Source organism: Chroicocephalus ridibundus, chromosome 3 (genome assembly GCF_963924245.1).
Source record: "Chroicocephalus ridibundus chromosome 3, bChrRid1.1, whole genome shotgun sequence".
NCBI classification, from domain to species: Eukaryota; Metazoa; Chordata; class Aves; order Charadriiformes; family Laridae; genus Chroicocephalus; species Chroicocephalus ridibundus.
This window is the reverse complement of record NC_086286.1, coordinates 108,367,916-108,512,094: the sequence shown is the minus strand read 5'-3', so window position 1 is coordinate 108,512,094 and position 144,179 is coordinate 108,367,916. Positions and strand designations below refer to the sequence as shown.

General features: G+C 40.3%; 1 protein-coding gene across 1 annotated transcript; it reads right to left on the bottom strand.

The window, feature by feature from the left end:
• Positions 1-80,442: 80,442 nt before the first annotated feature.
• TPO (thyroid peroxidase) lies at positions 80,443-135,882 on the bottom strand. The gene is given in 15 exon segments (XM_063331137.1): positions 80,443-80,487; positions 80,490-80,575; positions 81,266-81,397; positions 84,635-84,805; positions 85,328-85,536; positions 93,822-94,059; positions 95,606-95,776; positions 96,268-96,526; positions 107,555-108,070; positions 114,448-114,654; positions 117,305-117,434; positions 123,732-123,864; positions 125,788-125,957; positions 132,411-132,492; positions 135,789-135,882. Coding segments are annotated over 15 exon segments (2,643 nt in total).
• Positions 135,883-144,179: the final 8,297 nt, after the last annotated feature.

The following is a 144,179-nucleotide window of genomic DNA, read 5'->3' as shown; positions in this document are numbered from 1 at the left end:
ATGAGAAATGTGGGCCTATAGCATAAATCCAAAAAGTATTGTTTCGTGTCCCAGGTAAAGAATCTTCCCTACCATTAAATTAATTTAATTCTTCCTTTCTCTTACACATATACTTGTTTATTTCACCCAATTCATGCAACTCACTCAGAATAGCAATCTCTGTCACTGTTTGTTCTGGATCTTGACGCAGCTTCTGTAGGAGTAAAGGGCAAACTCCCGCTGGCTGCTGAGACAGAAGATCAGTCATCAAAAGCAAAAAAAAAAACCCTGGAGTACTAGTTCTTGACAGGGACATGCAGGAGAAGATGATCACACAGCAACAGTAGTCATTATGTAGAAGAGATTTTTTTCTGGGGATGAAGCAGTCAGGATGTTTATCAGAGCTTTTGTCACGTTATGCTCTGGAGTTAGCATGCTTTTCCATTGCAAAAGTCTTTTTATTAGCTGGCTTCTTGCCAGGTAGGATTTTTGTTTCCATACTACCTTTGTTACTCCGAACTGTGCCTGAATATGTATCTGGTTTTCCAGTACATGTTAAACAACTATTTGTATTTACTAACATGTAAAAAGCCCAACTGACAGAAATAAAACAGAAAACAGTAAGGAATTTGGGTCTGATCTTTCAAAGATCAAATTTTTTTCCCACCAACTTTGATGGTATTCCTCAGGAGAACAAAGTGTACTTAATTAAGTATATTTCGGCATTGCCTGCCTCGGCTGAAACAAAGTTTGGGTACTGATAGAGGGACTTTTTAGGTAAGCCCTAGAATTTAGATCTCAAAAGCTGGATGCCACACAACTCATGTCTTAATGTGTAAAACTATTCTGTCATTATCAGAAGAACTTGCCTATTGGATGGAGACTTGGTCAAGAAATGAAGGGAATTCCCAGAAGAGTGGTTCAAACACCTTTTCAAAGGCTGAATACAGGGAGAGGGAAAGTTTAAGGGGGAAGGAAGGCATCTATTTAACTAGATGTACTCAGTTCATTATTCACCTTTTCCAGCCTCTCATCCATGATCTCATTTTTGTGCTTCTTCACCTACTTCTTCTTTTACTTCTTCTCTGAGACTGCTGTGGATAGCCTCATAGTTCTTGACAGTGTGCTGGCACAGGATATTTGTATTATCAGTGTTGCTAAAGGATTTGGAAAGATTTGTTCTATAATACCAGTACCGGGTACTCGGTCATCCAGACAGAGTAAGCTGATGGTCAGCCCCGCCAGTGTAAAGGCTTAGCACTTAATGCATCCTAATTAGTGAGTGGCTGTTGGCTGCCTTTGCTATAGTCGGAAGCTGTGGCATATAAGACGCTATGCTTTTATTCAAGGGTACACAAGGCACTAAAATATGTCTAAGACACTATGAAAAAGAAAAATACTGGACTTCCTACGGTTAAGAATACACACAAGATGGTATTTTTTGCATGTTTATTTTCCTAACTGACAACATTTTAATTTCTTTTTTCTCTTCCTTGTTTATATGAGTTCTTCAGCTTTGTGGAATAAGTGTTTGTTCTCCACATATTCTTACAGCCATGCATTTCTAGTCAGTGGTGGGACCTCATAGGTTTGTCACATAATGATTATTCCCTATTCTTTGTGGAGAGATGCTTGTTTCTAGAAAAGAATTTTGCCTCCTTCTCTAGCAATTTTTTTCTCTTCTTTTGCTCTGGGTATCAAATAAAGCTAATCATTGCATTTTGTGCTGTGGAACTAGTCCTGATTAGAGAGCTCTTCTCTAAAATAATGTTTTTTCCTCATTCTCTTGCAACATTCCTCTCAGTAAGTGATGTGCCTCCATTTACTTCAATAGCTTCAGCTGGCTAAAAGCTGTTGTAGCAAGATTTTTCATGAAGCTATATCTAGTCTTTCCACAGCCACTCAGAAACTGGTAAGAGATATACCACAAATTCACATTTGGACTTTGCTGTTTTAGGATTGCACAATTCTTTAAGATTTCTTATGGTTTCGTTTCAGCTTAATCTCAGAAACTACTATTATTTTTCAATTTATCTCCCTTTTGTTTTTGCCCTCCATAAAGACACACATGTATTTACAGACGTGAACATATGTACAAATCCCTGTTTCTTTAGCATAGTCCATTGTACCAAATGCGGAATTTTGCTATCTCCTTTTTTCTCAAAGGAGGATAAATTTTAATAAATTCATAGAATTTGTAGTGGAAAAGAGCCTGGTAGACAATGTTTACAGGAAGTGATTTTGAACTGATTTGGAAGAATGAGCTTAAGGTGATTTTGTAGCACTCACTGCTCAGCACATAACATGCACCTCCTCTAATTCTATCTATAAATGAACTGACTCTTAAATAATGATTTTTGATTGTCATATTAACATTTCTGCATATGGTGGGAGATGCTGTAATGTTTTCATTCATCGATAAGAATGCTATTATTTAGTCCTGCTTTTGGCTGTTTTCATTTGCACATTAATCCTTACAGTAATTTTTTTTTTGAGTCAAAATAATTTCATTTTTTTCAAAATTTATCCCGGGAATATGATATAACATAGTACCCTGTACGAAAAAGTTGATATCTGTCTGAAACATAAAGGACTTACTTATAATCACTTTGCAATCATTCTGGACCATAAGCTTAAAAAGGTAACCAATCCGTTATTTCTGTTAGGACTAATGCAGACAAAATAGGATGCGAAGCTATTTAGGTGTCTTTTTGTTTCAGAAGCCAGTAGTTGTCATGAACGTGGGAGACATTCTGTGGCTTGATTTGCGTACATTTTGTCAGAAAGAGTCTCATGGTTTGAGGGATAATCTCATTTCACACGCTGCAGGGGGAAGGGCAATTTTTAAGTGCAGTCGGTAAAATGACATGAACTACAGTGAATATGCATACAAGCGTATTCAATGAAGCAAACAAACACAAAGTCCTGTGTGAACTGATCCTCAGCTTCCTGTGGGAATTACATCTTCAATGGATTATATTTGAGCCCACTGAGAATCAGTCGGGATGACAGCTGAGCTGGAAGCTAGGCAAGAATACTGGCTGCCGTCCGGTTTCATATATGTTAGTGATACCTACACTTAGCCTGCTGTCTGGGGTAGAGACAGTAAAATTGGTATGAGGGATGGCCATAAAAGGAGCCTGATGTGTGATTCTTCCAGGCAGTTGTAACTATTGTCAAGATGCTTCCTGAAATGTGTTTTTTATTTATAACCTGTTTTATGGCTCGAGGACTTGAGATATGAGAGGGGAAGGGGAGATAACTGGGCCTGTCAACATTAAACCTGAGGAAAGCGTGCCACGGTTTGAAGGAGACCACATTAGTGAGAACTCCCACTCTGACATTTCATCAGAGAAAGGTGATAGACGTTTAGAAATTACTGCTAGAGAACAATGGGAAAACCCTTTCCTAGAAGGGGAAAAGGGTACTAGGCTAAGAGTTAACAAAGCTCATGGACAGAGCTCTAAGCCGAAAGTTAAGGGGGAAGGGGATAAAACCAGGCCCGCTGGTAATGAACCTGAGTGTCAAGGGCCAAAGATGAGAGTGAAATCAGTAGCCCAGGTCAAGTGCATCTACGCTAATGCACGTAGCATGGGCAACAAACAGGATGAGCTAGAAGCCATTGTGCGGCAGGACAACTACGACATAGTTGCCATCACGGAAACGTGGTGGGATGATGGTCATGACTGGAATGCTGCAATGAGTGGCTATAAGCTCTTCAGATGGAACAGGCAAGGAAGGAGATGGGGGTGTGTGGCTCTGTACATTAGGGAGCTGTTTGACTCTATAGAGATAGACTCCAGTGATGAAGAAGTTGAGTGTTTATGGGTAAGGGTGAAAGGGAAGGCTAACAGAGGTGATTTTGTGCTGGGAGTCTGCTATAGACCACCCAACCAAGATGAGCAGGTTGATGAGGTATTCTATAAGCGGCTGGCTGCAGTCTCGCAAACGCCAGCCCTTGTTCTAGTTGGGGACTTCAACTTACCAGACATCTACTGGAAATATAACACAGCAGACAGCAGGCAGGCTAGGAGGTTCCTTGAGTGTATGGAGGATAACTTCCTGACACAAATGGTAGGTGAGCCTACCAGGGCAGGTGCCTTGCTAGACCTACTGCTCACAAACAAAGAAGGGCTAGTGGAGGTCAGAGGACGTCTTGGGCTTAGTGACCATGAAATGGTTAAGTTTTCCATCCATAGTGAGGTAAGGAAGAGGGTTAACAAAACCTCCATCTTGGACTTCCGGTGTGCAGACTTTAGCCTGTTCAGAACCCTGGTTGGGAGAGTCCCGTGGGAGGTAGTCCTGAGAGACAAAGGAGCCCAGGAAGGCTGGACGCTCTTCAAGAGGGAAATCCTAAAGGCCCAGGAGCAGGCTGTCCCCATGAGGCGCACAATTAAAGGGCGGGGAAAATGGCCGGCCTGGATGAACAAAGAGCTCTTGATGGGACTTAAGGAAAAAAGGAAGGTTTACCACCTTTGGAAGAGGGGACAGGCAACTCAGGAGGAGTACAGAGATCTCGTTAGGTCATACAGAGAAAAAATCAGGAAGGCAAAAGCCCAGCTGGAACTCAACCTGGCAATTAATATAAGGGACAACAAAAAAAGTTTCTATAAATACATCAACAAAAAGAGAGTGACAGAGAATGTCCATCCCTTACTGGATGCGGGGGGGAACCTTGTAACCAAGGATGAGGAGAAGGCTGAGATACTTAATGCCTTCTTTGCCTCTGTCTTTAATAGTCAGACCAGCTACCCCCAGGGTGTTCAGCTTCTTGGGCTGGAAGATAAGAATGGAGAACAGGACAACTCCCCTGTAATCCAGGAGGAAGTAGTTAATGATTTACTTATGCACCTGGACACGCATAAGTCTATGGGGCCGGATGGGATTCACCCAAAGGTTCTCAGGGAGCTGGCGGGAGAGCTCACCAAGCCTCTCTCCATTATCTATCAACAGTCCTGGTCAACAGGAGAGGTGCTGGATGACTGGAGGGTGGCCAATGTGACGCCCCTCTACAAGAAGGGCCGGAAGGAGGATCCCGGAAACTACAGGCCTGTCAGCCTGACCTTGGTACCGGGAAAGATCATGGAGAGGATCATCCTGAGTGAGCTCTCAAGGCAAGGGAAGGGCAGCCAAGGGATCAGGGCCAGCCAGCATGGGTTTATGAAAGGGAGGTCCTGCCTGACCAACTTGATCTCTTTCTATGACCATGTGACCCGCTTTCTCGATGAGGGGAAGGCTGTGGATGTTGTCTACCTGGACTTTGGTAAGGCCTTCGACACCGTCCCCCACGGCATTCTCCTGGAGAAACTGGAGAATCATGGCATAGACAACTGTACCCTCCACTGGATAAAAAACTGGCTGGATGGCCATGCCCAGCGAGTTGTGATTAATGGAGCAAAATCTGGTTGGCGACCGGTCATCAGTGGTGTCCCTCAGGGCTCAGTTTTGGGGCCAGTCTTGTTCAATATCTTTATTGATGATCTAGACAAGGGGATTGAATGCACCCTCAGTAAGTTTGCGGATGACACCAAACTAGGTGGGAGTGTTGATCTGCTTGAGGGTCGGAAGGCTTTACAGAGGGATCTAGACAGGCTGGATCAATGGGCCAAGGCCAATGGGATGAGGTTTAATAAGGCCAAGTGCCGGGTCCTGCATTTTGGTCACAACAACCCCGGGCGACACTACGGGCTTGGGGCTGAGTGGCTGGAAAGCTGCGCGGCAGAAAAGGACCTGGGAGTGTTAGTGGACAGCCAGCTTAACATGAGCCAGCAGTGTGCCCAGGTGGCCAAGAAGGCCAACAGCATTCTGGCTTGTATCAGGAATAGCGTGGCCAGCAGGAGCAGGGAAGTCATCGTGCCTCTGTACTCGGCACTGGTGAGGCCTCACCTCGAGTCCTGTGTTCAGTTCTGGGCCCCTCTGTACAAGAGGGACATTGAAGTGCTGGAGCGTGTCCAGAGGAGAGCTACCAGGCTGGTGAGGGGTCTGGAGACCAGGTCATATGAGGAGAGGCTGAGGGAGCTGGGCATGTTTAGTTTGGAGAAGGGGAGGCTGAGGGGAGACCTCATTGCCCTCTACAACTACCTGAAAGGAAACTGTAGAGAGGCAGGGGTTGGCCTCTTCTCCCAAGGGAATAACGACAGGACCAGAGCAAATGGTCTGAAGCTGCGGCAGGGGAGGTTTAGATTAGATATTAGGAAGAATTACTTTACTGAAAGAGTGGTCAGGCACTGGAACAACCTGCCCAGGGAGGTGGTGGAGTCAGCATCCCTGGAGGTATTTAAGAAATGTGTAGACATGGCTCTTCAGGGCATGCTCTAGTGCCCAAGATTATTGGTTTGTGGTGGGGTGTTGTGTGTGGGGTTGTGGGTGTGGAGTTTAGTTGGTGGGTGCTTTTTTTTTTGTGTGTGGTTTTTTTTTTTTTTTTTTAATGTGGTTGGACTCGATGATCTCAAAGGTCCCTTCCAACCACTAATATTCTGTGATTCTGTGATTCTGTGACTTTTTATTCAGTTGTTAGTACTGGTTATTTTCATGCCTTCTGCTTGGTGCATTTCTTGATAGCAAGGTAACTTCTTAAAAGTAAAAACTTTTAAAGTGTAGGAATTATATCAGTGGAGCGGAATTACTGACTTATGTACATGGGCAATGTAATATGAAGCCCAGAAAAGAGATATGGCTCTAACTTGCTGGCCTTTCTATCTGTGAATATATATTTAGAATTACATTACATTGCTTCATCAGAAATGTCTTTATAATTAGGGTTAGTATGTGAAGAGATTAAAATACTCATGGCATTTGACCAAAAGCATGAGAGTGATGTGTAAATAACATTCTCTTAGTTCCTTCAAAACTGCTGCCAGTAAATAGTGCTATTAGGATCATTTAGAAATGCTTTATTGATGTGAAAATCTTAGCAGTGATATAACTTACATTTCAAGAAGCAAGAAAGAGTTTCAAGCAGGAATAAGAAGGCTTTTGTATACATTGGTAAGTCCCACTGAGCCTCCTCTTCTCTAGACTGAACAATCCCAGCTCCCTCAGCCTTTCCTCATATGTCAGATGCTTATCATCTTCATGGCCCTTTGCTGGATTCACTCCAGTATGTCTATGTCTCTCTTGTCCTGAGGGGCTCAGAGCTGTACCCAGCACTCCAGATGGGTCTCACCAGTGCTGAGCAGAGGGGAAGGATCCCCTTCCTCATCCTGCTGACAACACTCTGCCTAACGCAGCCCAGGAGGCTGTTGACCTTTGCTGTGACAGCCCTTTGCCGGCTCATGGTCAACTCCATATCACCAGGACCCCCAGGGCCTTCTCTGCTTTCCAGCTGGTTGCCCCCACCTTGCGCTGTTCCAGCTAGAGAGCACATGAAGTAGGTGTCTCTATGGCCCTCAAAGGAGCTGGTTTCACACACAGCTTAAGGCATAATGGCTTTTCAACTTAGTCAGCCAAGCCGGGTGTATAAAACTGACTGTTGTGAATATCCTTCCCTTTTAACTATCTTGTCATACCCTTATAAAATAAGGAAGAAGTTACGAGTAGCAGCCTCTATCTGAACAGCTAGAAATTAATCTGGATAGGAATCTAAAGAGCAGAAACGTGACAGAAGTGCTAAAGTGGAGAGGCTTTATAGGACCTCTACTGTGCATCCTCACTCCCTTACTTTCACTGAAATTTCATGGTTTTGGAATTATTATTACTGCTTTTAAGTTGCCAAAGTGACATTTACTATGTAATTAAAAATAAATAACTTAATAAATGCGCATTTTCAAAGCTAATTCCTAGGAATTATCTTCTTTCAACTTAATTCTAGATAAGGCTTAATGGTGGGACAAACCTTTGCAGACTAAAGGTATGTCTGTCCTTGTTTGCACGTGGATATCCTCTTTCCAGACTGCTAGTCTGCCAATGCTAAACAACTCCTTCAGTCCTGATCTGGAAGGAGTATTTTCCTTGTCCTTGTGCAACTGCCACAGCATCTTATTTCACATTATCTGAAGTAATTCCAGGGTTTCTCTGCAATCCTAAAGTTGTTTGACCATGGCATATGATTTGTAGATGTAGTGAAGAACATGTTCAGTGTCTCCTGCCTTTATAAGGAACCATCAGAAGTCACTGCTAATGGATAGCTTGCTAATCGGAGAATGATTTCACATAATTCAATCCCAAAAGAAGCTCATTAGAGTGGACTGAACAGTATGAATGCTAACGGCTGTAAATTTTAAAATAATAATTTATGCTAAAATCTCCAGGATGTAAAAGAAAACTGAGTAGCTTGGCAGTGTAAAATGTTGTGTGCGAAGCAGGAGGATTTCCTCCTAACATTATTTTTGGCTTTTTATGCTTTGTACATTGAATCAGCGGCACTTCATTCAATGTGTATTTTCCTTGAATAACCTGAGAAAGTGAGGGCCAAATGGAAAACTTTTTAAAGGTCTTGTTGACTTAGTTTAGGAATAAGTTCTGTGATATAATTCACATGCTACTCAAAATCAAGTTGTTTGTCATAATTTAGCAGTATTTTACAATGTGCTTTTCATTCAATGCCCTTCTCATCTTGACTGAGCCTGCGTTCTATATGTAGTACATATACAGTATACAAACTCTGTACATATTATACAATCTCAAGGTACCTCAAATGTAACAAAAATATTATCTAAGCCCTTCTTTTTATAAAATACATGCTATTGGTCTTTCTGGATGCCTGAAGAGATGAGACCAGACCTGTATCTACCTTTAAAATACGAAAAAATATAAGAACTCTGCTATAAAGAGAGCTCTGCTCAGTGCAGCAACATAATCTGTCTTTAGCTGGAACAATAACTTGGATTAGACTCAAAAGCAGCCCCTTTTCTTACCCTGAAAGGAAGAAGCTTCGAGACAAGCAGCACTGTAAAACTTCTATGTGACACATTTGAAAAAAATGATTAAGGATGTTATATAAACACGGTGCCTTAGTGCTCTGCAGAGGAAGGAGCTCTCTGCTCCCACCTTTTGGTGACCAGCAGGAAATCTGCTGATTTTATCTACACTGTATGTTCATCCAGGGCTGCAGACGAACAGAGGCTCCAGGGCTCCCGAGTGGATAAATCATGCATATAAAGTGAACCATGAGTGCTTCTATTTACTGATAGATGAAGACCTGGATGCTGCCTCCAAAATCTTTGCAGTCTGTATTTTTATAAGTAAAACTGGTAAGTGGCACTGCAAGAATGTAAAGGGAAATAGGGGTTCCTTTTTCAGTTACAGATCCTTCTCAAGGGAAAGAAATGCTACAGCCTCCACTGTAGAAACAAGCCTGAGTTAGCACAGGTAGTCTTTTGCCAGGACAGCCTGCAGGGCTACATGATCACAGTGGTACATGCTCCCATGGGAATCACGGTGTAGGAACATCAAGTACTCCCTTAGACACTGACAACCTGGCCTGTGCACTTGGAGGTGGGGTTTTGTACTCACACCAAAATGTTAGCAAGGCTTGCCTGGTGAAGAAAAGTGAACTAATGCAAAAAAGTGGCACTTACCTCTTGGGTTGTCATACCAAACAGAGAATTGATTTGGAAAATATCTATTAAGATAACAAAGTATATCATGGTTGTGTTTTCTCAAGTAGTTACTGCGTGTGCTTCTTTCCTTGGTAAAGGTGTTCCTTGATTTGTGTGCGTATTCAGTGTTTGTGAGAGAGGGAAAACTGTCTATTAAGGGTGCCTTGGGAAAGTAGATAATGGTTTTCAGTGCAGCCTTGAAATGATGGTTGTCCATTTTAAGGGGATTGAATGGTGTTTGAGTCCAGACCTTGCTGTCAATGATCTCTGGCAGGAAGGTCACTGGCAGGAAAGTGCTTTCAGATCTCAGCTAGTTAGTGGTTTAGTAGGAGTAAAAGCAACATACGGCAGCCTGAGAATACGATGCATGGAACCTTTGTGAGGCATAAAATGACTCTTCCAGACAGCTCAAGACTTCAGGATGTTACAGATGTAGTTTCTCTCATAGCTTCCTACTTTACCTTCCAAATGCTACCCAACGGCTTCCCCACAAAAGCAATCACTACCTGTGCAAGGACAGAGGACTGTGAAGCAGAGGGTGCTGATCCTCCACAGCTCTTGCTGAGTTCCTGTCACCTTTGGCACAGAAGGAACAGAGAGAAACAGAAATCCAGTTCAGCATTGTCTGGGTTCTGCATTTCTTTATGGATTACAGGCTATTATAAAAAACCTGGCAACCTTAGCCTCTTTTTGCAGTCAACTGAACAATGAGATTTTAGAGGATTTTTGAACATTTTCTCTGCAAGATACCATAAATTCTGAATCTACTTCAAGGAACGAGCTGAAATTTTCTCATATTTGTTCTCACTTTGATAAAGTATTTGAAGTTATTGAAGATGTCTATTGTTCTCTTATACTCCCTTTTAATATGAAACAGCTACAATGGTTCTGGACTACTTACCAGTCCCTTCACCCAAATAAGGCAGAAACTGGCAGGTAGGGTCATAAAGAGAAAATAGAAACTTATATCACAAGAGTTCTTGCAACACATACAGTAGTAGTTAATAGTTATACTGACACAAGTTTATCTCATCTTCTTCGCAGCAGGCAAGTCAGGTATGGGCCAGATGTGGGCCGCATTTGATATACATGAAGTGCATTAGTTTTGTTTATATTGCATGTGTGCAGGATGTGATTCATTATTTATTAGAAATGCTACAGCTATAGACCTAAGTGTTGAATGCCATAGAACTAAGTGTATTCCAAATGCTAATCCATTCTCTTTCTTAGAGATTATTTAGGACATTATTCACCCAAAGGAGAAAGGAAATTTCTTACAAATGCTCCAGGGTGCCATAGACACAATGTTAATATTTGGGTGGAAACTGTTGTAATTTACTTTACTCTTTCCTGTGACACCCACCAATGTAATATCTTAGGAGTATATCTGGAGGAAAATTGTCCCAAATCAGTAAACTCTGTTTTCTACATGATGGCTCATCCTCAGTCACAAAAAAAATCCTCAGTTTTTTTAATTGGAAAAAATTTTCTGTATGCAGATGCTTTGGTCTTCAGACAAGGAACTGGGCAAAATATTTCTCCATAGAGTAGCCACTTGGCATGTGTGAATAAATAATCTTACATTCTACTTTTTGCCTCAGCGCATCATTCCCAAACTCTACGTCACTCTCTCAAATTCTGTCTTCCTGTCCCTGGATGTAACATTACTTCTACCTGGAGTGAAGAAACAAAACAAGCTCTAACCCCAACGGACTGCAGTGAAACTGAGGCAAGGGAAAGCGGAATCAGGCCCAGAGTATTTAAAGTGCAGCTGTGACGGAAATGAGGAAGGAAAGAGAAATGTGGGAGGATGAGTAACAAAACCAGAGAAGTGTATGGAAACTCCTGAATTTTCTCAGGGGCATTCTCCACCCTACAATGCAGCGTGTTGGCTTATTTTTTAAATCTCCAACATAATTATAGAAAATCTTTTTCTGCTTCTCCTGTTGTACCCAGTATGGGTTTCACCTATGTGCCACTGACCTCTTCGCAAGAATCTCAGTGCATCATTTGAACTAGGGAATACATATATCTGCAATTTACGGTAAAACAGATTTAACCCACACCAAAGATGTCTGGCAGAAGATTTGATTCTTCTAGTTAGTTAAGCCTGGGGCAAACTACTGTATTTTCCTGGGCTAAACTTTCTTTCAGGAAAAGAGACTTTGCAATTGGCCTAATCTTCTGAGCTCTCAAGCAGGGAACTTGCTTTTGTTTTGTTCTCACAGGATGTTTCTCAGCAAGCAAGTGTATTTATAGTAAATATGGGAAGACACAAAATTAGATTTAAGTTGCCTTGTTGATAAGTGGGACAAAATATACAAGCATTAAAATGAATGTCTTCAAAAGCCACCCAACTGTAACAAGCTTCATTTTTTAAAGCAGCTTCCACCTTAGCTTCCACCTTCTGCAAAGAGGACTCTTTAAATTTTTCAAGTCAAGTCCCAGATACTAAGGAAAAAAAAAAGATAATCAGTATTTAGATCTGAAATATGGGTGTAAGAATTTAAAAGGAGCTAGCTATAGCATCCAACAAAGTCAGAAACAAAACTCCTCAATTTTATCCATAATCAACTTGCTTACATATTTGTAGTCACATCTCAAAGGAACTTTAATGGAAATTCTGGTTTAAGACATGTCGTGACTGGTAAATAAAAAAAGACAGTGCAAGTGAAATAAACAAACCCAGAAGTTTCCCTGGACACCAGTCAGTTTTCTAAAGAAATGAATTTCAGTTTATATTTAGTCACAAAACACTTTTTCACAGGCTAGCAGCCTGAGAGCAAGTGTGGGCTGTGGGTCTAGAAAATTTGTTTGGACGATATTGTGTCCAGATGTGCTTTCTGCAAATAAATGGAGTCCAGAAACTTAGATTTTGAATTATGAACCCATTTAAGATTAGATATAAAGGCTCAAGGCCTTGTGCCTGAACCTCAGTTCCTCGGGAGGCACAATGCTAAATGAAGATTTGCTGAAGGCTGATATTCATAGAATCATAGAATCATAGAATGGTTTGGGTTGGAAGGGACCTTAAAGATTGTGTAGTTCCAACCCCCTGCCACGGGCAGGGACACCTCCCACCAGACCAGGCTGATCAAATCTTCATGCTTCACATCTTCCCAGTGCCGCTGTGGGAAATAAAGCGTAGAAGTAGCATGCGAATGTGAATGAGCAGCACAGAGAGAGTAGTGCAGTATAGAAACATTAACAGGAGTGATACTGTGTAGGAACCAAACTCCTGCCTGCAAGGATGAGGACAAAGAGAAGAGCCTGCAGCATCATGCAGTAGATACCACCAGGGTGCAGTGGGACTCTGGAGCCTACATAAGAGGTCACCTTAGTCACATGCCACTGGTAAGACCTTTTCAATATTGGCTTAACTGGGCATGAAACCTCACAGTCCACCGGTAATCCACAACTACACAGACGTTTTTGTAAATGGATGTGAACACAGCAATTAGCACAGCCAGTTCTTAAATTTTCCCCTCAGCTATTTGAAAGTAAACACTCATGAACCTCTCCTCTTTTACCCCATCAAACAGGAATTAAAAAATAAAGCATGTTTATGTTCTTAAAAATAAGCATAGTGCTTAGACTTTCAAAATGAGAAAATGAGCATGTCAGGCAGAAATATATTCTCCAGGGAGACTCAACACCAGCAATTTTTATATTATGATTTTTCATTGAAAATTATATCCCTTTCAAAGGAAGGGCTGGCTTGCTTAGTTACCTGTGCTGGCTTTCCTTTAAGATCCCCAGTTGAAGCCAGGAGAGCCTTAGAAAGACTGCAATAATCTTAGCGTGAGTAGAGTGATAATGTAGGCAAAGGGAAGCTTTCAATTATTTATCAAATACAGGAACCAATAGCTGCTCTCTCACTTTGTCTCCTTACACTGCTGCTGGAGAAACAGGGATAACTAATCACCCTGCATGGAAGTTACTGCATTGCAGTCCTTTAGCCACGTGAAATCTTTGAGGAGCGAGTTCTGGATTACTGGAAGGTGCTCGTGTTCTGACAATCGTCAGCTTCTCTGTCTCAGCATGACTCGAGTTTTTCAGCATAAAAAAATCACTAAGAAATGTGGAATAACTTAACTGGTGAATTTATTACCTGGTGAATGGTGCATTTCTCTTGAACTGTATATTTTTAAATCTGGCTGGTTATAACAGATGTAGCATCTTTGCAAACCTAGCACTGACATAACCTTTAATAAGGTAAATATGCAAAGGATAAATGTGAATTTGCTCAGACATTCTAGCTTGTTTTGTGACAGAAATCTGTGGTTTAGACTGTGTGATTGTGCCAGCACAGGAACACATGTCATACTTTAATCAATTTGAACGTATAACTGCAATTCACTTAATGTGATATACATGGAAAATATGAAGTACTCTTGATATTGTTACATATAAGTGCTATTTTGGAAAGCTGCCATACCCAAAAACAATTCATACGCAGGGAAAAAAAGAGGGTTCAAAATTTCAGTCATAACAGAAAGAAAGGTCCGCAGAGCGAAGGCCTGGCACTGTGCACAGTTACATGATAAAATAGGATAGATTACCCCGCGCTGGATGCTAGTTCCTCAGTGCTCAGAAAGACTCCAGGAAAATTTTGCCTTTATTAATAGCATAGACTCTAAGGAACAGAATAATAACTAGCAGTTAGCAAACTAGATGATGCCAGGGCACTACTGAGACACTTCTTGGGCCAGTTTGTCGTGGGAACAGGGTTCATTCCTCGGAGCAGTGCATACACACTGCTGCCTATGGGAAGAAGAGGGACCTTATAAACTCCTCTGAGGAAATGTTCTTGAGCAGAATCCTTATGAGAAATACACTGATACATTTCCCTGGACAGTGCAAAGTGTCAGAAAGAAATGAAAAAGTCCCGAATATCTGTAAAAGGAAGGGAAAGAATACTATGAATACGAAAATTGAAGAAAACTGGTTTTTAAGGAAAAAAAAAAAAAGAATTAAAAAGAATCATGACTTTCACATACGTTTTGAAGTGTGAAATCTTTATTGTTCCTGACTGGAAATAAACATTGAAATTTCACTGCTGAGCATTTCTAGTACATATGCTAACTATTGTTGAAAAGGAAATGCTGAATTTCTTTATTTAACGCTAATTTTCTGTATATCTGATTTGACAAATCAATGAGACAGAGAAATAAATCTAAAAAGAACTAGCCTGTAAGACAGATACATCTGCCCCAGACAGGAAACCACAGGAGAATATAAGCCCCTAAAGAATATCTGAGCAAAAATAGGGACATAAATTGCATTACCTTTTGCGAGGCGGAGCATTGCACCTGTCCCTGCAGAGCACTCACTCCAGCGATCGGGAGGCAGAAAGGAGAGAGTATTCTGCTCTGCTACAGTAACAGAGGCGATGGTGGATGTGGGACAGAGCAGTGTGGCAAAAGCACCAGGACGTTATTTGTGCAGGTGTTATTCGAGTGTCAGCCAGAGGTGTAGTATGTAACCTACTCTGTAATTTACATAATCTGTAACTACTCCTTCTTTCATCGCGCCTTTTCCTTCCTGTTGCCCATTAAAGATATTCCATCTTTTTTGTATATTTCCTGGGAGTCTGCCAGCTTTCTGAAAAGCTATGCTATGGTCTGAACTTGAACACTGAAATAATTGCAAAACAAAAGGGCAGGTGGTAGACATTTCAGATTCTCAAAGAACAGCCACGACCTGCCTGGATTCCTCCTACTTCACTTTAGACATCTATAATGTGAGCAACTGTGCTCAGACTAGGCAGGCTTATTTCACCACCATCAATGAAGAAAAATCAAAACTTCTACAATTTGATAGGATTAACCTTGTGAATTTCTATGCTGAGGTGAATCCTGCCCTAGATATGACTTATTCTTTTCATTGCTTGCAGAAGGAACCGAGGGTGATGAGCTTGGACCTAAACGTATGCCTTGCAGATATCCGAAGTTAAATGAAATGACTCTTACTGAGGTTGTCCTTTGTGAGCAGACAACTAATACGAATTTTGTGCCTTGTTGTTTTGCAGTGTCCCAGTGAAGGGTTAGCAGTTAAGAGGTGTTTAAAAATGTCTGCTTTTAAATACTTCCCATAGCAGCAAAGAAAGAGGATGCGTGAGAGCAGCCATAGGATCTACAGTGAGTGCCAACTCTTCCTTTCCCATGAATGGTTAGTTAAGTCAGCACAACATTTCTTAAAACTAACAAGAACCGTATGAATGCCCCTGCAAATGAAACAAGCTCACTTTTTAGCAGGAATGACACTGTTAATTCAGTGCAGATGGTTTAGGTTGCTGGTCAGCTAAAGAATCAGATAAGTAAGAGTGACCTGATGCAGAGGAAATTACAACATCAGAATACAGAAAATTGTTGTTGTTCCTATGTAAATTAAAGTAATTGACTGCAATTCACTCTGCTAGGTATGTGTGTTTAGTCACAGCTGGGTAAAGGATATAGTTATTCAAGACCGTTCAGCTCAGGTACTGTTTCTAACTGCTGTTTGTCTGGGAATGCTAGACCTGGAAAACACAGTTTCTGTTCTGCAGAAGTTTCTTTCTTTCACTATATGGAATGTCATCTGCAAGCTACTTTATCTACCATTTCTCTAATTTATTGAATACACCTCTAATATATAGTTTGAATATTCCTATTTTATATAATTTATAATAAATACTAAACATTCAGCAGATATTAGTATGGTACCTCAGTTGCAAGACTAGGAAACTCAGAGAAAAAATTTAGTAGTACGCTGGCAGTAGTACACTGGCAGTAGGTCCCACAAGAATAATTAAAATATTTCACTCATGCCCAGGTCCCTAAGCCCAACAGCTAAACTGAATTATTTTATTATAGATAAAATATAAAAGGCTCAAAAGAGTGAAACCCAGATGTGATTTGAATGATTCCACCATTCTTTTCCCTGATGTTGCTCGTCTAAGCAAACTGAGGTGTCCTGCAATCATCCTACTGATTACAAGACAAAAGCCAAGCTTAGGGGCAGGCTGGCCAACTATCCTGGATTCCTCCAAGCTCACAAGCGAGGTTCCTCAGGCGGCCACAAACCTGATCGTCTCTTAATAGTGGGAGGGACTTTTCTCCCCAGTGCCTGCCTTGCAGTCCATCTACTCGAGAGATGTAGGGAGAGGGGCTTCCAGTGAAGACTGAGGCAAAAAAAAATGCAGTTAAAAACTTTCATGGTACAATAGGCCTCCACTGGGCACATACAGGAGCTTTGGATTGGGACAAAAGTTTCTCTGGGTTTTCTAGTTTTTCTAGTTAACTCTGAGCTTTTGGACTGGGAACTACCAACCTGTCAGCCTCACCTCTGTGCCTGGGAAGATCATGGAACAGATCCTCCTAGAAGCTATGCTAAGGCACATGGAGGACAGGGAGGTGATTGGAGACAGCCAGCATGGCTTCACCAAGGGCAAGTCCTGCCTGACCAACCTGGTGGCCTTCTATGATGGAGTGACTCCATCAGTAGATAAGGGAAGAGCTACAGATGTTGTCTATCTGGACTTCTGTAAGGCCTTTGACATGGTCCCCCACAACATTGTTCTCTCTAAATTGGCGAGATATGGATTTGATGGGCAGACTGTTACGTGGATGGAGGAATTGGTTGGATGGTCACATCCAGAGGGTAGTGGTCAACGACTCAATATCCAGATGGAGACTGGTGACAAGCGGTGTCCTTCAGGGGTCCGTAATGGGACCAGTACTGTTCAACATCTTCATCAGTGACATAGACAGTGGATTGAGTGCACTCACAGCAAGTTTGCAGATGACACCAAGCTGAGTGGTGCAGTTGACATGCCTGAGGGACGGGATGTCATCCAGAGGGACCTGGACAGGCTCGAGAAGTCGACTTGTGTGAATCTTATGAGGGTCCTGAGTCTGGGTTGGGGTAATGGGGTAACCCCTGGCATCAATACAGGCTGGGGGATGAAAGGATTGTCAGCAACCCTGACGAGAAGGAGTCGGAGGTACTGGTGGATGAAAAGCTGCGCATGAAGTGACAATGTCTGCTGGCAGCCCAGAAAGCCAACCGTATCCTGGGCTGCATCAAAAATAGCGTGGCCAGCAAGCCGAGGGAGGAGATTCTGCCCCTCTACTTTGCTCTCGTGAGACTCCACCCAGAGTACTGCATCCAGCCCTGGAGCCCCCAACATAAGAAGGACATGGACCTGTTGGAGTGGGTCCAGAGGAGGGCCACAGAAATGATCAGAGGGATGGCGCACTTTTATGAAGACAGGCTGAGAGAGTTGGGGCTGTTCAGCCTGGAGAAGAGAAGGCTCCAGGGAGACCTTATAGCGGCCTTCAAGTACCTAAAGGGGGCCTACAGGAAAGATTGGGACAAATTTTTAACAGGGTCTGTTGCAACAGGACAAGGGGTAATGGCTTTAAACTAAAAGAGGGGAGATTTAGACTAGATAAAAGGAAGAAATTTTTTAAAATGAGTGTGGTGAAGCACTGGCACAGGTTGCCCAGGGAGGTGGTAGATGCCCCATCCCTGGAAACATTCAAGGTCAGGTTGCATGGGGCTCTAAGCAACCTGATCTAGTTGAAGATGTCCCTGCTTATTGCAGGGGAGGTTGGACTAGATGACCTTTAAACATCCTTTCCAATCCAAAGTATTCTATGATTCTATGGTCTCTACTTCTAGATGATAGAACTTTGGTGGTTGCCAAAAATACCTCAACTGCTTTAAAATATCTTCTCCCGTAGCAAGGGGCAGCATATTCTAAAAAGATTACTTGTCAGGAATGACTGATATAAAGTAAAAAAAAAAAGAAAAAAAAAGAAAAAACAAGTGTTAGGCACTGCCTAATAATGTGAATACATGGGCTGTTATCTATTTTCCTGCTTCATAGACAGCAATATTTCCATGTCTTCCTAGTACATGAATGGTATGTTCCAAGATTTTTATCTAATTTTGTCTTGAAGGCAGTTGAAATTGCCTCTCCAGATGTTATTAAATAACCAAAGCATGCTGTAATCAAGCAGCCCGATTCTCTGGAAAGGAAATAATTTCCTGTACCTTATTTACATATCTCTAATTTCTTATAAATCTTGCAGAAGAGACTTATGACAATGGTAGTTGATGCTGTTTTCCCACTTAACAACAAATAGCTCAAATTCTCTGCTGATATTAACCCCATTCACTCCCATCAACTAGCCTTCAGGGAATCCTAAAAGAACAAATTTGAGTACAAGTGAGTTTGTCACTTTGTAGTATAAGTATTCAGCTATCCCGCAGGAAGAGCATACAAACCTGTGTGGAAAATTGACGTAACCCCTGCTTCTGTGAGCCTGAGGGCACAGGGAGAAATAAATGCATCTCTTCTAAGAGAAACAGTTGTGTGTTTGCTCTCTTAAATGCTAGCAGAGTGCACATGCCTTTAATTGGATAATATAATCCTTTCACATTCCGCATTACCATTTTAAGGGCAGCTTCCATTATATATTCTGAAGCTGTAACTTGTAGCAATAAAAAGCAATTTAACACTTGAAACTAGTGGTCTTAAAACATTCGCAGACCTAGAGACTTCCAAATCGTGTAGCTCAAAATTAAATTCAGTTTCAAAGAGCTAAAATTTAAAGAAGATATTTGGTTTCTCTAGTCCTCCTCCACCCCACATACAGTTTTTGTCCCCATCACAGAACAGTACAAAGCTAAGTAGAATGTAAACCAGACCATAAAATAAAAGCACATGTGAATACTATCTAAGCTGACATAGCAGCTTAACCTGAAACCTATCGTTTGTAGCTGGATACTAACAGGCAAAATGTAGTTTACAGCACAGCAGGGGCAGTGACATTAGAAAATTTTTATCCTTACAGCTGTGAATGTACACCTCCAGCATAAAGATTCCTTTCAGTGTTCTGTGTGTGAACATGTAATCTCAAATCTTGACCTCTATAATAACAGAGAAGAAAGGAGAGGAAAACAAAGAAAAAAAGAAGTACTGCAAAAAATCCTTCTTTATTTCTCAAGGGGACACAGGGCAGTTTCTGTAGCCTAACACTGACTGGAATATGAAATGTGAGAAGTTCCTCTCCTCTTTTTCCCTATGCATCATTAAAGGCCAAATCTAGTTAGCCTGTTCTCAAAATTTGTTCCCTTGAGCCCCTTGCAAGTTAGTTCTGTGATATCCTATTTCAAGAATTTCCCATTTGTTCAAATGAGGCCTCATTAATGCTAGATGAAGTCCTGCAATAACTTCATAACTCAGTAGACATGTCCTGGGACTTAGTTTACCCTCTTTCGTTGCTGCAAAATAACATGCAGATGGTTTATTATGCGCAATCACTCCCAGTTCACTTCCCTGACCTATGTCCTATGACATTAACATTAGACATTATAAACCTCAAGTGCATTAACATTTGAGAGTTTTCATCATAGGAGTCATATAGTCTCAGTGAAAGACATTCATTAAAACCAGCTCACACTCACAACGAGTAAACTTTCTCATTAATGCTCCTTAAAGGTCAGGGAGATGATGAAGGAAAAATTCTGTAGTAATAATAAATAATAATTTATAACATTTGTAATGCACTTTTATTCTCAGTATTCCAAAGTACATTAAAAACATGGTGAATAAAATTGTACTTGGTGTATCTTGTTGCAGAAAATCATAAATATCACTGAAAATGAATTGTGAATGATTTGCCAGACTACGCAGTGTATCACCATTTTAACTAATATTTTTTAAAATTTCCACTGAAATATTATTATGACTGGTTCTCCAAAACATGACAAAAAAGCCCAGACGCCAATTCAGGCCTAACTTAACATGACACTACTCAAAATGGGGAATCAGAAATGTTGTAAAAATAGTAATTTTTTGACATGGGCACGGTGCAAGTCATTATGAAGCCATTTTCTTTTTCTTTTCCTTCCAAGTGTTTCCAGGATTCTGTCACTGGAAATGTTCTCTTTTGCCCTGAAGAATAAATGAGTCTTCTCATTCTCCTCTTAACCTTGACAGCTAATAAGCAGGGTTTCTCAATGAAAAGCTGCCTTACACAATTTGCCGTGTTCTTGTGAGGAAACTGGATCTTCATAAAGACAATCTTCCACAAGAGTCAGAGCATACACTTTTCGCTCTTCTGCAAAGGCCAGTAGCATCAATGCCGCACCAGTGAAAGCAACAATCTTTGACAAGTAACATCCAGCATCATGGTAGGCAAGAGCCAGATAGCATGAAACCAGCTTAAGAACTAAACTCTACACAAACTAATCACCGCGGGTCTACCCAGAAAAGCAATTATCCTGGGAATCCATTTCTTGCTGAACAGATCCACTCTTTAGTCCTACCCCACAATTGGAAAATTGCCATTGACTTCAGCAGACTCTGTAAAGGGTGTAATTCATACTTAAGCCTATATGCTTATGCAAGTGACAACACTGACTTTTTGGTGTATGTTGTTCCTTTTAGCGCTGCAGAGCCAACAAAGGGGTCTGCGAGAGGGGGTTAGATACGAGGCAGGCTTGTGCTTCATCAGCAGATCTGTCTCCTCCGTTCCGACTGCAGATTCTTTATGGCTGCTGATGATTATGAGCCAGGAAAAAATGACAGCTGTTGTTCCAAAAAGCCCTTTTAAAACAGGGTAAACCCAATCCTGTATCACTGGCAAGTCATTTAACATTAAATGATCCGATGTGATTTTGCAGGCTTATTTTTTAGCGGCTATCAAACATAAAGTTTGAGAATAAGGATCTACATTACAGGCATCCCATTTACATCCTCTGCTTCAGAAGCAAAAAGAAAAGACTCCAGCTGTCCTTATACTTGCCTTACTTTGTTCAGGAACACACATTTCTAGAAATGTTGGTAAGGATCTGCATACTCCCTGACTGAGTGCATAGAAATCGATGGATTGGTTTTGATATACGCAGTCTCTATTCACAAAAAGATGCCAAATCTGCAAATTTCTTTTTTTCATTATTTGACCTCACAGAAAATTATTTATATTAAATATAATACATTGTTACCCAATATGAAATTAGATTTCAGGGACATAGAAATGGCAGAAGGAGATTTGTATGACTGAGCATAAAAGTGGGACTGCCTTGAAAGACAACAACAAAGAAGATACAGAGGCAAAGGCTATTGCAATGCTGCCACTTGCTGCCTGAACAGGAAAGAGTTGCTCTGAGCAATTATCATACACCTTCCGCCTTTCCAGTGCATGATAATTGCTCAGAGCAGAAGCATCACGTTGTACTACGGCTGGGAGATCTGTAATGTCAGGAAAACAGTATTTTTTTTGTCTCTCATACCTATTGAGAGCCTAAGGCCTTCCGAGCAGGGATTGACTCACTCACTGCTGTGAGGTTTTGTATAACATGACTGAGACTTCTGAATGCCATCCTAATCCTAATAATAAAGTGGTTAAGGACTACGAAAAAGCAGAGAGTCACCCTTGGCTACGCAGCCTTAAGTCATTTGTGGTAATTGGTGTTTTAGTAATTGAGGTAAAACTAGACAGTAAAAAAGAGGAGTTGTAAGTAGAGGAATTAAATAATATTTCCGAGGGAGGGTGTCGTCCTGTAGAACGACAGTGAGCTCCAAATGTCAGTGTTTTCTGCTTCTTTAAGGTCTTGAGATAGTCATGGAGCTGTTCTGCAAATCCAACGATGACAACTTGGAATAACTGCAGAACATAAACTATTTACGCCTATGTCTGCCTGCGCTCTGCAGACTCCTGGTTTTGTTTGCCCTTTCTGATGTGAAAATTTATTGTTGAAAATGACATTTGAACAGCTGGTAGTGTTTGGAAATTTCCATTTTACAGATCAGAAACTGAAAAACAAGGAGATCGAGTCCTACATCGACAAAGCACCTATCTTTCATTGAAATGTATTTAGCTCATTTCAGTGTCAAAGTACTTTCAAAAATATGTAGTGTAAAGACATCTGACCAAATCTCAAAGGAACTGTATTACAGGAGAATGATCTGAACATTAACCTATGGAGTTCAATGCTGTCATCAAAATTGCCTGATGATTGAATCAAGAATATTTTTTAAAATATTGATAGTCACTTTCTGTTACCTGTGAACTGAATTCAGATATTTATTCTTGAACATGGCCCATTAAATCATAACGTTTAGGGTGTTTTTAAACAATTTATTTTAATTAAATAAATAGATCCATCACATAAACTACAAAGACCAGATTTTATTAACAGTTAAAGACTTAACGAAGTAGATAGACCGAATGATGTAATAGACTTCAGGGTCTATGTTGCCATCAGCATGTGCGTGGAAGCTTACTTGGCATTTATGGTAGCTGTACAGGTACAGAAATGCAGGAAAAATCTCTTTCATTTTAATTGTATCAGTAACAAAATCTTTAAAGCTCTTTCACAATGTCAGCATCACAAAAAACTTCTCATACAAGCAATTTGTTAAATAGGCTATAATAACAATACATATCTGACTTCTGGAAGGTATATGAAAAATCTATATTTGAACTTAACTTGTTCCGGAGCTAGAGACCTAAACGCATGTGTTTTCAGTTGCCATTTATTTTATGACTAGTTCTTTCTATTTATTGCTTTCAAATCATAATCAGGTGAGGAACAACTTGTCTGACAGAGCAGTTTCCTGCATTATGTATTTAGTGTAAACAATGCATTTTTTCTGAACATGTGGGTTTAATGATGTTTTTAAAAGATTGCTCCAGCTTCCCTCCAGCTTCTCCATGCCGTGGCTCCAAAGAAATGGGGAGAAGTGAGAAAATGAGAAAGATGGAGCACCTTCAGATAGCTCTGCTTGATACCTGTTACAACTTGTCTCACTCGCTGCTCAGACTTTTGCTTGTTTTGACTGGATCCAGTCGCTGGGTTTCATGCCCTTTTAAGCTCCATTAGTCTCTGGATGATGATTGACTGCTATTCTGAGCTTCAGGAATGCCCAACTATTAATCCCATGTCTGACGGCCTTTGCAGTAGTGGGACTCCCACAGTCAGTGTGACAACCTTCCCAGGCCTCTGATATGTCAATTGGGCATGTCTCCAATCAGGTACAACCTGGGTCTGGAGCTTGGGTTGCTAACTGCGCTCCGAGGACTGAATGGCATGGCATTTGCTGTGTTTTGAGAGAAAATAGTGATCCAGTCATCTGGGCTCAAAATGCCTGACTTCAGCATAAGAAGTGGCTAGAAGCTGTGGCTACGTCTATGTTAGCAATGTGACATATTATGCGACATATTACAAACAGCTTTGAAGGGAAGGAACTGGTGCTAGGCTCTTAGTGTCCACACTTCACATATTTTGGGCAGATTTTAGACTACCCCCCCATCTGGTCCCATATGCTGAATGTCTCCTAGTGGTTTGAGCATGCTTTCTTGTTTGATTTCATTCAAATCCAGTCCAGTTTGGGTGGTCTAAGACCAAAGCATGATAAATGGGGATGCCTTGGGAGACCCTTTTCAAAAACACGGTTCTGACTTGAAGTGAAACGCTAATGCGATTCTTGTCTATAATACTTACCTGTGAATCTGACGTGCATCAAGGAGCTTAAATGTAATACCAAGACAGGTTCCATGTAACTGCCTTTCTGCAAAACCACTCCCATGAGATCTTGCCCCAGTAGCCCAGGTCCAGTGCTGGCTGCTGGCGATTTCACATGTAGGTCTCCCACGCTCCCTGTATTCATGGTATGAGGATGGGAGTACCTGAGCCTGCACTGTGAACTCAATGCTTCCAACCAGCAACCAAACTCCAGGTGCTGCAGCCCTGGGCAGCACAGCGTATAAACCCTTTCTTGGCTCAGGAACAAACCCCAAAATTTAAACAAACATGTTTCTGTCTAAGCATGCTGTCATTAACTTTTAATCAGGAAATCTCTTGAGATCCTAAATTTACAATGCTCCTTTAGTTAGCATGTTTTCAGCATCTTCTTCAGTACTACTTCTTACCTTTTGTGCTCTTTTACTGAGTTCACGCATTCCTAGTGTCTAATATTCATGCTGAGATACCAATTCATAAAAATCCAGACGTGAAATAATTAAATGCACTTCAGGCCATGCCACTGAGTATTGTTAGTGAGGCCGTTTTCCTCAGACTGCTCATTTTACTATATCTCCTGGAGTCAAGAACAACAAAAGTCTTGTCTAAAAGGTGGTTTAATCCCAGTAGGCAGCTCAGCCCCACACAGCCCCTTGTTCACTCCCCACCAGCAGGATGGGAGAAAGAATCAGAAGGCTAAAAGTGAAAAAACTTGTGTGTTGAGATAAGGACAGTTTAATCAGTAAAGCAAAAACTGTGCGTAAGCAAAGCAAAATAAGTAATTAATTCAGTACTTTCCATTGCAGGCAGGTGTTCAGCCATCTCCAGGAAAGCAGGGATTCATCATGCATAATGGTTACTTGGGAAGACAAATGACATAATTCTGAACATCCCGCCTTCCTCCTTCTTCTCCCACAGATTTTATTGCTGAGCATGATGCCACATTGTATGGGATATCCCTTGGATCAGTTGGGGTCAGCCGTCCCAGCTGTGTCCCCTCCCAGCTTCTTGTGAAACCCCAGCCCACTCGCTGGTGGGGCAGTGTGAGGAGCAGATAAGGCCTTGACACTGTGCAAGCACTGCTCAGCAACGGCTAAAACATCCCTCAACACTGTTTTCAGCAGAAATGCAAAACATAGCTACTAAGAAGAAAATCAACTCTATCCCAACCAAAACCAGTACAAAAGGTTTTCATCCATGTTTTTTCTCATTTTAACATTTCCCAAAACCTTCTTTCACGTGTGTTTTCAGACTATCAATTCATCCTGCTTCTATGCATGCAATTGAGGCCTCCAGAATCACTATTTGAATATAACCTGAATATATTTAACTGCACCCCAGGAAGAACAACATTTTGAAATCTTGGAAGGCTCCATTGAAATTCTTCTTGTTTAGCTACTGCACAAGTCTGACATGGCAACAAAGCCCCAGAGCCTTCTCTTCCAACAGCCCAACTCCTTTTACTTCAAAGCTCCACCTTCCATGTGGGATTTGAGTTTTGTTTCTTGCAGCTGTACCTCATGATTTCCCTCTCACTCACTCCCTACCACATGATTTTCCCTCCCTGCTGGCAGTGTGCTGGCTGCCAGGGCAAGCAGAAGGAGGGAGCAGCACTGGAAGCTCTCCCAGGGTGAGGATGGTGAGATGAAGAGCAGTGAAGCTTTAGTTAATGCACTGACAATACCTGGCCCCTTAAGATCTTATCCATTCCTACGTGCAGTCTTCTACCTTCCATTTTCCACTTGACTGCTTCCAGTAACCTCATTACCCTCACTGTTTAACTTGCATCTCCACATCTGGTTACCCACCACTCTTGTTATTGCTTTTAAAGGCTCTAAGTGATAGATTTGTGACTCCCTGTATGTTGTTTTCTCTGCCCAGAGTAAAATAATAGGCAATTGTTTCCTTAATGGTGAAAAATGTCATATGGAGAACTATGTTTTATGACGAACAAGAGAAGGCATGGTGGAAGCCATGAGCAACTGGAAGAAATTGCTGTAGTTTGGATTAAGGTATTACCCCAAAGGCAGAGATATACAGAGCCATGAGCAGTAGTAGCCTAGAGGGTGAGTGCCTCGTGTGTGGCTTGCACTTTGCAATTTGGTGTCCCCCCCAAAAAAGCGAACCCATGGAAAAAGATGAAGGGCCGAGACCTTTAGGTGAAAGAGTATGCGTGTATGAATATATATTTAAACATGGAAAGAGATTGTTTGCAGAGGCACCTAAGGTGAGGGAATGAATGAAGATGGATAGGCAGAAACCTCACTCAGTAGATTCATTAGGAGTGAGCTTTGAAATTTTGGAGGAAGTGGTGCTGGACTGGGATCTATAGTTTTGAAGTATGAAGGAAACTATTTCTAAAACATGTGTGTCTCTGTGGGCAATATTCAATTGCATTTGTGCATAGGCGTCCAATTACACATATCATGCAGGTATCATGGAAGATGATATATGATGAAGGGGACGGGGGGAGTGAATAGAGAAATACTCACTGAAACACATGGAAAATGTCACTGAGCAAACGTATAATGCTTTTTTGTGGCTCTTTTGTAGGGAAAATGCTATGTGAGCTCCAGAGTACAACTACAGGGGGTATATTATAGACCTGAGTTTGCATTGAAATCTCAGCCTGTTTTGAAGATCATCTGGTTTCCAACTATAGACACCAGATTGCATTAGTATGCTTCTGTAATTTTGTTCCATTCAAAACAGCAAAGAAACATCTCTCAGACCTCATGCAAGTGGAGAGCAAAAATACAGTCTAGAAATTATCAACAGTTCCAGTAGTAAATGCACCGTGGATTAATTGAATAATTTTCAGAAGATATTGGTATGATTGGGATGAACTACTGGCAGCACCTTCTCTTTCTAATAAAATAGGAAATGAGTTTATTGAAATAAAAGTATTGGAATGGATTTACCTACATACAACCAAAAAGAACAAACCTGTAAAATAGTGCTAATAGAAATGGCGCAGTAAGTCACAATGAGCACCTGAATTGAGTGGAATTTTATGGCCTATTCTGAAGGAAATTGAAAACAGTATAACTAGGGACACCCCAAGATCCAGAGTTTGAGTGTTGGATCTCATGCCGTTTTAAAAATTCAGTGACTAAAGAAAATTCCTGTTTTTGCAGTCACGGAGATAGAAATTATATGTCTCCTGAACTCTGGACATGTTAAGATGCTTTTTAAACATGTTTTTAGTCTCTCTGTTTGGTATTTAAAAAAAACAAATATTTTTTTTATTGGAAAGGAAACTGATTCATGCTTACGTCTGCTAAAACTTTTTCTGAGATTTTACTACAACAGTTCATTTCAATTTTTGACTGAAACAGGTTTGCAGGAAATAAATATTCTTCAAGGCAAGTGAAAGATAATCAAGGAAAAATTCACTTCTTTTGGGTACACGCTGTGGCATACATTCTCATACATTTTCTCTTTTTCACATTATTTGCAATCATGTAACCTTAAATGATCAGTAATTGCATTTGTTCAATGACTAGTTGTACTTAATAACCAAAATAGTACTTCTGATTGATGTTTGTGATTGGGATTAGATAGACTAGGAGATTGTATATAGTAAAAAGTTGGTAAAAATTAAAGGTGTAACTTGAAAACACAATCAGTAAAGCAAATGCAATTTTTACAAGATAGATGTCAAAGATATGTTTTACACTACAGATCAACTTTTTAATAAGTTATGCTCTTTAGAGCTGTTAATTACAATTTCCTCCCACTTGTCTAGGTTTGACAAGCTTCAAAATACCCACTTATCATACAACAAAGCTCCTGCTCTGCTATTAACAGCATGGGAAATGTGTTTATAGGCACTTTGTTAGGCCCTGTAGTTAGAAGAGTCAGCAAAACCTACTCATTCATGTTTCTCATGAGCTTTTCCCCTCTCTTTCCCCCTCCTCTCCAACTGTCTCAAACAAAAAGCTGGCTCTGTGTTTGTAGTGTACTGTGAACTGTTTCACTGCTGGTGATTAAAAACAAAGCAAGTCAAACCTTTGTGGGAATTTATAGAGTGGCAATAAATCCAGTACATGCCATCCACGTGCTTTTCAAACCTCTTCATATAACCTCTGGTTTTTGTTCTGGGTTAAAGAGCGTGGACTCTGATAAATGCAACTACTTAAAAGAAGGAAAATCCCGATGTCGTGTACTGTGGCCCCTCTCCTCCCCCCTGCCCCCGGATGCTACTTTATAACAGGGGATTAGGGGGTGGGAGGGTAGCTCACCAAAGCTACTTAAACTCCATAAAAGCTGGAGACTATAGATGACACAAAGCTATCTTTGCTATTGCCAGACATAACAATAAGCGAAGGAAAGGTCCGACTAAAAGGAACCAAGGCAGAGTGTAGTTACATGGTATGGTACAGAGAATTAGGAATTTAATCCGTTACAAATACAGAGTCATAGTACTTACACTATTGTATCACTGAGGAAAATACAATTGCATGAAGTCTACATCATTGCAACTGACAGCAACGTCTGGCCCAAAGTCTGGCCTAATCAGAGCAGAGGGCAAAGGAACGAGGTTTGTAGTCAGCGTCGTGCTAGTGAATATCTGGGAGAAAATGTAAAACTCCATTCGTGCTTCAGGACTCTCCTTTGGCATTGTAGAGAGAACTAAAATTGACTCTGCCTCACCAGCTGAGGGCTTCCCCGTTTAAAGAGAGTTATAACATGCACACTTGGAGGATGACTTGTGCTTGGCAGGGAGGAGAGGGAGGGAGCGGGGCCGGTCTGTGTTAGGCTCTCTCAGCCATCTGCTGGCACTTCCCTGGGGACCTCCTGCCAGCCCACACAGGCTAGGCCGAGGGGACTGAGGGAGCATATGTGCTCTGGAGACTGAAAAAGGAAAAAGAAACTCTGGCCTACTAGCTGTTGATTATGTATAACACTTGGTAAAGCATCTAGTAAACTATCTTCTGAGTATTTAGCATATGTATTGCACGCACAATTCTGTAACAGAACTAGTGTCGTAACCATAAGGAGCAGAGAGAGCACTAGCTAAAGGCATCAGCCCTTCCCATCTGAGAATTTTGATAGAAGGCTCAAGTACTGATGCTGAACACTTTTCACCAGAAAACAAAACTAAAGTGAGAAGGCAAGCAGCAAATAGTCTTTGTTTCAGTCCTCCAGACCAGGCACCAGGGAATGGGAAATACGGACTTTGTGCCCTGGCTGACAGGCTTGATTGCTCAGCACGGCAAAGGGACCTGCTGAGATCCCGTAGGATAGAACTGCATTTTTCCAGGAATCGTCCTTTCCCTTCCTCCCTGTCTCATTCATTGTGTGTCTTCTCTGTTCTGAAAGGCCTAAGGCAGAAGTCCTACTGATAAAAAAACTATGAAATTTTCTTCATGAATTTTTTTTAAGTCTTGAAGTGGTTTTGGTTTGTTTCCTTTGTTTGGGGTTGTTTTTGGGTTTGGGGTTTTTTTTTATACCTTGGAATAAAGGAAAAAAGGGAAAAAATCTTTCCAAACAGCGCTTCTGGCCTGCGCACATTCATTCATCTATTCTACAATGTGGCTTTCACTCTGTTCTCATTTCCTTTTCAAGCCCCACTTGAACTCAGTGATTAATTGATAGCAGTAATAAATTGCTATCATCTCCGCAATAGCCATGAGGGGGAATTGAGACTGCTTGCCAATAGGCTTCAGCAATGCTATTTTGGAATGAGTGAAGTCAAGTGCCAGAATGGTAATACTGAACAGCACAGATAGCCAATGGGCAGAACCATTCCAACTCACGTTATTTTTGATCATTCCAGCATAAAATGAACTCTGTCTTTCACAGTCATGTGCTGCCACTGGAAATGCTGATGATCAGAAATGAGGATCTGTGTTTCCGTTTTAAGTGAGACTGCGCTTTACTGGATACTGGCATGTCAGGCCATCTCTTTTCCCCAGGGGAAGCCTCTTTGCTAATGTCCCCATCACCACGCTTATGTTAAACCTCTCTGCTCTCCCAGATCCTTGGTTAGGTGTTCCCCTCACACATCCTGCTTCCAGATTTTTGTTCAGTCAATCCATGATTTTCTGTCTGAGCCTTTTATCCAATCAACTTCCAGCCCTGGTGTCTATTGCTGACTCTCACCACACTCTTCTGGCCCAGTCAACCTTCCTTGACTATTTGTCCTGAAAGAGCTCTTCAATCTTCTACCACACTGCCCCACTCAGTTTCCTTTCCAGACACACAACTGCCTTGCAAATATCTCCTCACTCACAAACCTTATTGCATACGCTTCCTTTTGGCTTCTCCCATCCTGTTCTTCCCCTCAGTCTTTTCCAAAAGTCTTTATGCTTCCTGAACTGCCTCTTCTCCCGTCCTTTGAAACCAGCTCAGATGACCTCTAACTTTCCCATATGCTTTTTTTCCCTTGTTTCTCCAGCACCAGCTTCCCCTCCTACCTCATTTCCTCTACTTGGCTCCTCATCTTTAGCCCCTACAACACTGCTGCTCCAGGAACTAGAGTTACTCATGACTAAGCCCTGTTTCTGCAGCTCACACAAAGTACTGTTTAGAAAACTTCCTTGTGTGCATTCCCATTTTTGTTGCCAGTGCGAGCAGTGTCTGGAAGCCGCAGCTGGAGTAGAAACAGAGGGGTGGTGCTGGGGAGTTTAGGAGATTTGGACTGGCTTCAAACTTCCTTCAATGAAGCATAGGGAGGCAATTAATGGGGAAGCTTGGCACAGTGCCCATCTGCAGAGTCTGCCTGTGCTATACAGCTGGCCGTACTCATTTGAACATTTTCTTTGGTTCAATTCACCACATGGCTTTACTTCACTAGGATTAGCTCTTCAGTTGTTGTAAACTTATGCAGCCTTATTGAAAGTAATGTGGAGATGGTGGTTTACAGCACATAAGGATACAGTCCCTTTTTTCCGGGGGGAGGGGGGGCGCGGGGAGGCTTTGAATGGAACTAAAAATTGAAACAGAATTTCACTTGGTGTCATGTCAAAATACCAAGTTAGATATAATTTCAGCATAAAACCTCAAAGTGGTCTGAGTGAATATGAAAAAGCTCATGAAGTTTAGGGAATCTTTAAATGGGCTTGATTTCAGCTCTGTACATGCAATTATCTCATGTGGTTCCCAGTGTCAGGTTTTACTACACCAATTTTGCTTTAATTTAATTAATCTCCAGCTGGAAGAAAAGGCATAAAAATGTGTACAGTGTATTCAGACTTAAGTATTTGTTCAACCTTATTTCAACCTCATTTGCATTTTTAGCAAGCAATCTGAAATTCTCAGTTTCATAGACTTCCTAGACGTTAAAAAATAGATCTTCGATGGGAAGTTAGGCTAGAGCCCAAAGAGGATTTAGGGATCTTGAAGTTAGGCAGTGTAGCAACTATATTTTAAGCACTTTTCCCTGGAGTGCAATCCAGAATCAAGAGTTACAGTCCTTAGGGCATGGGAAGGGTTGCATAATTCAAAATGCTAGTCCCAAAGCCCTGTGCACTGAGAGGAGAAGGCTAGCCAACAGAAATTGCCAAAGATGGATTAGAGCAGAAATTTTTCCGCTCCCTTGAGTTTAAGCACAGAGTCAAGATTCCAGGCAGGCATATTGACTAATTAAAATATGGTTTAGAGTTACCTTAATTATCTAAGAATAATTAAGACTTCTTTCTAGGTCATGTTACGAACTGGATTCCCATGATGCTTAAGCACTGATGTCAAAAATTGTAGCTGGTTCTGTGCAAGCTCCAGGCATTAGTATGTTTAGAAATTTGTGCCAGACCTCAGTGATTACATGTTCTGTGCCTATGCTCAATTGGCAACAAAAGTATGATGCTTTTAAAGGAAGATTATGGAAATGGATTACATACGTAGAGTAAAATGCCCATCTTTTGTATAACTATCTTGTTCATTAAAACACTTACCCAGGGAAGGGGGTCACTTAGGGTCACTCAGGTTTATTTACTACCTCAATTAAAGGACGAATATAAGCCTCAAATTGTTTCCTTTCAAAGAACAGCTCAGATGTGAGACTGTGGATAGGAAGTATTGCCACTGCTTCAGTCGAGGTTTACCTGATGAAGGAAACAACGCAAGAAGTAGCCAAATCAGGGCAGCTTGGTTCACTAGCTTAGTCATTAGAAATCCTAGTGGAAGGGGAAAAGTCCTGAGTTCCTGCAGGTGAACTCCTGCCCCATGAAATTCAACATTGCATGTATAAAATAAAAGATAAGTAATACCAAGTAGTTCTTGGTGTGCAACTCTTCACACTACTTACAGCCAAAAAGGTGTCAAAGAAAATCCTCAGGCAGCTAACAGAAACTGTGAAGCTGAGGTTTGCATGTTGCCATCATCTTAACATGAAAGTGCACTTGGTATGAGTACATGGCAGGTAATGTGAGTAACCCTCTTTCACATATTACAAAAAAAAAGAAAGACAAATCATAAGATTCACAGATTCAGAGGCCAAAGTAAGTGGTACAGCCCAGCAATCTATGATCGTCTCAACAGAGAAGAAAAGGCCATAAAAAAAAGCTGGTTTAACTATTATTTAAACAAATTACTTTCCTCTTTTGCTTCTGCCCCCATAAAGATGGTCACATGTTGATTGTAGTAGAATGGAGCAATGTTCAATGGCTTATATTTAATTCAGTTTCTTCTTTTTTTCAGTAAGACATGTCTTGTTCCTTCACTAAAGCACTTTTTCCTCTCAATTTCCAAAATAAAATGTCTTAACCAGACTGTTTATTCAGAAAATGAAAAAAAAATCTGCAGAGAAAATGCTTTAAAAAGTAATTATATAGTGATTGCAAAGAGCTTCAGATGAACGTACTATGAGCATGTTAATTATTTTCTCATCTAACTTCTCCATAATGTGATTCAAGGGAAAAGGAAAAACAAATTGGTTGCTAAGGATTTAAACATAAAGCATCCTATTTGCAAAGAATTTATCCATTTACCTCTTCTTAGGTTAAGGCAGAATTCTCAGTTTTGACGGGGGTCTCCTCTTAGCTGCCTGCAGTCAAATTATTGCCGCATTTTTTGTTGTTTTCCAAGTTTGTAAGTTGTTATCCGAAGCAATGCTATTCAGAACAGGTCATTCCTCACACCAGATAATTTTATCCTAGAAATGACTGATATGAACAGTCCATTTCATAGCTTAGAGTAAAAATACTTCCTCTGAGTTGAGTTTAAATGTCTTTCTCTCAGATGATTGCAGACACATCAGTAATGTTTCCAGACCACCAAGCTTCCTGAAGAAAGCACTTAGTGCCAAAATCTGCTTCCATTTACATGAATGCTAAATTCTGCTATTTTATGTGCCAGTGGCCAAAGGATCAGGTTGTAAAACAGTAATTAAGAACATCATTTCCCCAGTGTGAATTATGTGTGTGTTTTTGAAGGCAGATCTTGGCTGTTTTACCATTGGCTTTCAAAAGTTTGTTTCCCATGAAGTTGCACTCATTTACTGTGTACTAGGACTGGTTTGGTCTATGTTGAAGATTTCGAAAGGGATTTTACTATACATAGTCTGATACTGTTCATTCCCATATTTTCACTGAAGTGAAAATCTTAAAATCTGATGTATTCCTTCGCTTTAGATATTGCTCTGATTAAAGGAGAAATTTTATGCTTCAGAACAATCAAAGATTTCAATGAATTTTGAGCAGGTTTAAAGTTCTTCCATAGTGAGAAAAAGAGTGATCTAAAGCTGTCAATTTTTGCATCTATAAAACACTTTTCCTTCAGTAACTACTTGCTCAAAATTAGTAACAATACTTTGAATGCTGGTACAACCTCCCCAGGGATGTGGTGTAGTCCCCATCACTGGATGTTTTCAAGAGGCGACTAGACAGGGTGCCACATAATCTCCTCTATGCTCCCTTTCCCATGAGAGGTTGGACCAAATGATCTTTCAAGGTCCCTTCCAAACTGGGCTGTTCTATGATTCTATGAGATTTGTGTCTTCAGACACCACTTCTGACTCAATGTGTTGTACTCCATTAACACTGGTATACTGATCCTACTTACAAAAACCAATTGCAACATTGTCCAATACGCACTGAGCAACTACAGCCCAAGATGACCCTTTACATCTCAAGTGTAAAGACGTTTCCGATTAACAATGTTTCAGCTACTTCGATGCAGATAAATTTAAGGTGGGGCAGACTTGCTGTTTTAACGACCACAGTGATATATGGAATTATGACCACAGTGATATACGGAATTCTCTGTTCCATTTCTTGGTGCGGCTGGCAGGAGCAGTTTCAGTTTGCCGGCTTCTGTCCTTGCACTTCAAGAGTACTACAAGAGTTGGTGTTTTTTCAGTAAGCACATGTAGCTAGGAGACACCACTCTGTAATTTTAGTTGTTAATTTATCCAAGAACTTAGCAATTTTGAATCTTTAGTGATGAACATGGGTTTTTAATCAATTACGTAAAATAAAGAGATTTGGCCTTCCACAGACTGGTTTAACCAACCCTCTCTGTCACACGTCGAGGCACACTGGTCATCAGCTCCCCAAAGCCCTGATATGAACTGCTGAGTACAAGCAGAAACATGTTAGTCCTCTATCTAACTGAAAAGATTCTAAACCTCTAACTACAGAGAGAAGCTGATTCCTCTGCATTTCAGTTACTTGGTTCATAAGCTAAAATTACTGTCTATGCAATTCTAGGTAAAGATAGCTACAAAAAGACATTTTAATCCCAGAAGTTGAAGAGGGTAGAGTCATTTAACCTTTTAACTAGATAAATGCTAGCTTAAATTATATTGCTCGTTGCATGAAATGGCATGACATTTTCTTCCTTTTGGAAAATAAAACTGCCTCAGTTCGTTCTGAAGCAAAAATACTGTATGACATAGTAATATCACCACCTTGTGGGGAAGAAGTGTGTCCCAGCATGTACAAGCATTGCCATGTCTGTGAATATTCCTGGAGCTCCTATGTACTCAACAGGGAGAGCCAAAACCAGTACATAGTCAATGTTGCTGAAATTAGAAACAAAACAATTATTCTAATAGAAGGTAATTTGTACTAAAAATAACAAGGTATTGAAGTAGACGGACTTATCTTATTTGTGCTTAACGCATCAACTGTGTAAACTTCACACGACTTGTGGAGCTAGTGATGAACATTATGATTTGAGCCCCAGATTTATAAAGATACTTAAATTTTATAAATGCTTATTGTATTTATAAATGTGTTCTATAATAAGGTACGTACATATCTAAAAATAATGGATAAATATATTTCTACACCACTTTGCACTGTGTTTCCAGCACTTCTACTTTCTCCAACTCTCATTTTCATAAAAAACACTGAAATTAGACTCTTCTGGAAAGCTGGACATCTGGCAGAGGGAGAAATATACCCAGCCTGTACTCAACCAGCTGACGAACAGGACCATCCTTTCTCCTCCTTAAGCCCCCATTTTTTCTGTTTTCTATATAACTTCCAAACTCTACCAAACATAAGGCAGCGTTTGTACAGACAACGGTTTCATTCACAACAGGCCTAACAGTCTATCCTGTGCACTGAATGACGTAGTATCCTGTGGAAAAGCTAGTATATGCTTATGTTATGTTATTAAAAGCTGTAATATAAAAATGATACTTAAGATTTAGCACAAGAATTGGAGACTTACTTAACTCTAGAATTTCCTAATACTTCTGGATAGTTTTCAGTGTTAGTAACAGCCAATACAAAGGTTTTCATGTTTACTCCCACAGATACTATTTTACAGAGAAAGGTGAAAAAGTATTCTCTTATCTGTTATTATAACACCAATGAAGTTCTGTAGGTCTTAAAAAAGTAAAAGGAAATTTTCTTTATTGGAAAGTATGAAACACCTTCTAAAATATATACCCGTGAAGGGATTTTGTACTGTTGAAGAAGGATATTCTGTTTTACTACTAGAAGTTTTTTGTTGGTGTTTTTTTTTTTCCTGTTCTGGTTTGCATGGCAAAAAAGGAGTCCGTGTATAGCAGAATACTGTCAGGATGAAATACATTCAAAACATACTCTAGCAGAACTACATTTGAGCTTTTAAAGAAGACATTATGGCTTTACACAGGTGAAATAAATTCTTTCTTCATCCTGCATTGGAACAAAACATTGCAGAAGTCCTATACTCCTCAAAGATAAGGGAAAGCTGTCCACTTTGCCCACTTGACACATTTAACTTGGATGCTTCACTGCTTAAAAAGCAGACTCCAGGCTTTCATAAAGTGATTCGGGCAGCCCTGCCTGGTCCTGGGCTTCCCACCTGGCCACAGGTCTCCAGACTGTGATTTTAGAGAGCCTTGGTTAGGAACCCACCTCCCTATTACTTGTGGGTGACTGTGGGTGACTGATTTGGTAACCAGTGTAGGATTCATAACAGGCACTTCTGGCAGCTTAATATCCAGACACTGGTTACCCTTGGGAGCAGGCACTTACTGCAGAAGGAGATATGAGCAGGAGCGCTTATTTCACACAGTAGTAGAGCAGTTGCCAAGAAGTCAGGAAAAGGCTCTGGATTTACACTAGCTTGGGGATGTTTGCATTACAATTTCTACTACTTTGTAGCCAAAAAGCTGGCAGAAAAGTCAGGGCTAATTCTCTTTTGAACTTTCTCTGTTGAACCTGGACCTTTTACAGCACAAACTGCAAATAAAGCAAGGAAATAAGCTAAAGCAAGCCTAACTCCTGTGAGAAGGGTTTTTTACTGAGAGATGTTTCTAGTTTTCCTGCTCTTGATGTTGGTTGTTCCCAATGACTCTTAAAAACTTTGGTTCTGGTTTCTACAGCTATGTTTTCTCAAGACAGTTTTCTGCTTAGGCAACAGTTCACTTTATTATTTTTTTTTTCGTTTATTTAATCTGACCATGTAGACCTTCTGAGAGCGCGAACATGGTCACCAGATTTTTTTTTTTTTTCCCGTCTTATTTGTTTCTTCTTATCTAAGTTTCAGACATGGAATTCTTTCAGAAAATCCTACCAGCTTCAGATCCAGCATCAAGAAGAGCAATCTAAAAAATCTTAACTCCAGGAAGTACTTATAATTAGCGTTTGCATTTGGCACTGCAAAGTTCCCCCAGCATGCAAACGTACAAAGAAGTCTTTTTAGTTCCTGCCTCATCTATGTTGTGATTCAGAGCTGAGACAAAGAGCTGACTAAAACCCTGGGGAAAGCCGGGTCTGTTAGGTGTGATCTTTGTGCTCTGCTTGCCACACAGTAATCACAGAGTTCAGCAGACAGCAAAGCAACCACAGATGGTATCATCTGAGAAATGGGAGCAGAGCATCACTTTTGCAGAGCAGACTAACAAGGTAGGGCACTCCCTTGGGAGAGGAGACTGGAGGTGCTCAGGTAGGGTGTTTATTCTCCAGATTATTTCTGGGTTTTATTTTCACCTCAAAATGAATACAATGAAGAACGCACACTTGATCTGGGCAGAGCATGCACGGGTCTGTTCGTACTCATCAAACTAAACACTGAGATCACTAGGTGACAGTGTAACACCTTGTATTTGATCTCTGTCTGCTTTTATGGATCTGACATTCATGGCTTCCTAAAAATTTTCGACAAGCAGAGCTGTGTGTGTTGGGGTAGGATTAGAACTTTTTTGAATTTTTGCATAAGAGAGCATTCAGAAATTCCTAGGTGTGTATTGACACTTTGTATGTGTCCAGTATTGTGGTTTATCTGTTGTATTGCTGATAATGATCCTGAATTACTGATTGCCAGTAATTTCTGTGTCATTAACAAATCAATACATTGCTTTGATCCTGATTTTATTCAAACCATGTGAACTGAGCCACTTTCCTTGCACTACCCTATTAGTGCATGTCTTTTACCTCCTTTGGCCAGACACCCAGCGAGTGTCCAAGCTACTGTTTCAGGTTCAAGCTTCCTAGCGCACGCGTGATACTCTGGACATCAGATTCCCCACCAGGAGAACATCTCCTAGAGCTCGCCATTCCTTCACCGAGTTTCAATTTGAGTGAATTACCATTTTCTAATGAAAAAGTTCAGCCAAAGGGCTCATAATCTGCTTGATGTTTTGTTTAGTTCAGTCAGATGTCAACTGTAATGTCACTGCTTTTAAAATGTAACTGGATATGTTTTTTAGCAAACCAGTATTATTTGAAATATTTTAGGCTGCAGGCCTTTTGTATGTAAGTGGAATAAACCAGGCAATAACTTAGATCTGCATAGCGCTGGTAATAAACTGGTTGTATTGAAGTGTTTTTTTCAAGATTGTGCTTTTATGTATGCTCTGCGTGGCATTACTGAATGCTCCCTAGGGATTCGTTCTCATTGCAGACCTCATGCTTATTGCACAAGCTCATTTTCCTCACTCTTCGTTACAGAAATGGAATCAGAACTGCAAAATATGGAAAATAAGTGATCTACGAGATGCAGAGCAGAAAACAGTGGCTGTGACCTGAGGGTTTTATCTACTCTTTGTACCTATCAGGACTTACGCTGAATTTACACTTGTGTTGAGAGCAAGACAAAGGCTTGCACTATGACAGTAAGCAATAAAATGCCACTTCCTTGAAGCGTCATGTTATGAGCAGTAATTAAATGCTACATTTGCTTGAGTTTTCATATGCATTCTTTATAGAACTTCTTCATATAATTAAATTTCAGGATTAATCCCTAGAGGATTTTGCTAACAGCAGTATAAATTAATTGAAAGATATCTCACTTTCTCAATAAAGTAATCCAGATTTTTCTAATAGACATTGAATAAAATTAATGGAATAACTTTGATGGTTTGTCTGACAGGTGTCTTTCAAACACTGCAGCAGTGCCTTGCTCTACTATATGGACCCAAATGATTCTATCTGCCGAGGAGAGAAATATCTTGTACAGCGTGGGACAAAGTCAGCATTGATCTGTTTATTATTCAGTATCATTAACTGAAAACCTTTCTTTTCTCACACATGAACATCTTTTTTTTCCCCTCTTGGCCTGACAGACCTCTGTTAATGTGACAGAGCAGGGACAAAAGTCCAGGTCTTTCCCTGGAAATGAGAGTTGGGCTCCCTCTTTGCTCTCCTTGTCTCACCAATTTTTACTCCTGCACTTTTGGCTCCACAACTATAAAAGGAGTGAAAACAATCCCAAAAACTGGTAGTTAGGACATTTTCCTGGAAGAGTGGGGTCAGACCCTGAAAGGGAAGAGTTACACGCCCAGCTGTCCTGTTCTGACCACTTTGCTATATCCTTTAAAGGAGAGGATCAGTTTGGGTTGCCAGTAGATATAGGCATTTTCAATTAAGTCAATAAGAGAGGTAAGCACCTTAGTGTAATTTTACTTTATAGCTCTCCAGAAGCCTTCAAAACTATAGCGCTTTCTCTGATGACTGCAGAAAGAATTTAAGCATGTTGTAAACATTTAAGCATGTTGTTAAACATGTAAACATTCAGATCCATTTGCACAAAAGTTAAGTGGCTTAGTTGGTCACACTGGCTCTGTGGTATGCTTTCTACCTTAGTATCATGAGTATATTTCATTAGCACCTCTCTTATATGAAAATGAAAATGTGACCTTTCTGCCCACAGAGGATGGGCAGATGCTGATGCAAATTAAAGCTTCAGGGCTGCTTTCTTGAACTGACAGGTCACAGCTTCCAAGATCTGTTCTTTTGTCCAGGATCACTGAGTACGTCGTATTGCAACTGTGTCCTGGGAATTTGTAAGCAAAATCTTCTGGTAATGTTCTCATACAATTCCTGTCCACAAAGGGATATTAAGACCACATGGCTGACAGCAAGAAGTCCAAAGTTCTGATTAAATTTCCTGCCCAGAAGTATGTGTGAGTGTGCTATGTATAGCACATCAGCGAGCCAAACATGTCCAGGAAGCATGAGACATAGTCTACACCTACTGTATCTGTTTTTTTTAATCTGCAGTAACTCCAACATGTCCAAACATTTTGATGTGACACATGTTCAGTAGATCAGGATCAGATCTGTAAGACTGGACATTTTGATCCTGTGATGATGGTCTGGGGTTTCGCAGAGGGCATATCTGATCTACAGACATTATGGCCAGAGCTCCTGCTGTGCTGAGAGATTTCTAGAAATCCTGGACAAACACTGAGCAAATATTTTGCCCTGCCAAGATTTCCAGGAACAAAAAGGGACTCTCCTTGCCTAACTCATGTTCACATTGACTTGGTCAGACTGCATAACCCCCACTCCACACTTCCATCATCCAGTTCCTCTAAACCACATTCCTCCAAATTCTACCTTCCTGTTTACATTACCTTATAATGAAATTAAACAAGTAGAAAAAAATTCATAAACAAGTTGACATATCTTGACACAACCTCCACTTCCTGTATTTTCTATCTATATTTATGCAGTTCTCATGAAAATGTTGATGCATGACACTTCAGAAAGGATTAAAGGATTGTAACTTAATTAATACCACTCAATATTTTTGTATAGCTATTAGATCATACCAGCCAAACCGAAGTTTCATTGTATGATTACAGATTTGACTTACGAAGGGTTTGATGAAATATGTTTAGACTACTAGAACTCTGTTGGTGTAGCATTGCTTAGAATTTGGACAAAAAGTTTAACACTACGACAATAATTATCTTACAGATCCTTAAAAGATAAGTGTTAATGGTTAATTGTTATCCAATAGGTACACTTCAAGTGAGACTCTTCAAGAATATGCTATTGGTCTCTTACTATCCTGAAGAAAATTATTAGCAATATAAAACCTTGCTGGCATAGTTGCATATAATACAAAAAAATTGCCAGAGTTAAAATTGATAGCAAAGGAAATATGTTTTCCAGAAAAAAACTTGGTTGTGCAGCCAGCTGAGCTCATTTGAATAATATGTATTTCAGTGCAGCAAATTTGAGGCTGTATTCTGAAGACTAGGGATGTTACTTACACATTGGGGAATATGTTCTGAACATCACTGCCTCAGAAAGGGAATGAGCCTGATCATGGTGGATAACAAGCTGGACATGAACTTACAATGTCCTGCAATGCTAAGACAGCTGATATCAATCTCTAAGTCTAGGAAATAACTGAATTAAAGTCTGTAAGTACCTACACAGGAAAGTGACTTCTGAGAGTATATGCATCATTAATCTTGCAAACAAAGGCATAAAAATGTCCAATGACTATCAGCTAAAACTAAACAGTTGCAGAATAAAATAAGGTATAAACACTCTACTGGGAATGGAATGTATTTACACATCTTGCAAGGTAAAGTGAGCCCTGCTCTATCTGACCTCAAGTTTGGAAGTCGCCCCAAGCTTAGCAGTCTATCCAACTCTGTTGCTCAGCAAAAGTTAGGGCCTATGCAGGAAACACCAAGATGTTTTTGTGAAAATTCAGATTAATGAGAGAAAATATTACGGCAGAAATACTGTGATATATCTTCAAAGAAACCAAAGTAATACTTCATTATAAAGATGAGTTATTATGACTTGGATGACACCGTTATTAACCATAACTGTCTTGAAAGACAATGACGATTTACTCTTTGTTCAATTCAGTTACACAGGAATATATAGCTATACCTGAAACTGCTGGAAGGGCATACCTTAATTTCCTTATAGACCTATCTGACTAACAGCTTGTACCATCATCTGGCTGTAAACGCTCACCCAGTAACAGAGATTGGGGGAAGCATCATAGTGGACTTTGAAGTCATTGTGGAAGCAGAGGACGCAAGATGGGACTGCTGTGTTGGAGCCGCGCTGTTGTCCAGAACCAAATGCTGAGACATCTGGGGTGAGTGCCATCTTACCCCAGCATGGGCTGTGATGGCTCACTGTCATGATGACTCCATGTGTGTCTCTGTGTGTGTTTGTGTCTGGGCAAAGCTTTTTCTGACACAGATCATCCCTTGCTTGGGCCACTTAATAAATTGAGATAAGCCTGGTGTTAACCTGGTGTTGCCTGGTCCTCCTGTGACAACAGGTGAGAATGCTCCGGTTTTAGCACAAAAACTCATTTATAGGGAAATATACACGTTGCATCAGATCATACAGTAACAGCAGTAGCATCACAACATTCATCACCTGTGAGCACAAAACTTCACACCCCTCCAAATTCCTCCTTCCATAAGGTGTGAAACCCAAGGCACTGGTCATGGGATGGAGCAGCAGCAACCGGTGGGCCACATAGAAGAGCGTGGGCAGGTCATGGGCTCCTAATACAGATAAACCTGTTGCATGTCATCAAGGAACAGGAGAAGCCCATGGCACCACCCTGAAAATGAGGTGACACACCCCTCACTTCAGGGCACTGTAAGGCTGGAGGCATCTGCACAAGCCATGCGTGAGTATAATATTTGCAGCAGGCCTTGAAAAACTGAGCTGCGGACACCACGTTGCTGTGATTTTTAGTCATTCTCCAGCCTGTCTAGCAAAAGTATAGTGCCATCAGTCACGCTTCGTTTCCTGGTTTGTCACAACATTTAGCAAAATTTAGTCTGTACCCCAAGCGGTAGGACAACTGAAGCTGGTCTCTGCAGGTGGTTGTGTCAATGCTCTTTCCACAGTGCTCACAGACCCCTTCCATTTCCACAGACCCACTGCCTCAGTCTCTTATCAGCAACAGCCCAGCTTATTTTAGCTGGAAACCTCTTGTCTCCATCATATCTATCTGTCTGTTTTGCCAATAGTGGGGAAGCCACTGAGGAAAAGGAAAACTTTAGCACAGATGCACAGAGAATCAACGTGATCACATAAATATCTGAGAGAAAAAGAACTGAATATGGATGAAATAAGAATCAATGTATTTATTCACCACTGATTTCAGTTTCTCACAATTGATTATTTAGCATCTGAAATAAGACTGCTGAAAAACTTAAAAAGAGTGTTTTGCGTTATTTTTATCTCTAAAGTCATGGCTATGACTATAACTTAAACAATTCCTTTGTACAACCCCTGAACACACCCCCATACACTTAGCCCCCTGCTCCAATTCCAAAACTTACCTGGTTAGGGAAGTCTGAATCCTTTTCGTGGAAGGACATCTTCACATATTTATTTTTGCGTCTTGTTCAATAAAATGAAGTTTTGGTGATAAAAATGACCATTCATTTTTGAACTAAAGTATGAAACCATTAGAAGAAAAAAATAAGGCAGAAGAGAATCAGATTGGATGTTGCCAGGGTTTGTTACCCCACATCATCTTCTTGTTTTGAGATGTGAACTATGCTACTTGTATATTTTTCATCACCAAGGCCACTGGCACCATTCAGAAAAGCTGATAGTCTCCTTCTCAGCAATGGCTGTTGGTTTTCCTTGTTGATGATTTTGCCTTACATCTTAGAAATTTTTATTTTTGTGTAGGTCTTAATGTTTATGTCATTTCCAAAAGTCTGTTGAATCATTAACTGGCTATCTGTGTCCAAAACTGTCACACTGGTCTAATCTATATGGTTGCTAGTGAACACATTCTGCTGGGAAAGGCTGGGCAGGGGTGATGAAATCAATAACGTCCTCAACTAAATACAATACTTCACAACTGTGAGAAGCATTATGAATGAAGCTACAACAGATAAGGCAGAGGAATATCGAAACAGCAAAATGCGTGTGTGGATTCTGTGCATTTGCTAAACCAAAATAAGAATACAGCTTTGCCATGTGTTGGGAGGTTGTGTTCGAAGTCTGGAAACGATTGCCTTTTGGAATTTCAAGAACATGTTAAAGGGTTGCTCATATTTATGGCTAGTAATGTTTAGTCATTACAACGATGAATAGTGATGAAAAGGAGTCGCAAGCACTTGCATGATATGGGAAATTCAATTTATTTTGCTGCATATTACAAGTCATGATTCAAAACCCTCAGAATATACAGACTCCAGCTCATCACTCATCAAAAGGAACTGATTTTTTAGTATGAGTAGGTAGTATGTGTAGTATGAGGACCACAAGCCTATAGAGCCAATACAAAAATTGGCAGGCAGGGAGATTTTCAATGGCACGAAAGCATCTGGGCCAGGGCCAGGATCCAGAGGGTATTGAGAGATCCTACAGTTACGACTTTCAGTAACCAGTTTCCTCTGAGCTCCACATTCAATAAGAGCCACAAGACTCATGCGTCTCTGGAGGTATTATGAGCCCAGATTTCTTATAGCTGGTGAAACAGAGAGAAAGGTCTATTACAATTAAATTCTGTATTACGATTTTTTCATTAAAAATTATGACATGATTTTAATGGTAAAAAACCCAATATGCACTCTGTCCCTAAGGAAGAAAGGACAAAAGGACTCTGTTCTGGAAAACAGCATTTCAGAAAAGTCTTGAGGAGAAGTAATTCAACAGAAGCTTTCAAGATACTACTGTTTGAAGAAAAGCTGATGTTATCTTGGGTTAAAATTTAATAGGAGAACAGTGAGTAGCAGAAGTGAATTTACTTTCTATCTACAGTCAGCACAACCAGGATTTAAAAAACGTTGAAAAAGTTGGAGAGGTGCAGCAAGAGTCACAAAAATAAGTTGAGGACTAAAGAAAATATTTTGTGAGTATTAAAATCTCCAGTTTATTTAATTAAAAAAAAAAGTCTGAAATGTGAATTTTTTACAGAATCTTAGTATCCCCATGAGGAGAAAACATGCAGCAGAGAGAGACAAGAAGTAGCAACTGAAACCTGAAGCCAGAGAACTTGACTTCAAAACAAGACACAGTACCATTAACAGCTGGAGTTGACTACCCACAAAATGATGGATACTTCCTCTACCACTGTCTCCAAATCATTAGTAATTCCCAGCCAGGTAGACACAATCATGTTACAAACGAGGTATTAAATGGAATTAAAGCTAAAGTGACATGTCACCCCTGTTTAGAGAGAGAGGAAGAACCAGAGGCACCATATGTAAGAATATGGCAGCAACCCTAGAGTGTAGAATAGAAAGGGCAGCATCATCCCAAGATAAAGACGGACAAGTGGCTTAATCCAGTCACGCATGGGGTCCTCGCTGTTTTCTTATTTGATGTTCAGCTATGAAAAGATCAGAAAACCTTGCTAAAATTTGTTTAAGCATAAATTATGGGATTTCTTTTTAATTGTCTCAAACCTTATGTTTTTAAGTGAATCAGCTGTGTATAATAAACTCCTCTTGCTCTTAATGTACAAAAGGCCACCATTTCTTTAGATCTGGAAGAGATATAAAGATGAAATAACACTCTTGAGAAGACGTTATGATCGAGAAAAAGATTGAAACTGACTCAGCGATTGCTAAAAAACAGAAAAAGTGAAATAAATGCCACAGCCAGTCACTTGAAATTATAAATTATAGACAATTTGCGAATTTTTAGCTGTCTCTGTTGCCCTGCCCAATTTACAGGAAGCGTTACCTGGCTTCTCAATTCATGAACCCTCGAGCTTTCTGTTAAGGTTATTGCAGAAAAGGAGCAAACTGTGAAGCAACTGCTTTATCGTTTCAGATGCATGTTACATTACACATACCTTCAGGAATTATTCCACTTATGGATCTGCATTAGGCCACCAGTACAGCTCTTACAGCTTCTCGTTAGCTCTGCCAATACTTTTCTGACACTCAGGAGGTAAAGTTATTAACTGTGAAGTCTGCTTGTGAGGAGCCATTATTCCAACATACAACAGAGAATTTCCATACATAGACCTCCTCTCTTAAATTAAATAAGATTATAATTCTAATTCCACCTGTTTCTTAGGTTGAACTCCTGTGCTGTCACAGGAGAAAGTATGAGGTGAATCACCTAAGACTATGCTAAATTGTCAGAAGAAAAAATAATTTGCTGAAGCTGTTCAGAAGAATTTGGTGCACGTGCTTTACCGTGGGACACTAGAGAGTTTATAAACTCCTGCCTGGAGATTTCCCATACTTCCTGCCCCTTCTTGTCCTATACTTTTTTTCACCTGCAACAATTTTTTCTTTGCAGAGTAGAATTAAAGGGTTAATAATAGTACAAAAAAAAAAAAAGGACTTTATCTCATGCAGTCCAGTGTCTTGTCTGATTTGTGCAAGTGTTAGCTTTTCTACCACTTAGATAATAAGCAATAAAGAATTGCAGGTTTAGAATAAGTTTCTTTTGGTCACCCAACACAATTTTAAAATTTGGAGCTTTTCGGAGGGAAAAGTAGATTCACTGGATCCCACAGTGCGAATTGGTACAAGTCAATAACAAAAAAATATTCCAACAGTTAGGGAAATTATTTGTTATACTTTAGGTAAGATTTATAGAAAAAGAAAAATAGAGGAAAAAAATATAAGCAAATGGGAATTAAAAACGTCCTATTAAACTACAGACACTTCCAGCAGAGTTTGCACATTTAACAGAAATTCTAAATTTAAATGTATACAATGAGGTATACAGTGACATTGTGTAATTACAAGGATTTGAGGGGAAGGGGGATAACGATGGTCAACCAGACTGAAAGATGCTATGTACGATACTGCCCTCTAGAGATAAGATATTTCCAGAAACTTGGATGGTGTGGAAGAAAAACATTTTGTTTTTTTTCTGTTCTCCTTCTCCTCAGGACAAAGAACAAGCAGAAGCACCTGGGGATCGTGCTCATATGAAGCTCGTAAGCCCATCAGTTTCCTGAGTGAGAACTTGGGCGTGAAGTAACACGTATGTGTATGACCAATGGACCAGGATCCAGGCACAGTGGGGGAGCTAATTTGTCTGGAAGCAAATACCTGCATGTTGTGACAAAGGGAGGAAGGGGGGAGACCTGGGCTTGAAACATAACATGTGACGTAACTCAGGATTTAAGCTGCAGATCTCTGTTTTATTCATAACATCTGATATAATCTAAATACTTCCTACATTTCATATAATTACAAAGTGTTGACACAGACTATAGTATCATAAAGTTAAAAAGTATGAAAACCTATAAAATACCAACAAGTGAAGCAAACTTAGAACAAGAACAGATCGTAAAGCAAAGGTTATCATCCATTAATCAGAAAATAATTAGTTTCAATATTGCAAATTGGGAATAACATAACAAATCCACAAACAAATGTAAATTCAAGCCTACTGTGAGATTTAACATCGGATAAAATACAAACTTCACCACACTACTGTAGATGGTGCTGTAGCATCGCTGTATGCATCACACCCTGACTGCGATTTGAAACTGTCTTGCTATGACTGACATACAAGTTACTCTGTGCACAGGATTAATCCAGAAATTGTTGTGAGGGCTCACATAAACATGTTGCAATTTATGTGTGGTTTATATGGAGCACAGGATTGTTAAAAAAAAAATAAAAATTAATTATTTTCTGCAATACTAATATGTTGGTGTATTGTAGCATATGCTAGGCGATAGCAAGGTTTAGAAAGGTCTCTGGAAAATATTTGCTGAGAAGGATAAATCTCTGTGGTTTTTTTTTTTTTTTGGTTGCTCTGCCTGGGACACAGCAAGGTGAGAAGATTTGAGCCTTGTATTTTTTCTGAGAGAAAATCCCAGATATTTCTGGACTTTTTTGTTTTATACTGACTTCTTCCTTCATTGGGAATCAATGGGAATTAATTTTCTCTACACAGGGCAAATACAGAGCACTGGTAAAAATCAAGTTCAATGCACACAGCATATGCAATTCTTATTCCAGAGAAGTCTCAAAGGACATCCAGTTGTGATGCCCTGCTTCAAGCTGTAAGATAAATGGCATTTGCAGAGGAGAGACAAGTGTCTTGCCAAGATAGCTGCACACTGGAAGCTAGAGCGGACCTCGGGCATGGGAGGGACCCCAGGACAGTGGTCGGTGTGGAGGAGGGCAGAACGCTGTCCTGTCCCTGTGTCCTGTCCCTGACCATTCCCCTGCAGCAATAGCACCCTCATCTCACAGGCGCTCGGGGAGTTCATGTTTTCGTTCCATATTGTCTGTGCTACCTGTTTTGGAGTTAAAACACTTTGCTCGTCTCTTTTCAGCTGGCAAATGGTGATGCTTATCGTGCACTGTAGGAAAAAACCCTCAACGTCCACATTCCTCCCCCTCTCCTTTGTATCAGTAGTAACTCAGATGGTCAGGTAAGCACCATCCTGGAAAGCTACTTGTTAGCTAACTGCTGCTTCGTCTCCCGATGGCAGCAGAAGCCACCATATTTATCTGTAAAACATGAGAGAGGATACCTGCACCACCAGTAACAGCAGTCTGAATGACTCCTGCAAATGGCCTGGGCCATGAGCCCTTTCACGAACCCCAACTCTAGTTCTCCAGCTGCTGCAAGGTCACTCCGTCTCCCCACGGAAGCTGCTCGCCCTCAGCAGCAAATTCCTCCATTTCCCAGAGGTGATGCATCACCTTGCACTAATGCCGAATGAGCAGAGTGAGATTTCTGTGCCAATCCACTGCTTAGCATTTCTGCTGAAAGTGCTAAGCCCCACACTTCTGCCTTGTACACAAATATTTATCACATGGATATGAAAAACTACTTTTCTTGAAAATTGGTGGAGCTGCATCAACATACACCACTGTAGGATCAAGTCCACCAAACGCAACAATTATAGGGTAAAGGTAGCAATGGAAATTAAGCAATAAATAAATTAATTTGCCTGGTCAAAAGACGGTGACAATGCTCAATGCCGCAGAAATGAAATCAAAGTAACTTGTCCTGGTTTGGGGTGGAGCAGAGCCACCTTCCTGTCCAGTGAGAGGCCCTGGCCCACACATGTTGCCGTGGCAACCAGGGTCAGCTGAACACCTGTGTTCAGTGTTCACCCTGTGTAAGGTCAGGTGACCCAAACTGACCAATCGGGTGTGCCATCCCATCCGCCATGCTCAGTATAAGAGCTGAGGGAACAAAGGGGTCAGGTTGGCTCTTTGCTAGGGGGTTCTTTTCCAAGGGCTCTTCAGCTCTTCTCTGTTCGCTCTTTGTCTTCATCTCTTCTTCAATGGACTGCTTCTTCAGTGGCTCTCTTTCTTCAATGGCTGATGTCTGAGGAGGACCCTGTCAGCTCATCTGCCTTTTGATCCTGGTCAGTGTGTTCCAGTTCCCATTTGTCATCAAGTCCAGTCTGGAACTTTCCCACTGCCTGCCAGTGACATCTTCCTAGGAACTTTATCCAGTTTTGTGTATATTTATTTATATTGTATCTATTTCATTATTTCTTTTCTATTTTATTATTAATTTTTCATTAAAATAGTTTAGTTTTTTCTAAACTCATAACCCTATCTCTCTTCCTCTCCCTGGAGTGAGAGGTGGGGGAGAGCATCTGTTGTCTTGTCATTGTCCAACCCAGCCCAAACCACAGCGTAACTGAACATGGAATAGCCAGAGTGCTCTTTGGGTTTTTATTCTGGATTTTATTCGGTGGCAGGACACACCGATACAAGCAAATGATGACATGAGTTTTATGTGAATCTTGTATGGTCCTTTGATGCAAAATGTAATGTGTTTACTTCAGTGGAATACTAGGACTGAGAAAAATTCAGAAAGTTCTGCTCTCATCCAGATATATGTGCCTGAATCCAGATATCTTTTCCCCATGTCACTGTGTAAGAAAATAGCTTTTCTTTCTTACAAGGTAACTGATATTATAGCAGTGAAGGGAACTCCAGCTCCCTGTTGCACACTGAAGCTTTGGGTGGCCTGCTGTCAAATGGAGCCTGCAGCTCCACTTTCTGGACCTGTGCTTGGCAGTGTCTGCCTGATGAAAGACCAGTGCTTAAGAAGGTCTTTGCAGAGTGCATGGGGCGAGGACCTCGCTGGTCTGACCAGCAAGAAGTGCACAGAGGGTGCGTCTTCAACCACGCCACAAAACCCATTCTGACTTTTCATTTCATGCTAAGTTTTAAAATGCAAATAATCTCCAGTGTTGCAAGATTTCTGAAGTTATCAGGCCAAGAACTCCTTTGAGTAATTTTCTTGTACACCTTTGACTAATCCTTTTGGTTTTAGTTGGGAAGCCCACTCTTACTTACCTTCTCCTCCTTCTCCTCAGGCTTCTATGAAAAAAAAAGAAGCCTTTGCTGTACTGTAGTGCTTGTAGTGCAATATCTGCTAATCATTTGGTTGGAAGCAGCAGCTATCTCTTGGGCCTCCTAGACTAGCCTGCAGCTCATTTTACAAGCCCTTCCACATTATTGTATATTCTACTCCATCCCGTCTAGCCACAGAGGCATCACTAGTCCTGCTGTGCAACACAGCCTGTTTCCTAAACCAAGGAAGCAATATGCAAAAAAGGGAGATGAGGGAAGAGATGCAGAGAAAGAGAAAACACTGTATAAACAGCTTCACGTTAGAATGAATACTCTGGTAAAATACCATGAGTCATCTATCATCACCTTATACCTGTTGTCCAGGTATTTTTTTCCCTATATTTCTATGAATTATCAGTGACAGTTCTTAAATTACTTGCTCAGGGAAAAATCGTACCCTTAATATTCTGGGTGATGCTGGGAGAAGCAGAGCAGGGGCAGTTGCAGGAGAGTATCTGCATCTCTGATCCTGATGCATTTGGTCTTCATGGACACAGGGAACCAGAAGCAAAGTCTAACTGTACTTCTGTGCACTGCTTTGAGAAAGACGCTCATGCATATGCCTTGACTTCAGCAAGGCGTTCGACAGAGTCTCCCACAGCATTCTCATAGGGAAGATTAGGAAGTGTGGGTTAGATGTATGGCCAGTAAGGTGGATAGATAACTGGTTCAAAGACAGAGCTCAGAGGGTCATGACTAGGGGCACGGAGTCTAGTTGGAGGTCAGTGACGAGTGGTGTTCCCCAGGGGTCAGTACTGGGTCCAGTCCTCTTCAATATATTCATCAATGACCTGGACGAGGGGATAGAGCGCACCCTCAGCAAGTTTGCTGATGACACAAAGCTGGGAGGGTGGCTGACACACTGGAAGGCTGTGCCGCCATACAGAGAGACCTGGACAGGTTGGAGATTTGGGCAGAGAGGAATCTTATGAAATTCAATAAGGGCAAGTGTAGGGTGCTGCACCTGGGGAGGAATAACCCCATGCGCCAGTACAGGTTGGGGGCTGACCTGTTGCAGAGCAGCTCAGCTGAGAGAGACCTGGGAGTCCTGGTGGACAACAGGATGACCATGAGCCAGCAATGTGCCCTTGTGGCCAAGAAGGCCAATAGCATCCTGGGGTGCACCAAGAAGAGCGTGGCCAGCAGGTTGAGGAAGGTCATCCTCCCCCTCTACTCTGCCTTGGTGAGGCTGCACCTGGAGTACTGTGTCCAGTTCCGGGCTCCCCGGTTCAAGAAGGACAGGGAACTGCTGGAGAGGGTGCAGGTGCAGCAAAGGGCCACCAAGGTGATTAGGGGACTGGAACACCTCTCTTATGAGGAAAGGCTGAGGGATTTGGGTCTCTTCAGTCTGAAAAAAAGATGACTGAGGGGGGACCTTATCAACACTTATAAATACTTAAAGGGTGGGTGTCAGGAGGATGGGGCAGGGCTCTTTTCAGTGGTGCCCGGGGACAGGACAAGAGGTAATGGGCACAAACTTGAGCATAGGAAGTTCCACCTAAACATGAGGAGGAACTTCTTTCCTTTGAGGGTGGCAGAGCACTGGAACAGGCTGCCCAGAGAGGTGGTGGAGTCTCTGTCTCTGGAGACGTTCAAAACCCGCCTGGATGCGCTCCTGTGCAACCTGCTCCAGGTGACCCTGCTCTGCCAGGGGGGTTGGACTAGATGATCTCCAGAGGTCCCTTCCAACCCTATGATTCTGTGATTCCTCTGGCTCTAGTCTTTCACATGTGAACAAAAGAGGTTAAAACCAGTGACAGAATGGCCTAAAAGCAGATGGTCTAAGTAGGAGTTCCGCAATATGACTAATAAGCAGTGAGATTACTGCCAAGATCAGTCCCATGGCTGGGCAACACAGTGGAGTCTGGTCCGCAAAAGATGCAGGATTGAAAGGAGAGATTGGAATGCTGAGCTTTGGTCAACCTGTGAGCACTTTCACTGAAGAGGGCAGGTTTAGGTCTTGTCTTAGGTGCCTGGACAGTCAGCTGTCCCTGGAGCACCCTGTCTGCCAAGGGACAGGTGAGCTGGGTACCAAGAAGAGGAACAAACTCTGGAGGCATCTGCCAGGCACTTTTAGCAAGCCTCTAATTTAAAAGCTTGAGAAGTCAGCTGTGTTTTCTGCCCTCAGCTTTTCGGTTTCTGAGCCTAGCTGCTGTCTCCCCCAGTCCCCTTCTTCCCTGCAGTGTTTTACAGGGCGGAGCTGATCAGCAAATATAAAATATGCCACTTCCAGTAAAACACTGGAATGGCAGTGGGCTGCATCTTCAGAAAGTTCATTAAGATGCAAATCTGGTAGCAGAAATTGTCAGTTCTGATATCTCCTTGAAGTTATTTGACAAAACCGTTTATCATTGATGAAGTGCTTTTGTCAATTAAAAAACCGTCATGGTAAACATAAGCTAGTCAGAAGCTATTTCTAAGAAATAATTGATTTGTCTTTTCTGAATTTACAATCAGATTTCTGTTAATTGTCTTAGATCTATGTACAATAACTAATACATGTCAAGAATAATAACATATTAAAAAAAAAACCCACAACAAAAAGGCATTTCTTTGAGCACCCACTGAAAAGGAAAGAAAACTCCCATCAGTTTCAAAGAAATTCTTTTTCCCAGTTGTGTCACTGATGTGGTAGCATTATTTTACCAGTGAATATGTCTGCTTTATAGTCATAAAAACATAGAATTCTTTAGGTTGGAAAAGACCTTTAAGATCATTGAGTCCAACCATAACCTAGTGCTGCCAAGTTACCACTAAACCGTGTCCCTAAGCACCACGTCTACATGTCTTTTAAATACCTCCAGGGATGGTGACTCAACCACTTCCCTGGGCAGCCTCTTCCAATGCTTGACAACCCTCTTGTAAAGAAATTTTTCCTAATATCCAATCTAAACCTCCCCTGGCACAACTTGAGGCCATTTCCTCTTGTCCTATTGCTTGTTACTTGGGAGAAGAGACCAACCTCCTTTCAGATAAGGTCTCCCCTCAGCCTCCTTTTCTCCAGGCTAAACAACCCCAGTTTCCTCAGCCACTCCTCGTGAGACTTGTGCTCTAGACCCCTCACCAGCTTTCTCGCCCTTCTCTGGACCTGCTCCAGCACCTCAATGTCTTTCTGTTTTTCCTGTAGTGAGGGGCCCAAAACTGAGGGGGACAATCACTTCTCTAGTCCTGGTAGCCATCCTATTTCTGATACAAGCCAGGATGCTGTTGGCCTTCTTGGCCACCTGGGCACACTGCTGGCTCATATTCAGCCGGCTGTCAACCAACACCCCTAGGTCCTTTTCCGCTGGGCAGCTCTCCAGCCACTCTGCCCCAATCCTGTAGCGCTGCATGGGGTTGTTGTGACCCAAGTGCAGGACCCGGCACTTGGCCTTGTTCAACCTCATACCATTGGCCTCGGCCCATCGAGCCAGCCTGTCCAGATCCCTCTCTAGACCCATCCTATCCTCAAGCAGATCAACACTCTCACCCAACTTGGTGTCGTCTGCTTTAGCTTTACTTTAATTTTTTTTCCCTAGCACATGTTTATAGTAGCTTGACCACGCCAACACCCTTCTAAAGATTCTATATGTTAATGTAAGCAACTGGTTCAATTATATATAGTTTATCTCAATGACAAAATTTAAATAAGGAAATAGCTCAATGGATAGGCACTTAGATGATAGTTTTGAACACTGTATTTTGGGTTCTTGATGCTTTTAAAATCACATTCAGTACACGTCTGCATTATCAAGTTGCAAATGCTTGTTCACATCTGCCTCATTGTTTAAATTTCTTACTCCCCCCTTATACTCAGCCATTCCTCTTCTAAATGATTTTGTCTTTTGAAAGTGAATTTGTGTTCCACTTGTGACCTTGAATCAATGGAGGTCCCTGGAGTATTCTGTCTTCTGAACCATGGGCCAGATCCACAGTTCAGGTAGGTCAACCTAGCTGCACTTTCCTCAGTGCCAAAGTACTGCATTTGGGGATATGACCTTTTAATGGCCACCTTTTTAATGCAACTAATAAATCAAGTATAATGTAATTTCCAGCACACCAAATGTAGTCCTGAGGAATGCAGCTATGTCATTTCTCCCATATGTTCAGACAAAGTCACAATGTTTCAATTTGTATGCTTTCCTACAAATGCTGGAAAAAGCAATGAATAACTTCTACTACAGAAGAACACTTGAATGCAAATTAGCATCATTACCATAAAAGAACTATGTAGTATTTTTAGCAGATCATTAATTAAGACAAGAATTAATAGCACAGATAAAGGCTAGTTAATTCAAATAGTTCCTACCTCTGATAAGATACCTTATCAACTTCATAGTATAACATGGATCTTTTCTCTATATTTTTAGCCATAATAGAAGTATGAGTGTTGTAATTAAACTGGATGATATGCAGTTAGCCTAAATATATCTGTCCAGAATAGCGCTACATTAGAATTTTGATGCAAAAGTTAAATTATGTTGAATTTTCCCAATTTGAGTTTCCATTCATTAATTTCACTGTTATTTATATCTTATTGTGGGTTTTTCTTCTTAATGTGTATTTATATGATGTGTATTTTTATCTGAATTATATTTAAATCAGTAGTACTTGGTTTAATAGGGCTCCTAGACTCAGAATATGAAACAAAATACAAGTGTTTCCAAAAGTGTGACTAATGAGGTTGGATACAAGCAGGATTCAACACTAAATATGAAAATCCTATCTTCTCAAGGACAAAGATTCACGGACTCATACATTATTTTTATTTTTAATGGATTAGAAGGAGTAGGTACAAGTCCTCAACAATTATTCCTGTAACTTTGAAGAGCTGAGAAAGACTGAATGAATCAGCCAGCGCTGCAGAGGTTTCCAAATTAAGAGCGAAGACAGAGTATTCAGAGGCTTATATATTTAGAATAAAAATTGTCTAAAGCAATTCATATTTATGTCCCTTAATTCACTAACACAATTTAAAGTTTGATTTTTAAAACATATTTTTTCTACAGACAGATTTTACATTTTCACAATCTTTTCACCAAAATGCACCGTTGCACTTCCTGCATGCCAAAGTCCTTAGGATGGAGCCGTATTGGAATAATTTTCTTTCAAATAAATGTTTACAGTTTATATAAAACACCACATATCTAAGCTGTGATCCTGAAAATTATTTGGGAAACCACTAGATACACTAACTCAAAATTATACTATAAATTCTTACAACTTGACAAGGGTCTGAGATGCTCTGCTTACTTTCTGAAGCACTTTATGTCCTTGGACTGTCTTAGTGACTTGTATACTGGGTGACTCAGTTTTGGTGAATGTTAACTTTATATACAAGAGAAAGGGGAAAAGCAAGCACGTTCTCCTCATTTTGTATTTTCAAAGATTGAAGTTGAGAGAAATGGGAAAATGGAAAAATTTTGCTATATTTCACGCTTTTACACTTAGACAAGCACATCTAAATGATAAAAAAGGAGGAATGCAAAATATTACAGGTACCAAACTCCTAGCCAGCCTACAATGGCTGGTGTCCCTATAGTAATATCAGTAGAGGTATATCTGAGATACATTTAAACTATTTCTGTCTTTAGGATGTTTCTGCTCCCATAAACTCTACAGATAAGCAGTGTAATATAGGCTTTGATTCAGACATCTTAAAGGTTCTTCTAATATCAAGTGAAGCCAATTATGAAGTAGGGGTCTAAGACTTTGAGTCTATGAGACCAGAGACTTTTTTTTTCCCCTGTTCTTTCATTTAGAGTGATGTAGTGAAATTTCAGCTATACTGGGAAAGCTTTGAAGGAAGAAAATGTCTGCATTGGCTTCAGGGGCTTTCTCTCAGCTCCGCTTGACAGATGCAGTCATATTTTCAGTCAGAGCTCAGCAACAGAGCATCTCGATTGCATACTGTAACATCTCCCCTAACAGCCTGTTCAGTTAGAGTGGCTCCCATGATGTGCAATGCCATCCATGGTATATTCACTTAGTTTTCAAATATAACAGAACTTGCAATAACATTTGCATTCATTTGCATTTCAATGTTAACATGAAAAATACTGAAACCAGTTACAAAAAAACATATATATTTGTCCATTTACCATTTTATGACTAAGAAGCCCCACGTAGGGACTGCAGTGATTGACAGCTTCTGATAGTTACTTAAAAAGATTAAGGTGCTTTGGTTTGGGCCAATTTATGGCCTTATGCAGGCAATCAAAACTTCCATGAAATCATTAGGACCAGTGAAGAAGCTTAGTTTACTCACATTTACCTCAAACCTTACAACTCCCAGTTGTGTCTTTATGCTTACCACAAACTGTTCTCAGCAAGAGGAGCACTGCTTCTTGCTCGTCAGATGCTCTCTGCCAGATGCATTAAACATCGATTCTCATGTCTGCAACTCAAGCCCTAAAACACATATCACGGTCTAGATTGGGAGACTACCAGCTGGGTGAGAAACTGGCTGAGTTGTCGAGCCCATGCAGGAGTGGTCAATGTAATGTGCTCTGCCTGAAGCCCCTCAGGACACTGTCCTGGGACGTGCTCTGTATGATACCTTTATTAGTGAACAGGAGGAGGAGGCAGAATAAACCCTCATGGAGTTTGTGGACAGTGAGCTGAGCCTGAGCCAGCAGTGAGCCCTGGCACCAGCGACAGCCAACAGCATCCTGGGCTGTCCAAACAGGGAAGGGATTGTTCTCCTTTACCCAGTGCTTTTTTACACAGCTTCTGGTATACTCTCATCAGGAGAAACTCCAGGATAAACTGGAGTGAGTTCAGTGGAGGTAACCAACGTGCTCAGGGGGCTGGGGGACTTGCCCTGAGAGGAGAGGCTGAGACAGCTGGGCTTGTGCAGCCTGGAGCAGAGATGGCCTTGGGGGAACTTGACAGCGGCCTTGTAACACCTGCGTGGAAGTTACTGGGAAGGTGGAGCCAGGGTCTCTACCAAGGTGCCTGGTGGGAGGAAAAAAAAGTCAGTATGAAAAATCGGAATAGGTTGCCCAGAGAGATTTCATAACTCCTGTCCTTGCAGGTTTTACAGACCTGCCCAGGCAAAGCCCCCAGAAACCTGGTCTGCACTTGGTGTAGACCCTGTTTTGAGCAGGAGGGTGCAGTAGAGGCATTGTGAGTTCCCTTCCAGCTTGAATGATTGTATGACTCTGGGATGCTACAAAGCTGGATAAATTATTACAGTGGTAGGTAGATTTTCCTTTGAAAATTAAGTAAAAATGCTCTATAGATTAACATGACTTCCTCAACTTACTTCCAACAATGCTAGCAATTTTTCTTGCATGAATCACTTCGCTTCCTTTCCCACTTGATGTACCTTTCATTTAGGGTCAGACTCTGTTTCTGCTTTTTATTACAAAATTGCTGCAACTTGTGACAATATAAATCTCTATTATAACATCCTCCCTCCCCTCTGTCTCTCCCAGGTACTCCTCCTTCTTCTCCTCTCTTTTTTATCTTCAGCATTTTCAACTGCTGTGACATGATCAAGCTCATTCATAAAAACATCTGGCCTCTAAATCAGTCTGTCTCATTGTTCAGTGCAGTCTGTACGTGGCATGTGTTAGAAATCACTGGGAGTAGTTGAAAGCCTCCTCATTCTTTCTATTTTTTAGCACGTCTCTAAAGCTTTCACAGTTCCTTACAGACCCTTTCACAACAGCACTCCTAACTATCAGCTTTGTTTCTGTCTTAAGTGCCTGTATCTTAAGCTTCTTAAACTCAGTATTTCTCCTTTGATGAAGGAACAGTTGTCTCTATGCTGTGCTAAGGAGAATGGTATAAAATGATGGCGGTGATTACTTTTCCTGACTACTGTTCATTAAGCAGATATAATCATTTACGTAAATATTTAAAAATGTCTTCCATGCATCCACCCCAGGATGTTGTTCAAATCGATGACAATTGCATGCAATAAAGTATTAATAAGGTAATCATGTGAAGAGGTTTCTTATACGTATTACAAAACTTCACACTGATACTGTAGATTTACTACTCAATGAAAACAACTCACATAACTGAGACAAGCAGTTGAAGTACTCATATGTACTGCTGCCTGGAAATGTTGATAGAGCTGGCTGATGATAGAAGCATCGTCCCTAGAGCCCCTCTTTGTTCTTGCCCCCCAATATCGTTGCCTGCAACTATGCAGAACAATCACCACTGCAGAAGCTCTGCAGCAAACAGCAAGCACATCTACACAGATAAATACAGCACAATACGGAGATTCCCAAGATATTAGATTAGAAATTCACACAGCATAGAGAGGATCAATATAGACAAATTATTATGGAGCTCCATACACACCAATTAGTCTGCCAGGAGTCACAAACTAATGATTTCTCACTCAAGCTGACTTCGGTTAGAAAGTTTGGTTTCCAATACCGGGCTCTACTTCAGTGTTACGTGGCTGTAAGCCAGGCCAGCCTAAATCTGTGTCTCTCTGCTGATTAAATGTGTGCAGAGAGGGCCAGGGATGGTTCATGACATAAACCTGTTTTATGTGTCTCATGGCAATCTAGACTTAATTTCTGCCAAGGAAATGCTTGGTAGATATCAATGATAACTATGTTGGCTTAATCAACAAATGTTAGAAACACCTTTACACAATCAATGTAAGACGCTCTGTTTGCAGTGCCCATGTGATGCAGCGAACTGGAGATTCTGTGACAACTTAAACTGTATTTTAGAAAACTATGATGGATTAATTATGAAATGGATTATTAGAATCAACAGGCCAACCTGTCTTACTTATTTAGTAGGATATTTCAGTCTCACTGAGACCAAGAGCAGAATTTCCAGTGGCTGCAAAGGTTTTTAAACATTAAATTTATACCTTTGCTTTTCAATTTAACAGGGAACTATGTAGTGCAGTGTTGATTTTGTCAAAGCTAGAGAGGCTGGTAAGGAGGTAGGGACAGAAGGGAGCTGTGAACTTGAGGTGGATTTCAGCATCTGCAAAGTATGACACCCTGATTCATATACAAATGTGAGAGTAAGGGAAGGCACAGCTCAATCAGGAAATAGAAAAATTAAGTGGAACCAACTCAGTCCGGGACAGGACTGCAATGTGAAAGCGCACTCCGACTCTTCTCCTTGTTTCAGCCGTTATGAAAACTTCATAGTGCTGGATAGAGTCTAACCCTTGGAAGCTAATTTCCTGCTTCTAGGGCTTTTCTTTTGTGAATTTTATGTCCTTTCATCCCAAAGTTCTGCAGCAGAGAGGCAGAAGGAAACCAGGCGAGAATAAGAAAAATGAATAGGTTTGCTACATTAAAAACCTTAATTAAGACTGCAAATTCAAATAGGGATGCCAGTTTGAAGATCGTGACACTTTGGTCTCTTGTGTTTATGCTTTGCTTCCTTAGCTATATGCTCATATATTATCTTCTTTTCCATAGGAACCAGCACAGCTGATTTGTGAACAGCATCCTATGCTCTTCAACATTTTCTTGTCTTGCTCAGTGTATGGACCCATGCCATACTTACTGCACACCATTTAAATTCAGGTCTCAATCAAAACGATTCATTTCTTTGTGGATTTCATGCTAAGATCTTCATCTCAGGAGTCAGGTTTAGAGCAATCTATCTCACACTGGGTATTGGAAATGGTGCTCAGACTCCCAGCATTATATAGGGGAGTGTTAACTGATAGGGGTCAAAAAACACATCCATGATTGTGAGAGAAGGATCAGCCCCAAGACTGGGCCTTATTTGCTAATATAGACACAGCCTGTATACAGAGCTAAAATGGCTCTTTATCCTGAACGGTCTTGTCCACAGCAGTCACAGAGATGCATCTGCTTGTTAGGTTTCTACAGGTTTGAGATGGTACTTGTTCTGTTGCAGATAATATCATCTGAATTTTTAGCTTACTCAGTCTCTTTTGTGACTGGCATCTGTGTTGGGGAGAAGTTAACAATCTGGCTCAATTTGGGTAAAAAAAAAAATCCTCTTAAATTATGCATCCTGCTATCATTTTTGTATCTGTGCTCTGAAACACGGATAGTTTCAAAAAATTATTGTCAGCATTTCTTAATTTACTTGGGAAAAGGAATGACTTTTCCATTTTGAAAAAGACAACTCTTTTAGGTGAAAATTTTGAAACAAAAAGTTCAGATCCAAGATGAAATCTACAGTGGCAATGCTTAGTTCTTAATGGGCAAAATAATTGGGAAGCATGAACCATGGTAACATGGGGGAATCTAAGTAATGGGTGGTGCTACCGGACCTACTTGGAATTCAAACGAGGTGGCTCCATAATCATGTTAATACAGGACCATAGAATCATAGATAAGTTAATTGGAAAAGAGGTCTTGTGGCCACCTGGGCAAGCTTTCTGCTCAAAGCAAAACTTTTGCTGGCATAAGAACAGGACTGTCAGGGCTTTGTTAGACGAGTCTTGAAGACCTCCAAGGATGGGCATACATGACCTATCTGTGTTACCTGTTCAAATGCTGAACTATTCCCCTAGGAAAAAAGAGTTTCCCTAAATCCAATAAAACCTTCCAAGCAGCAGCTTGTACCTGTCACTCCTTGTTGTCTGGCAAGAGAGTTTGGCTCTGTTCTCTTTATAACTCCTGTTCAGAGTTGTGGCTCTGTTAGGAGATCACCTCTTTACCCTGTCTTGGTCAAACTAAACAAACTCAGTTCCCCCAACCTCTCCTTGTAGGTCAAGGGCCTTTGTCGTCTTGGGAGACTTTGGCTGGATCTTCTCTAGCTTGTCCACACCCCTCTGCATGTTGGGACCCAAACCAAGACACAGTACTCCAGGCGCAGCTTCACCAGTACCAAGAAAAGAGGGATAGTAATTTTTCTCAGTTTTATCCAATGTAACCTGCTTGCAAAAATTGTGGAGAGGGTGCAGTGTTTGTTCATCTCTCACTAGGCACCCACCGTATTCCCCACAGCCTGTGCCCACTCTGGGGCTTATTGCACCCTTGGGCATAGGATTTCACACACCTTGTCAAATGTCAGAACTGTCTACTGGTTTAATCCTCAAATTTATAGAGGTCCTTTTGGACTAAGCTCTGCCTTTTCTTGTGTCATCCCTAATTTGACATCATCTACACGTTTTCTGAAGGTGTATTTTGTGTGATCCATGTTGCTGATAATGAACAATGTCAGCCCTGGTGCGGACTCTGGCCTTTTAGGGGCAATGTGAAGTAGCTATCGATTTGTCAGTCTTGTAGCAAACTCACCAAACGTGAAGAAGTTTAAGGATATATCTCTAAAGTACTATGCAGTTTTTGGCAGAAAAAAACCCCAAAGCTGGTTCCTACGTGATATATCCAGGAGTGCTAGCCACTGGCTCTACGTTGTGCTGTGTAGAAATACCAACTCATCTGGAGTTAAACTGAGTATTTCTTGTGGTTCTGCATTTAAACTGTAGGCTCTATAGAACATGTAATTGATTCTTCTTACTGCTAGAGGCAAGAGTTCAAGACCCATTGAGTTTTCTTTTTTTTTTTTAATATTATAGCAAGAGTGTAATATTTTCTCTCCCTGTAGTGTAGGTGAATTTGTCACTTCAAAGTGATAAATGAAGCTCATTAGGAGTTCCCTGTTATCTTATAATGCCTTACAGTAAACCTGTACTGTACCACAGGACATTGCTGTTCTGCCTTACAATGCAGAAACAGGGCTTTGTTCAACCATCCCTTTGAAAATGCAGTGTGAATTTGAAGGCAGAAAGCAAGGGAAAGCTCTGAAGGCACAGTTGGAAAAAATCTCAGTCCTGCTACTTTAAACAGATTTTTGATATCCATTGGCAGTGACAACTCAAATAGTTTGTCAATCTTTGTGACTAAATCCTTACTGAATCTGTGGTCTAGGTAGCGTTACAGGCATTTCTTTTTCCTGCTTCGTGCGTGCTTTCATGTTTGTAACCATTCATAAGCCTTAGGAAAAACAGTTTTTCACTCATACTGGTTTTTTTTTCTAATTGCTGCATTCAGAAGAAAAAGCTATAGATTTTTATATATGTATTTACAAATTTGTTGACTGTTTTCTACAGATAGTAAATACAAAAACATTTAAAATACCTTTTTCTTTTTATGCGTCCTCTTTCAATTGCAAAATTAATGTGGAAAAAGTACATATTCTATTGGTGCCTGAAAATCCAAAAAGAATCTCAGAAAGGAGAAGTAGCAAAAGAAGGCAAAGTTTTATTAGAAGGCAGTAGGACCATGTTTAAAATTAGCTCACCCAACAGCAATAAAAAATGAGCTCTCTTTTCTGAAAATGCAGTCAAATTTATCATAAATATAAAAAAAAATTCATAGACATTTTTATAGGTAGCTGTGCACTTGGGAAAGCTAAAAAGTCACCTTCAAACCTGCATAAAAAGCTAGCTGGCATCAAGACACAGTGTGTTAACTATGAGTCATGTGCCGAGATCACTGTAGATATAAATATCATCAAAAATGACAATCTGAAATATTGCTATACACTGGTGTAAATGCAATTGTCTTGTTTTAATCTGCATTTCTTAGCATACGCATCTATCTTGCTTGTATATTCTTAATTTGTTTTTTGTCCAAAGACTGCCAAAACCAAGAATCTCTAAAGATTCTGAACAGCTCACATGTAAAAGTGGTAATTTGGATGAACGGAGAGCAAGGAAGCTATATTTCAAGTGGACGTGCTAGTTGCTGAGAATGAAGCATTTATGTGCATGAAATGCAAATAAATGAAATTGAGAGAGTACTTCAGTTTGTGGGGTTTTTTTGCTTGGTTTTGGGATTTTTTTAATTTTCTTTTTATTGAGGATTACTCTGGAGCCAGATAAAAAATAGAGCTGTTTACCTTTGTTTACAAAGATGTTAAGAGGACATCTTGGACTTTCCAGAGTAAATATTATACTGCTGTTTAATTACTTCAAAACACCAGAAGAGCACATAGATTAAAATGTAACATTGAATGATGGTATTAATGGTGAACAGGATACTAAAAGTCAAACAAGTTTAAAGTAAGATGATATCAACTATGGAAGCTCTTTGTTAAAAGAAGTTTGAAAGTGTCTGGATACTGAATGATCTCAAAATAATGATTTTTTTTTTCTGAACTTTTCCATTGTTTTCCAAGATGTTCTAAGACTTTTAAAAGCTGAGTAAAATATGATGGTACTAAAGACAAGGAAAAGATTAAATAAATTTTGCATTTAAAGCTTTGCCTGAATTCCGTGCACATGTGAAAAATGTTCTGCTGATTTGGATCCCAAGTATCTAATTTTAGAGAGCTGAGGCTGATGAATGGCTGCACCAACAAAATTGTTTCATGACTCACAGCTCAGAAAAGGATTTTCATACTACAGCCTCATCAGACAATGGTGATGCTCAGACCTAATTTGCTGTATGTGGGCTGTTGCAGAAAGCTTTGGATGCTTTACCCTTTGTGCTGCTGAGAGCCTCCAGTTCACAGGTGTGGAGGCTGCCTTCCCCCGGCAGTGGGGGGGGTGCACATCCCCCCAGCCACTTGGGCAGGGTCTCCCAGGGCCCTGGGGCAAGATTTTCCCCTCCATGATCTCAGTGTCTTGCTCTCAGGCTGTTCTTGTGGCCTTGCCTTGGCAAAGCTGGTAATCATAGAATCATAGAATGGTTCGAGTTGGAAGGGACCCTGAAGATCATCTAGTTCCAACCACCCTGCCATCGTCAGGGACACCTCCCACTAGACCAGTCTGCTCAAAACCCCATCCAGCCTGGCCTTGAACACTTCCAGGGACGGGGCATCCACAGCTTCCCTGGGCAGCTTGTTCAGTGTCTCACCACCCTCACAGTAAAGAATTTCTGCCTAATATCTGATCTAAATCTATCCACTTTTGGTTTAAAACCGTTACCCTTCGTTCTGTCACTACACTCACTGATAAAGAGTCCCTCCCCATCTCTCCTGTAGGCCCCCTTTAGGTAATGGAAGGCTGCTACAAGGTCTCCCCAGAGTCTTCTCTTCTGCAGGCTGAGCAGCCCCAACTTTCTCAGCCTGTCCTCATAGGAGAGGAGCTCCAGCCCACTCATCATCTTTGTGGCCATCTTCTGGACCCGTTCCAACAGTTACATGTTCTTCCTGTGCTGAGGACTCCAAAGCTGGACACAGTACTCCAGGTGGGGTCTCATGAGAGCGGAGTAGAGAGGTAGAATGCCCTCGCTTGACCTGCTGGCCACGCTTCTTTTGATGCAGCCCAGGATGTAGTTGGCTTTCTGGGCTGCGAGCGCACATTGCCAGCTCATGTTGAACTTCTCATCCACCAGCACCTCCAATTCCTTCTCCTCAGGGCTGCTCTCAATCCATTCTCCACCTAATCTGTATTTGTGCTTGGGATTGCCATGACCCGGGTGCAGGACCTTGCTCTTGGCTTGGTTGAACTTCTTGAGGTTTGTATGGATCCACCTCTCAAACTTGTGGCTGTGGTGGGTTCTCAAAGGAAGCAACTGTGTCAGGCAGGAGAAACACTCCATCTTTGCCCCTTTTCCCCTTAGCTGGGGCTTTGGGGGACATTAGAGATCCAATAACACACTTTCACTGAGTGTAGCAGTCAGTGAGGATCCAGCACCAGCCCTGGCCAGTATGTGCCAGTCAGAGATAAGAGCATCATAAGCAGGAACCACAAAGAGAAGATTGAGTGGGTCCTGGTGAATCCTGTGTCCTTTCTGCAGGAGAGTGTTCTGGGGGAGCCCTGCTGAACTGGAGGGGAGCCCTGGGGTGGCTGCTTACCTGGGGACCCCCATCACTTCTCTTCCCACTGGCCACCGAGGAAAGTTTCCTGTTTCCTTTTCTCTCTGTCTCTCTCCTTTTGATTTTATTTTTTCCCAAAGTAACTTTCACTGTTAGTGTTGATATACACCATGAGCTATGAGCTTCGCTCGTAAGTTTTTGTGCACCTGTGTCAGCATCCACTGTGCAATGACGACTCTTTCTGCAACTTTCTAATATATTTCTGCACCCACTTGTCTGTTCTTGCCTTGACTTTTAAAAAATAATTTTCTGCATCCCAAAGTCCACGTTCCTTAATTTATGCAGAGTTTAGTTGCCATCTGCCCTTTCATATGTGTGCTAAAACCCACAATGTTATCACAGACATCCTATCTAATACAGTTTCACTAGCTCCCTGCTTATTTTGGGATTCAACTCAGAGAGCAGTCCGCAAGAAGACTTGTACCCCAGTCAGCATGTAGCTCTGCTGACATCCCTAGTCTCCAAGGTTTATCTATAATCTTCCTTTCTGTGGTACCTCATGTGGAGGGAAAGAAGAAATCACCTGATGTCAAGTTCCTGGGCAAGGTTAAGTCTCATTTTATAGGCACGGGCCAGGTTGTCTCTGATACAGATTCAAGTATTTTACTTATTTTCAAAGGTATATTAAAACCAGAAAACAATAATTTGCCTAAAACTACAGAAAAAAATATTAGTAAAACATGTAAGAAAGTCCCAGTGCATCTTCAGGGCTTTTTATAACCACTTCCAAATTTTCTACTGCATCCATCTTCTACACCCTTACCCTGGAATTGGAAACTGGATCATTCTATGTGTATCTACACCAGTCTGTAAAACTGCCTACACTTATTTGTTAAAATATTGCTGGAGGTCCACTAAAAATCTTCCCCATAAGGAAAACTTGGATCAGGCATAGGATTTCAGTTCAGCAATATTTTCTATGACTTTTTGGGTTTAGGGGACATTGCACCCTACTGGCTAGATCAGCCAGTACGGTGGATTGAGATGTCTTCATCTCATGGCATTTCTTTTTGCAGCTTCCTTTTTCTGCATAGACTAACTCCATCTTTTAATATGTTCGACTGACCTGATCTGCTGACTGAATTTGCCCTGTTTAAAACAAACAAGGAAACACGCTGTACCTCTCAGACGGCCAATAAGGCGAGCAATTCAGCATGAATGAAAGCACATCTTCTGGGTCATATAACTAACTTTAAAGTAAAACCTAAAGAAATTATTGAGCAAAATTTGGAAAGAAAATAAATATGTTGTTTGGATCAGCTTTCAAACACTAAAAGAAAAGGAAGAATTACACAGAGTAGCTGCAATATTTCTGTGTTAGGACCCCAAAATATAAATGCATGCTGAATGCCTATGCCATCTAGTAGTGTGCTTCTCTGAATCACTGCCTAGAGATCCAGCTTCTGCCCTCTTCACTCTGTAGCAAGCATTGACATTTTATATTTCTCAACTATGGATTACAACCCACAGGTGGATAATAAAAGACAACCCAAAAGGGTTATCCCCAGTTAGCCCACAGTTACCAGTGTAACTTTTTGGGACAGTCATAAACTTCCAAGGTTGCAGGGTAAAATAGAACAGCTACAGTAGTAGTTATACTACTACTTTTTAATTTTCAGTAAATTTAAAGTTGCTAGGAAATGTCTAATTTGAAATAAAATGTTACCAGACAGAAAGGATTCGTAATTTTTAAATTGCTTTTAAAAAAGAAAAAAGTAGAATTGTGTCAAAAACTGGACATAAATATATAGATATATACACACACACATATACACAGGTATTCATGGACACCTACACTAGGTCTCTGTAGATTTTTCTCCGGCTGCAATCTACTGTAATTTAATCACAGAAAATACAATAGGAATTGCATTGGAAGCTGCAGATTTTGCAATGCAATTTGCAGGCTTAATTTGCCTTCATTTTAAAAGTATTTATTTATGTTTTTCCAAGCCAAAAAGTTGAATGTGCACAATGGATTCTCTGGACTTTGGTGAAACTTTGGAGAGCTGAATGTCACTGCTGGTAGATGGCTGTATAGTTCAACTTTCAGCCTTAGCTCTTTACAACCACTTCTGGCTATTTTTTATCAGTTAAGTAGGGCAGAGGAGATGCTTTTAAAATGCTCTTTTTAAAGTTATAATTCTGAGAATTTTTCTGTTTTTCATCTCCCTCCCGCAAATTGACAATTTTTTTGCCAAAGAACATGGGTACACACAGACGCGTGCACACACACACACACACACAGATCAGCTTTAACACTTTGCAGTCATTCTTCTTTTCAAAGTAATTTACTGTAAAACAAACAAACAAACAAAAAAATTTAGAAGTGGTAAACATAGCTTTCCTTATTCCTGACACTTAAGTAGTTCAGACAACATCCTTAAATAAAAATGTCTCCTTCTCAGTAGCTATTTGGGGGAGGGGGGAGGGAGAAAAAATAAAAAAGAAAAAAAAGAAAGAAGAAAAAGAAGGAAGAGAGAAAAGAAAAAAGGAGAGTTTAAATCCTGTGCACGTGTCTGTACCTACAGCAGCAGAATAATTATTAAATATAAAAAAGATGGTGGCAGTGCTATTTATCTCCACGCAGTGTGAATTTAGGGCAGGGATTTAACACAATATTATTAGAGAATGCTGACAGGGCATTGTTAATTCATCATCTGTACAATTCTCCTGCAGCAGGTTGGCTATTAAGCACGCTGCTCATAGAAATGGGTCAAACATGCAAATTAGCTCAGTAGAGGTGTTACATTTTTCCCTTTCCTCCGACTCCCTTATTGGAGATATACTTTCTACTCCGTACAGGGCTGTCTAAAGATTTAATCCCATGAAAAGTCCATTTATTATCACCACCTTTTTTTTTTTTTGAAAGGGAGGATAATGCAACAAACCCTCTCAGGTGTAGCATGCTTATGGGAAAATTATAAAAATGTACTTTAAAAATAGGTGTCACATAAGCAATTAATTTCATACATTAATCAGAACAGAATTAAAATCATATACATGGTCAAGGCCAGCTCATACTGCTAACTCAGCTTCGCTGGATATGCACTATGTGCAACCATGCCACAACTGTAACTGCATCAAGCCTGGTCTCGTGATTAGTGCAATCTCCTGGAACATGCTGGATGTAGCTGTGAGTCCTTTTAAAGTCTTGTTTTCTCCAGCCTGTAAACTATTATGGGGTAAGGGTCTATTTGCAAAGGAAAGGCAGATCCCAGCATTCATTCAAGAAAACTCACGTCAGGGACAGAATTGACAGAATCTAGGGTTTGGATCTTGGGTGTAAAAATACATTTGCCTTCAGACAGGAACTGAGGTTTCAGGGTTGCCTAGGCATGCTTCATGCTCAGTATTTCCAGACTGTCTAATTTTAGACAGTTGTCTGTGTGTGAGTGTGCGTGTGTGTATTCAGTGAGGGGAGCTGAATGCCATTCTGACACAACCCATTCACTGTGGAGGAAGCCTGGCTGCTTGTTCGCTCTACTTGATCTAGCCCTTGGGCTCCTATGTACTTCTATAAACACTGTCTGAAGAAAATAAAGCAAGTGTTTCCGTAGAAATGATCAACAGTAAGTATAGCTTCACTGTGGGAATAAGCACAGGAAATTCCAAAAGGTTGCATAAATTTCTGTTTTGTATGAAAGACAAATTAGGAGATCAAACTTTATTCAACAAACAACTTACCCATGAATGGCCTAGAGCTTTTCAAGAAATCAATTTTAAAACAAGGTCTGTTTTGCTTTTTTGGGTAGTACTTGAAGGAATGCTGCAGACAACATAGTCAGGAGAATGAGGGCAGAGCTGTGAAAAAAAGACCCTTGATTCAGGACAGGAGAGGAAAGGTAAATCCAGGGTGTAGCTAGCATTAACTTACTGTTCCAGTACTCTTCCTATTGTGCTTTATTAACATTACTAAAGTTTTAGGTATCATTTAAGATACTGGAGCTGCTGCAGAGACCAGAAGTCTGTTTAAAATATATATATATATATATACAAAAAAAAAAAAAAATATATATATATAAAATCTGTTTTGTTCTTTTCCTCATGGACAACAGAATAGCATCTTTATGAATATTAGGTGATTTTGCAAACAAGAATTGGGATGTGCACAAGAATGTAAGAATACAGTTCAGTCAGTGATGGATATGAGGAATAAAGAGTAGATCTGATATTGCTGGAGGCAAGAAAGCAGTTTGGGTGTCAAAAGCAGGGAAACAGAACCGGATTTCCACATGTTCAACAGTCCCATGTACGTCGTTAAACTGGGTGGCACCAAAGGATTATATTTCACATATTTAATAATCTTTCAGCTTCCTCATCACAAATTCTTATTAACAATGTATGTCTCCGTAGTACTTTTCAAAGTACTAAGCCCATTGCTGCTCCTAAATATCCAGTTTTCCAAGAATCTAATTCCTCCCTGCTAAAGCTGAAGAAGTCGTATTTTTTTGCTTTTCTAAAAACCAAAAAAACACTAATTCATAGCCTTTCTAGTGAAGAAAGACTGCTGTAATTACTTATAAACATAGTGACGTAAAAGAGTCCTACCGCTAGTTCATACCAGGCTAGCAGTCTCCAGAGCCTGCAGGAGAAGAAAGACTTTGTAGACATATAATTAATCATTTGTTAAATAAATTTCAGTCTTGCCTATTAGGTTTTTGTAGTGACAGGTTAATTAAATAACAAATTCTCTTAAACAATAATTTCTACCTATTTAAGATGTGTCAGGAATTAACTTCAGCTACAAACAGATTTCACAGGAGGTGTCTCAGCTGTTAAATGTCATGCAGTCTTTATTTTAACAGGGAGGAACCTCAAGTTGAAAAGGTAAAGAAGACTCCGTAAAGTAACGACAAAACCCACATTTGTTACAGAAAAATAAAATATCAATACGGCTCTAGCATTTGCACGCATTTTGAAACTGCTTTTGCTTGGGATCTCCTTTTAAGCTGGAGGTCCCCTGCTTGTCCCCATCCTGAGCTCTGCTGCAGGTGGTGTGCAGCAATGCCCATGACAGTCCACATCCTCTGTTGATGTGGAACATGAACCCCGCCTGCAGGCCCACTTCCCAGCCCAGCCTTGTCCCATCCCCAGTCCCCAGTCCCCAGGGGGATACTCCATGCCTGAGGCTGGGGCTGTCCTGGTGCCTCCCCAGCTGTCCTGTTCCCGGCTGGGATGGTGGAAAATGTCCTGGTTGCCAGGCCCTGCCCTGCTGCCATGGGGAGCCTCCACCACCCTCTGCAGCCAACCTCAAGGAGCCTCCAGCCCCCACCGTGCCCTGGCATAATTCATTAAGCTGAATATGGATATCTATGTTTTGTATGTCTACATTTGTGATGCTGAGACCTTATGGATTATTAACTTCATCCTCACGTATACAGCTAAAGTAAGTTAGAAGAAGTGTATCAGAAGAGCCTTATCCCAAAAGAGCCCATTTTCCCCAGAAGCCCATAAAGGGACCCTAACTTCAGCTACAGGCAGAAATCTAAAATCAAGTGGTGTAAATCCCATTGCCCATGTTTATCTGGTATGGGGAGTAGCAACATGTGTCAAAGTATATCATAGCTTGCAATATTGTGTTGCCAGAATGCAACACCTGTGAACTAAGCAAACTGGCAGACCAGATGCATAGAAAGAGAACTGTCCAACTTAAATCATGGAAATCTCAAAGGTTACACACACACGCATATATATATGGAAGTTTTGGTTCTATTATTGCAATACAAATTTGGAAGAAGAGTAGATATTATACCATTTGTAAAAAACTTCACAGCATCTCTTAAAAGCATTAGTGATGAAAACCTCAACTTCCCGTATCATAATTTTTCACATTTATCTTAAGCCAAATTGCTTATGATTTTGTTTTTATGCAGTGTGACTTCAACTGCAAGAAATCAAGGGCCATGTCTGCTGCAGGAAGATTTCTAAAGTTTCTGTGGGGAGAAGGACATACCTTATATGAGTTAGTTAAATTTCTTCTTCCTATTGTTGCCAGGCTTCTTTCACTGAAGGTATATATAATCATTTGGCTTTATGTTTAACATAAAGAGAATTGACACCGGAGTTTGCAATAATCCAAGTGTAAAATACCAGAAGAGGAAAACACAAGATCACTCTGTATAATATGCTCACTTGAACACCCCCACAGTACTTATCACAACTAAACAGACAGGTTCCCTTTATTGTCGAAGTGTAATATGTACCAGATAGAAGCCAGATATCACCAGCTCAGAAAGAGGTCATACAGAACAGCACTGCTTTGCACGGCAATGGCCCAAAGGCAGAATTTCTGTTCCATGGAAGAAAATGGCAGAATTTTACAGTGTGAGGCCTTGTTCTCATTCCACGAGAAATAACTTTATTTAATGAGTTTATTTGAATAATATGTCAGGCAGATATAATGGGAAAATTCATTCGGAAACCGTCAAAAATAGGTCAGAGATGATTATGAATAGCATCATTCTAAAATATAACAATTATTTAAACTCCTCCTGGTAAAATCTTATGTAACTGTCATTGTCACTTTGTCATATTTCTTGCATTTTAGCTGAAGTGAAGATTGAATTTATAGGAGAGAAGTAAGCACCAGTAACTATTCAGAGATATAGTCAGCAAGCTCTTTGTAGCCAGCAACAGCTTGGCTATCTTACCACCACCTCTGCCTCCAAAGCTCGCAAATTTTTGCAGTGGTCAACAGTCTACCCTACCCGCGTGGTATTCAGAGACCATTTGCAGCAGATCAGAATCGCCAATGTAAGTTTCTACATGGCGGAGTTAAAAACCTAAGGATATCGCAAGAACTATTCTAGCTGGAAAATGACCTAAAGCAGCTGAGAGCTTTGTTTTTTTCCAAAAATTTGCTTACAGAACGGAAAATGGTAAAAAAAAAAAAAAACATAAAAGAAAAAAAGTTACAAATGCTGATATTTTGTTTTTGTCAAAGAAGTTAATGTTCTTTAAATCCTTTCCAGATGACATCTTGGTTACTTGTCATCTTCGTGAAAAATACCAGAAATTCCCTGAAGCATTACGGGATACATAAACTTTGAACCACAGCTCTAAATCTCTCTGTTCACACAAAGGATCATGGGATTTTAATGACACAAATGGGTCAGTACCTTTGATCTATAGCTCACCGAGTAGGGCACTAACCTCACCCCATGCTTGTTTACCTTTATTGGTATTTGGCTGTATAAAGAGAGGTAGTGTCAATTATTCTTCATTTTAGGAGCTCAAAAAGAAAAGGAAATAGAAGACTCTTATAACATGTTCTGTTTTACCTCAAGCCAGGACACACTCCTTGTGTTCTTCAAAACACAATGTTCATCCTTTCCCTTGTGGCCAAATCTCATTCAACAATCAAAGCAGCGAAGTGATAATAAATTACAATTAATATAGTTAGCCTAAGAAACCATGAGTGGAAATAAAGGATGCAGCCGTGTAAATGATAAGAAAGCAGGTGCATGAAACACCCAAAAGGAGAATGGGAAGAGCATGATAGTCCTGACGGAGCACCGGCTGCCTAGCACTTTGCAAGCGCTGCACTGGCAGCTTGACAACGTTGCTCTGCAAAGACACGGTGTCTGAAATCACAGCTCTAACTCTGACCGTGTGATAGAGTGCAGTCGTCACGCTGGGGAAATGGTCAGCACACACACCTTTGGCTTCTCACTGGCCTTTCAGCACGAGTTCAGACCCGTGGTTTGGACTTTTTTCCCTGGAAGTTCTTGCCTCTGAGTTAACCCTAGGTTAACAAGGTCAGCTTGGAGGTTGTCTATGCCATGTGCAGAGACTTGGGATTCACATTTACATAGGTGCCAGCACCTGGGCTGACAGATATTCCGAAAGCCCATCACAACAAATCTATTCTGCTGTGTCAAGTGCCAGAGTATCTTTTGCCTTTTTCGCTCTACCGTGCTGTCTTTCTGATGCAAACAGAAGCATGATCAAGTACAAACGGGCACATGGTGATAAAGTGACAAAGCTTTCCTGCAGGGTGGAATTTGTGCCCCTGCAGTGGTGGGTATGCAATGCGTCTTCAGCTGCCATCTGTATCCTAACAAAACTGGTTTGCTGTCTCGGGAGTGGGAAGGTATCCATCAGCTCGGCAGATGTGTATGCTTCCAGTGCCACGTAGCACCACTTAAAATAAAGGTGACCTTCCAACCTGGGAAGTCTGATCATCCGTTCATCTTGAATTTCACTATTCATAGGATGCAATCATGTGACTGACAGACTTCTGAAGAGAGGTACACCAAGGTCACTTGCAGCTTGTGAGCCAGGATGGGAAGAATAATAGTGAGAATGTTAATTCCTCATTAGCTTTCCCCCAAAAGCCCTACAAAAGATTTAAAAAGTGGATGATACTGGTAACATAGCTTTGTCATTGTCAAAGCTCTTAACTTACTATAAAAGTACAGAACTTTTCTTATGTATGATGAAATGCCAAAAGCAATTGCCATGAACACTCATAGAAATCATAATACAGTTTCAGTGTTTTTCATTGAAACAATCTAATGTCAGAAAAGAATATAATAGCTGCTAAACAGTGTAAAAACCAGCTCCTATTCTGCTTTAATTTAAGCACTTCATTTTGCTTTTACACATCTCAGTCTTTAGTGGAATAAAATTATGGTCTGAGTTTAGCACACAGTTAATTTGAAGAGCTGTAATCTTTTGCTTCAATCTACTTTCTCTACCTTCACCTGAATACAGCTCAGTTAAATATTTACAAGGACATGAATCCATCCACTGGAAAATAAAAAATTCGGATTGTCAAAAGATTATTTTTTTAAATACTTGAATAGCACGGAGTCTAGGGCTCCCATAGCAAAATTTTCTCAAATAAAGGCAGCATTTTTCTTATAGTTTTGACAAGTGTCAAAAGTCACGGTTATTGTCACCTCAAACCAGCTGGTTTTCTCACCCCTGCAGGGTGCGGTGCTGAGAGTGTCGGGTGACTTTGCAGACTAAGGCACCTGCTGTGATGAGTCACTACTTACAGCATTCTGCATTTTGCGGGCCAGCAAAGAAAGTTTGTCCAATACAATAATTCCAGCAAAGTCGAAAGAAGTATCATTTTCAGGATTTATGTTGCTTTGACATAGCACTAAAAGCATGCAAAAAGGTTAGAACATTTACCCAAAGGTTACAGTCTGTCACTGTCATAAAATTCTGAACTAAAATTAAAGCCAATTAAAATTAGGAGGCCAATGACAATGTTTTGGGTTGAATGACTGTAAGGAATCCTGAGACTAAATTCTTCTGTGCTGGAGTAAAATGCACTTTAAAACATAGGTCTTTCTAGTAATGCTTAGAGAGAACTACACACTGAAAAAAGGAATTCATGTAGGCTAAGATGTATACTCAGTTGAACTGTATTAAATTCTAACATTTTCACTAAAATTAAATTCTGGCACACTTTTATTTTTCCTAACTATGGAGATTGGCTTTGAAAATTAGAGCTCACAGTTTCCAAGTTCCCATTGGGAAAATGCACAATAAATAACTATACTGCCTATACAATAATTAAAATTTGAAAATAAAGGTGCACCGTGTTTCCGTAGAAAGATCAAAGAGCCTGAGTAGTACAGAAGTAGATCACAATTTTCTTACTATTATTTTGTAATTTTACCCATCATATTTTTCATATGCACATCTTTTATCTTCTGTCTAAACTCTAAGGTCTCTAAAGAATTAATCAAATGAGGGATTGGTGCAGATCTTGTCCTAATTGGACAGGGACCTCTTGCCACTATCCCAGTACAAATCAGTATTAGATACAGAAATCATGGGCTCTGAATGAATTTTATTTATATAAAAGTTGAGATAACAGGTTCTGCCTTGGACTTGCACAGGTAGAGGAACGAGAAAAAACTCAAAGCCCAAATAGACACTGATGCTCAGTAGCGCCCTCAGATTGGGCTAGTGACAAAATTTGCTGCCTCTCTAGATTACTTTTTGGCAAGAGCGGCTACTGGGCTTGCATGCTCCATGTCAGAGAGCATTCTTGCTGAGGGAACATGAGGTGTGGCCAAGCGTCTGCTGACTTTGCCCATTTCATCCATGTTTGTGGTAATGTCAAACAACAAGGAAGGAAAAGAGACATTCTAGCCTCAAGGCAAAGCTTACAGCAAGCTGGCTGAAGTTTATAGGAAGCCCAAACTCAACTTTGCATGGAATATGTAGAAATAAGGCACACTTTCCTGGTAGCAAGCTTTGGGAGTGTAACTTCAGGTGGGTTACAGTGCAGCCGTAGCCTGTCAGCTTAGGAGAAACCTTCCACTGTGTCTGGTGCACCTGCGGAAACAAAAATCACAATGGAACCTGGACGACCACTATGGAAAAGGAGGGAGAGAGGTGTCTCAAATACTTGAGTCCTTATTCAGGTTTTATTCAGTGCAGAATGCAAACTTCTTATGGTTTCAGGACTTCATTCCTTACAATGAGGCTATATAGTAATGAAATGCAATTCTAAAACTGTTTAACATCTGGGTTACTTATATACTACTTTTCTAAGACAGATATTTAGAGTTAGAGAAATGAAAGGTGAGAGCATGCACACCAACATACCGCCACTGTTGTTGACAATTTTTTCAGAGATTTCAAATAGGCTAGGTAAATAAACATCAGTTGATTGAAACTATTTGTGAGCACCTTTTCCCAAAACAGAGCATTTGAATCACATATTCACAAGAAACCATAAAGTCCATACCTAGAACAACAGACTACAGGCTCTCACCATCACTCTCTTTTTTTTTTTTTTTTAGCCAGATGAATCAAAGTGCCTCATTTTCATTCAGATTTACACTGATAATGTCCTTATTTCTTGTCAGCTACATCTTATTTCAGTAGTAGAGAGGAAACTGCCTCTTAATATTCAGTTCATTCGGTCTTTCAGAGACCTGTTATTGGAGTATTGTAGAGAAACCTGAAATGTGGCTGGCTCTGCATCTTCTCTCAAGTTATTTGGTCTTTGGGATTAACCAATCTGATCAAGCCAATGGGAGCAAAATTGCTTGGATTTTTTTATTTTTTTTTTCATATATACCATACAAACTGGCTAAACTGGCTATTGGTAAAGATTTATGGTCAGTTCTCAAGTTGTAATATTAAAATTCATCAATAATCTGATGAGAAAAATGGATATGGTATAATCTTAAAGCTAGAAGTTGTCACAAAAGCACAAGAGGAAAGCTACTGAAGTAACAACAGTAAATGCAATATCACCAGTTGACCAATTATTAGCAACAGTTGAATTAAACTGAGTAGGAGAGGAAAACCAAGTTTTTCCAGAGCAAGTTCCAGAATATTGAGACTAATGGAGACTAAAAGGGAGAACTTGCAAATGAAATAATTTCGCTTCCTAGCGAGTTGGATTTCATATCTTTAAAAAGTAAGAGAGGGACTGAATATATATAAATATTTATGTTGAAACAGGTGTTAGCACTGTGGGAAACAGCGTGGTAACATGAATGAATTTCTTCCCAGTTTGCAGTATGCAGCATTCGAGGTAATATTAACCTGCTCGCCAAGACTGCAGAAATAAATATGAGACTTCTTCACACTTACTTATACTGGTCTTTAATTTTAAACATATCAGCTTGTTAATGTTAATTCCTTTGGACTACATTTTGACACCTTTAATGATAGAATTAAATATTCCATTTGCCAAATAAGAGCTCAATGTTGTTCATTTTTGACCAAATATGGACAGGAGGAAGACTGAGGGCACTCACACGATAGGGTCTTATCCCTTTAATGCATAATGTATTCTTGTAGTGGCACTCAAAGGTCCCATTAAAGTTTCAGAAACGTAACACACTGGATAGATTTTTCATGGAATTGTCATGCAATTTAAAAAGTAAAGTCTGAACTGTATTAATCATTGAATTAGACAGAAGTTTCCCATGAGCACTTTAGAAAATTTTCATCCATCAATCCTGTAAGCACATGCTAATTTGCTGGTTGAAAGTATTTTTAATACAGCTTTTTCAAGATTTTAATGTCTTTTATATTTGTTGATTTTTTTTTTACAAATTGTGGCTAAGTACGTCTAAATTCCTTTTTAATTTGAGATCACATCAAAGAAAATAAGATTTCTAAAAGCAAGTTTATTTCCATTGTCCTGAGGGTAGGAACGTGTAATTATTTAATCACATGACATACTTGAACATAAAAAGTTTCTGCCCATTGGCTAAGCCTTCATAAATGATTAGTTTTAGCCTACTTCATCTGGGAAGCAAAACGTACACATTTTAAATACCTTCACTGTGGGTCAACATGACAGTTTTTTCTCATGATTCTTGCATGCACAGATGGAAAGTTGGAACTCTTATGTTAATTTTTTTTTTTAATTTCTAACACTTATACAAACCATGACCCAAGTGGTAAGGGCTGAGCAACTTTGATTTGAGGCAACTCAACGAAACTTCCTGAATAAAGTTACCCTATACAAGTTTCCATCTGAGTCAAAAACATTATCCAACCTTAGAAAAGAAAGCCTTGAGCCTACTGATGAATTCCATCAATAAAAGCAGGATTGAAGGTTATATAGATTTGCGGTATTGAATAGTTAGCATTACTAGAGCTCTTCAAAATTTTAAGAGCACTTTAGTTTTGAAGATTGAAATGCTCATAATAATATGAAGTGGTCTCATAATTTCCAATCACTCTATACTGCAGATCCCCAATTTCGTATTACTGCTAAATTTCAGCTGCTCATTTATTATAATCAATGTGTTGGTTTAGAAAACTGTTGCACTGCCTTTTCTACCACGGCTCAAAACCTCATTCTAAATATGCAGTGAAATTAGCTGGGCCTTATGAATGATGTCCTTAAAAATGCATAAAACAACAGACCAACAAACCAAGCCACCCACCGACCTTGATAAAAGCTTATTTTATCAGCTGAAGTAAAAACATGGAAAAGTTGTGTTATATAAATTTGTCATACATTTTTTTAATATGGAAACTAAATAAAGTAGAACACAGTTGACCGTTGGTAACATTCTCCTTTCACTTGTTAACACAAATATTTTTGGGAGCATCTACTATCAAGTAGCTAATTAACTGCTTACATTAAGATGAGAGAGACAGACTCTCTTCTCAGTAGTGCCCACTGACAGGAAAAGAGGCATTAGGCACAAACTAAAAAACATGAAACGCAAAAAATACTTTTTTACTGTGAAGGTGGCCAAACATTGGAACAGTTTTCCCAGAGAGCCTGTGGAGTCTCCATTCCTGGAGATGTTCAAAACCAGACAGGATACAGTCCTGGGCAACCTGCTGTAGCTGATCATGCTTAAACAGGGAGGTTTGACTAGTTGATCTCAAAAGGAGCCTTCCATGATGTGGAGTGCTGTGCCCAGTTCTGGGCTTCTCAGTGTAAAAGAGGCATGGATATACTGGAGACAGTCCAGTGAAGCACCACAAAGATGATAAGAGTCTAGAGCATCTCTCCTGTGAGGAAAGGCTGAGAGAGCTGGGACTGTTTAGCCTTGAGAAGAGAAGGTTCAGCGGGAAACTTATCAATGTATATCTGAAGGGCAGGTGCAAAAAGGACAGACCCAGGCACTTTTTCAGTAGTGTCCAGTGACAGGACAAGAAGCAATGGGCACAAACTGAAACACAGGAAGCGTCATCTGAAAGTCAGGAAACACTTTGTTACTTGGACGGTAACTGAGCACTGGTGCACTTTGCCCAGAGAAGTTGTGAAGTCTCCATTCTTGGAGATATTCAAAAGCCATCTGGACATGGTCCTGGGCAACTGGCTTTAGGTGGCCCTGCTTGAACAGAGAGATTGGGCAAGACGACCTCCAGAGTTCCCTTAAAACCTCAACCATTCTCTGACTCCATTTGTAAGTACCAGGTCCCCCATAGCACCTTTCATTGTTGTCTTTTTGATCATCTGTGTCAGGAAGCTGTCAATGCTCTCCAGAAATCTCCTAGACTACTTGTGCTCTTCTGTGTTGTCTTTCCAGGTTAAAGTGTGACTAAAGTTCCTCATGAACTGTTCGCAGGGCCTGTGAACTTGAGGTGTCTTCCAGTTGTTTGAAGAAGGCCTCACCTACTTCTTCCTGATGAGGAAGTCCATAGCACATACCCACTACAACAGCAACCTTATTGCTCTGCCCTCTAATCCTGACCTATAAATGATCCACTGAGTTCTGACCCATCCCAAGGCAGAGCCCCATGAACTCATGTTGCTCTCTCACAAAAAATGCAACATGCCCCCCTTGTCACTTTCTAGCTTTTCCTTCCTAAAGAGCCTGTATCCATCCATCCTGGCATTCAAGCTATGTGAGCTATCCCACCATGTTTCTGTGATCCCAGGGAGGTCATAGCCTTGTAACTGCACACAGGCTTATTCCTCCTGGCTGTTCCCCATGAATGCACATCTGGGTTACAGTTCACATGATGATAACACTGAAACTTGGGCTTAGCTTTAATTTCTTAGTATGTATGCCTTGGACACCACTTTTTTAGAAGGTTTCATGTTCAAACATTGCCCCTTGCCCGTGATCCTTAGCTTAGGGGCTCCCAGTGGACCAATACTGAGGTAAAGATTAGCTGCAATTACATCTTTGAAGCTAAGAAGAGGGATGATGTCTTTTAAAACTTTGTCAGTATGAATTATAACTAATATGTAATGGCTGACACACTGTGGTGGCTTAAAGAGTTGTTGACTGATTAATGCCACAATTTCAAATTGACCAGTTTAAAATGCATTTATGGCAGAGATACTGTAAAGCAAGGCTCATTATTTCTATAAGAGAATGCAAGAGAGACTCAGGTAATCACTTGCCAAATTTTGCCAGTAATTCGTCAATGGACACTTTCTTCCATAGCTTTAAACTGGAAGAGGAAGCAATGTGTGTCACATAGCAGAAACTGTTATGACTGACTCCAGAGATCCCACAAAGCAAACATTAGCATAACACGCAAGGATGAGTCCATGGAGATGACAAACTCCTCTAGCCATTGAGGTTTGAAGGAAGGTGCTAAACTTATATGCCAGATATTCACCAGTGGCCTGGGTGGCTGTACTTGCACCCATTTTCTTGAGTTGTCAGAAAGCCAATGAAGCTCTGAAAAGCACATTTGATTTGGTCTGGGGTAATGATCACTTGGCACAGTAGCACTGGTTGTAAGCACTTTCTGTTCCCTCCCTTGAAATATAAAATTCACCTTATATTTGGAGCTGCCTTACATTTGTGCCAGTGCAGTGTCCTCCAATAATCTGTCTTTTTTGCACTCAATACCAGTGAACTAATCTCTTTAAACTAATCTGAAGGTAGGTTTTTGTCTCTGGATTTAGAGCGGTAAATAAATGTGACCATGGTTGAATGGGTAAAGGAATAAACTGTAAATAAAGATAAGAAACACCTACAAATAAGGTAGGTGGTTTTTTTCTATTTTTCTGATATTTTAAAGGATGAAACTCTGAATGACTAACACCATTCCTTTTTAGTTTTATCCCAGGAGGACTTGACCCTGAGGATTTGCATTTGCTACAGTGAGAGAGATGTATGTCCTTCTGGCAACATTCACTGTTGAGAAGGTACTTCTGTTGGTGTGCCTGCCCAGAGGGATGTCAAGTGCTGCTATGTTAGTGTAGTCTCTCACTGCCCTTCGCTCCTGGACCTCTGGTCATCTCACTTAAGGTTTCATTTGAGGGATGAGGTCTCACTCAAGGAATATGCTCACGTGGTCCTGAACTACAACTGGAAAACTGACTGGATGTACATCATATCATTGAAGACATCTGTTTGTTTGCAAGAAGGTCGTTTTTTTTTTTTTCCTGGGGAATTATCATCCTGTGTTTTCTTTGTGCAATTAATAATAAGGGACAGTACAATGCCATGTGTCATAATCAAGGTATTTGCTGAAACGGGAAATAAGAAATGTGCCATCAGTGAGATTCAGTCTACTTGTGATTGCACAGCATACAGCACTGAATATGCAAGGTTTGAGCACTCTAAACTTTCTGTGCTTCCCTTGGGCACAGTTACAAAGTAGATATCTATCCACTTGAGTTTGGATTGCAGGTTTTTGTGGAGCTTTTGGCAGATCTAGGCACTCTTTCCCCAGAACTCAGCATCAGTAGGCAACTACACTCATACGCCCCACCTAAACCTTGAGAACCAATACAGCTTCCATGTATGCTGTAAAGCTGAAAAACAAGAAAATGCATAATTTATAAAAGCCCTAAAAGGGTTAACAGTTTTGGAGCATAATAGGTGGAACTTATTTGAGATTCAGATGCTGAATTTCGATACCAACTAGGAAAAACTGAGACAGATTTGATCCCCCCCTTCATATGCACTGTCAGGATATACTTAGCCATTTACATATGGTAGGAATGGAAAATGAAAAGCTTACTTCTGTATCTGTATTATTTTTTCAATACCTTCATTTTCTTTACAGAATCTGACCGCATCTTTATGTTCGTGACTGTGTAGAGGTTTTTTACGTATGTTAACAGCTATTCAATAAATCTCAATTTTATGATATTTACAGCATTGTAAAACAGAACAGAGAAATTTTTAATAGACAGGAGGTTCACAGGCATTACCAATGCATGTTCTTCCATCTTCTGCCAGCTTGTAAGGATCAGTACAGAGACATTTGTAGCTGCCTTTAGTGTTAATGCATTTAGCAGAGGGAGAGCATGGTGGATTAATTTGATTTTCACATTCATTGATGTCTGCAAAATGAATACACACTGATCAATAACCATTACAAATTACAGAGAGGGATTAATAACTTCTCATACACACTTTCTGCAAGTATTCATAAATGAAAGGTATTGTACACTTTCAGTGACACATAGATACTGTCAAAGATCCTCATTGTTACTATTTAAAGCATGAAGTTGGGAGTTTTTTGTTTTGATTTGATTTTTTTGCTTGTTTGGTTTTAAGCTGGAAATGAGGAAAAAAAGAAAACATTGTTTTGGTAATTCACCAAAAGCTACAAATGGCAATTGGTTGAATTTTCAAAAATACAGACTCTAAACTTGAGAGCTCTTCTCGCTTGCGTTTATGTTCTAAGACTTGTGTTCCCCTATAAACTTTTTCCATACTATGCTCTGTAGAGGTAGTGAAAATAATAACACTGACACAATTCTATACACTTCTAGCCATGATTTTGAGGAGCCAAGGATTCAGGTGAGCTTTGGATATAAAATTTGTAACAGTTATTTGTGATATCACTGGTTGTTTCTAGATGCCATATTAGTTCTGTAAAATGACAATATCCTGGCAGAATAATGAGCAGATGAAAAATTATCCATTGGAAAAGGTACATAAACATATTGTTCCTGAGTCCAATCAAGACCTTTCACTCTCACATTCTGATTAGGTGGTGAAATGGGGGTCAGTGTACTGTGCAGAAAAGAAAGTACTCAATGAGGGAAAGAATGGAGTCTTTTCTGTATTTCTGCATCTTTCTTCTTTCTGTGTAATATTTACTTGCAGGACTTGATTCAGTTGCCTAAAGATAGGTGTCCAGCACTGGTTTAGATAGTTTCCCATTAGTTCTGTGTAGTATTTGTCAGATTGTTCAATGCCTCTGACCCATGGTCCTGGGAAGCACTGCTAGCCCATGTATGGGCAAGTAGCTGAGCCTTCAGTGTCTTCCCTTTTTGGTTATATACCTGTCCTTTCTTTCCCTACCCTACCACAATGTTTGATCTGCTACTTCAGTCTTAATAGCTCTTTTTGATCAGTATTAGAAACTGACCCTGTAGGAATGACTTAGTTTAGCACTGTTGCTCAGACCATTTAGGGAATTCTCTCACTGGAAATAGGATCAAGCCTGATCCTCTCTTAAATTTTAATACAAAGCAGTAGCTGTGTCCAAAGCTAGCCATCAACTGAGACAGTCAAAAGATTAACCATGCAAGGAATAATCTTAAACTTCAGAAACCTTAAGAAACACTAACTCTCATAAGCAGGAAACTAATCTGTTGTTCAGGATGAAGATTCCTGAGTAAGTATTACTCCCTCAAGACTATGTTTTGGGTTAACTCCCACTGGCTTCATCATCATCTGGGCAGGAAAACCTGCACTGGTTTTGCCTGCACTGTAATTAAAATATGTTATTTCAGCTTTTGTAGATCCATAGTCATGAATCTGTTAACTACCTAACTCTTTTTTTCCATCACCAAATAGCGCAAGTCAGTTCTTGCCAGTCTATCCTACTACTGAAAGAGAGAAGCACTTTATTAAAGCAAAGTAAACAGAGTTATCTATCAAGAGTAAGATAACACTTAATATAAAGGAAGGTAGCATAGTCTAGCACTAAATGACTTCCTGAATCAATAGAAATGATTTCTGTCAAAGCCAAAGTTAGTAAGCAGGAATTAACAGCTCTCAGATTCTTATGCTTTTGCCAGCAGGCCACTCTGTCTTTTCCAGAGCAGCATATAATTTCGAAACCATCTGCAGAAATGCTAAGCTCTATCCTCCTCATTATATTGCTTGACTTATTCCTAATTTGCTGAACATTTAAAAGAATGAGAACACATTGCACAGCCATGCATGGAACAAAGTACTTTCTACTGTAAAACTCAAGTAGCATCTGCATAAGTGGGTTTTGATGGTTTTCTTTTAATAAAGGCATTGCTTATTTAATATATGCAGCAGCTTGTTTTCCTATAGCAGATATACAATCTTTTGTTTACATTACCGAACATATTAAAAGAAACTAGGACAAGGAATCATTCATTCATATAACTTATTTATTCAGTTTGCTGCCAGAACATTAATCTATTGAAAAGATTTTATTATAATTCATTTAACAGCTTTATTCCTTTATATGGTATTTATGTGGGTGGAATTCAGTGGATAAATAGGATTTGAATAAAGGAAAGAGCTGCAAATTTCATTTGACTTTTTCCATACCAGGTATACAATTAGAATGAATAGCTTTCTATTCTGCTGTCAGAGAAATACTGATAAGCAGACTTTATTGCGGATCAGCTGCAGCACTTGCATTCAAATTAATTTACCACCATCCATAATATATTCCTAAATACGGCCTTTTCAGGTTTCATTTTCTCTCATGTTATTATAAAGCTGAGCAGTTTGAGTATGTGTGTATATATATATATATTAAAAAAAAGTATATACACACACCATTATAAACATACACATTTGAAATCCCAACAGAGAGAATTCATCCTTCCTTCAAGAGCGAAGGTCTTGTAATGAAATATTTGCCACATTCTCTTTCTTCCTATCCTATTCTATTCAACAGTAAAAATAAGGCAAAAATAAGAGAGAAGATAAAAGAATGATTAAAATAACAGAAAAGTATTCCCCTGAAAATGTGCGTGAAATGTCAAAACCAGTATCTTTTTACTGATTTTTCACCTGCTCTACTTTTGTACCCGAAGAAGTAATTCACTTCTGGCAAATCTTTTCACAACTATTTGGGGAAAGGAGGTTGGAACTGAAGTGATAATTAATTTGCTTAATTTCACTTATTCACTCCACAGTATTTTCTTCTTTGTCACTTTTGCTTAACTTATTAGGGTGATACATGAACTACTGGTGCTGAGCTCATTTTGTATCTGGAGCACCCATTGAAACTATGCTAGGAAAATGACAACTGTCTTGCTGTTATGTTAAATGTAGGAGGAAGCAATGTATAATTCTGATTTGCTGCTTTTTCCTACTGGTAGTTAATTGACTTATTTTTGCTTAATTAGCTAATTTTTAGTGACATTTTCCTGTCATCACCCTGATTGCTGAATCGGGATGGGTAAAGATTGAGATAGCAATTCTGGATCAAGGAGAGTTTCATGTTATCGTGTTATTGTACCTACGAACCCAGAATGTTGACTACAAGAGAGCATGGGAGGGAGTTCACTTCTGATGAGCTTGTGCTGGACTTTAGCTTTTAGAATATTCAGAAACAACAACAAAAAAATGGATACCTGTACAAACAGGAGCCTCAAAGTTCCATCCTTTGCTTGTGCAGGTTAATTGCTCTTCTCCTTGTAATTGAAATCCATATTCACATGAATAAGTCACTGTAGATTTTCCAAATTCTGAACAGTATACAAAATCACCATTTTCCACACTCTTTGGTGTTCCACATATTTCCTCTACAAATAAAAAACTCTTAAATACAAGCTCTTAAAAAATTACCACCTTACCCTTGAAACATTATTCTCCATTACTGCTCTAAACTAACTTCAGTGAAATTGCTCACAAGTTTTAAGGTGATCAAGAATTAAATTGTTCATTTCTGGACAAGAATTTATACGGAATACCTCAGGTTTGACTTTTAAACCTTGAAAAATTAGCGTTATCTTCTAACAGCATTTGCTGCAGAGTTCTTAGTCAATATTTTCTATCTGTCTGAGAACTCCTGCCCCAATTGCCATAATGTCTGGATATCTCACAAGCCATTGATGTTATCAGAGTGAATTTGGCAAACACTATCTTTTTTACAGAAGAAGTTGAGAAAGAAGGAGAGAAAGACCTATATCGCATTTCTAAGTGGTAGAAACACTGAAGATCTGCATCCGACCAGTAACTCAAGACCCGCCACAATCAAGGTCAGGGCTCTTAACTGCTGATTACTCTCCCCTCTCATCAGAAAAGATTGGTAATTACCAGATTACCTTCCTGGTAGAATTCTTGCCAAGCTTCTAAATTCATCCCAGGTATATTGTCACAATGCTTAAAGTCCTGTGGATACTTCGCAAGTTGGAAGGCATCTGCTGGCACTTCAGAAATCCCTGTGTTGTCACAAATCACGCGGGACAATGAGTGTTTTTTGAGTTCCTGCTTTTGAGCTTCTGTGAAAACATTATTGTTTTCCCACCAAAATCTGGAAAGATTGACAGAAAAATTTTGAAAAGGTCAAACTCAAAGAGCTGATTATCCTTACTTTCACAGGACCCTACGTAAAAGACCAAAAATAAGAATAATAGCAAAACGTCAGTGCATACAACAATAATAAAAGTAAACACCACGATCTGAAGACTTACATACCCAACTTGAAAGTCAAGAAAAGACTAGTGTGAGTTTGAAATACTGGTCAACTCGGATGATGTGTTAAAGTCAGCTGTTTATTAATTATTCACATTTGCAGAATTGCATTTCATTGACGATACAGGGCCACAAAAAAAGTTACAATCCTGAGAAAATACTTGGAGCTAATTTCTTTGAACTGGATGCTTAATCTTACGCACACCAGCATTCAGTGTGCACTCATAAATTGTTTTAAGCATAAATTATAGGAGGATTACAGGAGTAGCCATAATAGATTTTCTTATACCATAGCTTTTGAATTCTGCTTGTCATTCCTGAATGGTTGCTATGAAAACAAGGTATAGCTGAATGCTCCTCTGTTTAATATGGAGTTTTTCCTTTGCTAAGAAAGCTGTAGATATGCAGTTCAATCATAGCAGAAAATTGTAAGACAGTAATTGTGCTTTTTGATCATACAAAAAGGTAAGCTAAGAGGACCAGCTGGAACAGAGAGGAATTGCTTTTTCCATTTTGTCAGATCAGGAGTGTGGTGGCAGAACACAAAAACCAGTTGGTGCTACAAAGATGTATTTATTTAAATTATATATATTTTATATATGTGTGCATACACACATACATATGTGTTTAAAGATAAAAAGAAAGGGAAAGAAAAAAAGTATAAACATTTTGTACATAAAGACATGTCATGAATGGCAAAAAAAATTTCTGGAGAGATTCATAGCATTAGTACATTAAACAGCGTTAAGCACTGCTAAACTTCTAAGTTCTTGTTCCCTGTGGAACAATTCAGATTTTCCCAAATGCTAGGCAGGATTTGTGGTCACGTGTGCTAGGACCGCTAGCAGTAGAGTATGGATGTGATCACAAGGTACAAATTAACCTCAGGTTTAACACAGGACTTGGGCGTTCATCATACTTGGGGAACAAGGCTGGGGTTTCTCGAAAAGTCTGTGGGTTTTGTGTTTACATTTTTCTCATCGAAGGGAACTGTAATGTTGACTGTGTACCCTGTGCAAGTTTGGCATGTGTGCAGGTGTTACGTTTTTTATGAGCCCCCTGAAATGGTACCATGAAAACAAGAAGTGTGATAGTCCTGTTTGTGTTCTGGGGAACATGAGGGCTGCTAATGTGCCCTGGGGGGAACTTCTCAGGGCAAATTGGACTCTGCTGACAGCAGGAGTGTACTGGTTAAGTAAGGTAAGTGCATGTGAAATTTTCACAGAATCACAGGATGGTTTAGGTTGGAAGGGACCTTGAAGATCACCTAGTTCCAAGCCCCCTGCCATGGGCAGGGACACCTCCCACTAGACCAGGCTGTTTAAAGCCTCATCCAGCCTGGCCTTGAACACTTCCAGGGATGGGGCATCCACAGTTTCCCTGGGCAACCTGTTCCAGTGCCTCATTGTCCTTACAGTAAAGAATTTTTTCCTGATATCCAATCTAAATCTACCCTCTTTCAATTTGAGGCTGTTACCCCGTTTACTATCATAACACTCCCTAATAAAGAGTCCCTCCCCATCTTTCCTCTAGGCCCCCTTTAGGTACTGGAAGGCTGCTATAAGGTCTCCCTGGAGCCTTCTCTTCTCCAGGCTGAACAACCCCAGCTCTCTCAGCCTGTCCTCATAGTATAGGTGCTCCAGCCCTCTGATCATCTTTGTGGCCCTCTGCTGGACCCGTTCCAACAAATTTTGGAAAACTGTCTTTATTTACAGGCAAATAGTTACCTACAGCAGGAAAATTTGGGGATAAACCTGTCCCACTTAGCCTTTATTGGAGTAGGAGGCAATCCACAGGACCAGGGATGGAGTGAACGTCCCACACCCCAGCAGCACTGTGGCAAGAAATGCAGGAAAGAAGGAGGGGCTGGACACAGAAAAAAATAAAGATGCCTTCCTCCTAGCCCTCACCTGCACACTCTTCCCAAACTTCTCAGAGCATCCTGAAATCTCACTGACTGTTCACATGACCCTTCCCATTACCAAAGCCATCGGAAACTTTGTTCCACTCAGCTCTCCTACACCTGTCATTTCCCTTTCAGGTACGTTAAAACCTATTCTACTTTCATCACAAAATTCAGTTTTATCTACACTGCTGAGAAGGCTTGAGAAGAAAATTATTTTTTAATCTACCCAGCAGATAGGTTTTTACTCTAACAAAGGTTGCTCCAACAGGTCTGTATTAGGTGACCAAAATTTTACAGGTGAATTTTAGAGAGTTAGATTTAAAAAAGAAAGAAAGAAAAGGAAAAAAAGAAAAAAAAAAAAAAGAGCCACAAGCCCCATAGACAAAGAATGACAAAGTCACCTTCAGAATTTTTGCTCAACTATTGCAAATCATAGAATCATAGAATGGTTTGGTTTGGAAGGGATCTTAAAGATTATCTAGTTCCAATCCCCCTGCCATGGGCAGGCACACCTCCCACTACAGCAGGTTACATAAAGCCCCACCCAACCTGGCCTTGAACACCTCCAGGGATGGGGCCTCAACAGCTTCCCTGGGTAACAAGTTCCAGTGTCTCAGCACCCTCACAGTAAAAAATTTCTTCCTAATATCTAATCAAAATCTATCCACTTTCAGTTTAAAACAGTTACCCCTCAACACTCCCTCATAAAGAGTCTCTCTCCATCTTTCCTGTAGGCCCCCTTCAGATACTGGAAGGCTGGTACAAGGTGTCCCCAGAGCCTTCTCTTCTCCAGGCTGAACAACCCCCAACTCTCTCAGCCTGTCCTCATAGGAGAGGTGCTCCAGCCCTCTGATAATTTTTGCGACCCTGCTCTGGACTTGCTCCAACAGGTCCATGTCTTTCCTGTGCTGAGGACTCCAGAGCTGAACACAGTACTCCAGGTGGGGTCTCACGAGTGCGGAGTAGGGGAGTAGAATCATCTCCCTCTACCTGCTGGCCACGTGTATTTTGATGCAGCCCAGGATGAGGTTGGCTTTCTGGGCTGTGAGTGAACATTGCTGGCCCATGTTGAGCTTCTCATCCACCAGCACCCCCAAGACTTTCTCTTCAGGGCTACGCTCAATCTGTTCTCTGCCCAGCCTGTCCAGGTCCCTCTGGATGATATCCCTTCCCTCCAGGGTATCAACCATACCATAGAACTTGTTTTTTGTCAGCAAACTTACGGAGGGTGGACTCAGTCCCACTGTCGATGTTACCAAGAAGGATGTTAAACAGCACCAGTGCCAGTACTGACCCCTGAGGAACGCCACTTGTCACTGGTCGCCACTTGGACATCGAGCCGTTAACCACAACTCTTTGAGTGCAACCATGCAGCCAATTCCTTATCCACCAAGTGGTCCATCCGTCAAATCCAGGTCTCTTCAATTTAGAGGCCAAGATGTTGTGCAGGACAGCGTCAAATGCTTTGCACCAGTCCAGGCAGATGATGTCAGTTTCTCTCCTCTTATCCACCAATGCACCAATCCACCAATGTAACCCTGTCATAGAAGACCACCAAATCGGTGCAGGCATGATTTGCCCTTAGTGAAGCCATGTTGTCTGTCACTGATCACCTCCTTGTGTTCCATGTGCCCAAGCAGAGTTTCCAGAAGGATATGCTACATGATCTTGCCAGGCATGGAGGGGAGACTGACTGTCCTGTAGTTCCCTGGGTTTTGGTTTTTTCCCTTTTTAAAAATGGGTGTTATGTTTCCCCTTTTCCAGTCAGTGGGAACTTCACCAGACTGCCACAGCTTTTCAAATATGATGTATAGTGGTTTAGCAACTTCATTCACCAGTTCCCTCAGCACCCACAAATGCAACTCATCAGGTCCCATGGATTTGTGCACTTTCAGGTTCCTCAGATGGTCTTGAATATGATCTTCTCCCACAGTGGGAAGTTCTTAATTCTCGCATTCCCTGTCTTTGCCTTCTGCGACTTGGGCAGCGTGGCTAGAGCCCACTGTGTAGCTGATGAACACTGAGGCAAAAAAGTCATTGAGTACCTCAGCCTTCCCCATATCCCTGGTAAAGTGGTCTCCTGTTTCCTTCCAGAGAGGGCCTACATTTTCTGTAGTCTTCCTTTTATCACTGACATGTCTATAGAAGCTTTTCTTGTTGCCCTTGGCATCCTTGGCCAGATGTAATTCCATCAGGGCTTTAGCTTTCCTAACCTGATCCCTGGCTGCTCAGACAATTTCTCTGAATTACTCCCAGGCTTCCACCCTCTGTAGACTTCCTTTCTGAGTCTGAGTTTCTCCAGGTGCTCCTTGTTCATCCATAGAGGCCTCATGACTTCCTCTTTGCTGGGATGCGTTGCTCCTGAGCTTGGAGGAGGTGATCCTTGAATATTAGCCAGCTTTCTTGGGCTCCTCTTCCCTACAGGGTTTTATCCCATGGTACTCTCCAAGCAGGTCCCTGAAGAGGCCAAAGCCTGCTCTGCTGAAGTCCAGGATAGTGAGCTTGCTGTGCAGCCTCCTTGCTGCCCTAAGGATCTTGAACTCCATTTCACGGTCACTGCAGCCAAGGCTACCCTTGAGCTCCACATTCTGCCCCACCCTCCCATCACCATCATTGTTGGTGAGAACAAAGTGAGAACAACTTCTCCTTTTTGGCTCCTCTATCGCTTGGAGAAGGAAGTTATCATCAATGCATTCCAGGAACCTCCTGGATTGCTTATGTCCTGCTGTGTTGTCCCTCCCAACAGATACAGGGGTGTCTGAGGTCCCCCATGAGGGGCAGGGCTTGTGAACCTGAGACTGCTCCTATCTGTCTATAGAGGGCCTTGGTCTTCCTGGTCTGGTGGTCTGTTGCAGACCCCCACTGTAATGTCACCTGTCCCTGCCTTCCCTTTAATCCTGACCCATAAGCTCTCGGTCAGCTGCTCATCTGTCCCCAGACAGAGCTCCATGCACTCCAGCTGGTCATTGACATAAAGGGTGACACCCCCTCCTCGTCTCCCTTGCCTGTCCTTCCCAAAAAGCCTGTATTCCTCCATTCCAACACTCCAGTCGTAAAGGCCATCCCACCATGTCTCTGTGACGCCAGTAAGATCATAGCCCTACAGGTGTGCGCATGTCTCTAACTCCTCTTGTTTATTCCTCATGCTATGTGCGTTTGCATAGAGGGATTTAAGTCGAGCCCCCGATGAAGCTGACTTACTGGCTGGATTGGCTGGAATTTCTTTGTGCTGCACTCCAGGTGCTCTCCTGCTGACCTGTGATCCTTTTCCAGGCCCTGGGCATCTATAGCTGGCACCAGCTATGCCACCGACTGTGGCACCAGTCCTGTAACCATTTGTTAACTCAACAGATTCGACTGCTCCTTTCAAACCCCTTCCCTTTGACCAGGAGGATTGCTAAAAAAACTACCTGTGCTCCAGAGTCCCTTACCACCACTCCCAGGCTCTGTAATCCTTCTTGATACTCCTGGCGGTATCACTGGTGCTCATGTGAAACAACAGCAGTGGATAATACTCAGCAGGCGGTACAAGGGTTGTTAATGTCTTGGTGACATCCCCAATATGAGCCCCCAGTGAGCAGCACACCTCTCTAGAGAGTGTGTCAGGTCAGCAAACGGGTGCCTCCGTACCTCTCAGAAGAGAATCACCTACTACTGTCACCCATCACCTTTTCTTAGTTGCACTGGTTGTTATAGGGGGAGCAGCTCGGGCTGCCTTACTCAGCTCCAGTGTCTCTCCTGATGTAACTGGTCTTTCCTCTTCACTCTGCAGAGTAGTGATGCGGTTCTGCAAGGTTTCAAGGGGAATTCTCTCCTCCTGCTGGTCCTTACCATCGCAAGCTTCCATTCTTCTGTCTTACTGGCCCACCTCCCTTCTTTGTGTGCTGATTGGGGAGTTTTTGGTTGTTAGGCTGTGGGCTGTCGGTCCACTGCAGACTGTGCTTGGAACCAGCTGTCTATCTCCTTCTCAGCCTCCCTGATTCTACGCAGCCTCCTCATCCCCTCCCGCAGCTCACCCACCTGCTGCAGGAGGTCCTCCACCTGGACCCACCTTTTGCAGGCAGGTCTGCACCTATCCCTGCCCCAGGAGAAAGGTCCAGGAACCTTCTGCAGTCTGAGATCTGCACTGCAGCCTCTCCCTTCAGCAGCTCCATCTGGGTGGGGGCATCGGCCACCGCTGGTGTAGATGGTGCAGACCCCCCAGCTGGAGCTGCAGCCTTTGCTCTCAGATGAGTGCCCACCATCCTGACGTGTGTCTCTCCGCTGCCCCAGGATTTCCCCACCTCAGGAAAATCCCCAGTGCACCAAGATCTGTGGCTCCGCTGTGGGTCGGGTCAGCTCCAGAGCAGTTCTCCTCAGTGTCTGACAGCTAGTTTCCATTACCCTGCGTTTAAATCTCAATAACCTGCATTTAAATCTTAAATCAAACCCTGAGATCACAGAAGGATTCAGAGTAGGAAGAGATGGAAAAAGAAAGTCAAGGCCAGTGGAACAGAAACAGTTTGTTCCAGGCGATTTGTCTGAGATTAAGACAGTGCCCGAATTTAGTACATTGGAAAAAGAAAACCCTTTGTGTTCTGTCAGATTACTGACAAAAAATTTTAAGGCTATCAGGATGGAGAACAGTCAGTGAAAAAATTCCACTTAGACATGATTTCTGAACTTAAACAAATATGTTAGAGGAGATGTTTTGAAATCCTTACTTACTGACGTGTCAATTAGGGTATCTAGTAAGCATGTAGTCTTACTAGTGCAGATATAGATACTACCCAGTACTCTATCTGACAAGGTGTTGCAATGACTGTTAGACTTTTCCATTCTTGTATTTACTCTGTGACAACGATAACGTTTTTATGTACTTCTAACTTCTCATAGGTACTTCCTTATCATAGTATTAATGACAATACTATTTCACGTTTGAGTTAGCTGACACAAACTTTGTGGCAGAAACTTGGGAAATTCTTTTATTATTAGAACTCTCTTTTTCTCAATTTGAAGTTAAAGTTTAATTATGCTTAAGTTTAATTAAGGCTAGTAGTATCATAAGACACTGAATAATAAGAAGTATTTTAAGGCACTGAATCATGGAAACAAGGCTGGAAGGGCCTTGATAAATTATCCTTCCCCAGATAGGGTCAAGTATGCCTATTCAGAAGATTTTCAACCATGTTTTTAACACCGCTGAGTGGAATGTTTGTTTTCTATACAGTTTGTGCTAATAAGACACCACCTTTATGATTAACATCGCTTTTTCCTGTGAGCTAATTAATTAACATTTTTTAAAGTTCAGATTTAAATTCTACCTCGGATGCTTATTTACATAATGGTTTCTTTCCACAACAGTGACTTATGAGAGGAGCTTAAAGGTGAGCATAAGGACCAGATGTACTTAAACCACCATTGCTAGCATGGTATGAGCAGTTTAAAATTAGTCTTCTCATGAGATTCAAAATTACTGCCACAAGTACATGACAGAAATGAAAAAAAGGCTGGTTTTATAATTAATTCAGGAGCAGAAGGAAGACATAAACTGCATCTTGCACCCCTTTGTGACCTGAAGCTGCATTTCTTCTGCCTTCCTGGTGCAGCGGATTGAACTGGCACAAGACCCTGGTGGTGGTTGTGCCGCGTTGGGTGAAAGGACATACCATGCTATGTCCAATGAGGCAGTTCTGGGAGCACTCTGCAGTCCCAGTTCACATAAGACTAGGTACATGGTGTTTTTATTATCCCCTCTAGGAAGCCTGAATTACAGCTCTCTGCCTATCCCTTCTGATTTGCTGTGGTTGTCATGGAAAATTTTGAGGTTCTTCCAGTTAAGGACCCTGAGCCCGCTGTAGCCCTCAGGGACTGGATTAGCTAAAGCCTGCACAGAACTACATCCATCCACACAAACGTTAGCTGTCCCTGGCACAATTAACTACTGGTGGCACCTTGTATTTCCACCAGGAGTGCAAAGTTGGGCATCTCAATACCACAGAAACAATCTCCATATCATCTGGAATTGAAATTATATACAGATCGAAGAAGAATAAGTAAAAGCTCACCCAAGAAAATTGAAGAAGCAAAGCTGAAAACGTACAAGTGACAGGCAATAGTTTGTTTAAAGCCTGTTTAAGTATCATGTCCTGTGTTCTGGGAAGTGTTCTCATGTATCTGTAAAATCTCCGTTGATTCTGCATATTACACAAATCATTCAATAGCATGAATAAACTCACCGATCACCATCCCTTAGTGCTTTCATTTGCTTTCCAATTATACACGCAAACAGGGGACCAGTTCTAGCACCTGGAAGAAAGTCTTCTACCAGACCACCAAGCCAAACATCAATATTGCTTGGATTATGGTATAATTCCATGATTTTTTCAGTGACATTCTGATTGGTTATTACTGTATTCAGGTCAGTCTGAGTTTCCAGTTTTGGTAAGCCACAGAATTCTCGCCAGTCATTATAACCTGTAAATATTATGTTAAAAGGAAGATTAGACTTGACTGTTGAGCATGATATATGAAATTAATAAATTTATAAGCACTGTATTCTGATAACCTTAATCATAGTCATAGATAGTTATGGATAAAAATAGGCCTATTATTATTGGTTAAATTGATCAGGGAAATGATGGCAGGATCTGAAACTACAGGATATGCAATTGCTACATCATTTTCATGAAGGAAAACAAAGGTATAAACCAGTTCTCTCATATTTAAGCAATGAAAACATGATAACAGATAATGGGAGCATGCAAGGGGTCTTGAGGTTTCCAGACTAGGAATAAAGGAGTTAGGTGAAGAGCAGGCAAGAAGTAACCTGAATGAGGTTAGTAACTAAAGCACTTTACTAAGGGGAGTGTCCTAGGGCACATGTCCATCTCTCTGGAAAATATATTTCTTTCACATTCTTTTACATCATTGGAATTAACACACACACACACACACACACTATCTCCTTAAAAAACTTTAATTTCTGGTCTGGGAGTTCAAAACTCCATTTCTACCCTCATATAGCTGAGAGTTTTAAACTCCAGGCCAGATCAGACTTAATTTCTACTGTCCAGGGACGATGCCTTGTGTATTCTTAGCTGTGGAGTCGCACAGGAGAAATGGAGAGGGTTGCCACCCAGAGAGGTAACACCCTTTGACAATCAATCAGTCCTACCTCCATGGGTGGGACATTGGGCTCAGAGCACAGAAGGGCAGCCAGATTTGTTCCTTATTTATGCAGAAAAATGGTCTAATCAGGCAGGGGGTCAGGACACAGTTTTAGAAATGAAACAGAAAGAGGCCCTGTCTACCATGCTGAGGGTTGCTGCCTCTGCTCTCAGAAGCTGTGTCATGCTTGTAAGAGGTTTTTACACAGGACTGGGAACCTACTTTATATTTTAACAGCTGGTGCAGTCAAATTGAACTGAGCTCCAGCAGTCTTCCCCTAAGCCAGTACACTCATGTCCTGATGGGCTAACACTCCATGACTGTTAGTTCAGTCTTACCGTGGGCTGACTAGCGTAAGAAATCTAGTGCAAAACCCAGGCACAAACGTGTTATATTTCTCAAAATGAGGTGTACACCTAAATAAGCCATCTACACCACTCCTGGAGACATCTCAAAACCTTCTATGGTTGGTAGAGACGACGAGGTTATGTCTAAATCGACCTGTCCCCACAGGCTGGGGGCAGCCTGCTGACGGCAAGTAGCTGCTGCAGGCAGAAACCCCACCCCTCTGGAGCTGGTTCCAGCAAGAACAAGCCTCAGGTACCTACATCAAGCACACAGAGATCCACTTACTATACTGCTCTTCCAGATTAGAGATTTATTGGGTTATTTTAATTTCAAATGCTGGGGAATATTTTGTTTCCGTTAAACATATTAGTCACATTTAAAGAGAGACTTAAGTTACTTTTCTGATTACTAAAGCTATTATTTAAAAGCTTATAATTACATCCCAAATATAAGCAGTTACATTTCAGTTACCAGTTGGGAGAAAATTCAAGAAAAATCAATAGACCTGGGAGTCCGTGATCACGGCCACGCTGTAAGTTTAACGATGCTAAATCAAGTGAACCGTTATTGGACAGCACAAACAGTTTTTCTGTTAATTCCTCATTCAGTAGTTGATCTTGCATCTGCAGTTTTGCTGAATGTGCTAGAAGACCCCTTAGTAAAGGATCCAAGCCTCCTTTAAACACAAAAATAATATAACATTACACTGTATATATAAACCATTATAACTTTCTTAACAAATGTGAATACATGTATGCGTCTATGTTTTGTAAACATTGGCCACAGGCTTTTACATCAGACATATGCAAAAATGTGCTGCAGGTTGAAATAGAAGTAATAGTGCTATGAAAAAGCTCCATCTGCTTCTTCAGGTGTAAGAAAATTTACAACCTGAAATACATTCCTCCACAAAAAAAAATAAAAATTAAATATTTTCTTCTATCTACCAGACTGGTTTAAACTGGAGAATAACTTTTGTCTGATTCAGAGAACTATTTAACTCAGAATAATAGTTCCAGTTCATGTCAATGTTCTGAAACCCTTTTAACAACTTAAATCAGTGATGCAATTAAATAAATGTTCTTATTTCCAATTCAAGATAAGTAACTTTGAAAAAAGGTACAATTACCAGGGAAAAAAACCCAAACAGTTTAAATAAAACCATACCTTCTTTAATGAGCCTCCAGGGGCTAAAGAAAACTTCATGCAAATGAAGATTTGGGAGTTCTGGCGCACCTGAATACTGGGCATTCAATCGCCTTACTATTGGTTGGATTGTTGCATGACCAAAACGAAAAGCAGCTGTTGAAAATACGTTAGAAACCGTAGGATTCATTGTGGGATCATAACCTGTATAAAGGCCAATATACAGATTAAAAGCATCTGGACCAATGATTTTGGGAATGTAATCTCTTAAAGTAATAATCTGAAAGAAAAGAAAAAGAAACATTTATCATTCAATGTTTTTGTAGATTAATAGTAATGGTTCCCACATGCTAAATGCCTTTTTCTTCACTCATCTATCCCCAAGCATTTGGCAAGGCTAAGAGCAGTATTAGCTGGTAAACAATATCATTCTTATTTTTGCAGTAAGGAGACAAATGACTGGAGAGAATCAGTGCCACGGCTCAGTGCGGTACGACAGCCAGGCCCCTGTTAGCTCCTACCACAAGTGCTAGACCAAAGCCTTCTGCGTAGAGACTACCACTGCTGCTCGCTTCCAATCCATGGGGGGAGTCCAGCTCGCAGGAGGTGCGCTGAGGTTTAAAGCCCCGTTTGGGATGGTATAAATTATAATGCCCTTGAAAATGTCAATGAAAGCATGAGTTACTATAAAATCTTTCAATAATGGTTGTTGATATGAACAGATTCTATTTTCAGACATATATTTGTGACACAAATCCTTTTTACTGAATATTTGAAATGACCAGGCTTTGAAATACTGGTGCCCAAAACCCCTTGGTAGATATTTTATTCTAAACTCAAGCCAATTTATGGACTCCTAAAAAACACACTTCAAAAATGAAAATGCTGATAAACACCTTCTGCCAAATGCTTTTATAATGTAATCTCATTACAGTCGCATGAAAAAAGCATATGAGTAATCATGACCAAAAAAAAAAAAGAGAAAAAGATCTAATGTACCAAATAAAAATGAAAGTGCGTTATAGGTTAAAGATTACGCTGAACTCAATAATGCATAATGGGATGAATATGAAGCATAATGAACTCAATAAAATACCTTATAGATTCAATATACTGTGCAATAAAATATGCAGACAAACGTACTTTGAGCTTGATATAGTGCATATTGAAAAGCTAGTTGGCATAAAATGACCTTATGAAAAACTTGTATCTTTCTTTTAGGCACGGCACAGAGACAAGCAACCCCCTCCAGAATTCATTCGCTTTCCTCAGATGGCAGAAGCAGCAACCCTTTACGTTTTCAGGTTAGGTCATACAGTGAACAAAATACTTGAAAGACAATAGGTTAAGATTCCTTTTACAGCTCCTTTAATATATGAAGAAAATATTTCTTCATATATTAATATATGAAGAAAATAAAATAATTGCTAGAAATGAATACTGACACTGCCATTTGGGAAGTTAACCTTTTGCTACATTCAAAAAGGTTTTGCAAGTCAACTGCTCTTTCTAATTTTAGATTTAGAGTTAGTTTTTACAAGCAAAGATTTTAAATAGGACTAGGTTAGCCAGGGAAACAAGCATCCTGATATGACTGTCATTTTTTGGCTAATTGTAAATGAAATCCCAAGCTAAGCTGCTCATAAAGGCCAGATTCCCCGAAGGAAAGGGCAGTTCAGATTTTTCATTTGCTCCTGAGGTATAATCTTCATTTCTTGTTTCCTTGGTGGGGGAAGAGGGATTGCCGTTTCAAGACATGAAAATCAAAAGGTGAAGGTAAAAAGCGGTCTTATGCCTGCCTTGTGTTAGGACAGGCATCTGATGGAAACTTCCAATGGATAATTAAGGCTCCATCATCTTATGAGGAAAGGCTGACAGAGCTGGGACTCTTTAGCCTGGAGAAGAGAAGGCTGAGGGGAGACCTTATTATGGCATACATAGGGTGGGTTGAAGGAGGATGGTGCCAGACTCTTTTCATTGGTTCCCAGTGACAGGACGAGGGGCAATGGGCACAGGTTGGAACATAGGAAGTTCTGTTCAAATACACGGAAAAACTTCTTTACGGTGAGGGTGACAGAGCGCTGGAACAGGCTGCCCAGGGAGGTTGTGGAGTCCCCTTCTCTGGAGATTTTCAAGACTCGCCTGGATGCAGTCCTGAGTAATGTGCTCTAGGCAATCCTGCTTTGGCAGGGGAGTTGGACTGGATGATCTCTAGAGGTCCCTTCCAACTCTGAAGTTTCTGTGACTCTGTGATTCTGTGATCAAGCAGAGGTAATTTTTAGACAATACAGACTATGAAGATGTTACTAATATAGCAGAAAATGATACTACCAGAAAGAATCTGGAGTCTGACAAAGAACTGTATCTAAACGACATCAGCATGTAGCACCCAGTCTTTGTGCAGTCTCTGAACACACCTTGCCTGAATTTGTCTGTGTAAAGTCGAGGAGAGGCTCACTACAAGTTCTCATAACTGACACATATATAAAATATAAAGAAGGTGTAAACAGCTGACAAACATCAAAACTATTTTTGTTAAAATTAATTTGCATGCACTCCCTGCTCTGAGACAATGATTTGAAAGATTTATTTCCTTTCATATTTGTCATAAATAAACATAATACTTCCTTTCAATACAATGTTCCTTCAACAAGTGAGATTCTCCTCTGGAAACAAAGGAATATTCTTGTCTAAAAATACGTCAATAAAATCAGCAACATAAAGGCGTTATACGGAAAAGAAATTGCAAACAAATTCAATGAACTGCTCTAACATTTATTACTTATTTTGAGTTTATTTATGACTAATAAGATAACTTTCAGGTTTTTGCAGCAGCATAAGGGATTTATGTGGATGTAATGAGTCTGAACCTGCGAGGATGTAGAAACCGATGAAGTATTCTATAAGCGGCTGGCAGAGGTCTCGCGATCATCTGTCCTTGTTCTTGTGGGGGATTTCAACTTCCCGGATGTCCGCTGGGAATACTACACAGCAGAGAGGGAACAGTCCCGGAGGTTCCTGGAGTGTGTGGAAGACAACTTCCTAACACAGCTGGTGAAGGAACCTACTAGGGGAAGTGCCCTACTGGACCTACTGTTTGTTAACAGAGAAGGTCTTGTGGGGGATGTAAAGGTTGGAGGTCGTCTTGGGCAGAGTGACCATGAAATGATAGAGTTTTCAATTCTTGGTGAAGGGAGGCGGGGAGCCAGCAAAACTGCCACCTTGGATTTCCGAAGGGCAGACTTTAGCCTGTTTAGGAGCATGGTTGAGAGTGTCCCTTGGGAGGCAGTTTTGAAGAGCAAAGGTGCCCAGGAAAGCTGGTCATACTTCAAGCAGGTGCTCTTAGAAGCACAGGTGAAGGCCATCCCCATGTCCCGAAAGACGAGCCGACGGGGAAGAAGGCCAGCCTGGCTAAATAGAGAGCTTTGGCTGGACCTCAGGAAAAAAAGGAAGGCTAACATTCTCTGGAAAAGGGGCTTAGCAACTTATGAGGATTATCAAGATATAACAAAGCTATGCAGGGGGAAGATTAGAAGGGACGAAGCTCAATCAGAACTCAGCTTGGCCACTGCAGTTAAAGATAACAAGAAGAGATTTTTCCAGTATATCAACAGAAAAAGGAAAACTAGGGAAAATATAGGTCCACTGATGAATGAGACGGGTGCCCTAGTGGTGGAAGACACAGAGAAGGCAGAGTTACTGAATGCCTTCTTTTCTTCGGTCTTCACTGATAAAGCCGTCCCTCACACATCCCGTACCCTGGAGGCAAGGGGGAAGGTCTGGAGAGAGGAAGATTTTCCCTTAGTTGAGGAGGACCGGGTCAGAGACCACTTGGCCAAGCTGGACATTCATAAATCCATGGGCCCTGATGGGATGCACCCGCGAGTGCTGAGAGAGCTGGCAGATGTTATCGCTAGACCACTCTCCGTTGTCTTTGAAAAGTCATGGGGAACATGAGAGGTGCCTGAGGACTGGAGGAAGGCTAACATCACTCCAATCTTCAAAAAAGGCAAGAAGGAGGACCCAGGGAACTACAGGCTGGTTAGTCTCACCTCTGTCCCTGGGAAGGTAATGGAGCGACTCATTCTGGATGTCGTCTCCAAACACATAGAGGAACAGGAAGTTATTGGAAGTGGTCAGCATGGATTTACCAAGGGCAAATCATGCCTGACCAATCTGATAGCTATCTATGATGTTATAACGGGTTGGCTGTCTGAGGGGAGAGCCGTAGATGTCATCTACCTTGACCTTAGCAAGGCTTTTGACACTGTCTCCCAAAACATCCTCATTAGGAAGCTGAGGAAGTATGGGCTAGATGAGGTGACACTGAGGTGGATCGAGAGCTGGCTGAGTGACAGAACTCAGAGGGTTGTGATCAGCGGCACAGAGTCCAGTTGGAGGCCTGTAACGAGTGGTGTCCCTCAGGGGTCAATACTTGGACCAATTTTGTTCAATATATTCATTAATGACCTAGATGAGGGGACAGAGTGTATCCTCAGCAAGTTTGCTGATGATACCAAGCTGGGAGGGGTGGCCGACACTCCAGAGGGCCGTGCTGCCATCCAGCGTGACCTGGACAGGCTGGAGAGCTGGGCAGAGAAGAACCTAATGAGGTTCAACAAAAGCAAGTGTAGGGTCCTGCACCTGGGAAGGAAGAATGCCAAACACCAGTATATGTTAGGGGCGGACATGCTGGGAAGCAGCTCCGAGGAGAAGGACCTGGGGGTCCTGGTAGACAGCAAATTATCCATGAGCCAGCAGTGTGCCCTTGTCGCCAAGAAGGCCAATGGCATCCTGGGCTGCATAGGGAAGACTGTGGCCAGTAGGTCGAGGGAGGTCATTCTCCCCCTCTACTCTGCACTGGTGAGGCCACAACTGGAGTACTGTGTCCAGTTTTGGGCTCCCCAGTTCAAGAGGGACAGGGAACTACTGGAGCGAGTCCAGCGTAGGGCAACCAAGATGATTATGGGACTGGAGCACCTCCCTTATGAGGAAAGGCTGAAAGAGCTGGGACTCTTTAGCCTGGAGAAGAGAACGTTGAGGGGGGACCTGATGAATGTTTACAAGTATCTAAAGGGTGGGTTTAAGGAGGACGGAGCCAGGCTCTTTTCAATGGTTCCCAGCGACAGGACAAGGGGCAATGGGCACAAGCTAGAACATAGGAAGTTCCGTTCAAATACACGGAAAAACTTCTTTACAGTGAGGGTGACAGAGCACTGGAACAGGCTGCCCAGGGAGGTTGTGGAGTCCCCTTCTCTGGAGATTTTCAAGACCCGCCTGGATGCAGCCCTGAGGGATGTGGTTTAGGCAATCCTGCTCTAGCAGGGGAGTTGGACTAGATGATCTCTAGAGGTCCCTTCCAACTCTGAAGATTCCGTGATTCCGTGATTCCGTGAGGCACTGGGTGGTCTCAACTCCTTGTGACATTTCTGAGATTACTTGTAATCTGGGCTCCTCTTAGCAGACACTCAGCACCTGACAGCATTGACTCCAAGCTCCATAGAAGTCTCATGAAGAAATTAATTTTAATCGATAATGTTAATATTTCCTCTGTCTCATGGCAATTATTGTTTCAATGCTATAGTTCAGTGAAAAATGATGACAAACGGGCACTGTCTTTTAAACAGAAACCATATGCTCAATATTTAAATGATTTTAGTAGTCTATATGACCAGATAGTGACAGAGGGATTGATAGTATTTAAATGTTACTCATTTAGTCATATCAGAGAAAATAAAATTCTGATTTCCTAGCAATGCAACCAATCATTTGGTAAGTATTCAGTCAGAAACAGAATCTGAGTGATTACAAGACTGTCAGAAAAGACTTTGTACAGATTTTACGTCGTATCATGAATCACACGTGCACTGTTTATAGAAAAGTAACTGAATCCTGACCTGCAAACTCAGTAATACGCCAACTTAAACAGGCTGTTAGTATGGAAGGCAGCATCCCTCTCATTCAGAAGACAGAATTATAACGGGGTTCCCAAGTGTCCTTATGAACTCAGTGAGCGTCCTGACTGGGTTTGCCTCCAGGTTGGGCCACCTCCAGCAGAAGTCAGCCATACATTAGATATTTGGAAATAATTTCCATAATTTCAGATTATTTTTGAGAAGTTTTTGTTCATGTTAAGTTATTTCAAATTAGGTGCAAAAGACAGAGAAATTCATATTACTTCTCACAAGGTTCAGCAGACTTTCCTTCCCAAAACTCCTCCAGTATTTTCCAAAGTAGGTGTGAATGGGGCACAACGGATGGAAAAGGAAAATAAAAAAAAGGCTGTAAGAAAGAATGTAAAAATATGTGGACTATCATAAGAATAAGTAAGGCCAAAAGTGCAACTTGCCTTTGCCGTTGGCCAGAGGTAATTGCAAAGGAATAGTATCTCACTGAGATAGTGAAGAGCCAATTAAATTAAGCTCCTGCACTTGGGAAAGATTGAAGAAAGAATAGAGAACAATGATGTTTAATTCATTAAAGTGCTAAGCACAGTTGGTTTGAAGTTCTCACTGTAGATGTTAAAGGGTTTACAGCTGATATTGAAGTCCTAAACACTTCTGTAAAGGATGATTGTATGATAGTTCAACTTGTAATAAATAACGAGCACATTATTATAGTTCCTTTAAGAGTCTGAACAATACTCTTTATAAACATGAGTTATGACTGTATGAAACATATTCTTTTATAATATCTATTATTTATCTATTTATCTTTTATAATGTCATAGAGTTTAAGCTGTAAGAAGAGTTATCTAATCATCTAATTTCACAAACGTGTTTCTATGATTCTATGATTCATCCAAGTTAGCCATGCTGAACCCAATAATTGTAGTTAAGTTAAAGTATGCCAGCCTCAGAAGACACCCAATTTAAAACCACGCCTCGGATCATGGAAGAGAAGTAAGGATGCAAGATGTTCAGAGAACACAAGCAGATGTAGAAGGAAGCGAAAAAACCACCTATGTACACACTGAAAACTAAAGGTGGTTGTCAACTACAATTGGGATCAGCTAGCAGTAGCAACACTAATTCAGAGATCATTCTCTTATGCTGTAATAAATCAAAGAGAATTTGATTCAGATTGATCTGCAGAACTCCTGCTTCACTCCGACTAGTGCCACATCATCCGGCACATCAGGGGAAATGTTCTCTGGGAGGAACAGCACATGTGCATGCAATTGCATCCAGCAAAACATGTATGTAGGAAATAGCAATGTTAAGACTGCAAGAGTTGCATAATTGATTATTTTTTCTACACTTTTTGTCTAAAGAAAAACAAATTTAAACTATTTTCTTACAAATAGCTTAAAAAGAGGAATCCTAATTCTCCTTATTCTGTTTTCTCAGGTGAAAACAGAAATAAGCAAAACAAGCAGATAGTTTCATTTCAGTTAGTTAGTAAGGGAAAATGAAAAAAATGTCTTTTTGCAAAAAACATTACCTAGATCAGGGTATGTATTTTTGCCATGGTATACTGCAGTGTTAATACTTTAGAGTTAAACATGTGTCATTCCTGTTGTGTCTTATATAAACTGCTATTTATCAGTGAAACATGCCCACAATGCAACCAAAAAAATCTGTTTTATCCAGGATATCAACAGGCAATTGTTATGTTTGGTAACTTTGTCAGGTTTCTATTATTAAATGCTTGTCACTAGAGATATTTATGCTGCTGAAAAAGCATCTAGGAGGAAAAGTATGGTCTAGAAAGATATTTTTTTCATTCTCCTTATTCTAGAAAGAAGGGAAGGCTTTTTGTTCAGTTCTCTATAATTACACACCCACAGGCAAAAATTACACTTGAAAGTATTCATTCCAAAAAGAGAGAATTTCAGAAATGTATAGCAACTGAAACTAAATTTTAGAGTGGAAATCTCAAGGTAACTTTAACTAGAGCTGTCATTAGTGTGCTGGTTAGCACACCACATTAATAGAGATACTCCAATTATCTCTCTTGAATGAATGTCTCTGAACCAGCTAGATATAACTCAAACATATTTCTAATGAGCCGTAGGCAAATCTCATTATTCTGTGATACTGGTAGAGATAATGAGTAGCCCAGATTCATGCAGCGTATTGCCTTGCACAAAGTATTTTCTTTCAGGCCATACTGTTAGTGGATGTAAATCAGAAGTGTATGAACGCACAGAGGCCTACTTTTGGATTTGCACTTTTCTTCTAACAAGTATTAACAACCATTCTGACTTGTCAGTGCCATTATTTTAATGCCAACAGCACATTTAAAGCAGAGGAGCTGACATGGTTAATATATCCATATATAAATACATATATATATAATGTATACATATATAAAAGCCAAATTTTTCAAAAGGACTGGTTAAAGTATGTTACTTTTCTGAAGTTATCTGACTTTAAGCGCAAATAACAACATGCCAACCATGCAGGCTGTTTCTTAAAGGAAACGTTCTGAGTACTCTGCTAACTGAAAATTGCAGCAGAAGAAAGGAAAAGTGTTTTATCAGGATAATGAAATTTTCCTCCCTCCTTACCCAAATCGTCTTCAAAAAAGTCTCTTTTCCATACTAAAAAAATCTGTTTATAAGAATCAAAAAGTGTATGAAAGTTCCCTAGCCTTCAGATTATTCTGGTCCTGATATTGCTCATCCAGTGTTATGGATTATAAGAGACGGGATGAATCACTGTGTCTTACGTTATCTGATAAAGGTGAATCTCCGCAAATGCAAAGGCCCCGCTGAGGCTCACAGGAGCAATGTCAGACAGAGTAACCTGAGCGACCAAACCATTGAAAACTGATATGCAGGATCGTCTGTTCCCCAAGGCTGCCAGAGAGAGTGGCCAGACCCCCAGCCCAGGTGTGCAACCCACCAAAATGAGCCAAAGAAAGAAAGCGTGCCCCGGACGCCATGCGAGCTACAGGGGAGGTTGCCTCAGGGGTAGGAGTCATTTGTGGGGTGCAGGGAGAAGAGGACTTGGGGGAACCATGTAAGAAACTAATTTGAGATGTTTTAAGGGGATTGTGGGAATCTGAAACACTATGGGGTACTCAGGGAAAGGACTAAAGGTGGGGAAGTGGGGGGGTGTGAAAGGCTGGGACTTTAAAATAATTGTCTCAAAGTTTGCTTAAGATTCTGCAAAATGATGGCAGGATTGTGGGCAGATAAGAAGCTTTCTTGTATCTATTAAGCACCTTCTGCAGACTATCCTCCTGCTTGCCAGTCACCACTCAAGACTGCCATCAGCTGAAGAGGGTGTGTTGCCCCCGCAGCTGGAAAGGGTGCAGGCCTTTGGCTATCAGAGTGGCCAGACCCTGCCTACCCTGGGGCCCACCTGAGCCTGTGCCATTAACTCCAAAATTGCTGAAGCACAATAACTATGATGAGCCAAGAGCTGCCCAAGCAGTAAGGAGGCAGGAAAAGCTTATATAGTAACCATGTAAAATGACAATTAGCTGGGCAAAGGCCACCATCACGCTGATTGCTCAAGCTACGGACCGACCTGGGCTACCTGGACTATAACTGGCGCGGCGACTCACCACAATTTGGGAATTGGGACTGAGACCCCCACCACCATCAGCCACGGATCAACCAGATGCTGCTGAACTTCCAGAGGACCGCCGAGACGTCATTGTGCCTGTGGTGGTGACTATACTCTTGCTATGCTCTGTAATACTGCTTCTCTTTTCTGCCTTTCCTCTACTTCTGCCTTTACTCTATCGCTTGTCTCAGTGACTATTGCTGGGGAATAACAATAAACCTGCAGTGAGCAGCATCTGACCTCGTTAGTGTCTTAATCTCACACTTAGAATCGTTGTGAACCTCTCCCGGGCCCAATGTAGTCGGACCGGGACATAACAGAGGGGTCAAGGTGGACTGGGAAAAGCATGGGGAAATAGAGAGAAAGGCGACGAAGGGCACCCTAGGAGTGTAAAGAGTTAGCTGATCAGCGTGCTCATCTGACTGAGCCCTGTGCTTGGTCTCTGCAGTTTAAGCTTTATTCTACTGAAATCCTATTACTCACTACCCCTTTGTGGCTGTACTCGCTACTCTGAGCGTGTGTGTGATCACCAGTGAGTTTCCAGCCAGACCAGAGGTGATGAGCAGCATAAGAAACTTGAGGACCCGCATAGAGAGTGAGTGGGACCCTGAGCCTCAGGGGCTTGTGGGTCCAGGCACCATGAGCTGGACCAGCTCTGGGGCCAGGCACTGTGCGGGCTGCCCAGGAGAGCCCCGTGTTGCCTCTCTGCGTACTTCACTAACAGGCTTCAATCCTGAGCAGCCGCAGCGAGCAGGGCTCAGGCCACCCTTGCTGTTCACATTTGTGTGAGTGCCAGCAAAGGCGACGCTTTTGGTGCGTGCTGGTTGGTGTGGCCTGCTCTGTGTGTATGTGCCCCCACATGCATGCCTACTGGACACAAGTACTTGGCCTTGTCCTGGCTGGACCTGAGGACAGGGAGCCACAACATCCTCCCACCTATCAGGCTGGCACCGGAGGAATCCGTCTGGGTCCTGATGACATCCCGATTTGGATGCCTCTAACAATATGGGCAAGCAGATTAGATTTTGTGCAAGGGAAATCCTGTTGAATGTCTCCATTTTGTTTCATTTATGATAGGGTCATGTGAAGGTCTGCAGGAGCAGAACCCATCCACATGGAAAACAAGAACTGTGAGGAAAAAAAATAAGTTAAAGCCTGTGTAGCTACTTCAGGGGCTGGGGCAGGGGGGAAGAAAAAGGTAAAATACTGAGTAGAAATAGATTTTCCCATTCTCAGGTCTAATCTTCTTAGGGACTCTTTTCTTTTGTGTTTCCCCATATTTATTTCTCCTGCTATCTCCTACCAAGAGCAGCCCTTGAAGTTTACGCAATAATGCATCATTGAGAACTTCACAGGCATTTTTACACAGGGAAGTTATTAATTTATATAATTCCTATGAGAAAGTAAGCATTTTGAACACTGTGTAAATACAGAGATACTGCTTTTTAATTGTTTCCTTTACCAAAAAAACCACAACAAACACTAAGAAATGCGTCTGAAAAGGTCTCTTCAACAGAAAGAAAAGACAGCAGAGAAGCCTGCAGAAAGACGAAGCCATGAAAATCAGAGCACTGAGGGGTTTGGACAAACTAAGGATAAGGACATTGCATTCAGGAAAGTGGAAAACAGAACAAACTTTGAACATGCCAAATTTGAAACGCAGAACTAGGTGTCAAAGAAAAGGTAACATCATCTCCAATGCCGCTGACAGAGACATATTTGAAGTTTTGTGATCTATTCTATTCTAAGTTATTAACCGCAATGTGTAGATAAGCAAATAAACAGCCAACCTGATGCAGAGCACCGACAATTTTTCGTGCTTCTTGGTAGACTGTCTCAGCGGTCCAGTGGCTGTTGATGTTTTTGAGGGCTCTGGCCAGGCGGTTGTGCTCTCTCAGCCACAGTGTGTGCATAGCTGCCAGAGACGTCACCTCGCTGGATCGGCTGTCCCCAGCCATAAAGCATTCAATCCTCTCACCGTCACTCGCATTCAAGTCCTGTGCACAAGGTGATGGGATCCGGTCTGTAAAAGGCAGGTATTCCCGATGGTTATCATAATATTTAACATTTACTCTAAGAAGGCCTTCTTTGCTTGTTAAATTCCTCAGTTTGTTTTCAATGGCAGGGGTGCTGCCATAGACGGTAGAAGCGTCAAGGAAAGAAGTTAAGCCATTGATCTGTTGTCTTGGATTTAACGCTGATAGATTTCCAAAGAGAATACCATGATCACCAGTGCCGCACGCAGGAGATGAGCGGTAGAAGGGTAGACAATCCATCCCTGCAGTTAATGTATCATTGGTGGTCACCTGCATAAAAAAGCCCAAAACGCATGTATTTTCTAAGATGAAGGTAACAGCTGTGGATGTTGAATTAAGGCTTGTGTAAATTCTTCCATCAGTTTTCAGTTGTTTAGATCTCGTCTACTGGAGTGACATATTCTAAACCTGTAGAAATTGTTTTCCTTTAGATTTAAGCAAAAAGGTGATTTAACCCTTTTTAAGCAACGACACAAATAAACCCCAAAATCTTTACTCTGTCATAAGAGCAAGCTACTGGTGTAACCCCTTTTGCATAGATCTACACCTAAATTAGCCTGGCTTCACAGTCAAAATTCATCATGAAATGTATCACAGTGAAGATGTGAACATCTGGTCAAATTATGTTCTACTGAAACAGCAGGTTTACACGCATACATAAAAACATAATGAAGAGTTTCAATGTCTGCAGCAGCATGCTGTAAAAGCTTTGTTTCGACATCTAATTTTAATCCAGTTTCCTAACTAAAAAAGGCATATGTAATTATTCACTCTGCTTTCTGCCAGTCCCCCACAATCCTTCCCCCACATTATTGTATGACGACAGCTGTCTTACAAGTGTTAAATTCTGACTATCTTTATATAAGCGAAGGCTGAATATAGCCTTTGATAAATGAAAGGCTTCCCAGTCACTTATCAGTTTGACCCACACACAGCCAAGAGACCAAGATCAAATGGTGATCCAGTACGTGTGTGGACAGGCAGCGTTCGTACAGTCTGAACCATCCTGTCACACAGTCAGCCTCTCCAAATACAGGTAAAGGGCATGGGGGAAACATGTGGGAATTGTTAGTTTGGCTCTTGAGATACAGGTAAGTGTCTTAGGGGAAAACAGAGCCCACACCAGACAGCTAAAAGTTTTGCCACAGGAGAGCACTGAAAATGGTACATGAATAACGTAACGGATGTGGGGAGGGCAGCAGAGACCTTGGAGGGGGATAGAAAGGAAGAGGGAAACAGGTTTTATTCACATTGTAGGATATCCAAAAGGAAAGCTCATAACGTCAATTCTGTTTCAAAGAACAGAGTTCATCACTAAACCAAAAACTGCCAGGTTTCAAAATAACTAAAATCTTTGCTGTCTAATGCACATCTGGCTTTACGAATTCTGTTCTTCCAAGAAGCACATTATTTCCAAATTCTAACAGTACTGCATTGTGCACCAACAACTAGCCATAGCAGCATGTCAGTTCCAAAGTTTAAAAAAGATTAACCTCAATTAAAAATGTCATAAAAATCATGGAGTCTGAATTTCAGGGAATATAATGTAGGGGTTTTCTTATCAATTCATCAACAGGAAATAGGCACAGATAACACTTACTAAAGCTGCTGAAATATCCCAGAAAAAAAAAATAATCTTCAAACAATGGACTAAGAGAAAATGAGTGTTTTGTACAGACACCTGAGCTAACCCTTTTTATTTGCGTTCTATCTCTTTGCTTTTCATTTTTGAAAACTATTGAGCAGAAAATAGTGAATACTGCAGGTGTTATATAAAATGTTGTAAATTCTTCTTCATACTTCTAATAATACACAGACCAGTCTGTGAAGATAAAATAGGGGTAAAAGTAGCAGGGCAACTCTGGAAAGGAATTCAAGAGCTTCATATAATAACATTGTTACCTCATTTAGTAAAGTAAAATATTCTTACTAGTGAGAACTCATGGCAGTAGGAGTTGATACCGATAAAGCGTTTAAGAAAGGGTTTCATGTGGTTTTCATGTTTTGTTTGGTAAAGAAATTCTACCAATATTTCTTTATTAGTTAGGTTTTAGCAAATCAAAGAAGGTTATTTTTGAAGAAAGTATGTAATTTATTTTTCTTTCTTTCACTGATTACTGAAATCAGTAATTTGTCTGTCTTGGGTTTTCTGTTTAGTATTTGTCTCTATTATTAAGTTGCTTGCTATTAGTATGTGTTTTTTTTTCCCTTCAGCTGGTAACGTAAGTGAGAAGCTCACCTCGTACTAAAATACCTGAACTTGGCAGCCACAGCACTGTATGTGTTTGAGTTCCTTGTGCTTCTAGTTATCAGGAAAGCCTGGAAGAATTCAGGTATCACTGGGAAAAAAAAATGTATGAGCCACCTTTAAGTTGTTAAACAGCAAGGCTCACAACAAAACATAGCAACCGTGAATAAAGTTCATACTGAATAGTCTTTAGTTAACTGCCTCTGCAATTTCAATTCAAACCGTTCTGTGCCCCAGTGGAGAAAACCAGCACTAATGAACATTAAGGGGCTGGCAGAATTGCATAATGCAGTCCTTTCTCTATTCATGGAGTAAGTAGCATGCAGCCAGCAGCTGAATGTGCAAATGAGAGGTTCCTTATGTTATTAGCCAAATGACATAAAAAACAATCTAAGAGGGAAAAAAAAAAAGACACTTTTCTGCTGAAATGGGTACAGAATCACGATTTTCTCCACAGCTAATGAAGAATATCCGTATAAATTTCTTCTCTGCCCTTCATAATTCTAGAGGGAAAAAACTCACAACAAAACCCTCTCTGGACACAATAGTTTTCCTAGTATGGCTGCACATTGATTTCAACTGTTATTGTATATGCATGGTCAAACCTGCTTATGGTGAAATTCTTTTCTGTGTAGGAAAATGAAAGGCACTAATTGTTTCAGTGTACTACAATGCCTAAAGCATTACTTCAGTTAAAGAAAAGCCTTTCTTATTGTGAATTTGTTCTGTGGGAAATGACCTTGTAAAAGGATTGTTGCTGATGATTTGAAAGAAAACCTAGTTTATGGTCTATGAAAGTTTGGTCTATGAAAGTTTGCCCTATGAAAGTTTGCCAATAAGGAAAACACGAATGTTTACTGGTGGACATGAAACTCGGAGAAGAGTCAATGGCCCCATCTGACAGTGAGCTGCTGCCTCTGCAACACAGAAGAAAAAGGCAGGGACTCACTTCGCTGGTTGTTGAGCACAGATCGACAGATCCATTTGTAGCTTGAGACAGTAACCTGTCATGTTACGTGCCACCTTTTGCAAATCACCTCACTTTTCTGTGACTCTGCTTCTTTTCCAGCTTTTTGTTTCTGAACTTACTGTCTGAAAGTTTTCAGGATTGTGTTTTACTATGTGTATGTACCATGTCTAACTTATTGTCGGCAATGTAATTAATACTGAATAAAGTCAGTAGCTCTCCAATGAAAGGCTTTCTAATGCCTCATTATGTCTCAGCCCAAACCCGAAATAATCATCTAAGGAATGACAGGTTATCTCTGCATCCCTGTTCCATGTGTCAGGCTGCTGTAAAAGAATTATAAACTAAAGCTAGTGATCTTTTTCTTTTTTTTCTCCCCCCGCTCCCTCCCTGCCCCCGCCACTGTGGAATTTTGAAAATATAAAGAAAAAGGATGTTCAGGCTCTAACAGAAGCTACAGGCTCAATGTGAGAATCACTGGGTGAAATTCTATAGCCTTTATTATGAAGATGTCCAGAATAGAAAATCATAATTGTTCCTGCTCACCTATGACTCATTTACCTACGCTTGTTACTAATATTAATGCACTACCGCAGTTTTCAATCCTTCATTGAGTTGCACTGACTCAGAACCTTTCCCAGCCAGCTTCCCTAACCTGCACAGGCAGGAGCTCCCTTTCCCTGGTGAAACCCCCAGGGAGGGCACGTAGCTGTAAGCACGGTTGTCCTTTTCCTTGGGTGGGTTGTCCCTTGGGTGCCGATGTTCTAAGAATACAGCAAGAGTGCAAACTGCAGCTTCTATGTTTACATTGTTGAATAACATGCTATTGATTTCTCTGTCTTTGGAAACCAGCCACAGTTTCTTCATATACAAAATGAACATATAAAACCTAACTGTGGCTGTTTTCCAAGTACTATAGGTGGAGATTAGCTTTACTTAAGATTTCAGGAAGAAAATCAGATCTAGCAGAAAATAGCATTTTGTTTCAGTGTTCAAAAAATAATTCCTCTGGTCACGCTAATAACTAGAACCCTTGTTTTTTTAATACATGTCTATTTGCCTTTGACAAAAACAGTCACAAAATACTAGACATATAATAAAAGCAAAAGAACAACCATCTTTGTATCTGTCCCTCTTTAAGCTGTGAATAACAGAATAATAACACAATTCACAGGACTGTGATCATATAATGAATCCACGGGTTGGGAAACTTATCTAATACTTATGGGGTTGTGTCTGAATTCCATTATATATCCTCCTGCGTGGCCATTCTGAGTCTCAGATACCAACTCCCAAAGGTAGCCATGGGTATGCCTTGACACAGTTGCCCTGCTAGGCTATCCTGCTGAGCAGGAGCAGCTCCTAGGCTACATTCAGTGCTGAATTTAGTACCTGTACATGTAACTTGCCTTCAAGAACATCCTTACAACATGCTCCGTGATGAATGTTTTCACAGCTCCAAGATAGAAATCTGAAAAACATCCCTTGTTTAGAGCACTGAAGGATGCACTCATGTGTCTATGGCATGGTAGTCTGTGCAGCAGCTTCTTTGTCTCTGCACCATAATGCCGCTGACACATGAATAATGTTGTCCTTGAAGTCTTTTTTAGAAGTTCCCATTTTAAGCAGATGGGATTTCTAGGCTTGAACTAGTCAGGGGTCAGTGGTTAGACTTCTGTGGTCTCTGTGATCCACATTTGATTCAAGTTATGGGCAACAGTATGAGTCTGTTCTCAATGTAAAAATCTATTTAGTAATAAAAAATATGGGTGTTTTGCACTTAAAGATCAATATTAATTGCACTGTTTCAAAGAATATGTCAAAAACACAAAGCATAAGCTTTCGAAGACTTTTGTAGTTTTAAATCTACAGCAAACTGACTTTAAAAAAATGGGAGCCAATACACAGCCACATTGTGTCATCTGGTGGAGACACACTCCACCTCCTTCATCACATCATGCGAATCACTGCTGGGCGGGGACTGGACTTATGCCCTGGCCTCTCCTGGTAAGACTTTGGGAATAAGAATGTTTCTAAGGCTATTACTTAACAGCATAAACAGAATAAATAACTTCTTGCCCCACATAGAAATCTCAGAGAAATAGTAAACTAGAGATTTTTGTCAGAACTGTGGAAGAATCACTGTAATTAGGGCTGTTGTGGCTAAACCAGGTTACTCAGACACTCAAACACAGGATACTTCAAATGTATCCTGAGAGTGTGATTCTTTCGGAAGTCTGTGCTCTTTCTGAATGCTCTCAAGCTATGCTTCAAAACTTCTGAAAGTCCCTGTCTGCTGGGTGAGAGAGAATAAATTTACCTGCCTGTGGTAAAACTTCATGCAGCCATTAATTTCACTTAGTCTTCCCTGTGTTTTAGATTGTCCCACCAAATGGAAGACCTGATTCAGTTCCCATTACAGTTAGCAGAATATTTTCCTTTATGTTTAATGGTAGTGGAATGGGGCACTTAAGGAAAAAGGAGACTGTGGCATAGTTGTTAATTATGGTTTTTTGAGGGGAAAATAGTTTTCTGTTCTGATGGAACTTATTCCCCACATTTGCTTCAGTGCGTAGAAAGCCGGTGAGTAGTCGAGCTCCAACGCTAAGGAAAGTGATTTAGGTTGCTCTGGACAGAGACGAAGGCATCAGTCCAAGGACCATAATAAGCATGGGGCTCTCTTGCAGTATGAAGAGAAGGACAGGCGGAACTTTGAGAAACAAAAAAAGTGGTTTGACTTTGCTACTTAATTTTTTGAGTGAAAGAATGTCTCTACTTTTAAATTAATCAGGCAAGAATACAGGATCCTATTTTTATATCAATTTATGTTTCTTCTAACCCTCTAACAAGCTTTGAATTCATGTTTTCCATCCACTCAGAGCAAAGAGGTGATGTATGTAAGTATCAGCAACTCCCTGAAGATATTTTATACATACATTGAAAAGATAGCTCTCTTCAAAAGTTTGCATAAGCTGCTGGAAATATCTTTGCTTTCACTGAGTAAAGTTAAGATCCTTTCACTTTATCTGGCTGGCAATTTAAAAACAGAATTATTTATGACTATATCCCTGTTTTCCCTAACGGAACTCAAAACCTTGAAGCATGAGAACAATAACATTGAGGGGGACGACAACACATGACTAATAAGGTTTCTCTGCAACATAAACATGAGAGGCAGACATTTTTGATATTTGTACTAAGTACCTTAGCTATACTTTGTTATCTCTACAAAACAATTTAAATATCCACCTACTTCATTTAATAGTTGCAATGAGTTTCAATTTTTCTGTCACTGTCTGCTGTAATGTCTCTGTATGTTCTATGAATTTGCTTTATAATTATTTCAATGTATGTGTATCACTAATGTGTTTCACTTTACTCACCTGTTTAGAACGTAGAATTTCTCTTGAAGAAATTAATTTAGACTCTTACCTCTATTGGAAAACACGGATTTTGTTTTTCGCATGTCGTCTGGCACTCCATTCCAGTTAGGAAGGTGGTTCTGCTTGTGCTCTGGGGGGTGAACGCAATGTCATGGTCTATGTACTGTCCCCACACCATAATAATATCAGAATACAGGTTGTCTTCAGTAACAGCCTCATTAGATGCATGAATAATTTTTCTTGTCACTTCACGAACCTGGGAAGAGAACTAATTTACTTCGAGTGCCAAGTAGTATTTACTTCTCATAAAATGATGAAACACTAAAAAGCAGGGGGAACAGTGATAAAAGCTAACTTTTTTTTCTTAGAATCTGTTGTAGAGTACTTTTAATGGTTTGCTTAAAAAGAAAAACAAAACCACAACAAGAAAAAACCCAGCCTCTGACAGACTGGAGCTGAGATACTGCGTACACGCAAGCAGACTCAAAGATGTTTCAGCCAAGTTTTGCTATATATTTGCCAAATGAGCAGTGTATCTTTGATCTGCTCCTTTCCAGAGAATTTTGAAAACCACACATTTCTTTTAGACTGCCTAAAAGTTATCTTTCTATTTATTCTGTTTTCTGCTCCTGTAAGAAATGGATTCTCTTTTCTGGGCAACCTCAAATCACTGTGGATACTCTGGGCTGCTCTGTACATAAATGGAGCAGCTTATGCAGCCCAGGAGACAAGCTAGGTTGCAAATACATAGTCGCTGAAAGCTCTGCGTCATTTTCACAGGCAGGAAAAAGCCCAAACGTATTTCTGAGGCACTTTGGTGAAAGCTGCATAGAGATACAGATGCTCTGAGGGGGAACACACGGAGACATCTACGCTACATGTCCAGCCTATACTAACAACGAAGCAAAAGCATCGGAGCAAAATCAGCAGCCAGTTTGTGCTGATTAGGGTATTGTTATTCTTCACAGATTCCTCCCTCATGCTGCAAAATGTTCCCTCGCTTACAGCAGCTGCCTTAGAAGTCAAGAAATTGAAAGGGCAGCACATAAAATATGCCCAGAGTCTATAATAAATATAAGGGCCATATAATGAATGTATAAGGCAGGTGCAGTTAAATAGAATTGGTGAGGACAAGAGGCAACATGGGACTTGTTAGGAACATCAGGCTTTATGCTGAAATAGTCAAGAGCAGAGATACTTACTGCTCATCAGGAATACAAGTCCTTATATCAGTATTTTAATAGCTTTTGTGGCCACAAAGCACAAACTTTTTTTCTTGCAGTTAGTAAGATTTTCTTACCACTGTTAACTTGCACAGCTGCACCGTGTTCTGATATTGCTTTATAGTAACCCTCACACTTATCCCCCACCTTCACATTATCTGCACATTGCTTTTTGAAGGATATAGTTGGATAGCTAATAGTACAAAACAGACTGAATTATGTAAATGAGGAAAAATGTCTATGGCACCAGTTTTATCTTATCTTATTTCAAAATAAAGCAGAGAACCTTGCTGATGGTCAGATATGATCAGGTTTTGTGCAGTCGTGTAGTTTTATTTTAGTGTGTTTTACTTCATAAGCATGTACCCTAATGAATCTAGAAGAAGGCAGTTTGTACCATTTACTGGAAATTTACCTATGTAAATGTCAGGTTTTCATCTTTAAGCGCTAAATTGTACAGCTTAGAGACAATGTTATTTAATTAATAACATGAGTTGCAGGTGACATTAACACTAAATTCTCTTGCTCATCCTTATTAAACATATGGTGGTTAAAATAACAAGACTTTGAGTCCATTAAAAGTCAGGTTTCAAAGCAATGATGACAAACCAGAAATAGCAAATCCAGCCCAAATCATTGCACACTGCACCGGGGAATTTTTCACCCAGTCCTCTATGCAAATATTTTTTGTTCAAACTTCTCTCTGTAGCAGCTCTGCTGTTTTTTAAGTATATGAGCCGCTAAAATCTGTATATTCCAATGCCTTCTTAGCTTGATAAATCTAAAAAATGAAGTTATGATTTCACAGTAATACTTGTTCAGTTAAGGTATGCTAACCTAGGAGAAATGGTATACATGTGTACACACATGTGCATGGTAGCACATATATGTGCTTTATAATTATTTAGTTAACACCCAACCTTCTTTTCCCCCTCCTCCTTCCTTGAATAAAGGCACCATTATTGAAACAAAGAATCATAAAATCACTGGAAAGTCTAGGCTGGAAGGGAACTCTGGAGACCACATCGTGCAGTTTTCTATTAAAAGCAGGGATTAGATTATTCAGAGCCCCATCAAGCCAGGTCATGGGTATTTCCCATGAGGGATATTCCAGCAGCTGTCTCAGCAGCTATTCTGACATTTAATTGTTCTCTGTGTGTTATTTTCTTGTGTCAAGGCAAAATTTCCCCTGAAACAACTTGTGACCATTGCCTCTTGCTGTGTCTGTGTGCACCTTTGTGAAGACCACCTTCTTCTCCATAATGGCCTCTTCAGCATGGGAGGGCTGTGATTAGGTCCACCCTGCACCACCTCACCTCTAGCCTGAGCAATCATCACCCTGGTCTGCTGCCTGCCCTGCGCCTGGTGCAAGACAAGCCAGGCACGTGGCTGGCTCAAGCCCTACCTGCTCTCCACCGCGGTCCTTTTTGGCAGAGCTGCCTCCGCCCCTGGCACTCGGTGTCGCCCTGCCCTGTTCCTTGGGCTTACCCCAACCCAGGTGCAGGGAACCTCTCGCTATTTGGCTGACTGAAGTTATGCTTTAGCAAAGCTAGTGGCTCCTTAACTGAGCTCAACACCTTCTTTTGCTATTTGATTTACTGATTCAAATGGAAGTCTGTGGTGGCAGGTATGGTTATAGCCCAGTGAAAATGTTTCAAATGATCTTGTGGTGCACTTTCTAACCAAGGGTAGCTGGACTCCATTGTATCGGACAGTGGGATCCCATCCTCGAGGCTGGCTTAGTCCATCTTCATAGGCTGGTGGAAGCCACCTTGCCAAGGCAGTGTTGGATGCTCCCCATCTAGGATGTTCCCTGGAAAAAGAAAAAAACAAAACCCAAAAAACAACAATAGCAGCAAAACTAAAATAGCCCACACCTCTGTTTAAATCTGAATACAAAAATATCATAAGCCACAGGGCAATATTTATTGTAATAAGATGTTCATGTAGCAATCTTCAAAAAGGAGTCAAATATTGGTCTTCATGTACGCCGGCATCAGTTTAACTCAAAAGGAAATATTAAATTACTAATGAAATATTGCAATTTGACTTATGTTTATAATGTAAGCTTGACTTCTTTGAAATACATGCCCCAGTGGTGATTTCCTGATAGTGTACTCATTCACCATAAAGTCAGATATACCTTTGCTGGCATTTTTAAAAATATATTTGTTTAGAACAATAGCTAGGAAATCAAGATTTAAGAATATATAAAGTAGCCCTAAAATAAAGAAGAAGGAAGCTTAAAATAAAAATGGATACTAGTTATATAGAAGTAATCATTTAGCAAGAGCCAAGGAGAACGGACTGAGGAAAGGGGAATGATGGTTGAAGCTGCTGAATTCAGTGGCAATGCTCCCTCTGGTTGCATCTATACTAATTACTTGGGTAGAGCTTTGGGAGGGCCTATGCACAAGCCCAATCACTGGTTTACATTTAACTATGCTTTTACGTTGCTAACACTAACTGCTGTGTGTTTTTGGCTCACGCCAGCTGGCACTTCCCTGAATGACGCTTGGCTGGGCACACCTTGGCATTAGTACATGCCAATTTGCCAGCCTGCAGCCAGCCTGCTTGGAGGAGGGAAGGGGAGTAAAAACCACAGAAGTCTAAGAGTAAAAGGGTGGCAAGAGTCAGGTCACCCTTGATTTCAGGGCCAGGAAATGATTCCTGGTGATTTTTTTTTATGAGTATAGTCAGTGAGCCCTGGGCTTGACCCAGTTGATTTTCCTTCTATCACGAACATTTTTAATGCATTTTTCCTAAAAGAATATTTTAGTGTGGTTTTTTTTTTATTTTTCTGGTTGGATTTTTTCTATGGCCTGTTCAATATATTTCTTAATTGCCAAATATATAGAAATTAAAAAGAAGAAATACAATTTTTGCAATGTACCCAGTTAACCAAAATTGTAAAGTAAGCCACAAGGAACTAGAAATATTCCCAGACAGTTAGTAGAACTACACGGTGTTAAAGCATACATTTATATGTCTAGTGGGACACTAAAGAGGGAACAATTATTTTATTAATACTTCATTGATCTCCGGCACACTGAAGGGGCTTAATTTGCCAAGCTATATGGTACAGTAATACACTTAATTATCCACAATAATTCACACTTGAAGGTTGAAGTATGCTTTAATAAAGCATTCAAATTAGTTACAGTTGATTTGCCTTTATTGAAATTGCATAAAATACTGCACATAGTGTAGTGCTATTTCACTCAATTAAAAATAATGAAATGTTAATTCAACTGCTTAACCAGTGATTTTTCTCCTGATTGCTTTTATATTTTAGCAGATCACTGAAATGCTACTTTACTAAAACCCTTCTCACACGCCTTTTTATTATTACATTAAACATGTTAATGTTTTGGAATCTTGCTTGAGTTAAAAAGGTTTTTATGCAGGGCAGCTGAAATAATGAGATTTTGGTACCATATAGCTTTATAGAGTAGTCAAACTTGATTACTACACATTCTGTTTATGGGAAGTGGGACTTTCATTCACTTGTGAAATACTGCAATTGCACAATTTAAATTCTGTTTTGGCTCCCTTAGAAGGAACCTGGAGTTTTAAGATGCAGTTCACTATCCAGATTTATGTCTTTTGAATGTTTTTTTTTAATGACCTGCCTAGTTTCAAGTAGAAAGAGTGAATGAATGCCATATGGCAATTTAATAATTGGATTTTGTTATGTTTTACATCGCTCTGAGCTACTAAACTGAACACTTAGCTTGTATTGAAGTGAAGGAGCTATCTTAAAAGAAACATCTCTATTCCTTCTTATAGTCATTGGATTCAGACAGGACTGCTCCTTCTTCCCAGTACGTGAGCCATATTCATACCCCTCACTGAGAGTATTAGAGCTTCAGACTAAGCTATTCAGAATATTGAGAGCAGCCCTGCTGAGAAGGACTTGGGGGTACTGGTGGATGAAAAGCTGGACATGAGCTAACAATGGGCACTCGCAGCCCAGAAAGCCAACCGTATCCTGGGCTGCATCAAAAGAAGCGTGGCCAGCAGGTCGAGGGAGGGGATTCTGCTCTGGAGCCCTCGGCACAGGGAAGACATGGACCTGTTGGAGAGAGTCCAGAGGAGGGCCACAAAAATGAACAGAGGGATGGAACACCTCTCCTGTGAGGACAGGCTGAGAGAGCTGGGATAGTTCAGGAGAAGAGAAGGCTCCGGGGAGACCTTATAGCGGCCTTCCAGTACTTAAAGGGGGCCTACAGGAAAGATGGGGACAAACTTTTCAGCAGGGCCTGTTGCAATAGAACAAATGGTAATGGCTTTAAACTAAAAGAGAGAAGATTTAGACTAGATAGAAGGAAGACATTTTTTATAATGAGGGTGATGAAACACTGGAACAAGTTGCCCAGAAAGGTGGTAGGTGCACCATCCCTGTAAACATTCAAGGTCGGGTTGGTCAGGGTGTAAGGGATGGACTGTAAATTCCCTGACGAGGTGCAGAAGGCCCTCCAAGCCTTCAGTGGAATGCCTCAAACACTCGCAAGGAAATAAATAATGCAGGCCTGGCCTTCAAAGAACTGATAAGGCTGGCACTTCTGGCGCCTGAAAGTGTGGGAGAACTGTCTTGTGAAGACAGGGTAGTTCTGCCACTCATGTGGTGAGCTTGCTAGTTCTCAGGTCTCGAGGCCATTGTGGCCGATGAGTGACCTTTGATTCATTATCCGCGAAATGCTTATGAAAGCGCACACCCCTGCATATGCTAATAAAGATTATAGAGATCACGCTAAACATGTATGACTATGTCACTCATCTCTCCACCCAAATTATGCTACATGTCACCTGGGAGAAGGGAGAAACCTGAGACGAGGCTGTCCTTGGCAAGGGGGGTGGACCATGCTAATTCAGCAAACATAAGAGGGGAAAATAAGTGCCCCTAGGGGGAAAAAAGAAACAAAAGAAGAAGATAGTGCCTGGGAAGATTCTTCCCAAGAAAGAAGACTGTACCTGGGAAGATTTTTCCAAGAAAGAAGGAGATTATGCCTGGGAAGATTGCCTGAAAAAGATGCTGGAACCAGGACCAGTGATCTCTTTCTCTCTGTCTTTTTTCTCTGTCTTTTCCTTCTCTATCCCTCAGTTTCTCTTTTCTCTTAGAGTTGTTAAGTAATGACCTTAAGTACGACCTTAAGTACCGCTTGCCATAAGTTGTCCTATACCTGTGGTTAAGTAACACAATGCATACCTCACCACTTGCCACAATTTGTTATATACCTAACCAATTATCATGGACTTGTTAAGACCTATACTAACCATTTTGGGCAGCTAATAAATGTTTGTATATGGACCTTGAGATTTATCTCACCTTGGTCCACGCCATTGGGAATTTACGAATCTGAAGTCACTTACCCCCCCCCCCCTTTCCTGGGAGTGGGGCGTGACACAGGGCTCTGAGCAATCTGATATATTTGAAGACATCCCTGCTCATTGAAGGGGAGGTTGGAAGAGATGATCTTTAAATGTCCTTTCCAACCCAAACTATTCTATGATCCTAAGCAGGTCCTTACCTGATGAAATGATTAATGACACAGCAATGAAATAGAAATGCTGCAGATGAAATTCCTCCTTGCTGCCCAAATATTAGGCATAAAAATATAATCTGGTCATCTAAGCACTTGCCCATCAGGCCAGAGAGACAGACAACTCCTGGGTGCCATCATGTCATCCCACCCTGTTAGGAAAGCCAAAGCTTTAGCCTCGGAGTAGACGTATAACTACGTTGGAAAGATAATATTAGGTGAGGTTAACGGCACTGTGAGTTTCCATTCCTTTAGTGCCTGTAATTCTGTCACCTTTGAATCCCTCTCACTGCACTAAACGCTAAAGACTGCACTGATCAATGATAGTTATATGGGGATAAAAAATGGGGGGAAAAAATCTATTTGTGCTTGCCTTGTCTCCCTTATTCTTCATTTAAAAATAATGCCGTAAATTTATTTTGCTTATTATCCACACATATACGTTCAGGCAGAAAGAAAAGTAAAATCTCTTGGTATCTGTTACTAGGAAATGTGGTTAATGATACTGCTGGGAATGTCTGATGTCATGTTGATATTCTCTATATAAGGCCATGTTTATGTTGTTCTGTTACAGCTCTGTTCAAGAAAGTTCACACTAAACCAAACTATTCTCAGTGCTGTGGAATAAATACTTTATAATCTATCTGACTTGTCCCAAATATGTGAACTGATTAAGTAAAAAGTAAAGAAATCCCATGCTCACTTTTTAATAGATTTAAATAGAATTTTCTTATAGGTAAACAATGAATTCCACCGTGAATTTTGTTTTTAAATTTCACCTATGAAATGCAGCATTTACTGAACTACAGCACAGCTGCACATTCCTACCGGGTGACTAAAACTACAAATACAACATAGGTCCTGATATATTTTCTGCCTGAAAGTCGCAGCTGTAAAGCAAGGAAAAGTACAGACTGGTACGTCATTTAATGTTTGAAGTCTTTGAAGCTGGCTTACATTGTACGGTATGTTGTTCCCATTAAAGTATAATGGGCTTTTTAAGCTAATGTATTTCAATAAAGCTTGAAGTATTTCAAGGGGCTCACAAAGTTTCAGACTAAGTTAAGATCTGACTCGCTGGTTTCAAAGTCTTTGTCTTTGGCTTTTTGCTGCCTTGCATCTTTTACAGATGTTCAGAGCAAAGAGTCTAAAATACCACCAAATATGAGTGACGGGTTTAAAAAATGATTTGGTGCAAGCATAAATCTATACAAAGTCGAACACAGTGATTAAAGGTTAACCAGACTCAATGGATCATATTTACCCCACCCAGCTTTAGAAACCAGCCTGAAACGCCGAAACACATCCCAGTATTACCACAGCCACTGAAGAGAAAAAGGTGTTTTACTTTATCTACAGCAGAATATCTATCTCTCCATCTCTGGAGAGAAAGACAACAGCAGCCATGCCTGCAAATTCAGAGCTTCAGCCATGTGCCTATGTTCAGCTGCATGAATCTTGGCCAATGTGTTCAAGCCCTGATGGGGTTGTCAGTGCAAATGTTATACTAGCTGTTAGTTCAGATTCCAAGCAACTCTGCAAGTGCCTGGGGGAAATCGTGGATATCCACATAGTTAGATTTATAACACCGATGCATATAAGATTGTGTCCTTTCAACTAAGAGTCTATCAGGCATGTTCCTTGCAAATGATGTCTGATGTAGCAAAACAGATTCATCTCGTAAAATCAGACTGATTGAATAGTAAAACTGCCGAATTTTACTGCTGTTCATTCACCACATTGCAGAGTGCCTTAACCTGTGCAACGCCAATGGCCTTCCATTTACAGCACTGCTGCCCTTGTAACACTGCCGTCTGCCTTTCAGTTTGTGGCCTCTGTCTCTGAAGGCTACTGAGTATAAATAGCATCTACCCTTGTGCTCAACAGGGCTCTCATTCTCACTGTTGCATCCTCATTGCAATGGAGGATTCCGAAAATACAGTTACATCTGTGATGTTGGATTTTGCAGGAAACGATTGCCACGTTTTAGGGAACAAGTAGATAACTAGTAAATAATAGTTGTTCAGGTAGCCAATAAGCATATGTGTATATAAACAGATGTATAAAAATAAATACATCACACAGCATTTTTAGATGCATGTTTGATAAATGATAAGGTTGTGGGAAAATACAAAAATGAGAATCGACTTGATTTTTTCATTGCTACTCATGAAGTAATGATATTTTCCTGCTTAATATCATTTTATCCCATGCAATAAAAAATGAATGCTAGATTAGAATTAGTCTGTTTAATTTCTGTAGACAAAGGCATATACTGAATCACTCCTCCCTAAATTTAAAGATCCTGACATAAAATTAGAAGCCTTCATAGGGAGACCCTGTCCACAAAAATTAGTGTACCAAAGTCCAGATGAAGAGGTCCCTTCGCCTGGGAGCTTTCAGAGGTCCCTCATTTAGAGACACGTTGATGCCAAAGTTAGCTGATTGAGGTCACAGCACACACATACACACACACCCCATTTTTTCTAGGAAAAAGTAAACATAACTCCTTGAGTTTAAAGAATAATAAGAAGAATTTTTCAGGGCACAATTCTTATCATACATACCTGTTATTGCAGGCACCAGTGATGAGTCGATATTTATTAGCTAAGCAATTGTTTGGACATTTTGGAGGCAACATATAAGGCAGACATCCAGAAATGTTAGCAATCATAGTGAGCAGATCAGCTGATAAAAGATCTGAAAGGAAGAACCGAAACAAGCAATTTGCTCTGTTGCTCTACAGCTTTTACAGGAGGAAAGACATTATTGTCATCAAGAGCTACAGCATCCCCTCTCTTCTTCCTAGGAAAGAGCACTTAGTGAGAAGTGTTGCAGGAGGTAGTCTCAGGGTCTTAGAGGAGATAGAGGGTGAAAGGAAGCTCGTTTTATTATCTTATGTGTAGAGAATGAGAAGGAAGTAGTCCAGCCATAGCTGAGAACTGAGGTTGAACTGCTCCTTTTTCTCCTTCTTTAATCTGCTCTCTGCTTCCTTCTTTCGCTGCATTGTAGTCACATTGCTTGTCTGGTCCCTGTGCTTACAACAAAGGTGTAAAAAATGCCATTTAAGAACAGAAGTATATACCAAGAAGGAAGAATGTGGGACTGGAAAGATGCAGAAATTTAAAGACACTACAGCTGACTATATAATTAAGTGTGGAGTGGAGGAGGCTCCGAATTATTAGCTGGAATTTGGAAGCTAGGGAAAATCAGGGAGCTGTATACCAGCAGACAGCATGTTATTAATGTCTTTATAATATGATCCCAGATGGGTCTCCCAGACAGCATTCTGACGTCACATTGTGGGACAAAGTCACATTGTTCTATAAGCTTCAGCAAGTTAGCTCCCCTCTCACCCATGCATGTATGGAAACACACATATGGTGGGTTGGAGGTAGAGATGCACATGAAAGAGGAGCAACATCCTTCCTGAACTCAGAGAACTCTTGCCATTCAAGCTGACTGTAATGATCACATGCTGAATGGAAATGGCAGAGGCAGGTCAACTAACTCTTGCCCCTGTCTCCCCACTGGCTACTGCAGGTCACCCACTCCCACCACCTATCCATTCTGCCCATCCAACCATGAACTAAGCTCCTTTAGTCCATAAATTAAGCCAGAAAAGTAAGTCAGAAAAAAAAAAAAAAAAAAAAAAAAGATTCAAGAGCTAAATCAGGTCAAAAAATGTTCTGCTGAGCAGCTAGAACCTGTAAAGGTGAGAACAGAGGGAAAATGGGACATTAGACTGGCTACGTAACCCAGTCTTTATGTTTGTCTACGGCACTCTAACGCTTCCATATCTTGGAAAAGCATTGTCATGTCATAAAACTAAGACAGCAAATGCACCTTGTAATTCGCCAGTTCATGCCGTCTGCATTAAATTATAGGGGGAAAGAAGTCAATGTTTCTGAATTTTTGAGTCTTCCAGAGACCGGCTTTCTTGAAATTCATCTTGAATTAACAGCAATGAGAATTTTACTTTACATAGACAATTATACATCACTGAGCTTTCTGGACTATCTCTCTTTTTTCCTACATCTAACATAAAAAAACAGTTAAAATAGAAACAAAGTGGAAATAAACATGTAACAGCAATGCATTATAAAATTAGTCTTGGAAATAAGAAAGTATTTTCTTAAGAAAGGGATATTAATAAGGCCATCAATGTCCAGAGGAAGTGTATTTCAAAATGTCAGTACCACAGAGTGATAGAAATCGTATTATTTTGTCTGTAGACTCTAGGCCCCAGAAGCACTAAACCCAAAGTGCTGGGGAAGGTAGATATTTCACTGTAAACAAGAAGCTTGCCACACTGTGGATATGCAAGCTGATTTATAGGCAATACAAATATCCAGATATGAGTTTGCAGGGTGCCAACAGCATAGTGCTGCTCTCCTCAACTATAGGAGCACAGCCCACACTCCAGCAAAGAAAAATGTAAAACAGTGACTCTGCAAAGTGCTTTTAAGAACAAAAGAGAGGGCATCCTGGCCCCAGTGTGCAGACAAGATATATACTCCTGCCAAAGGTAAAATAAAAGTGAAGCTAACCCAACTTTAATCTAAAAGACAACATTCAAGAAATCAACAGGGGGTTTTGCCAATGTCAATATACTATATTTACCAGTTGGATGCAGTGAACGTTTGCGCTTCTGGCAAACGTTTTGGTTCAGCACTTGAATTGACATTTCCATTCGTTCAGCTGCTTGGGAAATATCTTGACTCTCTTGTTCAGGAAATTTCGAGAAAGCCAGCAGCAAGGTAGGAGTTGCTATTCGTCTTCCTTGGATATTTCTATAATTGAGATAAAATACAAAAGGTTTTCTTTATTTTAACATATAACTTTTTAGAACTTATTCATAGCTGTATTTCTCTATGTTGGATATGTTCCAAGTTTGAGATATATTTTGATTGAAGGGTATACTGGGAAAGCAGAAAGGAAGACTACTTTCTGACCTTGTTCTGCCAGGAAAATTCTGGAAAGAAAGGGAAAGTGCCATCCCATAGGACACACATAACAGGGTTAAGCTTGTGAGAAGCCTTCAGGATGACAGAGACTGTTGGGATGGCAGAGCCTGCAGCACGAAGTGGCTGGGAAGACCTTGTGCGGGATAGTCACAATATAGGACTCCCACTATAGACACATCTAAATGAGTAGGCTTTGCTTTTATGTAACATTTAATATCAAAGCTCATCTCAATCATTGCAGGTGGATTCACAAATACCTTAGAACCTAGGAGTCAAGCAACTGGCCCACAGCCATCTAGATGCCATCTGCAGTTGATGATAGAGACACGTCTCCTCCCAAAGACTGTCCAAGCACCTGCCTTGCACTGAATAGTTGTGTAGGGAATTTGAGCAATTAGTTTAGTAGGGCTTCATTAGACAGTTATATGGCTATAGATGTTAGTTTACAGCCTGGCCTTACCTCTAACTTTAAGGAGCTTGATGAGATAAGTTCTGTAACATAAACGCTTAAACATAAGGGAAATCCTTTTTACTGCGAGGGTAGTTAGATACTGCAACAGGCTACCCAGAAAGGTTGTGGAGTCTCCATCTTTGGATGTATTCAAAGCCCAAATGGGCAGTGTGCCGAGCAGCCTGCTCTGAGCACAGCACTGGCCTAGATGGTCTCCAGATCTCTCTCAACTGTTCTGTGATTCATTGCGAGATTTATTTTTTACTCAGCATGGGCCGGCTTACCACTGTCCTTTTATTGGCAGAGGAGCCTTGAGAAAAATGCATCAGGGAGAAGTTCCTTTTCAGCTGGAACTCCCAAGTCCTAAACTGACTCCTACAGCTTAGGAAAAAACACTCCAGTCTATTCCATTTCCAGACATGGTCATAGGTTGCAGACATCCCTGAGGGCTTCTCTGCAGCACAGATTTAATTGGACATGCAATTTTCATGAAAACGTTGTGCTGTCATATTCACTTAGGTTTGTTTAAAGCACGAGAGAAGTTTAAAACGGAAACGGCAGTTTTGATTCTGCAAAGCAAAGAGTTAAATTTCTGTTTACAAAATTAGAAACACATTTACACAAAAAGCATTAAGTGAGAAAATACAACTCCAACCATTTTTCTAGTTGCTAAATATGTCCTTAATTGATCCAAAGGAGCCTCAGCCTGCTCTTTTATTCTTTATACAGAAACTGTTCCTTTCCTTTCAGGAGCATAGCTCGAGAACACTTGCAACTGTGAAAAAGAGCTATCTTGCTCCTCAGCACCATGTTTTTTAGGTTTTCCGTAGGCAATTAGGAATTTGAGAATGTGGAGAAGTAAAATTCCTGAACTGTGTCCCAGTTAAAAAGAAAAGAAAGGGGATATAACTAAATGCCAAATATTAGGTTTAATATTTAATATCCACATGAGGATAGTATCAGTCACATATCATTTAAAAAATATTATATGAAGAGGGAAACATGTTTGTACAAATGAGTTAAATAACAACATTAGCTAGGAGCTAAGAATCAAAAATACGTGTCCCCCCCAAAAAAACCCCAAAACCAAAAAAACCCCCAAAATAAAATCCCACCACCCTTAATGGCGAGGTAAGTTCTATTTTGAGATATTTCTCTTCTATTTTTTGTCTAATCTCACAGATGTTGTAAGATTTTTACAGCAGTTTTTAGTTTGCCACATTTCCTGTGTGTCATGCCGTGCCCCATCCTGTCCCATCCCTCTCCTTATTCAGCATACGCATGCTAGTCCCTTCTCGCTCTTACCCCCACTCCTGAAGCTGAGCGCTGATTGTGGAAGAAGATGCTGGTTTTCTCACTGTGTAAGTTACAAGTTATCTTGATACTTTGCAGAAATAGCCCCGTAAAGCTACTAGAATGACCTGTGATAATAGCATTATTAGGAAGATGAGATCAGATATGAAGTGTCCTCATACTTGTTTAATAATGTAAGTAAGTCCTAGTGCAGACCATGGTGTTTGCACAGAGGGTTCTTTATGTTTTCCAGACTCTTAGTTACTGAGTCTCATTACAGATCACAACTAAAAAAAATATATATATTTAAAAACCCAAATAAAATAAATTCTCCAGAGTATGAGTCACGGTTTCTCTTTCAGCCTCAGATATTTTGTGTCTCTGAGATTTCTTTCAGCCTGAAATTAATATATTTATAGAATACCTTGTTTAGAGATTGCTAACCAGAATTCACGTTCAAGAGGTATCTCACAAAAGCGTCATGATGCAGAACATAAAATGATAAAAGAATATAATTTCTCCTTTCCTCTAATGTGTACGTACATGGCCAGTCTGCTTAAAGACCAGAGTGGCACTGACTAACTCATCATGCTCAGTGCATTTCTGCAACTATAACCTCTTATATGGAGCACTGAAAATTATTTTCCACTTCCCTATGCAAACGGATGATTCCATAGATGGTCCCTTCTGTAGATGGTCCTTTTGAGTTGGCATAGATAGGGGCCAATAGAATAATCTTAAATTGGGAGGTTTACAATTTAGATTCTTTAAAAACATGAACTAGTTCAAATGTAGACACAGTAAATAAAAATAATTTTACCAGAACGAAGATGATAAGAAATATCTTTAATCTGCTGTTAAGGTTTGATTTTTTTAGGGTTGTCATCTATACTTTTTAATCCGCTAAGAACAGTGTGCATTCAGCTAAAATATATGTTAAAATACACTAAGTTATTTCAATCATTTCTTTCTTTAATTAGGCTGAGAAAACCTCTTGCGTTTGCATTAGAATTGTACTTACCTTCACTACATTAGGATAAGTCCGAAAAGGAGTCTAAAAATGTGTCTTATCTAAAACTCACTCAAACCAAATATCTAGCACAAGGGAGGAAGCCCCACCTGACACGCCACCACAATTCGCATCTGTCTTATACATAAGTCCTTCAGCAGTCCTTTTGAGTTAGTTTCCAAGTTCTAAGAGGAGAAATATATGATCAGCAGCTGTGTGCAACACGGGCCTGAGAGACTATCACTTTGCACAGCTTGTCCATTCTGGAGTTATCTTTAGTTTCTTCTACAACTTAAACCCCAGAAAAAAACACAGACTCAGCAGAATAAAAAAAAGGAATGTGCAGTCAGAATCAGAAGCCTTCCCAGCAGTGCTGTGACTCACTAGTTAAAGCTAGTACAAGTTTCATAATTTGTACTGCTTGTTATTATAACGAGACTTACTGGAAGTAGAGTTTCCTCTTGCAAGCCAACTACCGCTTTCAAAATGTATGTTATAACGCACCTGGTAGTAAATTAGCAACGTTTTTGCACATACCACTGGGTAAGTGCCATAACCTCACAGGTGACACATGGCTCTGAGAGCCCTACCCAAGCTGCCTAGATTCCCATTGGCGTTGCCACTGTAATACAAATAGTACATTTTAATGATGATGCCACTGTGCTCCATCTATGTTATGTCAATACTATTATGAATGTTTATATTTTAATGGCAAACAAGAACACCTACTCCTAAAGACTAACAAAGCCATGAGCTAATTGGAATAGCAGGCAGGTACTAGCAAACAGTCATGAGAAGCACTTGGCAAGGGGAGACGATCACGAACAGCACAGCAAACTAGGAGGACCGTACTGGGACTCAAGTGACCTTAAAACTGGTAAGTAATTTTGAAGAAGTGTCATTTTCCTAGAAAATCCTGACATGTTTTAAAAACTAGTTTAATAAAACCATTTCAGCCAATATGTTTAGTGCGTTGTGGGTCACATTGCTGGCTTAAAACACAAACGACAATTCAAGATTTTAAGTGATGATATTAAACAGCTGAGGTGAAGAAACGTCATTGTCCATTTTCATCACAATTCAAGGCCAAACTGAAGTCTCGGGAGAAATGCAGTTATTTTGACACAGTTTGCAGTTCGGACACCTAGATCATGAATTCAGCAAACATCAGGTTGGACGATTGCACATGGAACAATCAAACAAATTAACAATGGAACAATCAAAATTAACATGGAACAATCAAAACAAACAAATAAGAGTTTTGCCATTCTAACCTGAAAAAGGAGCTGCCTTTTCATCTCAGAACTGGCTTTTCAGTCTCAAGGAGAGCTCTGAGCTCATACTATTGGATTGTAGTTTCCTTCAATCACTTGTAAGACAAAGTAAAATAAGTTTTCACAGCATGGTGACCTCCGTAACTTGCAGAAACTCAAATCTGTAGTCACATGCATTCCTTTCTTGTTTTTAACCTCTGCACTGACTAAAGCTTTAATTCAAACATACAGTATTCTGCAAGTTACAAAGGAAAGAAGCCTCTTTAAACTGACATGAAAATGCAAAAGTATTTAATTAAGGATTCAAACACATTCACTCCTCAATATAATGATCAGATTAGACAATAGTTCAGTTCTAGGTTCTCTGTACTTGCAAGGGCTAATATCTAAGAGGCAGGTGTAGAGTCCATTTACAAGCCTATAATAAAACAGGAGGAAGTCTCTTAATGATATTTATGATTCACACTGCCCCACTTAATTGGGCCACAATGAATTGAATTATAGAAAAGCACACAATAGAAATACAATTTTCACTTCTGGTAATGATCATTTGTAAAATGAAAGACCGAGTCTTTTATACCAGTTAACATAAAAGCAAGTGATAGTCTTATGAGACTCAGGCTCCTAATGCAGGTGTCAGACACTTGTGGCTCTGATTCCCCAAAACAGGCAAACATGTGCCTCAGTGGTGATACTAATGCACATCTTTCGATGCTCTGCTGAAAGCCTTTGGCTGCCTACAGGGTTAACCCCAAACTTAAGCAGAAGACGTGACCAATTCTGACTGCTGTTACTAGCAATGTTCTGCCTAAGAAAGATCCAACGGTTAACAACATTGTCTATTAAATAAAACACTTCACAGCTTTAAATCATTGATTCAGTTTTCAACTGCTACTGTTAAAAGATGCACAAAAAGAGGAAAGGGAAGAAAGAGAGTGAAGAGAAGGGAGGGTAGAGGAAGGGATGAGAGGGGACCCGAAGAAGAGAAATGACCAGGTGACCTCCAGAGGTCCCTTTCAACCCCAGCCATGCTGTGACTGCTCTTCTTATAAAGGCTCTTAAAGGGAATCTAATAACAGGACTTTTGAATAACACTGCTCTTTAGACCCTCTATAGCCAACATACACAATATTCTGAAGAAAGCTTAGCAGTCCAGTGATTTATCTGGGGTAAGCAAGTGGTCTCAGTTTTATTCCTAGCAGAGTTCAAACAATCATTAAACATTTACCTTTCAGCATTTGTCATCTTTAAGACATTGGGTAAATATTGACCAAATAATTGCCACAATATCCTATGAGAGAGTTAAACGTCAGTATCTTCATCTGGTACATGAGGCAGCTGAGCCACTGACAAGTTGAGATCTACATTTTTAAATTTGCTTGCCTCAGGATTGTCACCAAACTAGTACCACTACAAAAACTACCCCTAAAACTACAAAATGAAAGTGATGTCAGTCTCTATGAACTGAGCAGACACAGTTCTTGACAGGTTCTATCCATACAGTCGTCTCTACCAGAGCTCTGCAAATGGTGACTTGTTTTCAAAACACAGAGACAAGTCCTTTGGGGAAGTTTAAGCAAAAAGGTGGTGATTGCACCCTGTAAAACTTAGGTGATGTGTTCCAAACACTGGAGAGAAATTAATTTTGTGTAGTCAGAGTTACACAGAAAATGTCTGAAATGTTTAGACTCATGGCTAGTCATCCTGAGGCAGTTTCATCACTTCTAGAAAGGGATCACTCTCATAGCATAACTCAAGCACAAAGGGGCTTTCCCCATGTTGTTCATGACCCACGGTTCAAGATAAAACTTTTACTTCCTTTCCCTTATCCTTTCATTACATCTGTTTTACAAGGAAGGGGAAATGTGAAACCCACATCAACAGTCCCTTTTAAGGCAACAGGGTTTAATGTCGATGCCATTGGAGTTGTTCCCATCTTACTTTGCACTGGAAAAAACATACAGTTCAAAAATATGTAATGTCCATAAAATCACAATTTTTTGAGCCACATGTTAATGGAATGTGGTGTGTTACTTAGACCAGAAAAACATTCCTATTTATTTTCATAGTTCTTATTTTTCTCACATTTTAAGAGAGTAACTCATGCAGTCATAATGCACAAGGTTATCTTGGTTCAGATAATCATAAATATGACCATTATATGTTTTCTCAAAGAAACCAGTTGATCTCATAGTTGTCTCCTTTGAAAGGTTTTTGATGAATAGATCCTTCACTATTTTTTTTTCTTTTACCTTTTCAGTGTATAATGTGCAGCATAATCCACCAGATTAGAGCCCTTCTGGATAGCCTGCGTAATGCAGTTATCTTCAGTTTCTTCTCGACCGGGAAAAAAATAATATGGAAGAAAGATGAATGTGTTATTCAATGGCACATTTACTCAAGTATTTACATTTTAAAAATATACAGGTTTGTAATATTAAGGTATACGTAATTTTTCCTCATTAAAAGGATCTCCATGTTTTAGTGTTCCTGAAACTAACGTGGCTTCTGGCTTTTCTCAAAGATAAGGTAGAGGTAGTAAATCAATTCTTCCCTGATTTATAAAGCTTGAAGAGTTAGACTTTCCTTGTGTTTCTTCCAGTAAAAATCCAGGTGTGCATGTTATGTAGTGCCAAACCTAAGAGGTCCATCGGAAACATGCTGTGTTCTGGGTATGCGATTATGCTCCTTAGGCTTCACGTTTATTTTGCATTAAACTGTCCTTGGATTGATAGGAGAAATCCCAGCCTCCCTCACAGGTCGTATGAGCCGGCCTGAGCCACATGAAGAATTCAAGTCTGTATTCAGGCATCGTTAGCAACCTTTAAGACCTTCTGGGATCTGACCAATGCATGAAACCCCTATTCTCATCTCCCCACCTATGTTTGATGGAAAGACATGTGAACCTGATAATACTTCAGCTCTGCTCTTTTGCATAGTGCTATCACAGAACACAGATTATTCCTCTTTTGTATAGATCTAGCCTTATATTAAATGAATTGGTTATATTAAAAATTCAGTGGTTTAATTCCCAATCTATATTTTGTGAGATTACCCATTTTTTTCTTAGAAAATGAATTATGAATAATAATAGTTTGCTAACAATCATTTATGTGCAATTACTTATCATTTATGTACACTGCAATTTTAGGTGACATATTTTAACTGTAGTCCGTGTTGTACTATTTCTGTGATCTGTTTTTGAATAGGGTGCTCAGCTAAAGGGAAGATAACGTCTAAAATGAGGAGTAATCTTTCCTAGGCAAAACTCTACTTTACTTGATTAAAGATCTTCTCAGCCTTTAAGTACAGCAGTAGTTATTTCTCTTTTTCACCTATATATGATAAACTACTCTATGATTCATTTAATGTTATCAATTGGATTTCTGTTTCATCTGAAAAATTTTTGGAGTCTATTTTAAAAAGTGTTTAAGGATTTTTATAGTCCATACAAGAGCTAATTCTATTAGAATTTAATATTGCATGATTTTTAATTACTTTTAGGGAGTCTGCCTCTGAGAAATATATTATGCTCAAAGTATTGCTCATCATGTGGTATTGATTCAGACTCTGACCTAGAAGAGAATATCCCCCTCTGATACCTGAATTCCATTCTCTCTTTTCCTTTTCTACTGAGAATTATGATTTTAGTACCCATGTAGTGTTTTAAAAAAATGTGGTCCTTGCAGTAATAAACATTATTTTGTATTGTTCCCATCAGACCAAAGGACACTTACCTTAAAAAAGAATTGTATACAGTCTATCTGTTCCATTTATTTACAGTCCACATAGAATTTGTTTTACACTAACTAGCATATAATATAACCTCATTTTAGACCATGTTTTTCCAAACAATTAATATTGAAGCTCCAAGTATAGGATCCATTATGGAAATGGATGGGATCACCTGGCCAAAACGGTTGCAGAGCACAGAAGGTGAGATGCAGGGAGCTGTTATTCGACTCGGCTCCATCTCCCCTCGGCAGATGCTTATCGATCCCTATCTATGCAGAGATAACTTGGGGGGAAATGTGGAAATGGCTCAGCCCGGGGTGGTCTCAACCCTGCATTACAATAAGAACTAAAACCATAACTGAAACCCGAATGGTGCCTTTAACAAACAAAATGCCCTGAGTCAAGTCCCACCACTATTCAGTGAGTGTGAGACCAGACATCACAAAATAAACATTGCTACCTAAGGGGCCATCAAACCACCACAGATATCCATCCCCGATAGTGCAATCCATTCAGGCACAATCCTGACCAGTCATTGAAACAGGATATTTTAAGTCCAAAGTTTTGGGGAGCAAAACGGGGAGTCTTCCAAAGATACAGCTGGCCTGTAGGAGATTCTGCCCCCCCTTGTCCAGGACGCTGTGCAAGGTAACTTCCCAGGACTGAGTGGCCTTACCTGAGAGAGAGGGTGAGTGAATTAATAATGTACGTATGATGTCTAGCATGCTCTAAGATCGTGATTTGTACACTTGTTTAATCATATCTAGCACGTATTCATATCTAGCCCACTGGTGGTTTGTGTTGTTACTTTTTGGGATCAGTTGTTACGTGGTAATAGTGTATCCTGTGAACTGTTTTGGTTTTTTTTCTTTAATTGCAATAGTGCACTCTTCCATTGTATCCATAAAAGCTTGCAGTAGTGACGTATCAGACCTGTGAGTGAAGTCCAAATAAATCATTAATTTGAACCTCTCAGTGAAGTCTCTTTCTTGCCGCCACAGGAAAATAAAACTCATCCCCTTATTCTGAGTGATGGTCCAAAAAAGATTTCCCATCTGAAGTAATGGCTTGGGGGGTTGTTCAGATTTTTGTTTACTTTATTTTTTATATTATTTTATTTTGTTTGTGATTCTACACTAACTTCGAGTGAAAATTTTGCTAAGGACTTTCCCTTCCAAATCAAATCTACAGCTATATAATTAAGAGAATGCAAAGATTGAAATCCTGTTTCTTCATCACCTCTGCCCTACTTTAATGTAAAAATCACTCTCTGCAGAAGTCTCTTAAAATTCAATCTACTATCTGCTACATTTCTAGTCTATGAGATCTAACTGATTCAGATTGAACAGATGCAAATGAAATAGCTCTGATGTTTAAAATGGCAAGATGATATTGTTTGAACGTAGACACTACTGCAATCTGAGGGGGTCTAAAGTTTCCCTGGCATCCGCAGGGTGCTGGCAGTGAATGGACCCACAGGAGACCCTTGTGGGCCAGCAGCAGGGTGCCAGGTGGGACATCCTGTGGCAACTGACTCCAGCCCAGGATGACTAAACGTAGTGATTGGCAGCCTGGGAAAGAAATCTAGCAACCGTGCTTGTAAACATGTCATCTGACATATGAATGTCACTAAGACAGTAAAATCACTCCTAGTCAAAGAATACATAATTGAGACACATTACACATACAAAGTTTTCCTTTGTGAATTTATGAAGCTGCGTTTTAAAAGAAAACACCCATGGAATAATTCTCGCAGAAGTCAGATAGTGTATTCTGCACATAAAAAGAGATTAAGCTAAACTGCCGTTGCTAAATTGTCTGTGGTGCCAGTGTATTTTCCGCTTAACAGTAATCATCAAAAAAAGAAAATAACATGTAGTTTTTCTGTTACTTACCAAAGAGGATATCTTTGCCTATCTGAAGGAAAGAAAAGAAAACAGCTGTGAAGGCTATAGCTGCTGAAATTCCCAAAATAATGAACACTTTCATCTAAAAGAAAGAAGAGATAATTGTTGACAAAATACATACCTTCATCTTCTAATTATAAGCCACACTATAAATAATTTCCCACATATGGTAAATTTTACTTTTAAATTAGATTTGTAGCCACGTTTGATTATGTTTTTGAAGTTCAAAATATTAATTTTCAGAAATAACTGTAATTCACTTTCTTTTTTTTCCTTCCTTCCGTCTTACTTTTTTTTCCATTTTGAGAAACTTCTAGCACAAGGAAATACATCACATTATTTTATAAGATAGTATGTTCTGACAATATTAGCAACACGTAGCCTACATATTAAAAATTCAGCGATATATTACCATTTGTTTTGAAACTTCTCTGTGCATTAACATTAATCATTGCACAAAAGATAGTGAAAGTGGCCAAACTAATAATAACATCGATCAGACCCCTCTCTACTTCTCTCCGTGCATAACTGTGCCACCAAAGCCGCACGATGAATATGCTCCCGCGGCAAATGGGAGCTGAATTCTCCATTTCAGTGCACTCGTTTTCTGGTAGTTATTACAGCGATACAAAGATATAAACTACCCAAGAGGTAACATTTTTCGCATGCGCTACATTGATCGGAAATTGAAAGATTACGAATATTTTTAGTTCTATATATTCCACCGACATAAGAAAATTAATAACTAATAAATCAACTCTAAAAATTCAGGGAAGCAATACTGCCCATAGAAATGCAGTGTGAAAACACCCCTTTTTTCACATTTCATGAGTTAATATGATGAATTTCTTCTGGAACATGGCAAGCAAAAGCTTTATAGTCTGACCTTTTGTCTGTTGAGGAGATTATTTTCCACAGTTCCGTACTTTATCGGTGGCAGTTACTGTTCTGAAATCTGGAAGTGAAGTACTTTCCAGGGGCCTGGCTTGTGCTATCAGCTTTATGTGCCGGTACTCACTCAAGCTTTAAAAGTGCAAATGATTTCAAAATCTTTTGGGGCACGGTATGTTCGCACAAAGCAGAAACTGACGTTAATGCTCGGTTTGTTTATTTTTGTCCTGCTAGGAACCAAGAGCTACCTGTGTAGTCAGCTCTGATATCAGAGTTGCTTTCATGGAAATGCAAAGGACAAATGTTCAGACTAAAAAAAAAATAAAAATTTATGATGTTATGCAGTAAAGTAAATTCTGGGTATACTTTTCACTAGTTTTCTTTGTTCATGTATTTGACAAAGAAGGTAACTTTGTGTCCTATTTTATGTGTTCTAGGTGCTTTACCAAAACGACCTTCGTAAACTCAGTTGATGACCCCCAAATTGCCCACCAACTTCCTTGCAGCATTTTTTATTTTGTTTTGTTCTCTTGGATAATTTATTTCACGTTTCTGAGCCTACCTATTTCAATTTAGTTATGTTTTTTCGACCCCATTGCTTCTTCTAAAGACAATGACTTTCTATTTTCACCTAAAGAATCTAACTAGCTGTTTTTTTCCATTTCCAATTTAGGCAGAGAGATCAAAATCAGAGCTGGAATCAGGATTGAGGATTCCCTCATTTAATCTTTGCTAGTCTGGACAGGGAGATCACAAGGTGGAGCCAAAGATCAGTATTTTGATCGCTGCCATGGGTGATAAGTAAAGTAGGGGTTGGGTAGGAGGGAGCATCCTGGAGCTGGTGGCTGTGGTATATGGCAATGAAAAAACCCTAAAAGCATGTGAACTGACTGGAGGAAAACTCAAGGTTGTTGTTATAGCAAACTTCAGTTCAGGAATATCATCCGTGCCCTGTTCCCTCCAAAGGTGAGTGGACACTGGTGATGAGTAAGCAGAGAGTAAAGGGAAACAGACCTCTACTAGAAAAGTCGGTTTATGCTTCTTAGCTGGGGGCTTTGAGATTGCAGACAAGAAATCAAACTTGCAGTACCTCTTTAAGCCCATTCCAAATTGCAAAGCTTTTAAGGTGGCTTCCTTACATAAAAAAAACCCACAAAACCAAACCATAAAAAAGACTGACTTCTTCCATGGCACAGCAAAGAATTGAGAAAAGCAAATCCATTCCAAACACCTAGCAGAGTAAGGAGCTTTCACTTATATCCTTTCAAATACTTTGCAAGTATCACGGGTTTCATTTCTGAGAGTCAAGGGGCTTTCTTAAAGTGAAAAACAGATCTGATTTTCTTTGGAATTTCACAGGAAAAAATCAAAGCTTCCCTATTTAGTTCAAAAAAGAACTTACATCAAGATTTGTTTAAACGAGGATCTCAACTGTTGCTCATTGGTTGCAGCTGAAGTATTTGTCAATAGTGGACTTTAAATAGTTACATGCGGTAAATTAATCTGTGATGAAAAATTTGAATGGTAGCATCTATTTCGTGTTTTCCTGATTTTAATTTAAGATTATGTTTAACTCCCCACTGAGCCTCAAACACAGTTTTAGTTAGAAGGTGGGGGAAGTCTTAATTACACAGCACTGATTCCCTTCCAGAACCCTGTTATTGAAAGCTGCTGAAAGAGAATTAAGAAGGCAAAGTTTAGTGCCTCGAGAACAACCTTAATTTTTTGAATCCCAGATTCATTTATTGCCTACATGCCAGTGTAGATAATTTGAATGAATGTCTTGCTGAATGTATCCTCTTTGTTCAGGATTTTCTGTTAGCTTCCTGACTTCAGCTCTTTCTGCAGAAAGGGTGTCAGACCTTTCTCCCCAGCGGCGAAACTGCACGGATCAATGACTGCCTAAACATGGAGTACCAGACAAGTATAAAACAGTCCTGATGCTAAACACCACTCTTAACAAAAGCAGCAGTGAACCTTAAAAGTTAACCATATCAATAGTAAGTTTTAAATTGACTCATTTAATTTGTTATATTCCCAAGATTTGAATCTGCACATGAAGAACAGTACCGTATCTGTGTTCTTAAAAGTTAAAGACCTATAAAGTAAATCTTTGGGCTGTTGATAAAAAAGATAAATTCTGTTCAAGTAAATACTCCAAAGCAATAGATTTTCGGATTGTTCACACATACGAATTTCTGCAGGCCTACTATGGCATTCAGAAAAAATAACCCATACTTAAAATAGTATGCAATTGCAACTAATGTTTGATACAGGGAACAGACACATTTCTGTAACCTCAGAACAACTCTTACATTTGCACTGTAAGAGCCTGCAGCCCTACCAGGCTCTCTGAGGCATCATCAGTTCTTACAAGCATTGGATTAGAATGAGAGACCTCCAAGATAGATTTGTGCAGCTGCAGGAGCTATTTTTGATAGCAGATTACACTGTTTTGCAATATTCAGTGCAATCCTGAGCTCTAGCGTGGTGTGAAGGACACTCTGTTAATATGGAAGTCTAACCTGTAATAGAGAAATTAGTCTCTGATCTCTTCTAGCTATTAAAATTCCAAGAACACTTTTTTGTGAAGGGAGATGTAAAAAGCGCATATAGTCGTACAATACTCCAACAGAAGCAATTTTGCTGAACTTCCGGCTTAACATCATACAAAAAACAGCAATTAGTCTTATTCTAGTTAATTCAGCAAAATGTCACCAAGTCAAAAAATGCATGAAAAGGTGAAAGAAAAGTAGTTTACAAAGCAAGGTCAGTTTAGCTGGGTTGCATTGATACCATCTAGTCGCTTCAAGCACTCATTTTTTTTCTAAAATTAATTTCATTTTACTAGAAACACTTTTTGTTATTATTCTCTTTAGGCAGAGAAGACCTTACAGAGGTCTCTGAAGCCAGAAATGGGATGAAGAGGGTGAATAGGTAACGATCATTCGCTGTCTATTCCAGTACAGAACTAAGGGTCAAGTGGGTGGCATGTTGAAAACAACCGAAAGAATGCAATTATTTAGACAACACATAGTTAGACTGCGGAAGAGCCTATGTCAAGAAGCTGCGGTAAAATAAGTTTATATGAGTTCGTAGAAATATTTTGACAATTTTGTGGAATAAAAATATATCAAGGCCGATGAGAGACAAGATTTGCATCAGGAACTCCCTCAATCACAAACAGACTATGGCTGGAATTTTTATTGTTCTTTTACAAGCTTCTCTCAGCAATAATTGTTGCTTTTAGTCAAATGCAAAATACAAAGCTAAATGGCTCTTAGGACTAATTTCTATCGTGTATGACTTGAAGCTCAACTTAACTGGTATACGTAGCTGTCTTAAATTAAAGGATAAATAATAAGTGAAAAAATATATGTACATATATGGACAAATAGTTCTATAGTAACTAAAGAGTTCCGATATTATTTCAGTCTTTTTACAAGCCAGTGAATAACAGATGGGGGGAGGGGAAGTTGTTTAATTTTCCTCAGGCTCTGTGTTTAAATTGTTTTCACATGATTAATAAATAGCTAAAAAGATCAGGAAATGAACTGAAGTAGGGCAGTAAATAACTGGCCAGGTTAGCAGTAAGTACTGTAAGCGAGGAAGGAAGAGAAGAGCTTTGGACCTTTACTCCTGCAATAAGTAGGCTTGAAGAAAGAACAAGCAGCTTGCTGATCTGGAAGAGTTTGGTGGTCTGTGGCTGAAAAAACTATTTATCCATCTGGATGACTAGGTGACTGGTTTTCCAAATGTCATGTTTGTTCCCTAAAATAATGTTTCTGCCTTTGCAGATTAGTTATGGTCTCACCCTGAAGAAGAAAAGTTGTCCCAGGCTGGTGGAATGTATCATATATTCTTATCTTTCCTTAGGCTAATTGTTTGCTTTGAGTGAGATCAACAGGATTTGGCCATTACATACTACTTTTAGTGTATGATGCTGAAATTATGTTTTCAGATAAATTATTTTTCTCAGAAACAGGTGGAATATAACATGTAAATAACTGGGATTACTGAAATTCAATGAAAGTTAACTGAATAAATCTATAGACCATAGCATTGTCTTGTTAAAATATTGATTTAAACCCAAACTGGTATCTCATGCAAGCAGACAATATTTAAAACTCAAGTTACAGGAAATTTTCCTAAGAATTTTTTTAAATGTGCTGTGGTTTATTATACTTTGTAATAAATGCAGAACAAGACTCTGTAAAGGTAAATTTATCTGCAGAGGACAGTCCACTCAATTTCTTGTGTCTGACTTCATGCCAACCCTGTATATCACTGTTTGAAAACTCTGCCTTAACTAAAGAGCAAATTATGATTTATGTGGAAGAATGTTGAACAGATGAACAATTTAAGGTCTATACAAGGTCTGAAATTCAGTGGCTTGAATCACAAATACTTTTATTTTTAAAATGAGACAGAAAATAAATCTTTCATCTTGATAAAGCACTGATTTCAGATCAAACTCAATATCTTTCAGACAGATCATTTTAATGGCAAGCTTCATGGTGAGATGTCTGCCTTCTTACGATGCACGGCCTTCTTGCAGAGACCACGGCGGTATCATATAATGAAGTTTATGTCTTGGATTTAAGGATGGTAGGTAGGTACATCATATGTCACTTAGCTATAAAGCTCATCAAATACTAACAAGATAACAAGCATGATCTTTTGTAACTTAGCAGAAAACAGGAATTTATTTAGGAAAATAAAAAAAATGACCGCATAATACAATTAGGACAGACCAATTTTAGTATTCTGCCTGCTGTGCATGAGGCTTTCAGCATGGTTAGTGACAAATCCACAAGAGGATTTAAGATTCCAGAATAAAAATTGGGAGGTGACAGTACCGAGTGATTCATTGCCATACTCAAAAGTGTCCACAGATGGCAGATGTTCCTGTCCTCCTTTTGTAGTGCTTTGCAATGAGTGAAATATTGTGTGAATATTTCCATGGTGGGAATCGTGACACATGGACCTCTCACATCAGAAGCTCCTTGGTAGCAATAGGAACTGGACTAATACCTTTCACCTCCTGCCTCCCAACACCAAGTTACTGTGAAAATCCAAGCAGTGGCAACATGTTTTCATTTTGCACCCATCATTTGAAAGAAGGAAAAGAGGTGGTGTAGTCAAAGTGCTCAAAAAAAAGGACATGGACACTTACAAAAGAAGAGGAGCAGAAAATCGTGACTGAGAAGACTCTTAAATGTTTTCTGCTAGTCTGCTTTAGTGAATTGCCTGGTAGGTTGCATTTTCCCAAGTGTGGCATTGACCTCCCAAATTTATTATTTCATATTCAATTATTTTTTGATTAATTAAAAGATAAAGGCAATGGTAGATATTAACACAGTAAGAAATGGTTTCAAATGCGGAATTGTCAAACAGTTTGGAGAAAGAGGAAAGGGAAACAAACAGCCAGTGAAAAATGAGACTTCTATTCAGTAAATCAAGTAATAAAAGACTCTCTCAAGATGGCCACCGGCTCATTAGATGGATTGTTCACTAGACACATCCTACATTATAAACACATTTTGTTAATTGAAAAACACATTTTAAATCTAATGAGATACTCTTGAACTGTTTTCATCCAAGTTCATATTCACTCAAGCAAATGAGTATGCTTCTGAATTCATCTCCAAATTTCCATTAGTCTGTCACAAATCAGGAAAGTAAATGATCTGAAGAAGTTAAATGAAACATTCTTCATGAGCACTGATATTAAGAGGTCACACAGCACTACTCTCTGGGACATTTAGTGTTCAAGTGAGCCTCATGACTAAGTAATAAAAACATCTTGGCTATTTGACGTCATGTCAAGGTTCCACAAATCTTGAGCTGTTATTTTTAATGCCTTGTTGAGTTTGAAGCATTCTGCTGCTAGACAAAGTATGTTTTAGAAAACTCTCAGACTGAACAAACAAGAGATGCTACAGCTTTCTTAATTTTATGTTAACATCCAGATGAAAAAGGCACATGAGAATTATCAGGCATGCAGCATTAAATAGTAACTAATAACAAGAATGAAACCCATCATATTTAAATGAATATTAATGAGAATCAACACTTTGCAAACAATTAAGCAGAGGTTACCAAATAGCCAAAGGAACGGGGAAGGGTATGAGTGTGAGCATGTGTATATTTGCATGTACATATATATATATGCAATGACATGGACACAACAAAACTCATTTTTCACTGAAGTCTTCATATCCAAATTGAGGCAAAATTAATAATAGATACTGTGGCAGACTTACAAATCCAATAAAATTATTTTAATGCAGCCAAATATAAGGCAATGGCTTTGGAAATAAACTGTGCAGATGATATACACATCATAAGAGAATTGTGAAAAGCTGTGACTAAGGAGAAAAAGAAGACATAAAGAAATCATCACTGATTCTTAATAGACCTTTCAGGTTAATGCTCTGGCAACAGAAAATAATGTGTGCCCCTGAGATATAAAAAGAGAATTAAAAAAAAATACTGATCTGGTGTCAATGTATGGAATTGATAACACTATACAAGTTCATCATATCCATTTCTGAGGTCTGGAGACTGAGCAAGCTTTAACAATGTGAGGCTTAAAGCAGTGAAGGTGCTTGGTTTGGTGAGAAAATGCTGAAGAGTGACATCTGATGCAGTTCAGCATTTACACTTGGGGGAAAAAAACCCTATAGGGAGCAAGTTTTCAATTCTGCAGGAAAAGGTATAAGAAGATACAATACCTGTGAGCTGTACTGGAGTTAAACAACCTTGACCATGAAATAAAACATAAATTGCAAGTGGCAAAAAACCCAATAGGAATTGAAAGAGATTACAAGGGTGTGCAGTGAGGAAGAAAGAGAAGAAGGAAAACTTTCTTCACAGGGCCCTGGCCCCCTGGGCATGCCTTAATTCACGGCTCTCACATAGAATTCCCTTGGGTACCAGTGCCATGTACTGTAGCACCAGCTCTGTGTGAGAAGGAGCACAAGTCCAAGAACTGACAGAACGAACACGAAATTTGTGCCTCCCCCCATCGTCTCACCACTCCTCCCACAGACTGGTAGCTAACACCTACCCACTGCCCTTCCCATCCTCCCCAGCCCGTGCTCCTGCCCGGCTTCCCGGCCCTGCTCTGCTGTGGAAGCAGGACCCCATCAGCGCCCAGCCGGCTGGCTGATTTTTTAACTAGCAGCTTAGTGTAGGATGTATAATGGTACATAGGCAGTTAATTATGGGCAGTCTGGGACGAGGTCTTGCCTGGCAGATGAGCTGATACCTGCTCATGTGTGCATTGCTCTAAACCACCGGGACACTTTCACGTATTGCTATGAGTACCAATTAGAAAATATCTAAATCTATTTTTCCTAACAATGTATTCCTTATTTCTTCAGTGACGCAGTTGATCCCTGATGCACAAGGTAGCCCTTTCTTAGCTGACAGAAAAACAAATCTGTGCCCTAGTCAGATCAATAGTATTTGACAGCAGAATTG